This window comes from Macaca fascicularis, chromosome 5 (assembly GCF_037993035.2).
Source record: "Macaca fascicularis isolate 582-1 chromosome 5, T2T-MFA8v1.1".
Classification (NCBI taxonomy): Eukaryota; Metazoa; Chordata; class Mammalia; order Primates; family Cercopithecidae; genus Macaca; species Macaca fascicularis.
The window spans coordinates 181143357-181287535 of NC_088379.1; the positions used below are offsets into that span (position 1 = coordinate 181143357).

General features: G+C 37.1%; 1 long non-coding RNA gene across 1 annotated transcript; it reads left to right on the plus strand.

Annotated features, from left to right (window-relative positions):
• The first annotated feature begins 2130 nt into the window (after nt 1-2130).
• LOC102116902 (uncharacterized) lies at nt 2131-80030 on the plus strand. Its single transcript, XR_010587086.2, has 4 exons — nt 2131-2436; nt 44440-44505; nt 75472-75548; nt 78001-80030. It is a non-coding gene; the product is annotated as an uncharacterized lncRNA (long non-coding RNA).
• Nucleotides 80031-144179: the final 64149 nt, after the last annotated feature.

Here is a 144179-nt window from a genome sequence, read left to right on the forward strand (position 1 = left end):
ACTGTGGGAAAACTGATGATGTCTCTTCATTTCTGTTTTGTGATTCTCATATTTCAAATCAGTTCATTGAAACAGTTTGACTGAGTGCTGTATTTTAGTATAGGAATTTCTGCTCATATCTGGTGGCTCTTGCTGAAGGAGGGACACAGAGCTAGAATGCTTGTCAGGGATCCCACCTTAACCTGCTTCTGCCCCTTAGATAGAACCTCATTGTCTACAGGCCATTTGCAACCAGGTGAAATAAAAATTACCGTGTTTCTCTTTATTTTATTTTTTGAAGATTTTTTGACTTCTTATATAATCTACATACCTTTTAAATACAAAAGCTAGTTTTGAGGAATGTATATTAAACAATAGTTATTTGTCAGGACAAAAGATACCATACTAGAGAAAAGCTAGGAAAAGAAGAAACACAGTTTCATACTGAACAACTATTTAATAACTTTAAGAAAAAGAGTACAGTTTAATATTTGAGAAGGGAAATATGCTATCATTTTGTAAAGCTTGTATGCAGAAAACTATTGGTTTTCTAACCTAATGGTAGTTTCTATACTAGATTTAAAACTTTTTATACTAGGCCTTTTCCTCAAAAACTAATGTAAAACCTTAAATGTTACATTATCAATGCATATATAGGAATGCATATATAGGAATTTACAAAGTAAAAGAAGAGAGCAATACTCATGTCTGTCATTGGTTCACACACTGTACCCTTTAGAAGTGACTGAGAGTGTGGTAGCTCACTCCTGTAATCCCAACACTTTGGGAGGCTGAGGCAGGTGGACCACCTGAGGTCAGGAGTTCCAGACCAGCCTGGCCAACACGGCAAAACCCCTTCTCTACCAAAAATACAAAAATTAGTCAGGTGTTTTGGCAGACACCTGTAATCCCAGCTACTCGGGAGGCTGAGGCAGGAGAATCGCTTGAGCCTGGGAGACGGAAGTTTCAGTGAGTGGAGATCGCACCACTGCACTCCAGTCTGGGCGACAGAACAAGACTCCATCTCAAAAAAAAAAAAAGAAAAAAAAAAAGAAGTGACTGAGTACTCAGTTATCCAGCTTTTAGGGCAAAGTGATCAAATGATAATAGAAAGGAAGAGACAAGAGAAGGATTTTACAAATACAGATAGTAATGATGGTCCAGAGACATGATGGAAATCGCAGGATGAAGCAGAGAAGGGAGCTCTGTGTGTTCCCTGGGTGGAGATTGTACTAATGAGCTGCTCACATTTGAGAAACACAGATTGATGAGCTTCTCTGGCAATTGCTATGCAGCAATATTCCCATAAGAAGTCACAGTAGTTATCACAGTATCAGAGCACCATAAAATAAACACATTGCTTTTTCCATAAACTTGAATATTTCATGTTAGAGATGAGTACAATGGAGGCAAATGAATCCTCTCCTTCCCATTTTCTCACATCCCTACTTTTAAAGATTGTCAGGTATTCAATCATTGTCATAGTTGTGTGAGACTTTAGGTCCCTATAGTTTATCATTTTCTAGTAATGTTTTTGAAATGCAATAATTTAAAGATCTCTCAACTCTTGGATTTACATTACAAATGCTGGTGACACAAAAATTTCATTCAAATTAGTCTAGACCGTGAAGTGTGGACTTTTTGCATGTTATATTATAAATTTGAAATTGAAACACTGTCCTGGTCTTTGTTTAAAGAATTTAAAACTAGTTTTTAAATATTATAAGTTTTTCTCTTGCAAACGTTTTACAACTGTAGTTTATAGTTCTGAGGACTGAAAGTGTAGGAGATTTGCTTAAAACAAGAATGGAGATCAGAACTAGGGTGTCTACTGTATTCAACATTTTTCAAAATTCGCTCTGCCATCTGTCAAGAGCTGAGCTGAGCTGGAGAGAGCTGAGATACCCGTGGTTGGAGTGGTCAATTAAGACAACAAGCCAAAGTGAAAGTAACAGCCAAGCCTTTAATGACTTTCTAAGGTAGTAGAATAGGCAAGAGAAAAAAGCTTAACCCTTTTCATGTTCCTTTTTTCTCCACAGAATGGCACTGGGTGAAGGTCCAATGTATCAGTGCACACTGGGGAGCGGGGCGGGGAATTATCTCACCACCTACGGGAGCCTGAACAAAAGGCTCTGACCATTTTATGGACCCAGGGGTGGGGATTGGGGTGAGCTGGAGAGGGGAGGACTAGGTGTGGGAAACAGTGAATACTGAGTCAGAGTGAAAAAAGAGTCTTCAAGTGTCCTCCCCAGTGAGAAGACCTCCGCAGAATGCCCCGATGATGAGACCTCCTCTCTCTGAATGCAGGGAGGGCTGGAGATGCAGATATGCATAAGCGCATGGTGCTGAGGATGGAGTGACTGAGTCCTTGACTGCAGCTCCCTTCAGAGATTGCAGTTTCCTGGCTGCACACAGTCTGGTGTGGGGAGGACAACTTTTGCCTGTGAAGCCTGCCAGGTAAATCCTTTGCAATTGTCTGTGGTCGGGCTTGAAAGGTCGTTATACGCTTTTGGCTCGGAGCTGGACTCCTCACCACTGTCTCATTTCAGGCCTCCATCACCTCATTTTGGGATTATTAGAGGTGCTTTTATCCATGCTCTCCACTTCTCTGAAGTTTTTTTTTCCAGCATGATCCATCATGCTCTTGATTGCCAGATTGCTTGCTTCTAAATCACTAGATCACTAAATCACTAAATCGTTCCTCTACTGTGGAATCTAGTATGTATTATTTTTATATCAAACTCAAACCACTCAGGTGAGCATGCAAGGCCTTTGTTTGATGGGCTTCAGTTTATTTATCCATATTTTACTGCTTCTCACAAAGCTTTCTCGGATTTTTCTCAGCCGATGATGCTCTATCAGCTTGTCCAACCCAAGGCCCATGGCCACATGCGGCCTAGGGTGGCTTTGAATGCGGCTCAACACAAATTTGTTAACTTTCTTAAAACATTATGAGATTTTTTTGCTGTTTTGTTTTTTAGATCATCAGCTATCGTTAGTGTATTTTATGTTGGCCCAAGACAATTTTTCTTCTTCCAATGTGTTACGCAGAAGCCAAAAGATTGGACACCCCTGCTCTATGTCTTTTGTACATGACAGTTCCTTCTCAGCTCTAGCCTTTCATACTGTTCTTAGAACATCTTTGACTGTCATCTCTAGCTATCAACCTATTCTTTTTCTTTTCAAACTCAGCTAAAGACATTGTCTCTGTGCAGCCACTGCCCTGCCCTCACACCCATTCTTTTTGCTGTTGTTCTTGCTGGTTCATGAATTCTTCAGCCCCTACTTCATTGATTTTGTCTATCACACTACTAAAGTATAAATACTTGTTCAACATACAACTTCGAATTCATCTCTAGTTATTTATTTTTTCTTGAAAAAAGGGTTCAATGGTATGCCCATCTAATTTTTAGGTATTGCATCCTTCTTCATCAGGTATTATATTCTGTGTTTCCTAGGTGTCAGGCAGAATACTTGGTATTTTCATTTATGTCATATAATTTAATTTTCACAAAGGCTCATGAATCATGCAATATTTATCATGACGTATACAAGACAAAAATTAATCTCAGAGAGTTGGAGTAATTTTGTCATGCGTAAAAAACCAGTACACTGGCAGTCATGAGATCTTTCTTGTGCCAATGTCCATGCTTATTTCTTCTACAAGATGCTGCCATTATACTGGAAACACAATAGTGACAGGATCAATGAATGAGATTCAATGCTACTTTATGTTTATATATTCTCTACCTCAAGAAAAAGGGTATCTACACAGCATCATTAGTAAAGTTATTAACTCTAAGTTTTTGTTGTTAAAAAAATTGATATTGGGTGAAGGTGTTATTAGCATTAAAGGCAGGGAGTCAGAGACACAGGTCTTTTATTTGGAATCTTGAGATTTCATCTAAGAAATCCTGCCCTTTTGGTGTGACCTGGTTGAGATGCCACAACCCTTGAGTGTTGGCCTCCTCACTTGGCAGATGAGATGATCAGATTGCTGATTTCTGAAGTCCATGTTGGCGATGGTGGAGGCTAGATTCTATACCTTTTTTCAATTACTGCACTCCGAGTTTGTTTTATACAATGTACTCAATTCTTCCTCCCCAATATAAACTGTATATAGTTACTTCCCATCATGATGTCGTCCTTCTGTTAGAGATAACTAGAATATGACACTTTTTCTCTGTTTTCCGTCATATGGTTTAGAGTGCCATGTCTTTGCTTCTGAATTTCTTTTAAAAGGTGACATTACAGTATTAGTATCTTTATTAAAAAAAAATCTAACCTGAGCATCATTATTTATTGGTCATTCTTAAAGTCATAGTTGTCATAATTTATGGAGTCAAATAAACAAATTTCCATCTCTTCAGGTCCTGGACATATTTTTAAACATATTAATGCTATTATTACCATTGTTATTTAAAATGTGTTAAAACATTATCTTCATAGCAGATATCATACACAAATACTCAGGAACATACTTCATTAGAGGTAGAAATTAGAACAAAGTTATAGCCCTCTTTCCCCAGCCCAACAAGAAGAGGAAAGAGAAACAGAATGTACTAATTATGTTATGATGCAAGTAATACAATTCTGTCCTAGAATGTGAGTTGTGTATGAACTTCAAAGTATGCACTAGTGAAAGTCAAAACCAAATTAGTAAATTCATTTTAGTATATTTCCCACTATTTGTTGAGTGTATGTTTTAAAACATTGATTTTTTTCCGTGACTGTTTTTTAGTCCTGAGAAAGGGAAATGATGCAGGAGGACATGGTGAGAAAAGTTAAAGGAAACAATGGGCTGAGTCACAGTGCGAGGCTCTGTTTCACAGATTCCCATGTACAGCAAAAATGCTTGTAGAGGGAGTTGAGAGGGAAAGAAGTCCAAGCTGTTTTCAAAAATATGATAGTAGCCAAGAAGAACGTTTGAATTTTAAAAAGCAAAATGAATGTCCACGTCATTACATACTGCCCCATTTCCTTGAATTATGGCCGTGTGAAATTGATTTCTGTGTAGATTGGATTCACTGGCAGTTTCCTTTCCTACAAAGTCCCACAGTTCCCTTTCCTTTCCTTTCCTTAAAAAGCAAAGGTACCCCTTGGATTTATTATAACTCACAATGTCCATCCTAGTAACGGGAACCAGTCTGACATGGTGTTTGATTTGCTGAACTTAGGTGGGCTTCTGAGACCTCCCCACTTTCTTCTCTGACGTGCACATTTCTGATAAGAGAGGCAGGCACTGCTTTAAAACAATGTAGCCTGAGTTTACACTGGCAGGTGGCTTTTCCTCACTGGTTTGGAAACACAGCTGCACATTCTGTTTACGAGGGTTTTCCACCATCAAGTCTCTGAAATTTTAATCTGGCTAACAAGCATTTCTACTGATGATAAAGTGAAAACTTCCCTCTGCTATAAATGAAAAGAGGCTTTCTTCTTGGGAATCTAGATTTTGACAAACTTATTTCTTTTTTTTCTATTGCTAACCTTCTCTCCTTTTTGCATATGGATCTTGTTAGGAAAAATCATAACATTGGGGATATTTATTTTCTAATAAATATGGTAACCGTCATGCAAAAATGTAGAGTTTTAAAATAAACCTCCTCCCAGTCATTTGTTGGTGATTACGGCGACTTACAAGCAAGGCTGCCTATCCACATTGGTTAAATCTACCATCAAGAAGGAAACAGATGTAACCAGGCATTTTCTTATTAATGTGTCAATGCTTTCTTACTAAACTTCTTAATTCTTTCTAGGAAAAGAGAGAAATGACTGTGGTTTTAACCAGTAAATATATTATTGTTTGCAAACCTGCCGCTAACCTTAGCAGGATCTGGAGCAAAAGTACAAATGTAAACCCCATAATATTTGGCTAAATATCTAGCAATTATAAATCAAGCTAACAAAGTTTGAAAAATCTGTCCTGTTTTCCTATCTTAACACACTTCTTTTCATGATGACTTGGAAGTACAGGTTTGAATTCAAACTTCCTGGACCATTCCAAGTCCTGAGTTGGGATGTGCTGGTAGGCTTGGAGCTGACCTCAGGCATATGACTTGACATTTTCCTTTCCCACCCTCAGCTCTGCCCCTCGCCGTGAGAGGCCCCACATGCACAGGTGTGGACGCCCAGCCTGGATGCATTTCTTTCTTTCTTTCTTTCTTTTTTGAGGTAGAGTCCGCTCTATCACCCAGGCTGGAGTGCAATGGCATGATCTTGGCTCACCACAGCCTCTGCCTCCTGGGTTCAAGCGATTCTCTTGCTTCACCCTCCTGAGTAGCTGGGATTATGGGCATGTGCCGCCACTCCTGGCTAATTTTGTATTTTTAGTAGAGAAGGGGTTTCTCCATGTTGGTCAGGCTGCTCTTGAACTCTCGACCTCAGGTAATCCAGCTGCCTTGACCTCCCAAAGTGCTGGAATTACAGGTGTGAGCCACCGTGCCTGGCCACCTGGATGCATTTCTAAGCTCCATCCATCCCCCCCTCATTCAACAAACAGCGGCTGCTTGGCAACCCCTAGGGCCTAAGATTACAGACACCTAGGCACACTCACGCTTGTGAGGAAGAGTCTAAAACAATCCTGGAAACAGGCTTAGAGCTATGTGGGTAAGGGGTTGGGGGACTGGTATATCTATAGCAAAGTCTTGAAGGGTTAGTGTGGGCTCCATAGGGGGAGGGGATAATATCTCCTTGGTCATATGAGCTCCTCAGTTCTTGTGAAGACATGGCCAAGGAAACACAGAGCCCAGGACAGGGTACTGGTTTCTTGAATCCTTATTAATTGAATCACAGTCTGTGTTGAGAATAGTTGGCAATACACAAAAACAAAGCAACAGTCATAAGGTAAGGGTGCTGCTTAAATTTACTTTTAATTTGGGAATCTAAATGAAATAGACATAATAGATGGCTACACAAACGATGTAATTTAGGGGCAAGATATCTTGTCCCAGATATCAATTCCATCTGCAGGCCACATTCAGCTTTCAAATTAAGTACTGCTTTTGAGGCTCTGGCACACAAAGTAGAGAATTTTTTTTTAGATATTGCCTCTATATCCTTACTAACAATCCTTCCTCAACACACAATTATGGGGCATGTGTATTGTGCCAGGCATCATGCTGGGGGCTGGGCAGTTCACCAAAGGGATAAAAGAGAACAGATCTCATTCTCAAGGTGTTCCGTATTTAAGGACATAATCTGATGGCTTATGGTAAGTGCTAATAAAGAAACATTTAAGACACTTTGGTATCTGAAAGAATTGAACAAATTTCTGGATGCAGGATAATGCAATGGTTAGATGGATGGGCTTTGCATTCAGAGATCTGTTTAATTCCCAATTCTACCACTTACTAGTTTAAGTTACTTAGTCATAAGGCTTAATTTATTTTATCTGGGAAGCAGACTGTATTGAGAAAACACATATATTAGTGTAGTCCTTACTATGTGCAAGCACTTTGGATGTAATGACAATAACATTATGAGGAACTATTATTAGCTCCATTGTACAGAGGGAACTGAAAGCACAGGGAGATTACTTAAGGTACCGAAGGCACCTTATTCATAGGGAATAATAGAACTAAGATGACAACCCAAGTAGTTTGACTCCAGCATCTCTAATTTTAACCACTATTCTTTACTTCCTTCTAAGAAAAAAGTACATTTCCTGACACATAGTAAGAGCACATTACACCAGTATTATAACTGTTGTTAGTGACTATACCTTGATAAAGGCAAGGCAAGCAGGTAAGGAAAGGTTTCACATCAGCAGTAATGGGTAGGTTGAGCTTGAAGGAGGCATGGGAAGACCAAACCATTTCAGGGAGAAGAAGCTATATACAAAGGTCAGAAGAGAAGGTGATATTGACGGGAGATTGGGACTAGAGTGGATATTAGGGAGTTGTGGCAAATGGGGCTAAATCATATATATATATACACCGAACTAAGGAATTTGGTTTTTATTGGGTAAAGGATGGAGGAGTGGGTAGATAGCCAAATTTTAACCAGGAGAATATTGTTAGGTGACTTTATACTAATCTGATAATTTGTCAATAATAACAGAAGATAACTTTAATGATCTGCAACTCATGAATATAGGAACCAGTTACTTCTAAAGACTGAGAGTGCTGTTTGCAGTCTAGAAACCAACCTTCCAATTGTAGGGAAACAAAAAAAGGCTTCAGCTGATAGGCTGATTGCATCTTTGATCAAGTAACTATAAAGAAAATGCACCGGGCATTTGCTGCTATAGTATTATCTCCTTTGTGCAAAGTTTCTTTGCTTTGGAACCCCCAAATTCAGATATTATCACAAGGATGAACTACTGTGTTTGTATCTGTTTGGACTTTTATCTTTTCCCATTTTGAAATATATTAAAAATAAATTCCATATAATATTTAAATGGACTTGCTGTAGATGCAAGTTCTTAAGAATGCAATTCTTGATATAACATCGTCAAATATTTTTCTTTTTTTCTTTTTTTTTTTATTATTATATTTTAAGTTCTAGGGGATCGTCAAATATTTTTGAGGGTACTATAAGTGCAAGTTAGTGTACTAAGTATTGAAGGGGGAAGATATAAAGATAAAAGGCTAAGTTAATTAGCCATGTCATGTAATTATGCAATTTTTACAATTCAAATGAGTTCTCTGTACTCTGTCCTTATTTTCTGCTTAGCTCAGACTCATTCTTATTTTAATAATCCTGAAAAATAGCTTCCCAGTCTTTCCAAGTATCTATTACCTCTGCTCTCTCCCATGTCTAATGTAAAGCTAAATTGTTTGTTTAACAATTGTGACTGAACTCAATGGATTTGTATAACTGTGTAAAGCTGGTCCAACTATTTCCCTAAGGGCATGTATCACAACATGAACTTTTTGGCAGAGTCTGTGTAGTGCTACTGTTAAGACCGTGTTTTGATTTTTAGAATACTGTAGTTCATAAGTCTTGGTATATTATAGAATGAGTTTTAAAAATTCTCATTTTTCTCATGTTAAATTTCTCACTGAGAGGTTCCAAATTAGAATTCTAAATTTATGTGCTTCAAATAGTAAACATATGTAACTCTAATATGTATGAACACTATGTGTTTGCATGTGTGACAATAATAGTGAGAGAAAAATATTGGGGAGAAAAATCTGGAGAGAAAACTATTGGTTCAGCAATTTTGACCGAACTGGCTTATAAAACCAATTCACTCCCTCTCCCACCAAAGAATGAGTGAGTTTTTGAGACTCAGTTCTTGTCTCTCATCTTCTTTGACACCTCCCCTGAATGCTTATCTTATGGTCCTACTGTTTTATATTCAGTCAGTAAACAGCAATGACTGATTATTCTTAATAAAGTCCATTATTTCTTTGACTGAATTAATTTTATCGGCTATTATAGTGTGCATAGTTACAGTATATTTGTGTATTTTATACTCTAAAGACAATGAAAGCCCTATGATAAGCATCCTACACATCTACATCCTGGTATAGGGGTACCCAATCCTTGGGCCAGGGACCAGTCCACGGCCTGTCAGGAACTGGGCTGCAGAGCAGGAGGTGAGTGGCAGGTGAGTGAGGGAAGTTCATCTGTATTTACACCTGCTCTCCACTGCTTGCATTCCCGCCTGAGCTCCATCTCCTGTCAGATCGGCACTGGCATTAGATTTTCATAAGCATGGACACCCTCCTGTGACCTGTGCATGTAAAGGATCTAAGTTGCATGCTCCTTATGAGAATCTAATGCCTGATGATCTGTCATTGTCTCCCATCACCCCCATATGGGACCATCTAGTTGCTGGAAAACAAACCCAGACCTCCTACTGATTGTACGTTATGGTGAGCTGTATAATTATTTCATTATATATTAGAATGTAATAATAATATAAATAAAGTGCACAATAAATGTAATGTGCTTGAATCATCGTGAAACCATCCCCCACCACTGGTCTACGGAAAAATTGTCTTCCATGAAACTGGCCCCCGGTGTCAAAAAGGTTGGGGACCACTGTTCTGGTATACCTTACAGTCAAATAATACTCTTCTGGGCTGGTTAAACTTAAAGAGAAGTGTAGTTTTTGATGAAGAAGAAAGACATTTCATTTAGCTAAATAATATGATGAAACGTACATTTGATCACACAAAAGATTATGGCTCATTCAAGAGTTACTTGTGTGCATATTTGAAATAATGGGTTACAATTTTTAGATTAAATAAAGAATGGAGACCAGAGATTGATCTCCTGAGAGAACAGGAAAGCATTAAAGAGCTTAAGGTCAGGAGAGATTCAAGAGCAATTTTGGTGGGAATAAGGGGTGCCAGAATTAGAAGGAGATGAGGTTCTTTGTAAAGTATGTAATCTCAGAATATGGTGTTTTAGAAGGAGATGCTGAAGATGACATGTTATCCTATGTGACATCTGAGTGGCATGGATATGATGGGAACCAATGTAGAAGAATGTGGCACTGAGATCTGCCTGGACTATGCACATGAACGTAGAAGTCACTGAGAAGAATCCTAAGAAAGGAAAAACAAAAATACACCAGGGTCTTAGCCCACAGGAAATCTAGTAGAGCTTCAGTGAAGGCATATTGATCCAACATCTTGAAACAAGTCTGAAAATGGGATACAGTACAAGGAAAAGCACTGAGAGTTTGGAGGATGTGGGTGAATTTGTAACTTCTTTCTGAGAGAATTTGAAAAGGAGAGAAGGGTCAATAGGAAAAAGTTGTGTTTTACACAACTGAATTGGTAAAGGGTATGTGTTTTTTGTTTGTTTGTTTGTTTTGTTTTTTGTTTGCGACCGAGTCTCACTCTGTTGCCCAGGCTGGAGTGCAGTGGTGCAATCTTGTCTTACTGCAACCTCCGCCTCCAGGGTTGGAGATTCTCCTGCCTCAGCCTCCCTAGTAGCTGGGACTAGAGGCCCGCGCCACCACACCCAGCTAATTTTTGTATTTTTAGTAGAGACAAGGTTTCACCATATTGGCCAGGATGGTCTCAAATTCCTGTCCTCATGTTCTGCCCACCTTGGCCTCCCAAAGTGCTGGGATTACAGGCATGAGCCACTGTGCCTGCTTGGGTATGTGTTTTAATAGATGAAAGTTTGGAAAATGAAAGATTTGGCCGGGCATGGTGGCTTATGACTGTAATCCCAGCATTTTGGGAGTCCAAGGCAGGCAGATCACCTGAGGTCAGGAGTTCGAGACCAGCCTGGCCAACATGGCAAAACCATGTCTCTACTAAAAATACAAAAATTAGCCAGGTGTGGTGGCGGGCACCTGTAATCCCAGCAGCTTGGGAGGCTGAGGCAGAATAATCAGTTCAACCTGGGAGGCGGAGGTTGCAGTGAGTCAAGATCGCTCACTGGGTGACAGATTCAGACCCTGTCTCAAAAGAAAAGAAAAAAAAGAAAAAGAAAAACGGGAAATGAAGAAAATGAAGGATTTTTCCTTGATAGTTTAACAAGGTTAAGGAAAGTAGAGAAGAAATGGCTAAAAGATAGAAGCAGGTCAGGTAGAAGTGGCTTAAGGAAGAATTGAATTGGCTTTCAATGAAAGCCGTAATTTTTTACATTGGTTGGTGAGTGACTCAAGACCCAGGAGTGAGGAAAAAAGAAAACGATGAGGGGTAAAGTGGAGGAATGCTGTAACCATAGGGAAGTGGCTGGGTGAAGAATCAACCTATACATCATTTCAGTTGGGAGAAGTCTTGCTGGAGAAACACAGAACACATTAGTCTTTCTTGCCGTGAGGTCTCATACCAAAACAAAGAGCTAACATTGCAGAGATACTACATACCTGATATTGTGCTATCTCTTTGCATTCAGTACTTTTTTAAATCCTCTTCAGAAACATTATTATCCATATTATTAAGATGAGGGCTCTGTTTCTTAAAAGTGACGTGATTTGCCCAAAATTACAAGTAGTAAGGTCTGGAATTTGTACATAGGTGGGTCTCATTCCAGAGTCCCAACACTATATCACTATAGTACGTATGCTGTCGCTTCCAAGATGGCATTAATGGGAATAAATATCATCATGTCACTCTGCTCCTTATAATCCTTTATTAGATTTCTATTGCCTGTTGGATACAATTCAACTTGTTCTTGTTACGTAATGCCCATAAGGGTTGGGACTTGCCTACCTGCAAAGATTCATTTCTATAGCTCCACCTTCCCATCGAACCTCAGCTACGCAATCTACCTGCTGTTGAAAGTGCCAAAGGGCCTCCTTGCCTGTGTACACCATGTCTTCCTTTCTCTTCTGCAATATTTCTCTCCCTACATCTTGCCCTTTTCCCAGCCACTCCCTTTTCCACCAAACAGTGAGTGAGTTTTTTTGAGACTCGGTTCCATTCTTTCACCTTCTTTGACACATTCCCTGAAAGCTTATCTAACAGTACTACTGCTTTGTATTCATTCATTCAACAAATATTTATCAGATTCCTACTGAGGACATAATAGTGAATGACAAAAGAACTTTGATCATGCAAATCTTACATGTGGTGAACTCAAGGTAAAATATTATCTATAATCTAACAAGATTTCCTGTAGAATTGAGCATGGTAATAAGACACAAAGCTGTGATGTAGGGTTGGGGATGGGACAAGAAGAAGAGAGCTATTTTAAATAAGAAGGTCAAAAAACTTTTCTCCAATGAGATCACATCGATTAAAGACCTTTAGTGAAGAGGGGAAGTGAGCTATGAGGAGACCTGGGAAGAGAATATTCCAGACAAATGAGAACAGAAAAATCAAAAGCCCCGAGGAGGAAACAAATTTGATATATTGGAAGAAAGGAAGAAGATCCATGCTGCCAAGAAGAGGGGTGGGAAAGATATGCAGAGGCCAGGTCCTGTGGGACTGTAGATCTCAACCCCAGCTGCATGTCTAAATTACCCAGGGAGCTTAAGAAACCACTGATGCTGAGACAGACCCCGCCTAAGCAATACAGGTTTAACTGAAGGGGTCCTTGCCAGGCAATTTTTAAAACATTTCTCAGTAAGAAATATTTCTGCTATTGAAAGACACCATCAGGGGGTTCGTTCTTCAGGTTTCAGGATACTTTACAAAGAAGGAATAAGTAAGAGGAAATTTCTCTACTTTTTATGAAGATCTTCTGGGTTCTCAATTGTGAATTTTACGTTCAACTTCACAACTATCACGTGAATACATTCTCACTGTTAAAAAAATCGGAAAAAAGTAGATAAATCCAAAGGCCTCCTGAACTATCTGTAATCCTTCACACAGCTAACAATGGTTATTAGTTGGACATTTAACGTTTTTGTCACTTTTTATGCGACACACGTGTTTATTCTTCTGCTGCAACTTGCTTTAAGAAAACCTGCTAATAGTCTTTGAGATATTTCAGTGCTGGTACACTTCAGAAATAAGAATTTCAGGGGCACAGAAGATGTTCATTTAAAATTTTAATAGATATTGTCAAGCCACCTTCAATTGATTTTACCAAATTATGTTCCTGTCAGCATTGTGAGTTAATACTAGTTTCCCCACACTCTAGTAGATACTTGATTTTATTGCATCTGAAAATGTGTCACTATGATACATAAAACAGTACTCAATTTTATTACTGGTTAATTTTCACTTACCCAACATTCAGAATATGTCCTCTTCTGTGAATTGCCCATTTACATACTTTGCCCTCTTATGTTTATCTTTTTTGTTGTTTTATTTGTACCGTTTCGTTACATATTCTAAATTTAATCTTTAGCGGTTACATACATTGCAAATATTTTCTTCCAGTCCATCGTTTGCCCTTTAACTTATGGAGATTTTTGTCATACAAGATCAGTTATAATGTCACATTGAGGGCAAGTCCTGAGCTCAGGTAGAGACAGGTACAGAGAGCTGTCTGTGGGTGTCTGGATTGCAGTGTTAGGCAAAGTACATATCAGGAAAAGTAGATACAATAGAATTATAATTTGTAAAGTAAAATTTGTTCCTTGTTCCATAAAGGTTAAGCCTCTCAAATTTTTGAAAAATCCTTGGCATCTGCGTATATTAGAGCACACCTCAAAGACGAGGAAATTCACCTGACTTAGGTGACTATAGAAGATTTTAAAAGGTTTAACACTTCCTAAATGATATCATAAAAGAAGATGTAAATGATGAATGCTGAGTATTTACCCAAATTTGTTGAACTGGATTATGAGAATCAGAAATTATTTTCATCCTGTGCTTCAGAGAGTCTTAATTCTATAAAAATACCATTTTCATCACTGGGTGACTTCCAACTACGATGCCTTTGTAAAGCCAAACAGATTGCAAAGTGGTAAAGTCCTACAAACAGTTAAAATACTGTAAGTGTTATGAAACAAAAGTTCTGAATTCAAGAAGCTGTGAAATACTATATTCAAAGCTGTAGCCTGTGACATCCAACTGGGGAGGTGACTTAAAATAGTGTGGTTAGGAAAGGTAGCTGCAATGTTAACTAATGTGTTTTTTTGTTTACAGTATTTTATTCCTCCATTTAGCCCTTTCCAATTGAATACATTGAGTACAGTGAAAGTATAAACAACAGGATTAAATTATTGGCTTTTATGCTTCAGAAGTCTGCCTCTCAGGGACTGAAATAACAGATTTGGGAGAATCTAATAAGGAAAAGTAAAATTCACGAAACATCTCCTCCCATCCCAGACTAGAAAGACTCCTCTAAATTTGACAGGAGGAGAGCAGGAAGAAATGTAATGAAAGGATTGTCAGTGGGCTTTGAAATGAGCCTAGTGAACCTGGAGGGATTGTGCAGAACAGAGTGACAACTAGGATCCTCCTGCCTCCACCACAAGCATCAGCCATTGTCAGGGCCCCAGGGCAGCCTAGAAGCCCAGGCAAGTCCCAGAGGCCCTGCTGCCTGTTGGCTGAGCACCGCCCCACATCCTGGCATGCTGTGGTGAAAGGACAGCACTATGAAAAGAGGCCATAATCCTGTCTACATGGCAATAACCCCTGCTAACATCTTTGTGTTTTGTATCCACCTATCATTCCATCTTGGCAGCACATACAGATTTCAATAGTATATAAGAAAATGGGTGAAATATTGCCATAGCTCTGTTAGGAGGTAAATTTATCACAAGGGTTCATATATATGGACAAAAATAATTAAGCTAAACACTTAAATCAAATATTTTAAAGAAACAAACAAAAAAGACCAAATCTGAGGAAAGCAAGGGGAAGAAAACATTAAAGAACAAAACAGAAACAAAAAATTAAAAAGATTTTTCAGAGCAGAATTTATAAGTCAATCCAGATCAGTATCTTTGAAAATGCCAATCAAGGATATCTAAGTAAGAAGGAAGTTCTTGAAAAAGTAAATAAGAAATATCTAAAAAGAAACAAAAAGGATAAAACCTGAAATTTAAAAAAAGGAAAATAACGGTAACATAAAGTTGAAGGTAATACATTTGAAAATCTTGATTCAACAGTTAATTATAGAGAAAAAACAAATTATCATGATTGACTAAAGACAAAGGAAAAATTTAAGTAAAATGATAATCATTAAAGAAACTGGAAAATTTAGGAAGGGAAAATGCACTTAAAATGGCTCCATGGCTAGTGTATTTAAGCTAAATTATTTCCAAATTTAAGGAAAAAACAACTTCCATACTACACTATATAATATTCACTTTAAAGTCTATTACTTTCATGTCTACTTTCTCTATTCCTATATCATGTGAAAACTGAAGGTAGAGATTTTATTGTTTAAATATTACATAAATATCTAGTTTTAATTGTATTTGATGATCAAGTTTGGGTTAGCTCTAAATTTGAGACTTTATTTACTCATTGTTTTGTGATGTAATATAATGTCTCTAATAACATTAGTGAAAGCACCCACTGGCACTAACAAAGCTTTTTTTTTTGAGATGGAGTCTTGCTATGTTGCCCAGGCTGGAGTGCAGTGGCATGATCTTGGCTCACTGCAACCTCCACCTCCTGGGTTCAAGCCATTCTCTGCCTCAGCCTCCTGAGCAGCTGGGATTACAGGAGCCCACCACTACGCCTGGCTAATTTTTGTATTTTTAGTACAGATGGGGTTTCACCATCTCACTCAAACTGGTCTTGAACTCCCAACTTTGTGATCCACCCGCCTCGGCCTCCCAAAGTACTGGGATTACAGGTGTGAGCCACCGTGCCCGGACACTAACAAATCTTTTTATTGGAAAAACAGATAGAGCTACTCTTCTTTTCCTCATTGTAAATTCCAAGTCCATTTTTGTTCCTTCTCTTTCAAAACTACAGTTCCTTTGACATTAACGTACTTAATCTTTAACATCCACTATCTTGCTACCTTCCAGATGTGCCTCTTCTTGTAAACAGGCTTGTCTTTTAAAGAAATTAAGAAGCAAAAATAATGTTTTATATTTGCTTACTTATTTACCATTTCATGTGATATTTATTCCTTTATCATCTACACCCAAATTTCCATCTGGTACCATCTCCCCTCAGCCTGAAAAACATCTTTTGACATACCTTGTAGTGCAAGTAGGCTGGCAACAAATTCTCTTGACTTTTGTTTATTTGTAAATGCATTTTATTTCACCATGGATATGAAGGTAGTTTTGCTTTGCTCTCAGTTCTGTGGGACCACCAAGCTCTTTTTCCTCTTAAATCTGTGCATTATGATTGAAAATTGTCCCAAGGCAAATAGTAGAGGTAATTGTGGGGCCTATCTGATGGATTTCCCTTCTCAGAAATTTCAGTTTTGCATGCCTCTTGTTCAATGACTGAACATAGTTGCCTCATATATTTGGTCTGGCTTCAAAATTCCTTATGGCAGGAGGGCTAGTCTAGTATGTGTTACTCCATCATGCCTGGAAGTGGAAAGCCTCTAACATTGCCTTTTATGACTTTGTATATCTTTTTTTTTTAATGGTTCTTCTTATACATAACCGTAAATTTTTGATAACTTTATACTCTTTTATACCTTTAGTATCTGGCTCACCCTTTTTTTACCCCACCAACTTCTCCTGTCATCATGCCTGGTATCTTCAACATCCACACATATTATTTATCCTAGCTTCTTAGTACCTTGACCTCTTCAACTCTAAAAATTTTCTCCTCTGCACCAGCTCAACGACCCAATCACAGACGTTATCAACACCAACAACTGTGCCACCTCCAAACACTCAGTTTTAAACATTTTATTACCTGTCTGTTAATTGCTATGCTTCCCCATTCATTTATTCTTTTATTCTTTTTTTTTTTTTTTTTTTTTTTTGAGATGGAGTTTCACTCTTTTTGCCCAGGCTGGAGTGCAATGGTGCACCATTAGTAGAGATGGGGTTTCTCCGTGTTAGTCAGGCGGGTCTCAAACTCCCAACCTCAGGAGATCCACCTGTCTTGACCTCCCAAAGTGCTGGGATTACAGGTGTGAGCCACCGCACCCGGCTCCATTTATTCTGATATCCTACACTGTTTACTCTTCAACCCTAAAGGAGTCTCCAATTCTTTGTTCCAACCACTGTTTCACGGTATCTCATTTCCATGATGGCATCACCTGCTCCTTATGTGCTTAGCTTCCGTAGCGCAGTACTTAACTCATTCCCACCTGTCCCTTTCTGCATTGTTCTTGTTGCCAAACTACCCGGTCAAAGATTTGTCTGTGCTGCTCCAGCATGGAAGTCACTCATCTCCTAGTCTTCCCCTTCTTTGCTCTATTTTGACACTGACCCCCACATTGCTCCTTGACCATACCAGACTTATTTCTACCTCGGGGTCTTTGCACCTCTTCTGGGAGTGCACTTCCCAACTATTTATTTGGCTTTCTCACCTGGAAGTCTCTGCTCACATCTCTTCTTCTTCCTCTTCTTCTTCCTCTTCCTCTTCCTCTCCTTCTCCTTCTCCTTCTCCTTCTCCTTCTTCTTCTTCTTCTTCTCCTCCTCCTCCTCCTCCTCCTCTTTTTTGAGATGGAGTCTTGCTCTGTCTCCAGGCTGGAGTGCAGCGGCGTGATCTTGGCTTACTGCAACCTCTGCCTCCTGGACTCAAGTGATTCTCTTTCCTCAGCCTCCCAAGTAGCTGGGATTACAGCATGCACTACACCACCATACCCAGCTAATTTTTGTATTTTTAGTAGAGACGGGGTTTCACCACATTGGCCAGGATGGTCTCGATCTCTTGACCTCGTGATCCGCCCACATCAGTCACATCACATCTTCTAAGTGAGGCCTGGGCTGCTGACCATACTCATAGTCATATTCATTATCCCCACCCCGAAACCCTTTTTTTTCTCCTTACTTAGACACTTCTTACACATATATTGTTTACTTATGTATTTTGCCTGTTTTTTTCCTTTTTCCCACTGGAATGAAAACTCCATGAGAACAAGGAATATTTTCGGTTTTCTTTACTGCTTTATTGACAGTGCCTGAAACACAGGAGATGATTATCAGTGGTTATGTGTTGAGTGAAGGGATGGAAGGGAATTACACATCAACATGACCACATCTTATTTTAAATATGTGAACAAAAATTTCAAATAAGCACCAAACAAGGCCATCATATTTATCTATTAAATTAACTTTCCCACTCTCTGAGACAATTATTTGACAACTTCTTTAGTTTCCCTCTCACATTCAGTTACTTCTATCCTCTTTCCCCATTTTAAACTAAGGACCTAGCTTCATGCTTACTTAGAAAATAAATACAATTTGAAAGTCTTATCTTCCCATTACTAAACCCACCAACCCTCATGCTCTGCCTTCCTTCTTGGTACAATTGCTATTTATATTAACTTCTCCATTTACATTCTGCATCCCATTCCTTCTTGGTTTATAGGGACTTTGTTCCTAGACTCATTCCCTTTCTAATTGGCAGCATTGATTTCTCTGTCTCTGATGAATCATTTCCATTAGCATGTTAACAGTCCTCAAGTACACTCACCAAAAAAACTAATACTAAAAAGAAAGTTCTTCCCCAAATCTGTTTGTTTTTAGGTCAATGTTTTAAAGGAGTTATTTATATTTATCTCTACTTCTCCTCTTTCCTTTCTCCTCTCACTTTATCCCATTACTCTTGGACAATTGATCTTACCACTCTGGAGAAACGGTTTATATTAAGATCACCAATGACCGCCATCCTGGAAATCGTTATTAATTTGACTCTTATTTTCATCTTACCAGCCTTTTCAGGAGCTTTTGAAACAATTGTTCTCTCTCTCCTACTTGAAATTCTTTGCTTCTTCCATGACTCTTTTTACTCTTTTTTTTTTTTTAATTCATGCAGTGCTCCTTTTTGGATTCTTTAGCTTGTATCTTGGCTTCTGTTGGATTTCTAAATGCTAGAGTGTTCTAGGACTCTGTCCTTCACTTTCTTCTATTCTCTGTGAACTCTTATGAACAAAGTTACTCTAAATATTTCTGGACACATTTGGTTACAAATTTATTTCACGTTCTCTACGGAGTGGAATCAATACTAGTTAGGGCATGTACATCTTTAATTTTGCTAGAGAAAAGTTATTTGCGAAAGTGTTTGTACCAATTTAAACATTCACTTCAGTTTATGAACTTCTATTGCTTTACCTCCTTGCCAGTATTTTGTATTTTCAGGCTTTTAAGTTTGGCCAATCTGTGATTGTAAAATATATCAGATTTTAATTTGCATGTTTTAATTATTAATGAGTTTGTCCATCTCCTTTCATATTTTCTTTTTATTTGAGATGGATTCTCTGTTGCCCAGGCTGGAGTGCCGTGGCATGATCTCGGCTCACTGCAACCTCTGCCTCCTGGGTTCAAGCGATTGTCCTGCTTCAGCTTCCCAAGTAGCTTGAATTACAGGTGTGCACCACCATGCTCAGCTAATTTTTGTATTTTTAGTAAAGACAGCGTTTCACCACGTTGGCCAGGCTGGTCTCGAACTACTGACCTCAGGTGATCCACCCTCCTCGGCTTCTCAAAGTGCTTGGTTATAGGCGAGAACCACTGTGCCCAGCCTCTTTTCATATTTTCTGAGCTAGTTTATATTTATCACCTCCAAATTCATCACAATTGCGATTTTAATAAACGTTTCAACTATAATACATCTTCTGAAATAATTGATGAACACAACACATTGGACCACATGAAACACTGATTTCCATTACATAAACTACAGGCATACCTCATTTCATTGTGCTTTGCTTTATTGCCTTTCACAATATGCTTTTTACAAATGGCTTGCATCAAGCCAAGTCTATCGGTGCCATTTTTTCCAACAACGTGCTCACTTTGTGTCTCTGGGTCACATTCAATGATTCATTATTATTATATCTGCTATGGTGATCTGTGATCAGTGATCTTTGTTGTTACTAATGTAATGGTTTTGTGTGCCGTGAACCACACTCATATAAAATGATGAACTTAATCCATAAATGTTATGTGTATTCTCACTACTCCATTGACTGCCCATTCCCCAGTGTCTCTTTCTCTCCTTGGGCCTTCTCCGAAAAACAATATTGAACATAAACCAGTTAATAACCCTACATTGGCGTCTAAGTGTTCAAATGAAAGGAAGAGTCACACCACTCTCACTTTAAATCTAAAGCTAGAAATAATTAATCTTAGTGAGACAGGCAGGCCCAAGCCAAAAGAGGCTGAAAGGTAGACCTCTTGTGCAAAACAGAGAGCCAAGTTATGAATGTAAAGGAAAAGTTATTGAAAATAGAAAGTGCTACTCCAGTGAAGCCATGAACGGTAAGAAAGTGAAACTGCTTTATTACTGATATGGAAAAAAATTTAGTTGTCTGGATAGAATATCAAACCAGCCACCACATTTCCTTAAGCCAGAGCCTAATAATCCAGAGCAAGTCTCTAACTCCATTCAATTCTGTGAAGGCCGGGAGAGGTGACGAAGCTGCAGAAGAAAAGTCTGACGCTACCAGAGGTTGGTTCATGAAGTTTAAGAAGCCATTGCCGGCCGGGCGCAGTGGCTCAGGCCTGTAATCCCAGCACTTTGGGAGGCCCAGGCGGGTGGATCACGAGGTCAGGAGATCGAGGCCATCCTGGTTAACACGGTGAAACCCCATCTGTACTAAAAATACAAAACATTAGCCAGGCGTGGTGGTGGGCGCCTGTAGTCCTAGCTACTTGGGAGGCTGAGGCAGGAGAATGGCGTGAGCCCAGGAGGCGGAGCTTGCAGTGAGCCGAGATCGCGCCATTGCACTCCAGCCTGGGCGACTAAGCGAGACTCTGTCTCAAAAAAAAAAAAAAAAAAAAAAAAAAGCCATCACCATAACATAATGGTGTAACATGAAGCAGCAAGTGCTGATGGCAAGTTATCCAGAAGATCTAGCTAAGAGATTTGATGAATGTGGCCATGCAAAACAATTGATTTTCAGTGTAGAACAACAGCCTTCTATTGGACGAAGATGCCATCTAGGACTTTCATAGCTAGAGAGGAAAAGTCAATGTCTGCCTTCAGATCTTCAAAGGTGAAGCTGACTCTTGTTAGGGGCCTAGTTAGGGGCTTTTATTAACTTGAAGTTAAAGCCACTGCTCCTTTACCATTCCAAAAATTCTAGAGACCTTGAGAATCATGCTTGAGAATCATGCTTAAGAATCATGCTAAATAAACTGTCAGTGCTCTAGGAATGGAACAGCAAAGCCTGGGTGACAACACATTTACTACAGCATGATTTACTGAGTATTTTGAGCCCACTGCTGAGACTACTGCTCAGAATAAAAGACTCCTTTCAAAATATATTCATTGCCAATGCACCTGATCACCCAAGAGCTTTGAAGGGGATATATGAGATTAATGTTGTTTTCATGTCTGCTAACAACATTCATTCTGCAGCCCCATGGATCAAGGAGTAATTTTGATTTTCAGGTCTTCTTATTTAAGAGATATATTTCACAAAACTATAGCAGCCACAGATAATTATTCCTCTGATGGATCTTAGTAAAGTAAATCAAAAATCTTCTGTAAAGGATTGACCATTCTACATGTCATTAAGAACATTCATGATTCATGGGAAGAGGTCAAAATATCAACATTAACAGGAGTTTGGAAGATGTTGTTTCCAGCCCTCATGGATGACTTTGAGGGGTTCAAGACTTCAGTGGAGGAAGTAACTGAAGATGTGATGGAAGTAGCAAGAGAACTAGAATTAGAAGTAGAGCCCAAAGAGGTGACTGAATTGCTGCAATCTCAGTTGCTGCTTGTGGATGAACAAAGAAAGCGGTTTCTTAAGATGGAATTTACTCCTGGTGAAGATGCTGTGAAAACTATTGAAATGACAACAAAGGATTTAGAACATTACATATACTTAGTTGGTAAAGCAGCAGCAAGGGTTAACAGGATTGCCTCCACTTTTGAAAGAAGTTCTACTGTGGGTAAAATGCTATCAAACAGCATTACATGTCACAAGAAAAATCTTTTGTGAAAGGACGAGTCAGTTGATGCAGCAAACTTCATTGTCTTATTTTAAGAAATCGTCACAGCCACCCCAGCCTTCATCAACTAGCACACTAGTTAGTCCGGAGCCATCACTTCAAGGTAAGACTCTCCATCAGTAAAAAGATTTGGACCTACTGAAGGCTCACATGACCATTAGCAATATTTAGCAAGAACATTTTTAAAAAATTAAGTTATGTACATTTTTTAGACATAATCCTATTTCACACTTAGTAGATGACAGTATAGTGTAAACAGAACTTTTGTATGTACTGGGAAACCAAAAAATTTGTGTGACTCACTTTATTGCAGTGATCTGGAGCTGAACCCATAATATCTCTGAGGTGTGCTTGAATATCTTTTCATTGCAGTTCTTATTAATCTCATAATGCTACATCTGTTATGGTAAATTAAATTGATATACTTAATTATATACTATATTTTTATCTGTAGTCTGTAATTCCCTGCTTGTCTACAATAGAAATGGGCAAACTTTCTCTGTAAAGGAACAAAGATAAATATTTTGGTCTCTGTTGCAACCGCTCAACTCTAGTGTTGTAGCACAAAAGTAGACACAGATGATACATAAATAAACGAAGCAGGGATCGTTCTACTAAAACTTTATTTTCAAAAACAGTGGCAGCTGGATTTAGCTCTCAGGGTGTAGTTTACCAACCCAGGGTCTACAAAATTAGAATGATAAACCTTTATCAAACGTCCTACTTAAATTCAGATATAGTATATCTACAGAAATTTCTTAATCAACTTCACAATCTATTCATCTGTAAAAATCAGAAATGATTGATTTGACACACCTATTTTTAGTGAAACTGTTGAGTCTTGGTTATCATCACTTCTTTAAAGTATTTCTGTTTTACCCTTTATCATGCATTTTTTGAAGTGATCAAGATCCATGTCAATTTGTTAGTACGTAGTTTATAGACATTAACTCCTCCCTTGCACCCTTACTTTTGGGCATTGAAACTACATATTTTAAGTTCTATCTTTCCTTCGTATTTTTCTTGATTCCTCAAAGAGCACTAGTTGTTTCATGAACATATTAGGATCTAATTAATTAGAATGAGAAGGCTTGATAATTTTAACATCTAAGTTGTATAATACTATCTCATGTACTTTGGATTTCAGTTAGTATTTTTTCTAGCTTTTAATATAACATTTTTATAATACTTATATTTTTATAAATACTAATACTTACATCCATGGTTATTAATAATTTGCTATATTTGATTTATCTTTATATCCCTGTCTGTTGATGCATGTATTTTTGCCTGAACCATTTGAAAGTTGAAATCTCATGACTCTTCACACCAATGATTTTCTCCCTAATGAAATTATAATTGTTACAGTTAAGAACATTAACTTTAATATGACCTAACATATAGCTTATTTTCAAAAATATCAAATTAATTTAATAATATTTAAATTTATTATTGTGGTAAAATATACATAACACTTACAATTTTAACCATTTTAAAGTACGCAATTTAGTGGTATTAAGTACATTTACACTGTTACTACTATTTTCAGAACTTTTTCATCATTCCAAACAGAAACTCTATACCACTTAAGTAATAAGTTACCATTTCTCCCTCCCCAGAGCCTCTGGTATCCTCAACAAATTCAGCATCCCTAAATTGAAAAATCTAAAATCCAAAATGCCCCAAAATCCAAAATTTTTTGAGCGCTGACATGATGCCACAAGTGGAAAATTCCACATCTGAGCTTATGTACACCAATGTTGCTTCATGCATGCAATTATTAAAAATATTGTATAAAATTACCTTCAGGCTGTGTCTGTAAGATGCATATGAAACATAAATAAATGTTGTGTTTATACTTGGGTCCCATCCCCAAGATATCTCATTATATACATGCAAATATTCCAAAATCCAAAATGATTTGAAATTCAAAACACTTCTAGTCCCAAGCATTTCAGATAAGTGATATGCAAACTGTATTCTACTTCCTGTCTCTATGAATTTGCCTATTTTAGATATCTCCCTATTTCCCTATAAGGGAAATCAAGCTATATTTGTCCTTTTGTGTTTGTCTTTTTTTACTTAGCATACTTTTTCAAGGTTCTTTCAGTTACATATCAGATGTATGTATGTCTTCCAGTATGTATCAGAACTCTATTCTTTTTATGACTGAATATTACATATGTGTGTGTGTGCATATATGTGTATGTGTGTCTACACAGATGCATATGTCATTTTTTTTAATCTGTCTGCTCAAATCTGCTGTTGAATCCTCTGGTGCCCTGGTGAACTTTTCCCTTAAGTTATTGTTCCTTTCAGCTCCAGAATTTCTGATTGTTTTCTTTTTATAATTTCTAGCTCTTTATTGATTTTTTTTTTTTTTTTTTTAAGAAATGAGTTGTTGCTATGTTGCCCAGGCTGCTCTCAAACTCCTGGGTTCCAATATTCTCATTTTGTTTGTTTTCCTGAATTATTTTTGTTCTTCGTCAATGACTTCTTTTAGCTCATTCTACCTATTCAAAACAGTTGATTTAATTACTTTGACTAGTAATTCCAATATCCCGGCTTCTTCAGGGATGGTTCCTGTCAAATGCTTTTTCCTGTGAGTAGGCTATCCTGTTCTGTTTCTTTATGTTTCAGTGTTTTTCTTGAGAACCTGACAATGTTAGTATTATAATGCGGTGACTCTGGAAATCTGACTCTCCCACTTCTCAGGGATTGCTGAGTTTTGCTTTTTGAGGGCTAGAGTCATCCATTTGAGACACTTCCACACTATTTTTGCAAAGTATATATTCCTTGTTGTGTGTGGTTACTGAAATTTCTGTTCCATTATCTCTGCAGTCATCCAGTGACTTGATAAAGATTTCCTTAAAATGTCTGCCTTCAAAGAAAGGGGGAAAACGTTCTGTGCTTTAACTTTTTCAGTGGAAGCTCTTTGCTACTGAAAGGACTGAAACCAAGGCAAGCACGTTTGCCTGTCTCTCGGTGCGCTTCCAGATCAACCAATCACATTACACAAAATTTTTGGAGACCAAAGTCTCCACCGCCCACCCTGGTACCAGACATCTACTTCAAGAACATGGGCTGCAACCCCTTTAGCTGTAATGGGGCTGAAGAATGGGGCGGGTGATCATTGTTTTGCGTATGCAGCTCACCTAGAAAATGTAGCAGCCTCACCCTTTATCAAGCACTCCCCTGGTTGCCATACATGTCCAATTAGGTTTTAGTGTTCCAAATTAATTGATTTCAATTGCCCTTTCCAGCTTAGCAGTTGCTTTGGTAGAGAGTATGACCCTAGAGCTTCCTACTCTGCCTTCTTGCATCTCACCCTAGTACTTTCTGTTCATTGGAAATTAGGTCTAAAACTTTACTTAGATTCAGGTTAAACATTTTTGACAAGAATACTTTATATTGAACATATCATTAGACACATAATATCAGGATGTCCCACAATACTAAAATCAGTCCCTGTGTTAAGGCCTGAACACTAAATCTCTTAAATATAAAGGTAGTTTTCCCCTTTGAGTTAGTGAATAACCTGTGTCAACCCTTGGAACTTTGCAAATATCCTGTTTTCCAACATCTCTCAACCTAATGGTTTTTGCATGTATGCTTGAATAAATTCATTTGTTTTTGTTATTTTCCATCTGAATGTCATTATCAAAGTGAGAGAACAAGTGAATAAAATAAAAATCTAGGGTAGTGTTTTTATTTCTTCCCACCGTCTGTTAACGTTCAAACATCCATCTCAAATGGGGCCTTTCCCTTTCTTGTTTCTGTGTTTGGTTTTTCCTTAGCGTTTGTTAGTAAGCCATCGGCTGACTTACAGATTTCACCTTCCTGATTTATCCAAGCCGGCATCTTACATCTGTCCTTGGCTGTGTGTTCATTCTTCCTGCTGTGGTACACATCTATTACCATCTAAATTCACTGAGAACACTCTGTGGAACTCATTTATTTCTTAATTTGCCCTTCATTTTTCTACCTCATTGGAATAATTAGTTATTGCCTAGATAATTACATTTTTAGAGCTTTCAAACTCTCTTAATCCATCTTTCTTAAGAGAGATCCAGAACATAGAATGAAATCCTTGCCTTTGTATTTAAAATCTGTCTCAAGGAATTATACAAAGGAGGTTTTCTCCATTTCTGATATTACTTAATCAGTTTTTTTTTTCTTACAATAGTTTTTTCATTGCCAATGTATTCCTCCCTGTTGACTGGAATTAATTCTGGTGTGACCGTCTTTTTCCCTGCTTCTAACTTCAGATCAGTGAAAATATGAGCAAGGTCAAAACTTGACAGGTGTTCTAGTTTGAGCTAATGAGTTTTGTTAGCTCTTTGAAGGGATGAAGTTTCCCATCCCTGCTATATATTAATTCTGTGTCAGCTTTATCATCTGCTTCTCCCTTCTTTTAGCTTTACCCAAATGAACTCTAATATTTTGCTTTCTCACATAACTTCATTACTTTCTAATGGATGTATAATTACACGACTAACTTCCCACTCACCTGTTTTTTTTTTTTAATTGAAGTTCTACACTCTTAAAAACCAAAGTATATCTTTTAAATTAAAATTTGGTGTTGTTACAGGTATATCAAAATAGTGAAGAGATATTTCTTACATATTTCTGATGAAATACTGTTAATGCTATAGTCTGATTGGAGAGCAAATTTGAGTCTGTGTGTGTGTGTGTGTGTGTGTGTGTTAGAGAGAAAAAGCTCATTAAAATGGTTAATATTCTTTCCTCCCAGAATTGATCCAACACAAATGATGAGCGATAGACGCCTGCTGATGTAAATATGTTTCTCTCTTCCGTGTCATTTATAATAATGAAATTAAACTTCAATAGTTTATGATAAGAGAATTGATTATGTCTGTTGTAGTAGGACCAAATTATGACATACTATAATAATTAAAATGATGTATTTCCAAGTTATTTTGCCTTAACAAAACAACTTATAGCATCATGTTAAATAAAGACAGGAGGGTCTGAAAGACATTCAAAATGATCTCAGTTCTAACTTTTAACTAGGCTACCTACCCCAGGAGGTGGGCTGCACAGGAGAAACTTTTTCTCCTATTCCCTAATGTATAGAGTATACTTTTTGTAGAGCAGTCCATTTCCTGCTTTTCCCTCACATTTCAACCTAGCTCTGTGTGGAATTCTGGAAATGAAGGCCACAGAACAGCAGGAACATACAGACTGACTTTCTTTTTCTAAAGAGGGCAAGGGAAATAAGGTATCAGGAAGTAGAGGCAATGTTCACCCTCTTCTGACATTATTGTGTGTCTTTGATGACCATAATGCATACGATGGCTTTTCCCTGAGAAAGGCCACCAAATGTGTCAGAGGAGGTAATTTTTTGGGCCATCTTAAAGTACAGAGTTGTATAGCTAGGAAACAGTGTATTTTTCTGTTTTACCTATAAATTTACTTCCATTGCTGCAGCTGTCGGGAGCTATCCACAGGGTTCCATGTGTCTGAATCTTCTATTGACGTGATGGCAGTCTCTCTGCAGGACCTCATATGATTAGCAGGACAGATGAAGAATTCCACAGATTTTCCTTATTCCTGGTGACATCTCCTGTCTGCCACCCGTGGCACTGCCCTAGATATCACCAGAGAGAAATAGACCATCAGTTCCTTGATCTTCAACAATCTGTTTCTCCATCATTTCTCAGTCACCCACGCATATGGTCACAGCATAGAATTTGTTATTACCAACATCTTTGTCACTTATCTTAATCTCTACTACAAGTATCCCATTCTATGAAAACTGTGTCTTATCTTTCCTATTTATTTCCTCTAAATGTCTAAGACACAAAAAACTCAATCTGATAGGCATCTCCAATTCACTGACTCTACCACCTCCATAATACTGTCCCAGAAAACCCTTAATGCTTTCTTAAATCTTCCTGTACCTTGTACCTAGGAAGCTGATTGTGGTTGGAAGAAAGTACACAATCATGACTACTTTAAAAAATATATGAATTATGACTAATCTTAAGTCGACTCAATATTGCCAGGAAAAATATTACATTTCCTTAATTCCTCTGTTCCCTTATTATGTTAGGCCATTAGTCCATAACTTATCTTTCCAAAACTTCTCCAATTAGTCTCTACTGACGACCTTGCTCCCTATTTTTCTGAGGAAGTTGAAGCAATCAGAAGAGATCTTCCACATGTTCTCACCACCACATCTGCCAACCTGTCTCTATTAGCACCTTATCATCTTCTTTCTTATTACCATGATTGAACTGTCTGATCATCTTGGCCCACTCCACCCTTCTTATGCATTGTGTCCCATCTCTATCTTCTGCTCTAGAATCACTTTCTTTAAATTTCTCCCCATCATTCATGCATTAACATTTTTTGCTATACAACCACATTATAATTGCTCCCATCTTAAAATTATCCTCTGATGATAACAAGAGCCCTTATATCTACTGCCCCAATTCTCTGATCTCTTTGCAGCAATCTCCTCAAGAGTGTTAACTCTACCCATGGTATCCGCTTCCTTTACTCCTCTTTCCTCTTGAAGCAGCCCCAATAAAGTTCTTGTCTGGATCACTGCACTGAAACAACTCATAATAGTTTAAGAGATGCATTTGCATTACCAACTCCCTGGTCAATATTTTTATTTTTGTTGTCATCTACCTCAACCTACAAGCAACATTTGACATAGTGCGTGCCCTTTTTAAAACATTTTCTTTACCCGGCTTCCAGAACACTTCTTTCTCAGTCCTCCTACTGCTCCTTGAATTCCTCTTTTCAGTCTCTTTTGCTCTTCTCCTCACCTTCCCAACGTTTGTGGAAACCACAGGAAGTAACCCTGGTATCTCTTCTCTAGCTTGCCCTACTTCCTAGGTGGACTCATCATTTAATGATGCAGTTGCCACCTCCAGCCTCTGCTGAACTCAGATCTCACACATCCAAGTACCTAGTTGACATCCATCTGGATATTTAATAAGCCTTGTAAATGTAACATGTCCCAAACAAGCTCAACTGCACACATACCCCCACTTACATCAATCTGATAGACTCACCCTCTCGACTTCTTATTGAAAGGCATCATTCATCTTCCTGTTTCTCAGGTGAAAATTCTCAGAGTTATCCTTGACTCCTCTCACTCTTCACAGGCAAACATCTGTAAACTCAAATAGCTCTTCCTTTGAAATTTGTCTAGAAGAGTCTGACCACCACTTATTGCACTACTATGACCCTTCCCCATCTCACATGTTCTTACTTGGACTTTTGCTATTATTTCTTATTATCTTTGCTTCTCATCTTGCTCCCTAACAGAGAATCCTTCAGACATAACAGAATGACCCTTTTGAAACATAAGTCAGATCATGACTCATTTCTGTAGAAAAGACTTCAGGGCTCTTCACCACAATCAAGGTGAACGCTCTCCAGCCTCATTTCCTTTTACTGGCCTCTCTGCTCCCTCTGATCCAGCCATATGGGTCTCTTTGCTGTGCCTCAAACCAGCTCAGCCTCCTGTGCCTCCGGACCTCTGTACCTGGTCTTCTGTGAGCTCTCTGTCAAGCACCCCCTCTATCAGTCTTTTCAGTCTTTTCTTTTTTATTCCATTTTGTTTTTCTTTGTATCCCTAATTTGCACCCAGAAAAATGACATATTCATTTATTTATTTGTGTATCTGTCTCCTTCAACTAAATGTGAGCTGCACAAGGGAATAAATTGTGTTTTGTTCATTGTTGTATCCCTAAGGCCTGAAAAAGTACTTGGCACACAATAGTCACTCAAAATTATTTCTGAATGAATGTACATAATTCTTTAAAGGTGACATGATCTACTCTTTTTTTTTTTTTTTTTTTTTTTTTTTTTTTCTGAGAAGGAGTCTTGCTCTGTCACCCAGGCTGGAGTGCAGTGGTGCAATCTCGGCTCACTGCAAGCTCCACCTCCTGGGCTTATGCCATGCTCCTGCCTCAGCCTCCCGAGTAGCTAGGACTACAGGCGCCCGCCACCTCGCCCGGCTAGTTTTTTTTTTTTGTATTTTTTTAGTAGAGACGGGGTTTCACCGTGTTAGCCAGGTTGGTCTCGATCTCCTGACCTCGTGACCCGCCCGCCTCAGCCTCCCAAAGTGCTGGGATTACAGGCGTGAGCCACCGTGCCCGGCTGATCTATTCTTTATATCATGAGAAAGTTGAGATATTATTATTTTCTTCAGTTATTCTAGGTCCACACCCCAAATTATTAAAACATCTTATAAATTTCTTTTCTTCTTAGAATTTAGTGGCCGAATAAAGGCCTACAGAAAATTTGTAACTTTTTGAAGGTCAAATAAGTGATCAAGGATGGAGGAAAGGTCTAAAATGAAGATTTTCTTTAGTCAATTCAGTAAAAAATTCTTCGAGCCTTGATATTTCTGTGTAGTAATGAGACCATCTTTACACAAAGAATATAGCGCATTATGTTGGTAGGCAAATTGAAAATAGGCATTGCATTTACGAGGATATAAAATTAAATGTAATGCTTATTACCTTGAAATGTAAGTGTCAGCTACCAGTTTCTCAACTTTACAAGATATGTAGAAGAGACACAGATGTTCTATTACCTATTCCAGTTAATTTTCCCTTTCTTTCCATAGACATCATTAGCTTCCTCTCAGAATTATAGCCAGTATCTTGGGAAAGATAAGACAAGTGTGGTAATTTTGGTTGAAAGCTTTTCAATTAGGTTTTCACAGTGATCAAAATACTGAGAACATGAGCATTAAATATTTTAAAGAGTTATTTTTAAGGATAACTTTCTCAAAGTATTAGAAATGTCGTGGGAACTTGATGTGGGCTGATCATTTAGGTTCAGGATGAGAGTTTGTTGTTGCTAGTTGTGTGACCTCAGGAATTTTTTTTTTTTTTTTTTTTGACATGGAGTCTCACTCTGTCGCCCAGGCTGGAGTGCAGTAGCGTGATTTCGGCTCACTGCAAGCTCCGCCTCCCAGGTTCTTACCATTCTCCTGCCTCAACCTCCCGGGTAGCTGGGACTATAGGCACCCGCCACCATGCCCTACTAATTTTATTTTATTTTAATTTTTAGTAGAGACGGGGTTTTGCCATGTTAGCCAGGATGGTCTCAATCTCCTGACCTCGTGATCCACCCACCTCGGCCTCCCAGAGTGCTGGGATTACAGGCTTGAGCCACCGCACCCGGCCAACCTCAGGAATATTTTTTAAACGCTCAGGTCCTCAGTTTCCTTATCCAAAAACTTGGCAAAATTATACCATCTCACAGAAAATCTCCAGGACTAAATGGGATAATATACAAATGCACTTTGCAAACTACAAAATATCATTGTGTATCTTATCAATAATAATAATTATCACTGTGGGGTGATGACCCCATCAAAATCACTAGATGTTAAAACTGACAGGGACTTTTCAACTCCCTCATTTTATAGATGAAGAAGCAAAGGCCAGGAAGCAACCTCACTTAGTAGCAGTGGAGAGCTCAAACTCAGAGCTGTAGCTTGCTGTACTGAATGTCCTTTGCCCTGCACCAGCCCTGCAACTTGTTTCTATATGTGACTCCACAGAAAAAACTTGCTGACCCTTGCACTACCCCCATGAATCCCAACTTTGATAGTTATTGACCACTTAGCATCACTACACTATTAAATACAAACGGTAAACTGTAAGTGAATAACACATGTTCTTCAAGTCTTACACCAGTCTTTTGAAATAAAATGGTAATAATTAAACCGAAGACCAAAGCCTCTACTGATTAAAATTATTTTTCAGAATGAAAATTAACAGTAAATATTATTAAATTAGTGTTCATTCATAATATTTCTCTTATTGATTTCTTGCCCATTTGCTGCCCTGCTTTTGAAATAAAATGGTAATAATTAAACCGAAGACCAAAGCCTCTACTGATTAAAATTATTTTTCAGAATGAAAATTAACAGTAAATATTATTAAATTAGTGTTCATTCATAATATTTCTCTTATTGATTTCTTGCCCATTTGCTTCCCTGCTTTTCCTGTGTTTGCATGTAAACAAACACACGCACACACGCACACGCACATATACACACAAAATAGCCATAGTCTTATTTGCTGCTGCAGTACACCTAGCCCAACCTGTGCAAAGAAACAAAACAAAAGAAACAAACATACCAAACCAAAAATATTCATTAAATTCAAAGGGAAAGAAAGGGACATCCTATTTAGAGCTGACATTGCTAGAAAATATTTGCTTTAGTAATAAATTTTGGAAATCAATCCATCTAATTCATCAAAATGAAGGCTGACACTGTAAAATTATTTTCTTTATATTGTTTCAAGTGGTATTTTTGCTTAGAACTAATTAAATAATAAAGCAACGGCCTTCGTTCATTGAAATTACTTATACTATAAGGATGCTAACTATATCGTTTGATTTTTTAAAGACAGTGTTGGCCATAGATCAATTATTTCCAACTTCATAACAGTACTTAGGTTATAACTTCAAGGTGATTCAGAGTTTTGTCTATGAAAATCTATGTTCTTAAATATCTTAAACAATGGACTGAGATAAGAAAACACACAACACTAACACTGTTTGCTCTCTGATGACCTACAATGAGAATTAAATGTAAGCGGTATTTTTTTAGATAACTGGTGAGCAATCCTTAAAGTCTTTGATAGTGTTAAGATTCAGAAATTAAAAACGTCTGGGAGCTGCCCCCAAAGAGCCATCTCTAATACCTGTGAGCCTGTCACTTCAAGTCTGTGTTTGAAAGGGCCAAGTCAGGCAATATTTATAAGGCAACAACAAAGGATTCAACTCTTGAAACCCAAGATCGTTTTTGCCCTTGAAGTCCAAAAAATGGATGTTTGGCTATTTGTGTGGGTACTAAATACGAAGAATCCATTTATCTGGCTTCATTTCCCATATACAGTCCCATATATCAGAAGATATCTGTTAATGAATGCCACCATGTGATCATAATATTGCCAGATAAGTTGATCCCTTCCCACCACCCTCTCAAAATTAAATTTACTTAAGAATTCTTAGCAACACTCTGGATTCCTTTGCCTGTTTTTTCCTGAAATGGCCCTTACATTATTTTTTATTATTTAATGTTTGTTTTGTACCTAAGAATATCAGACTATCTGTTAGTTTTCATTAACTAATCTTTTCCAAACTTAAAGTCTCTTTTCTCTGGTTTTCTCGAAAAATACATATAATCTCTAAGAATAAATAAAGACATACCTACTTAACTAAACTTTGCCTTATTTTGAAGTTACTTCTAGTGGTTTAGCAATTAAGAGTTTCGTGGCCAGGTGTGGTGGCTCATGCCTGTAATCCCAGCACTCTGGGAGGCTGAGGCGGGTGGATCACGAGATCAGGAGATCAAGACCATCCTGGCTGATATGGTGAAACCCTGTCTCTACTAAAAATACAAAAAATTAGCCGGGCGTGGTGGTGGGTGCCTGTAGTCCCAGCTACTTGAGAGGCTGAGGCAGGAGAATGGTGTGAACCCTGGAGGCGGAGCTTGCAGTGAGCCGAGATCATGCCACTGCACTCCAGCCTGGGCAACCGAGCGAGACTCTGTCTCAAAAAAAGAAAAAAAAAAAGTTTCGTAAACACTAACTTGTATACACATAACAGTTTTACTTAATTTTTATTGAAAAAACCAGCTTAAATTTAAAAAGCAGAGGGTTTATGCACTAGATTGTAGATAACTTCCTTGATTAAATAGAAGTCTATTTAGATAACTTAACATTAGATTGGCATATGTAAATACTTATAAGGATTTTCTAGCAATTTAAATGTACTGTGATTATAGGTAAACTTGAAGAGGATGCAGTTAAAGGTATTTTAGTATGAAGCATGTTAACATGCTTTAAAGGACTGGCCCTACAAAACCTTATGAATTTTTTTAAGAAATAATTTATTTAACTAGGCCAAAGTTATTTTCCAAGAAATTGTAAATGATTGGCTTACAGTGACATTTAAGTTGAAAAATAAAGATGTAAGATTGTATTCATCCATTTTGGATTTCAAGAACTGATTCTGGATTTCAAGAGTTGAAGCCCTACTGGTGTTGTTCACCCACTGGTGACGGTAATGTCTGCTCTGAAAGTAGAGTTCGCCTTCTGTTTCTCCCAGAAGAAATTTCCTCTGGGACCACAGTATAGTCAGCCGTTTTCTGTTAGCCTGAAAATCCGAGAGTTAAAATAATCTTCCTGGATAAGTGACAGGAAAATGGACAACCAAATTTAATGAATGTTTCTGCTGAGAGCTACTTCCTGAGAGAATTTTAAAAGGTCTTTACAGGAGATACCATGCTTTTTAGCTGCAGAGTAAGATTTCAGAAAAAGATGGTGAGTGGCAGCTCCGATCTGTCAGGAATGCCAGCAGCATGAATCGGATCGGGTGTCCAATTACCAGAATTGATAAGTAATTGTTAATTTCAGTATCCTTAGAGTTCATTGAAAATTCTTTTTCAGTGGCTAATATTCAAAGCAAATTTTGGGTTTCAGGTTTTAATATCTTCCTGCAACAATCCTTTAGGGTTTGGGGGTATTTAATTAAATATTTAAGTACTTATAAAAATGAACTGCTCATTCTCCTGGAATATGTCAACTTTTTCAAGAATCTCACTTTAATGGATTGTCCTTAGTGTAGAAACTGGCAGGATTTCACTGAAGGTGGAGCCAGGAAGGAAAATTGTCTAAGTTAAAAGATTCTTAGAATTCAGATTTGGAAAAATTTATGATTTAAAAAATAACTGCCTTTTCTTTCCAAGGCCTTTCACTTCTAAGTGGATGAAGCTGAGTAATATAACTCTCGGTCTTTTATAGGGGACACAGAATTTCCCAGATTACCTTTAATTGAGGTTGGATAATCTAAAATCAGAGCCGTAGATTGTCTCTTCTTTGGTAAAGATGATAGACATTCAAATTTTATGTGCAAAAGGTACAGCACGAGTTAAAATAAGAATCCATTTCAAGTATCTCCCTACTAGGTTTGAGGCAATATGACAGTACAGTGAAGCAACATGAAACAAAAAATTGGAAGTGGTGTGTGGCAGAACACCCCAAAATAGGCCACTTTGGCAGAGGGACAATTTTAAGCTAAAGGCATTTAGAAACAACAGATACAAGAGGGATAATCTGTTTTTCCCTTTTTCTTCTTGGAAACGAGAGATGAAAATTCCCGTGAGAGACGCCCTCCCAGCCCCAGAGGAAAAAAAAAAAAAAGAAAAAAAGAAAAAGAAAAAAACCACGTTCTTCAACAGGGAGTCATAGCCAAGATAATTCTGTAGGAGAGGTCTGTACAAACCGACCTTGTTAAAAGAATTCTTATCTTCCATTAGCCTCCCCACAAAATGTGGCTGCTTTTCCACAAATGCCTCTCTTTGTTTAGCCTAGTACAAAAGCATTTAGATTTTGCCACTTCTTCAGGTCCTTATTTCCTTATAAAGTTTCCCATGTCACATGAAACTTTTACAAATTTGTGTGCTTTCTCTTGTTAATGTATCTTATGTCAATGTAATTCTTAGGCTCAACCAAAAATCCCAACAAGGCAGAGGTCAAATTTTGCTTTCTTAACAGAAGATAGAAGTTCCATATTCCAATTCTGTCCTCACTTTCCAATGACTCATCTTCTCAACTGTAAAATGGGAATAATCCCAATAGTTTCACATTCTTCACACTGTCAAATATCAAATAAGATGATGCACTCCCACTCCCTCTTCTCAACTCCATCCCAGCTTGTGGATTATAACAGGGTTTCAATAGGAAAATATTCTCTTTGGTTCAATTCTAACCTGCAAAATGTGCAGACATTTCCTTAATACCGCTCCAAAATAGTCCAGGAAACCACTCAAGGGCATCCCAGTTTCTTCCCTACATGCCAGCCTTCTCCCCTGCTCCTCGTGTGGCTCACTGATGACACCCACAGCCACTCCTGATGGATGCAATGCCCAGGTGGGTGCGATTCTATGGAGATCTTTTAAATTCATAAACACAAATTTCGAAGAGCCCTCAGCGCCGCAGCAAAACATTGTTTGCCGATTTGTGTCTCTCTCATACTCTCTTCCCTGTGTATCAAAGATGACTTTTCATGTATGCTTTCCTCTCTTGGGACCTTCTCTAACTCCTATTTTCATCAAACGGCCTCCTTTCCTACTTCACTGAAACTCAAACAGTGTTAGAAAAAAAGAAAGTATTAGAAATACTCCAAAACCAGAAAGCATTCGGTGGCAATTCCCTCTCCTTTTCTGTCACCAAATCCATAAACCTCTCAGCGACAGAATCCTTTTTCTTTCTCTTCCCTTCAAGTAAAGGCAACGATCCCGCTGTCATGGACTGAGTGTAACTGCTCATCGTTCATGTTGGCACCCTCATCCCAAGGTGGTGGTGTTAGGAGGTGGAGTCTTTGGGAGGTAACTAAGGCCTGATTGAAGTTTGTGAATGGGATTAGTGCCTTATAAAGACAGACCAGAGAGCTAGCTAGCTCTTTTTCAGCTGTGTGAGAATACACCATAAGACGGCAGTCTTCAACCAGAGAGAAGGCCCTCGCCAGAACCAGATGATGCTGAAACCCTCGGGGATCTTGAACTTCCAGATTCCAGAAGAGTGAGAACCAACTTTCTGCTGTCAATAAGCCACTAGTCTATGGTAGCATGTTATACAGCCTGACCTGACTAACACACCTTCCTTTAACAAAGAACAGTCCTTTCATTTGTATTCTATAGTGTAATGATTCTCTCCTGGGGAAAAGTATGTTCTTTCAGTTCTTCCTCCTCACTGTATCATTCATCTGACTTTGATTGGTCATTTCGTCTCTACGGGAACACACATTTAAAATTTCATAGCCCTTCTACTTCCCATTGCCTAACCATAACACTGACCCATTTCTCTGCCCCCCCCCCCCATAACTGAATATCTGGGAAGATTTCTCTACACCCACTGGTTCTACTTTTGCACCTCCCTGCCATATTATTTCAATAAGCTTAGTCAACACAATACCATATGCAATTTAAATCATTATACAGAGGTACAAGTTTTAAAAGGAAAAACAGCAGCTGCCTGTCTCAATTCTACCAACCCCTAATTTCCACTTTCCAGAGAAGGTCACGTCCAATTCTCTAAACTGTTTCTTACGGTACTCTGCAGCACACTCGGTTAGCTTAGTTGCTGAAACCATTGGTCTGTGTCCTTTTTTCAATGGTAGGTCTTTAATCACCCTCCAAACTTTTCTTTGTTAATTGGTATATTTAAGTCTTGCATTATTTTTCATGGCTCAATTTCTATCATTTACGTTTTGTCAGAAATTCCCTCTGGGATTTCAATTTTGTGCTATCTGTATCTTATAAGTGATCCCAGATTCATATTTCTGTCTCTATCTCTATATAATTGACCACATAACATCTCCACTTGCATACCTAATGCCATTTCAAAATTAACATGTTCAAAACTCAACTCCTGCTACCTATACCCAAACCTGCTCCTCCAAACTTTTCCTCAACTAAATAAATGGCAACTCTGTTCTTCAATTGCTCAAACCAAAGCTTTGGAATCATCCTTTAATTTTTTTCTTTCTTTCATATCCCATCCATCTAAAAATCCTTTTGGCATTCTATTAACAAAATGTACAGAATCTGAACACTTCTTACCACGTCTTCTGCTGTAACCTGATCAAAGCAACAATCACTTTCCATTTTCACTGAGAACTTACACTGGAGGATGGAACAGCCTTCCTACCTTGCAGTTGCCTCCCTGGAGCTCATTCTCCATACAGCAGCCAATGTACATGTTTAAGAGTCCTTATACTAATTGGTTTGAAAGCATCCATTGAGTTCCTGTGTCATTCCATCCTTATTGTGGTTTACAAGGCCTTACATGTTTCATCTACTGCCACTCAACTTATTTTGCCTCCTGATACCTTTCCCTCTCTTTGTACTCCTGCTACACAAGCCCATTTGCGCCCCGTAGGCATGACAAGCACACTCCTGCCTTAGCGCATTTGAGCCTGTCCTTTCCACTGCAGCAGTGTTGTTCCTTTAGTATGGCCTGATCCTCTGCTTCTTTCAGGCCTATTCCGTATAGTTACCTATTGGTACAACAGTGCTGCACAGCAAACCATGACAAAACATCAGTGCCACTCCAACATCAAATATTTACTTAAAAGTTTCGGCTACACTGGGCGGGACTTGGCTGGTCAAGCGTGGGCCCAATCATGTGTCCACCTTCAGCTGTGGGTCAGCAAGTCACCGCTTGCTGATCTTCAATGGGCGGAGTGATATATCCGAGGGTCAGCTGGCTACTGGATGATCCAGCACAGCCTCAGCAGGGATGACTGGGGCAACCATGTCTTTCATCCTCCAGCAGGCTGGCCCTGGCATACTGCTATGGTTATGGCCAAGGAAAAAGACACGTGAAATTATGGCAGGACTTTCTCAAAAAGGCTTTGTGACTTTCTCAAGCTTCTGCATTAGCCTCATCTGTAAAAAAGCTTGTTTTGGGGAAGTGAGATACTGATAGATGAGGCTCACACGGAAGCTTGAGAAAGTCCTGTCATGATTTCACATGCCTCTGAATCTGTCTAGATTCAGCAGTTGAAAAAATATAGATCCTGCTTTTGGTGCAAAGTGATGCAAAGTCCCATGGCAAAAGGCCTGGATAAAAGAGGAGTGAAGAATGAGAGCAGTGATGCTATCAGTCAGTCAAGCATCCTTTCAGTGAGTCCTTCCTGACCACCCAATGTAAAACAGCATCCTCCCCTCACACACATTCTTATCACTCTTATCCAGCATTGCTTTTGTATCTGTATCTGGCATCCTTATATGTGTCAGTCATGGCTTAATCCAGAAACTGAACCAGTAGGAGATATATATTGACATTTTTTGCAGAGTTGTCTTACGTGATTGTGGAGGATGGCCAAAGCAGGCTACAAGTCCACAGGAAGGCTCCAGGAAGGATAGATTGCTACTCTGGGGCTGGTGCTGAAGCCCGCAGTCCACAGGGGGATTTTTCTTCCTCAGGGATGCCTCAGTTCTGCTCTTAAGGCCTTTCACCTGATTGAATCAGATTATACTAGGGTAACATCCTCACTTAGTCAACTGATATGTACTTTAGTTCATTTAAGAAATACCCGCACAGCAACACCTATAATTAGTGGTTAATACCTGGGGATGATTACTGAATTAACAGCCTAGCCATGTTGACACATAAAACTATCATTCTATACATTTAATTTTTATTTATTTATTGCTCATATGCCCCCACAAGAAAGTTAACTCTGTGTAGGCTGGGACTTCTCTGTGACTCACTATTGCAGGGACTGGAATAAGGCTGGAACACGTCAACCCCAAAGAATTGTAAAATTGTACTTCATTGATTTTCTAAGTAATATGCTTAAGCTGCTCTTTCTTTTTAAAATCAATTTTATACAATATGTTGATTTTCTCCTGTGACATGATACAGTCCCTTATGTTTTTCTTTCTCACTGCCATACACACATTTTCTACCTGCTTATATTCTCATTTTAGTTACAGCACAATTTATGATGAATAAATATTCAATTTTCACATTAATGTGACTGCCAATATTTTTCATAGCAGAGACATCTAATGCACTGTGATCACATTTTCAGTCTTGTATATATAAGTGTGCCTATATATATTTTTTCTTCTCCTAGAGTTCATTGCCTAATTTTTTCATTTGCTAACTTTTCTAAGTATGTATTCCCAAATATTTCCCAAATAGTTTAAATTATAAATTCCCTCCAAATATAATTCTATATATTGGGGTAGGTATCAGTATCATGCTTTTTCTGTCTTCCTCTATCTTCCCTCATTACGTTTTAGGTCTGCTGCATCTTCGTCCTCCTGGGACATTATTTCACCACTACTCAGTCAATACTTTTCCCTTCTGGCTTTGATCTCCTGTTTCCTGAATTCTAAGTTTTCTTTTTCTTGGTTCATCCTTACATTTTATTATATTATTATTACAAATCACAGCCTTTAACATTGAAATAGGTACTCCCTCATTTGTTTAATGCTTTTAAACTTTTTATTTGCTCTTTGCCAGGTATATCTTTGTCCTTTCATTTTTAGCGTTTCTCAGTTTCTGTTTTATGGATCTGTTTTGTAAGAACATAGAGTTGAAGTTTACATTGTTGGCTAATCTGAAATTCACCTTCATTTAATAGAGCAGTGAGAACCATATTGTTATTAATATGACAGGTCACAGAATTGGTCATAAGATCATACAATCATATAACTTATATCTGTGATCTTAGTTCCATTATATGGTTTTAGTTTACATTTCTAAATGTTAGTTGTAAAATACGGAGTCATATAAAGCCTTTCATCATAAGTTTATTTGCTTTGTAATTTACCTTTTTTGTATTTATTTTGGAGTTATGAGGTTTGTTTGCCTAATTGTTACTTTTATACTGACACATTTACATAATATCCTTAGTTACATCTCTCTTAGATACTCTTTACTGGTTCCCTGTAATAATCAATATTGATACTGCCCAGTGACTTCCTATTCCTCATCCTTTTCTTTTTTCCCATTATCTGATTTATACATGATTTAAAAAAATTTCTTCTAATTCTTATGAGGCAATTGCCAAGCTTATTCTACCCTTTACATATTCTCCACGCATTCCACTTTTGTTAGTTTTATTGTATGTACACTGTTAAACCATGTATAATTTTATAATATTTTGCCCTTATCTCCCAAATTAATCTATGTTCTACAGTCACATATATTCAAGGCTACCTGTCTTTATGATCTTTTTTTGTTTGATTGATTGTTTTGAGACGGAGTCTCACTCTGTCATTCAGGCTGGAGTGCAGTGGCACAATCTCAGCTCACTGCAACCTCCGCCTCCAAGGTTCAAGAGATTCTCCTGCCTCAGCCTTCCGAGCAGCTGGGATTACAGGTGCACACCACCACACCTGGCTATTTTTGTATTTTTAGTAGAGTTGGGGTTTCACCATGTTGGCCAGGCTGGTCTCGAACTCCTGACCTCAGGTGATCCACCTGCTTTGGCCTCCCAAAGTGCTGGGATTACAGGCATGACCTATTGCGCCTGGCCTATGATGTATTTTTTATAGTTATTTATTGCCCACCTAAGGCTTGTTTCTACATATTTCTTAGGAAATATTTCTACATATTTCTTAGGAAGACTATAAAGAACAATAAACCTCAACAACAATAACAAAATGGCCAGCTGTGAAGAGCTAGAACTTGGCCACCCCACTGCTGTGTCATCCTTCTCCATCCCCCTAGGAAGAAACCACTGTTTTTTTCTCTTCTCTTATTCTTGTTGTTGTTGCTTTTGGTAGATTTATCACATATGTGTATCCCTAAACAACATATTTTAGTTTTGCTTATTCTTGAGCTTTATAAATCTGGATTCAGACTTTCTAAAGCATATTGTAATTTGCTTTTTCCAGTCCGTCTTATGCTCTAAGATTTATCTGTGTTGTTGCTGGTAACTGCTGTTAATAGCACTGTGTGCACAAACCATAATTTATTGCACATTTGTGACTATTTTTGTTTGGAATTTGCAATTGAAGATCAGTTAGCTTTGTACAAAATCATTAAGTTCATGTTTTTTTATTTTTTATTTTTTTTCCCCTTGAGAATTTAAAAATGCTTCTTGATTGTCGTTTGGTACAAAGTGTTCATATCAAACACTCTGAGGCGATTCGGATTTTCTTTTTACAAATTATATGTTCTTTTTATTTGGATGTCTAAAGGATTCTTTCTCTTTCTCTGAATCTGAATTAATTTACATGAAATGTCTTGGTGTTGATGATTCTGAGTTGATTTTCCCAGGTTAGAGTGTCCTTTTCTCACTTTATTGCACTTCATCTTTATTCTTCAGTTTTCTTTTACACATAGGTGGTCTCTTCATGGCCTCTCTTCCACATTTACCTTTTTTGCAATGAACCCTTTCCTATGTTTTTCCTTACACTTCTGATTTTTTAACAATGTGTTCCTTTTTAAACTTCATTTTTCTTCCTGTATTCTCTCTAGTGTTTCTCGGTTTTTGTGGTTTTTGTTTGTTTGTTTGTTTTGTTTTTTTGAGAAGGAGTCTTGCTCTGTAGTCCAGGCTGGAGTGCAGTGGCACAATCTCGGCTCACTGCAACCTCCACCTCCTGGGTTCAAGCAATTCTGTGCCTCGGCCTCCCAAGTAGCTGGGATTACAGGCACTCACCACCACGTCCAGCTAGGTTTTCTATTTTTAGTAGAGACATGGTTTCACCATCTTGGCCAGGCTGGTCTTGAACTTCTGACCTTGTGTTCCACCCTCTTCAGCCTCCCAAAGTGCTGGGATTACAGGCGTGAGCCACCACGCCCGGCCTAGTCTAGTTTTTATGTGTGATTTTATTCCTTTCCCAATCTCTCTCCACTATTCCTTAATATTCTCCCTTTGTCTGGTTATATTATTTTTGGAATTTCCTTTTTTGTGCTTCACACTGTTCATTTGTAGCTTCCGTAATTTCTTAGCTCCTTTGAGCCAATTTTGAAATACTAAGTTACACCTTTTTCTGGGGTGATCCTTTGTTGGTAAGTTATTTGAGCATTTATTTTTACACTCTCATTCAGTAGCAATCAATTACAAACATTTTCTGTTGCTCATGTTTAAATAAGATGGATTTTCTTGTGTATTTAGAAAGAGCTGTTAGTATTTACGGTTGTGAGTGAAGCAGTATGCATTTTGACCTTCAGTGTTGAAAATTTCCCTCATCATGGGTCCTATGAAGTATGAATAGTAGTGTCAGTCTTTCTAACTACCTCTAAAAAAGCTTTCTGAGGTCAACTTCGTCTGAACTCCCCCTCACTAGTGTGTAAGCCTTTTCTTTCTGTACCACCAGCGTTCTTGCTTGCCCAATTTGGAGTCCACTTTCAGCGATATTTCCTTAGAAGGGGCGCTGTCCTAATGAAAGGATGATTTTTTCGTATGTTTCTAATTACTGAGAACTTGGGCATCCTCTGATCTTGCTGTAGCCTTCTACGTTCTGTGATCTTGCTATCGTGTACTCATCCATTTCACCATTTGGTTCTATAGTCTGCTTGCTGAGATTCCCACTCAGATTGTGGTCCTTTTCTTTTAGAGATGAAGATTTTAAAGCAACTTTTGAACTCTGTCTCAGAGGATCATCAGAACTCTTTTCTTCCGAAATAATAAATTTCTTTTCTTCTATTTCTGCATAGCTGCTGATCACATAGCCTCAGTCTGATTCTATTTATGCGTATTCTGGGGTTTTGAGGAGATATTTTGTCACCTGGTTTTGTTGATAATACTGTCCTCTAAATTTTTTTTTTCTTTTTTTCTTTTCTTTTTTTAAATGAGATGGCATCTCATTCTGTCACCCAGGCTGGAGTGCAGTGGCACGATCTCGATTAACTGCAACCTCTGCCTCCTGGGTTCAAGCAATTCTCCTACCTCAGCCTCCTTAGTAGCTGGGACTATGGGCGCCTGCCACTACGCTCGGCTTATTTTTGTATTTTTAGTAGAAATGAGGTTTCACCATGTTGGCCAGGCTGATCTCAAACTCCTGACCGCAGGTGATCTGCCCGCCTTGGCCTCCCAAAGTGGTGGGGTTACAGGCGTGAGCCACCGTATCTGGCCCCCTAAAAATTTTCCTATACTATTTTCCTTCTCCATATTTATAAAGGAATTTGAGACTCTCACAAACTATGCTGTTGCTACTGTTTTATTGATTTAATATTGTTTAAACATGACTATAGACTAAGAAGCACATTTCTGATGAACTCATGATTCACTTATTTTTAGGTATAGTTAAATATGTCCATTTTGACTACTATTCAAATGCACTCCTTTTGGAAGTCTTCAAAAATACTCTGCTCATCTGGTCATTCGCTTATGAGGCTTGCTTTTCGTACAGCCTGTCTGCTTTTCTTCACATGAGTCCTGGTATGCTTCCTCAGGGTCAGATTGCTTCTCTGGTTCTCTGTGTAGCACCGCCCTGACACTTTGATTTTTAGAAATACAAACTTCAGCAATACAAAATGAAAGTTAGAGTGCCTGTGTCTGAGTACAAGAGTTACTGAGTGGTATAAAATTGTGTTTTGTTTTGTTTTCCATAGGATATAAAGATGTTTAATTGGATAACCTTATTCATTCAGCTGTGATCTGCAGAAGGATCTGAACAGGTACAGTTAAAGTGCAAGCTAATGAATGTTTTGGGAGGCAGGCTGCAGAAATTCTGGCACTTCATATTTTCTTCCAGTCTAACAACTCAATTCTGCAACTGGCAAATGAGCTTTAAAGGAATACTATATGATTAAATTGTTTAGCATTAAAAAATTATTACCTAATTCAAAAACTTCAAGTAGGAAATATTGTTGGTCATCAAGATAGAAAATTTGAGAAAATATTTAAGTAAATGAAAGAGAGATGTGAGAATTTTAAATACTGTTAATAGAGAAAGGAGAAAAAATATAAATTTTGATAAATTAGCTTTTTAGACTCATGTATCTCAAAATCAGATAATCTGCTTCAAAGTGATAAGAAAATGTGGATATCGTCAGAATGCCTTTATTAAACTCACTGTAAAATTATCTGAAAATGCTCTTTTAGCATTTGTTCAACAGACAGCAATGAACCTTAATAGCTCAAAGGGAGTGGCTCCTCAATCAAGAATCAATACAGAATCATGGTGCCAAGAGTCTAGGAGTGCACAAAATTAAGTTCCAAATTTAGGTCATTTGAAAATTTCTACCAGTGCTCAACTCCTTACTCATTGCAAAGCAAATGTGGTCTTATTAATAGTAAATTGCTTTTACTTTAAAATTAAGGATTATATTTCATATTGTGTGTTCTTTTGTTAGTTGTGGAAATAATAATTAAGCAACAATGCATTTACAGACCTTGGAAAATGTTTAGTGACCCCATCAGTTTGATGTATTATACTTTAATAAACCTTATTAATGGCAAACATTTAAGGTTATTTCCTGAGATCAATGAGATTTATTTGGCAGGTGTGGAAATCTGAAGTGTCCATCAGGAAGTGCAGAGGAAGCAATGTTGATTCAAGTTCTCGGCCCATTTTTCAATCAGGTTATTTTTGTTGTTGTTATTGAGTTGCATGAAATTCTTATACATTTCTATGTTAACTATTGATGAGAAATATGATTTGCAAATATTTTCTCCAAATCTGTAGGCCACCTTTTCACTTTGTTGATTGTTTCCTTTGCTGTGCAGAAGCTTTTTAGGTTGATGTAGTCCAAATTGTTTATGTTTACTTTGGTAGCTTGAACTTTTGGTGTAATATCCCAAAAAATCCTTGCCAAGACTAATGTCAAGAAGTTTGTCCCCTATGGATTATTCTATAAATTTTATGGATTTAGTCCTTGTGTTTAGGCCTTTGAGCTGATTTTTGTGTATGGTGTGAGATAAGGGTCCAATTTCATTCTTTTGCATATGGAAATCCTATTTCCTCATCATTCATTGAGGAGACACACTTTTCCCCGTGTGTCTTCTTGGTGTCCTTGTCGAAAATTAATTGGCCCTATGTGCTTGGCTTTATTTCCGGGCTACTTTTTCTATTTCATTGTTCTATGTAACTGTTGTTATGTTAGTATATTATATCATTTTAATGTAAACTGGTACAGCCATTACAGAAAACAGTATGGAAGAAGATCAAAAAATGAATAATAGAACTATACTGTATGACCCAGCAAGAACTTTTCTGGTATTATCAGCACCTTTTAGAGGTACCTGCACTCCCATGTTCATTGCTGCATTATTCACAATAGCCAAGACATGGAAACAACCTCAGTGTCTGTCAACAGATGATGGGGGATAGAGAAATTGTGGTAGATGCTGAATATTTGTTAATTTACTTGACCATAGTAACAATTTCACTATGCATAAATATATCAAAGCAATCATGTTGTATACATCTAAACAACAAAAGCAAAATAAATATTTATTTGGAAAGAATCTCAGAAAGAAAGTTTAAAGTGTTATAAAAAAGAAGTTTGTTATTTCAAGGACAACGGAGATTATGAAAAAAGTGAGAAAAAAATCTACTACCTAAAGATGAATATATGGAATAATGATAATGAGAATAAATATAAAAAGTGAAAGGTAGGCTGGGTAAAACATACAGTAAGTGATTATATGCATTTGTATGTATATGTAAAAATGTATATATGGAAATTTCACTAGAGTAACACAAGTGAAAACTGAGGAGGACAGATCAAAGAATCAGGAAACTTGAAAATAGACCAATAGAAATGATCTCATCTGAAGAACACAGAGAGAGAAGGTTGGAGAAAAATAAACAGACCCTCAGAGACCTGTGGGAAAATATCTAGCACGAAATAGATGTGTAGTATGGAAATTCAATGGAGCTAGCATAGCCAAAACAATTGTTTAAAAGAAGAAAAATGGTGAAATAGTTATACCACTTAAATTTGAAACTTACTACAAGGCCAGAGTAATCAAGACAGTGTGGTATTGGCACAAATATAGGCATATAGATCAGTTGACTCAACTGGACATAAATGAGAATCCAGAAGTCAATTCTTATATTTGCAGTCAATTGATTTTTTTTACAAAGTGATCAGAATGATTCAATGCAAAAAAAGATAGCCTTCACAACAAGTAGCACTGGAATAATTGTGTGTCCATATAGAACAAACAAACAAACAAAAACTTGAACTTCAGCCCTTACCTCATACTAAACAAAAATATTAACTCTAAATAAATCATAGGCCTAAATGTAAAAATTATTACTGTACCATTTCAAGAAGAAAACACAGGAGAAAATCCCTACCTTTGGTTGGGCAAAAAATTCTTAGACACAATACGAAAAGCACAATTCACTTTTTAAAAGCTGCGATACATTGGACTTCATAAAAAGTTCAAAGTTTAACCCTTCAAAAGACAATGATAAGAAAATGAAAGGCAAGTGTCAAACAGAAAAAAGTATTTGCAAATCACATATCTAATAAAGGACTGTAATCTGGAATATATAAATACACTTACCACTAAGTCATAAGATGAAAAAATTAGAGGGCAAAAGATTTGAATAGACAGTTCATCAAAAAAGGTGTACGTGGCCAATAAGTACATGAAAAAAAATGCTCAGTGTCATTAGGCTTCAGGGAAATGAAAATTAAAACCACAATGAGATATCATTACACACACACTAGAATGGAATAAAAGATGGATAAACACAAGTGTTGACAAGAATGTGGAGAAATTGGAATCCTCACACATTGCTAGTGGGAATGTGAAATGTACAGCCACTTTGAAAAAGAGTTTGGCTGTTGCTCAAAAGGAAGTATACAGAATTACTGTATGCCCCAAGAATTCTACTCCTTAACATCTAATCAGAAAAAAATGCAAACATATGTACATTTAAAGACTTACATGTGAATTTTGATAGAAACATTATTAATAATAGTGAAAAATCTGTAAATATTCCAAATGAATATCAATTGGTAAATGGAGTAACAAAATGTGATATATCCATGCAACAGAAAATCATTTCATGATTGAAAAAAACACACTTCCGCTACACGGTACCATGTGGAAGAACTTAGAAACCATTATGCTAAGTGAAAGGAGATATAGGTAAAAGATTACATGTTGTATGATTCCACTTGTATGAAAAGTCCAGAAAAGGCAAATTTTCAGAGACAGAAAGCAGATCAGTTCTTGCCTGGGGCTAGGTCTTCTGATGAAAATTTAAGGATGTATTTAATGCGTGAAGAGCTTGTGGCCTTTCCCTTCTCAGCCAGGAGTATGCCTGCCCTAACAGCTGCAACCTCGGGCTAAGAATATTTGGCTTGTCTCAACTCACAGCCTCCAAAAAGTCACTTGCATTAACATTGCTGCTGTGTTCCACACCGAGTGAGTTTCTTTAACAGGAAAGAGGCTGGTCCTCATGGTTTGCTCCATCCTGGCAGTTTTACCCTGAGACGGGAGAAGCCCCAGGAAAGAATGTCACAGAACTCTACTGTTTTTACCTGAAGTTCAACAGTTTTTCAAGCGTAAATCCTTCTCTGATTGTTATATGAAAACAACATACATACAATGGATCAGTTTTGTCCCGCTTTATAGTTGCTTTTTGAAAAGGATTTGCTGATTTCCTTGGCCATCGCTCTACACCTACTTTTAATATGTGAGAAGATAAAAGAAAAATTAATAACAACTGGAGATTGCAAAGGCCGAGGGCATATTATGGGAAGAAGCATTAGCCCATAAGCATTCAGTTGGTATCTTACCTCATCAGTTCTTTCAGAGGTTTTGTGTGTGTGTGTGTGTGTGTGTGTGTGCGCGCACGCGCGTGCGCCTGCTAGGAATACAAATACCTTGCTACAAAATATCACTCTCAGAAAGAGAGTACTTATGCTCTAACTTAAAACTTATGCTCTAACAGAGTGTACAATGGAATTCTATTTTGACTTGGATTCTCCAACACAAAGCAAAGAAGCAACGAATACAATTTATAGGGTTGTCCTAAATTGCTTTGCTAATTCCCTACCATATATACATCTCCCTCCCACCATGCCATACAATTCATACATCTGAAATTATTATTTACAAGAGATATATACACACAAACACACCATATACACATGAACATTTGTTGCTTTCTTGTGTGGCATATTCGTGCATTTGAAAATATAACTGAAGGGTGTTTTCAAGGATGAATGTGGTAACTCCTCTCATCCCCGGACGCGTGTCCCTTTTGCAATGTGATGTTGTCCATCCTCTTGTCAAGAGGTGAAGTCAATTTTCCACCTTTTTAATCTGCGTGGGCTTTGTGACTTGTTCAGATCAAGAGAATGTAGCAGAAGGATTGCTATGTCACTTCCAGGCTGAAGATTGAACTTCTGCTCTGCCCTCTTTGAACTCTGAGATCACTATAAAGAAGCCCAGGACAGTTTTCTCGAGGATGAGACACCATGTGGCATGAGAAACCCAGCCAATACCCACCATCAACCACAGATAGGGCAAGAAAGCCACTTTAGTTCCAGTTGAGCAGCTAGATCACAGTAGCTACTTGAGTGAACCCAGGTGAGAACAGCAGAAAAACCACCGTATAATCCGGCTGAAATTACTGACCCTCATAATTCTGAGCAAACAAAATGATTATTGTTCTAAACCACTTAAGTTTGTGGTGCTTTGCTGTGCAGCAATTGATAACTGAGACAAGATGTTCATTTTACCTTTTCTCTGTAAATAGTTATGCCTGAACAGAAGATTTTAAAACACATGATGGAGTAGTTCTTAGTCTACTTCAATTTTTTGGACACCGTCTAATATCGCAAAGTATAGACTTTCAAAGGTTCTTTTGAAATTTGTGATTATCAAGTTTTACATGGAAGTTAATGAAACCAATATTGCTTTTATAGGGTTGCAGGTGATTTTTAAGGTCTGGAAATTTTCCAGATTCATTCTACAGGTTAGCCCAGCAAGTGGCATTCTTTGCTCTTGCTGCCTGCAATCTCTTTGCGATAAATGCTACTTTTTGGAAGAAGGGGGAAAAAAAATCATTATGGATTCTTTAATCAACAGCAGTCAACTATCTGCTTTTTACTACCACTTGCAAGGAAAACAACACTTAATTTCCCATTTCTAAAATGCCCTCATGTAATAGATTCCTAATTACTTGACTGAAAAAGTAAGTATCGTCTAATGCTTGCTCAGACATTAAGGTACATAGGAGAGATTACCGAGCGTGTCTGCTTTCCTGCCCACCAAATGCTAAATCTATTAGTATTTCCTGGTATTCTTCTGAATTGTGAATGCTGTTCACGTAAATTGAAATGACCAATATACAGAGAAATGTATGTGATTTTTCCCCCTTTTAAAAATATAGGCTAGATAAGATAATGGAACAATAATAAAAACTCTTTTTCATAAAATTCCTAAGTATGGCTTCAATCTGCAATTTCTTTTTACATTGCACACATTTCTTTCACTGCAATTATCTAAATAAAAGTATTTGTGTATAACTATTCATAGCACATCAGATTTTTATCTTGTTTAAGGAAATATGCACATGTTTTGTTAATCCCCAATTAAATTATTTACCTTAGAACTTCATGATACAGCTGCTTACATTCCAGGAATCCAACACCTGCACATGCAGGCTTGAAGAGGGTTTGACAATTGATTTTAAAAACACCTTTAAAGAATAATGAAACATAATGAATATCACTTTTGTATTTCAAGTAGCAAGTGTTACCCAATGGAAAATGTGTAAATTAATGTCCCTGGTATTCATCACTACTTTGAAACAGTTGCAACAAAGGATTTGTTCTGGTATAACTATGTATCATCCTGGCATGTTCCACACCTAAGTAAATTTTTAATCTTGACAGATCATGGAATAGAGGAATTCCCTTTCCAGAGAATGCAAGTATTGGCCAATACAAATTCAGATGATAAGGAAGGGTTACAATAACCATTTAGAGAAGGAGGTAGAGGGTGGGGTTCAGGCTTGAACGGGATTCTTCATCTTACTGTATTCTCCTGAAATGGACTCCACTGAGATGTAAGAAGATTAAGTGTAAACCTGAGGTACAGTATTGTTTTGCCTTCTGATAGAATTGGTGGTTATTTTTTGCTAGGCAGACTACTTAACTGAAGAGATTGGCTGTGCTTTTATTTTAGTCTCAATGAGTATGCTTTGTTCTTTAAAATAAACATCCATTCTCCCTTTGGGAATCACTTTGAAGTCAATCTTATACCTCCTTTTCAAAAATTTTTCTGTGTTCAGGCTATTGTGAAGTTTTGTCTTTACTGATTTGCTGCTCTGAGGTCGTGAAAAGGAGCCGGGGAATTGAAGGAAACCTGTGAAAGAGGAAATAGAACTTCCTCTCCCTTTCACTTAGCACTTTACCCTCAAAATACATTCTGCAGAGCAGCAACATCTGCATCATTTGGGAGCTCCTCCAAAATGCAGAATCCAAGGTCTTACCTGAGACCTACTGGATTAGAATCTGTGCTATGACAAGATCTCGGTAGGCTTTCTATCCTCAGTAAAAATTGGCATGTACTGACCCAGGAGAAAGCATTAGATCAAATGTGCCAGCCTTTCTCTCTCTAATGGCTCTCAGATGGTGCATCCTCTTATCTGGGTATTCCCTTAAGGAAAAATAAATGACTAGACGCCAGGAGCTCTGGCAGTTTGTTTCCCCCAGGCATGGCTTTGAGGAAATCATTTAATTTCCCAGCTTCTGTTTGCTATTTGTAAAATGATATTCTACTATTTTGTGGCATATCTTTTGTGAGGTACCGTTTTCTTACTCCTCTCTGTTGATGTTGAGCCCAAATCATTATTTAAGGGGAGAAAGTCTCCTTCACTCATGAGACATACGTTCACTTCACCAGTGTGTACTTATTCTAGCACCACTCAAGCCCAGTAAATTAATTTAATTTGTTTCAATTCAAGCTACTGTAAGCTACATCAATATTAATACAGTTGCCTACAAAAATATATTCTTAGATAAAACCAGTCAGTACATTAGTTAATTTACATAACATTTTTTCCACGGGGGAAAAATGTAATGAGCTGTAACTCACTGTATTTAGAATGTCCTTCTTTCAATTAATAAGCTTCTACAATTGAAATTATAATATATCGTAAACTAAATTTCTGCTGCAGATATATAAAGATGTACACACAGATACATAAAGATATATAAACATGTACACTTAAATTTACCTTCAAAACTCAATGGAGTTAAAAAATGATAACTGTAAAATATACTTTGATTTATAATTTACAAAGCCCTTTGCCTACTTGATTTCATTAAAATATGAAGATCCTGTGCAACTTTCAGGTTTTGTTTTGTTTTGTTTTTGAGACAGGGTCTCATTCTGTCTCCCAGGCTGGAGTGCAGTGGCACGATCCCGGGTTCAAGCAATTCTCCTGCCTCAGCTTCCCAAGTTGCTGGGATTACAGGCTGGTGCCACCATGCCCGGCTAATTTTTTTGTATTTTTAGTAGAGACAAGGTTTTACCATGTTGACCAGGTTGGTCTCGAACTCCTGACCTCAAGCGATCCACCCTCCTCAGCCTCCCAAAGTGCTGATATTACAGGCGTTAAGCCACTGCACCCGGACGCAACTTTCAGTTTTAAAACAGCTATTATTGTAGGCTTTGTAAATTTCTTTGAAATCCTTAATTTAAAGCATAATAGAAGTGAATTTATTATCATTTATTGTGCCATAAACAATTATTTCATGATTGTTACTGTTATTTTGGTATTCTAAGGAGTTTAGGTAAAGAAAATTGCTGTTTCTCTAGAATCTCTTCTCACTGCATATGCTAAGTTCAATATGTTCAGCCTAATTTGACATAAGGTGCAGACAATAAGGCACCAATTTACTAAGCCTGAGGATACTTAAGATTGATGTTTTCATCTGATATCTTACTTTCAAGCTATATTAGACACTGTAGGTTATAGTCTGTGAGAACCAGATTAACTCTCAGCATCCAAAATGGGTTTAAATGGCTTAGTGACAAAGGTTAATAAAGAATTGAGGATAAACATTGCCAAACAGTTTAAAATGATTCTGAAAATAATGAGACAGGCATCTCAATACTAAGAAATGTTACCTCTTTCAAAATAAAATAAGAGAAAGTAGAACACTGTTTTTCATGAGGTACCCTTTTATTTGATTGTGAGCATATCAACATTGTTTTGTCATCGTCTGAGCACGGAAACACATTTTTCCCCATCCAAATATGTGTTGGTGATTAAAAATCCACTGTAAGTGAAAGCTTAGTTGGTCATCATTAAATGGTATTTTTAATGATTAATTCTTTAACTATCAATAAGTCACTAAAATAAATTTTTTTCCTATAATATACCCTTGATAAATGAATTACAACTAAAATCCCATCTTGGCAGTTTTTTCTCTTTTTAATAAATGTTTATTGCATACCTATTATGTGTCAGATGCCATTTCAAACTTTGAAAAGAGACAAAACACAGTTCATGCCACTGAATATTTTAGAGTTCAATAAATTTTTTTTAATCTTAGGAAAAATAAATTTGTTAACTTGTTTGAGAAGGAAGGAAATGCCTTATTAGCAAGAGTTTCTAATTTATATAAAGTTAAAAGCATAGTGATTAATATGATTAATAATAATTCCATGTAAAGGAATGTCAGAACTGTATTTTGATGTTAGAATTCAATGAGATTTTTTTTTTTTTGACAAATACATGTGTTACTAAGTGCTAACCTCTGTGTTATGTTTCAGGATAAAGGGAGAAAAAGACATACTTGGTTCCTGTTCTAATGGATCTTTTATTCTAGTAACTGAGTCAGATTAAAATGAAGATCCTAGGAAAGCAAACCCAATAATTACAATTAGCAATAAGAATGTATTCTCCCAACAAAGGGCCCTTATACTGGGATAGGGTTAGGAAAGACTCACTGAGGATTTGCCGTGTTCTAGCTAGGAGTGACAGGATGAGAGTCAGTTTGAGGAGGAAAGACATGGAGAAGGCAGCCCAGAAGATGAAGCATTTCATTGAACCAATCGCTGGAGCTTATTAAGATTATTCCATCAGTAATAGGCTTAATATCTGTGATTCCCCAAATCATGTAGAATTTTAGAGCTATGTCATGAGAAAACAAATGAACCAAATGCATCAATCATTTTCTTTGCCATGTATGAAAACAGGCAGAAACATGGATCCAGTTCTGGATAACACAGGTTGTAAATGTTAGTTATAAGGAATGACCCCTTGAACTCCATTAACTTCTTTGCTGTGTGCATAACTTACTTTGAACTTGTTTAAGTAGAGGTTAGCCTGCTTTCATTCAGCTCAAGACCTAATTTTGACGGATACTAGAGAATACAAAAAGAATTTCAGCAAATATTTCAGAAGACAAAACAATATGTAATATAAACTAATCTTAACATTTTTCAGGGACTTCATTTTAATTTATCTATTAAGATGTTTACTGTTTTAGTTGTTTCTATGGGGTTTTACACATGTGACTTTCCCAATCTACTTAGAATTAATTTTTCAGCACTCAAGTATGGCAGTCTTTCCCCCACGTAGGCTCCTTACCTTCTGTCTTTCATGTCGTAGTTGCCAAATGTGTTACAACTATATACGTGGAAAACTCCATCAGACAGTGTTACAGTTTTTGTTTTCAATCATCACACATATTTTAAAGAACCAAAAAGTGAACATTGTTATATTTATGCAGATCTTTATCATTTCTGTGGTGGTTTCTTCATTTCTGCTTTGATCTGAATGCTGTGTCCTCCATAGATCCAATATGATGGCGTTAGGAGCTGAGGACTTCTGAAGGTCATTAGTTCATGGAGGTGGAGCCCTCATGAATGGGGTTGGTGCCGTAATAAAAGAGACCCCAGAGAGCCCAGAGAAATACCTTTTCCCTTCTGCCAGAGGAAGGTGCACTGAGAAGACACCTTCTATGAGCCAGAAAGCGAGTCCTCCGCAGACACTGAATCTGACGGCACGTTGATCTTGGGCTTCCTACCTCCAGAAGTGTGAGAAGTAAATGTCTGTTGTTTATAAGCCACCTAGTCCATGGTATTTTGTGATAGCAACCCCAAAAGATTGACATAATTCCTGAAGGCCCAGGTTTCCCCTTGGTATCATTTCCCTTTGATCTTTCCCATTTCTTTAGAGCATGGTTGTTGGATTCCTTCATCTAAGATTGTCTACATAATATTTTTGCTAACTGCAGAATTTGCACTGGTGATTCTTTTCGTTTAGTATTTTAAAAGTGTTATTCCCCTGCCAACTTGTCTTCGTGGCTGTTACAGACAGGAAGGGCCAGTGAGATGTTAGCAGGAGCCTGGGATAGTTCTCCCTTAAACTTCATGAAACTCTTGAAAGAAGGTGACTTAGCTGGGTGAAGTGTCACATTTGTCACTTGGCCTTCTCCTTATTCCTGGCTGGAAATCAGATGTTAAGTCTGTAGGTCCAGTGGAAAACCAATGGCTTCAGGGATAGAAGAGGAGACACAGAAAAAAGCCTGGGCAATGGAGATTCTTTTGAGTGTGAGGTCTGCTCTGGCAAGCTTACCCCTGGACTGCTTTTACATGACATCTCAAACTGGGGCACCTGTTAGTATCTATCAACTGCACTGAATTTTTAATGGACATCAAAATCATGTCTCTTCTCTTCCTTATCATACTCGCCAGAAGAATCTCTGTTACATAACAAACATTCTATATATGTATAATATTTAAATTGAATGTGTTGCTTATATAGATTTTAAAATTTATTAGCATGGGTGGGAAAATGGAACAAACTCTCCTAAGTTAGTGACGTCCTCTCTAGTTGCATGCAATATGTTTCACATATCACTATATAACTTGTAGGCACTAAAAAGTTTCTTTCATTGTTGTCTTTTGATATGTATCTGTATCTTATCTATATCTATCTTGTTCCATAAGAAGATAGTAGACCCTGATTATTTACAGATTGCTTCTCATGCCTCATTTTCCAGACGACCTAGCACTGTGCTTATACACGATGCTAGTAACGACTGAAGTTTACTAGGCTTGATTTCTTCCTAAACCCTTATGTAATAGATCCTCTGTCTCTGTAGTCAGTAGCCCACTACTGAGGCAAGAAGATTTCATAGGATGTTAAGATATAAGACAAGAAAATTATTGACCACCCGTTCTTATTTGCATAAATGTAATCCTTTAAAACATTTTAGATGTCAAAATATATGATATTTTTCTGCATGTCTGAACAGGGGATTATGCTGGAGTTTTGAGAATCTTAAGAAATCATGGAATGATAGAAAAGATCAACATGGTCAGTGATTAGTGCTGAGACTATTAGAAATAAGAACAAACTGAAGGTGGAGAAAACAATATTTATTATGAACAAGTCTTTGTTCTTCAGAAATTGGCAGGGCTGGGTGCGGTGACTCACGCCTATAATCCCAGCACTTTGGGAGGCCGAGGTGGGTGGGTCACAAGGTTAGGGGATCAAGACCATCTAGGCTAACACAGTGAAACCCCGTTTCTACTAAAAGAATACAAAAAAATTAGCCGGGAGTGGTGGCAGGCGCCTGTAGTCCCAGCTACTCGGGAGGCTGAGGCAGGAGAATGGCGTGAACCCAGGAGGCAGAGCTTGCAGTGACCCGGGATTGCACCACTGCACTTCAGCCTGGGCGACAGAGCGAGACTCCATCTCAAAAAAAAAAAAAAAAGAAAAAGAAAGAAATTGGCTGTAACTATTAAAATAAGTAGGATATTTAACTATGAACGTGTTCTGTCTGCTCTACCAACAGCAAAGTAGCAATTTCTCTAAATCCTATCCATATTTTCTAAAGATGTCAATTGCCCTTTTATATGTGTCACTTTCTACTGCTTTTCTCTCACTTCCTGCTCCACAAATTTGCTGTTTTTCCTATGTTCATCATCTCACTGAATCGCACCCCCATCTGCATGGTAGCCCAGGAAATATATTAAGGTGTTATCCTTTGACCTTCCTTCTTTATCATCCCTATATCCAGGTAATCTGAAATTCTGTCAGAATATGCATCTTTAATCTATGTTAAACTGGCTCATTCTTAAAATTTTCTATCTGTCTCGACCTTACTTTAGCTAAATGATTATCACTCTCCTAATTGTTTCCTAATGGGCCTCATAGGCAAGACAAATCATTCCTTATACTGCCTCTAGAATTGTCTTTTCAAACACGGATATGGCCATCCTTCTTTCTTACAAATGGCCTCATAGTCCCAAAGACAAAGTTGATACTGTCTCTAAATAACATTCAAGGCCCTCACTCATGCAGCTCCCTGATTCCCACGTCAGTATTTTTATCCTCTTCCCCTTTCCAAAGCACACTCTCACACATGCGTTATTCTACGTGTAGTCATATTAAGCTACTTTCAATTCTATGCTTTCTCTTAGCCTTTGATCCTCTCTTAGGATGTTGCATTTCTGTGGAGTGTTCCAATCCATGTTCATGTTACCATGCACCCATCTTTCTTCTTAGAACTGGAACTGGGTAACTTTGTTCTCTTGCTAGAATTACCCCTACACTTTGAAGTGTGCATCCTTCTCCCACAAACCTCATTTCATCCACACAGAGAGAACTCTAGGTTGTCTAAGGGCTGGACTCTGCCTTATTCACTATTATATCTGTAGCACTTAGCATGAGGCCTGTTTGAGGAATGCTTAATCAATATTAGACACTCCTCATTGCAGATGAATTTTTAATTCGTTCAGTTCACATAATCCTGTGGAAATGAAGCAAACTGTGTGTACATGCACGTGTGTGTGTGTGTCGTGTGTGTGTGTGATAGGGGTTGAAGAGGTAAAGTATATTAACTTTCAGTGAGGTAATTGTCCTGATTTTCATGCAGTCTGCTCTGCATCAAGATTACTTGAGGACCTGGCACAGAAACTATTGTCTAGCTCCTGGGTTGTTCCTGTTATTCTAGCTAACAGCAGTGATTACGTTTGAAGTTCTGTCTCATGTTGTTGCACTTCTGTTGATATTTAATAAAAACTCAGAGAACAGCTTGCAAGAGGCAGTACTCATTCCTGCTGAGAAAAGAAAAAGAGAAACAAGTGAATCCTTTGCTAAGCAATTTCAAATGTTTCTGCCGTAACCTTAATAGCATAATTTTAACTTCTTGGCACTGAGTGAGGTCAACATTGGTATACTTTGTACTAACGCATTATACAGGAAAATTGGATCCAGAGGTAAAATGGAGTTTCCTTTTCTCAAAAGATTTTTAGCCAAGGTACACAATCTATGAACAAGAGGAATTTGATGAGAACACTGGTGAAGTGCATACTCGGACAGTAACTTGTTTTCTCAGGTCCTGAAGTACCAAAACCTTACTTCTTTTAGGCTCCCATTCATATTTACCATTATTTCTATTTTATATTAGTTTCATATAATTTCAACTACAGACTAGGGTAATTCATTTTATTGTAGAATATTTAGAAATCTGGGAAGCACCACCTAAAGCTAGTGTTTCTTGCATGAGTAGCCCCCTTTTTTAAAAAAATTACATTTGTGAAGAAATATTGCTGCATTTAAACCTCCTAGCAGTTAAAAAATTCTTAATTTCTAATTTTAAGAGTCATGACAACTTTTTCTTTTTAACACAGTCTCTCTAAGAATCATTAAAGTCAATTGCTAATGATTGCATTGGCATTGTGATAACTTGAGATGTAACCAAGGAAAAGCATGTTCAATATGAGTTACTAATTATAGTACTAGCAATTTATGCAAATTAATGACTAATTTTACATTAGTATAGTGGTAATCACTTTAAGATCGTTTGGTAAGAGTGATGGCCCAATCAAGACTAGGAAGTAGTTTTTTTTTTAATTGAGATAGAGAAATGAAAGATATAGCGTTTATTGCAATTAGTTTTTAACTGAAATCCAAATATTAGTAATGAACTATTTTGAAAGGAATGTATTTGAGTAAAACCCCATAATTTATCATTAATTTTCTTCTGAGTATTATCCACGCATTTCGATCTCTAGGATATGGCACCTGGGCCAGATATATCTCTCAGGGACCATCTCCATCATGATTTTTCTGGAATTTCCTATTTGAGTCAGGATGAAAATATAACCCGATAGGCTCTGTTTTTGGGGATTTAGCCCCATGCTTCCACAACTTAGAGAATCGAGAGATAAAAGAAGCTGAAACAAGAGAAATGTGGTTAAATCAAGATTTTAATTTTTCAGAGCTTCTTGCTTCATGTAAACTAAAAGTTTGTGGATTACAATCCTCAAACAGCCATATATAAAAAACTGTATTTAGACACTTTCTTTGCCTACTAACTTAACACAACTTGAGTCAAGGTTTGGAAGATTGCAGTATAGGCATATCTGGAGCTTTCTTAGCAAAATGAAGGTGACAGAGGGTTGTAAGTATCTGAGCTATAGCTATGTGAAGAGAAGATGAAGAACAACTGAGTATGCTGTAAACAACTGAGCATAAGGAGAGAGGAATTAGGAATTAAGTTTAGACCGCAACATCTTATACATCTTGGACAAAATATTTCACCCCTCTGAATACTGAACTCCTTTGGAGTGCTTCTAGCTTTTTATTCTTCTCCTTCCTTCCTTCCTTCTTTCATTCCTTCCTTCCTCCCTCCCACCCTCCCTCCCTCCCTTCCTTCCTCCCTCCCTTCCTTCGTCCCTCCCTTCCTCCCTCCCACCCTCCCTCCCTTTCTTCCTCCCTTCCTTCCTCCCTCTCTTCCTTCTTCCCTCCCTCCCTCCCTTTCTTCCTTCCTTCCTTCGTTCCTTCCTTCCTTCGTTCCTTCCTTCCTTCGTTCCTTCCTTCCTTCCTTCCTTCCTTCCTTCTTTCCTTCTTTCCTTCCATTTCTTTTAAAGTGGTGGTCTTTCAAATATGTGACCTTAAGAAGAATTTCAGTTTTTTACAAATATTCATTCATTGTGTCATTTGAGAAATATTTATTGAGGACCAACAATGTGTTGGACGCTGTTCAAGGTTCTGGTGCATGAAACATAAAGTTGATCAAAGCAGATGATGATGTGGTGAAGATAGAATTGAGTAGCAGGAACCTTGTCTTCTTGGACTATGCCTTGAACCTGGCAGTTGTCCTAGAGCACAGTTTGAAACCCATTGATATATTCCTTCTCTTTCTAATAACCTATGATTCCACAAAGAGAGAATGCACATTAAGTAGCTGCCATCATAGATGTACCTAGAGTTGCCATGATCAGGTTCTTGGTGTACAAGGTCATCCTATTTTACTGACATTGATTTGCTTTCTAGGTGGTACTCCACTTTGAGAAGAAATAGGCAAATGGATCACATTCTTACTTTAATGAGATCTTTGCTTGTCTTGGTCTCAGTTTTCCTACTCTGTGTTCCTGTTCATTTTTATCTCACTAAAGAGGGCATTGGTGTTCTAAGAGTGACCATTATTTTGCACAATCATGCAGGGAACTCTTAACCATTTGTTCCAATTTTATCTAACAAGTAATGATGGCATGTCAAGGAATAGTTATATTCTATTTTATATCCAAGCAAGTCAAGCTAGAACTGAAATCTATTCTATTTTTTTAATCTGTGCATAAAGACAGAGAGAGAGAGAGAGAGAGAGAGACTACCAGAAGATGGTGGGAGATGAGAGCAGTTGCCATTCAGGATTTACAAGGAATAGTCATACCCCACAGTTAAAATATATAACCACTTATCTTTGTGGCCAGTCAATGATAATTTCCTCTGGCTCCTTTAGTTTGAATCTGCCAAATAATGTACCAGGTGTTTTCTTTTTCTCTTAAGAAAAAAAAGATCTCTAAAATTATATGAAATTTAAATGATTTAAGTCCTGGTTAGAAAATTTTGCTTGAAATCTAATGGTTATCATCACCTTATATTTCAATAATATTTCATTTCCCACACCTGCCTTCTAGAGCAGTTTCAATCATGAATAACAGTGGGAGAGAAAAACGATAAACATTATGTGTGCAGCAAAGGTCTTAGTAGTGTTGAGCCAAGTTGGAAAAGGAGAACAACTATTACTACAGGGCTGAACCTTGTGGGGAGTCTGGAATTCTGCCCTAACAATCCCAAACTCTGCAACTTTATTCTCTTTGTGGTTTTAAAAAGACTTGATCTTTCTAATATTACATTCTGAGAGCCAACTTAATAGATACTCTATTTCTGGAGAGCTTTGTAGGCAGAATAATGGAAAATTCTTGTGGTGGTTGTCATGTTTTTTGAAGAAGCAGCAAAGTGAAGAATAAATTTGGCTGATTTGCATGGAGTGTTAGTATTCACTGACAGTGATTCCTGAACTGAATTTTTTTTATGCTGTGGGAGAAGAGATGTGAAGCACTATTTCTAGCAGCTGGGATGGCTCAGGGATTTAAGGTACCATTTGGGGACTCGCCAAGATGCTCGGCATGAACCTGGGAATGTCAGTGCAGAGTTTTGGTGAATGAGACAGAGCTGGCATTTTATAGATGGAACAGGTGTTGGCTTATGTGATACGACTTAAGAATGTATAAGAAGGCCTTCATAATCAAATACTACACTTCCAGTTTCCATCACATTATAGTCATTCCTCTGAGATAAGATCTGACATGCTCCATTAACATGAAAATGAGTTATCCGGGAGGTGTATTAGTCACTGCTAACTTAGCAACAATCAGCTTATCAGATAAACTCTCAGAAAGTGGGATCTTGAATGAATGGTACTCACAGAGGCCAGTTTTGGTTAAGAGTACAAAGATGGCCCAGGACTAAGTGAGGAGATTCAGTGGAGCCAGTGGGGAGGGCCACAGGGGAGGGCCACGTGCATGACTGTGGGGTGAATTCAGCCTTGACTCAGTTCCTACTTCCACCGAAGTAAAGAGTGTACAACATCATTGTGCCATCTGGATATTTTTGTTTCACGGAGACTCCCTAGATGTTAACCACATCCTGTTTTCCTTCAAAGCATCACTTAAACATACAGTGTTTAGCATGCAGAGTGGGGGTACTGAGTCTCCTTTCTCTACATCTCCAACATTCCTTGATCTCAACTTAATTCTCCCCACTTAATTTTGATGAAAAATTTAACTTTCTACCTTATTCTTGGCTCCATAGCTACCTTTGCATCGCTGAAAACTCAAATGGTTTCTTCCTCACAATGGTTTGTCCACAATACAGTGGACACAATATAGTGGACAAAATCCACTATATGTCCCAACCTTTGGCGATATAGAAGGGGAAGGATTTGAAAGTTGAGTCTTTCCAATTTCCTTTCCCACAGGTTTCAGATAGTAGCTGAACGCGGTATAGAAATTTAGGAATTTCTCTTCCTCAACAACCCCACCCAACACAAGCATCAGCCACAGTGAGCCTGGCAATAATCTCCCTTTCCCCTTTGCTATGTAAGTGTGTTCTTTAATATGATTCAATTAACCAAAAAATAGCCATCATGTATTTTTAAATGGCTATTGACAATGATTTCTGCTAGATAAGTGTTCTCTCGGGTCACGTCCTTGACTGACCTGAGCTTACGACCTACCCAGAAAGATTAGGGAGATATACTAGAATCAGAGTGATAGATTGCCCATAGAAAGCAAGCAAGAGTTGGATGCAAAGTGCTGAATGAGTGGTAGAGAATATATGATCTTTGTTTCCCCAGTATCCTGTACTTCGTTTTTTGTAGCTTTTATTGCAATTGCAATGAAATTAATTATCTGGATGTTTTTTAACATCTTGCCTTCACCATTTCTTTCACGTTCCCTTTCACACCCCTGGGTGCAGGGTCCTGGCTTGATTTTGTTTACCGTTGTATCTCCACAGGAGCACAATAGGTTCAGAAGTTCAGAAAAGTGAGCAGTCTCTGTCCGTTGTGAGGATTAACAACCATGACCATTGGGGAAGGCTTCCCAGAGGTACTTCAATTCCAGCAAAGGGAAAGTCCAAAGATTGCTATTGATTAGTCAGGTGGTCCTAAGCCTCAGTCTATATCACAAGACTGCAATTACATACTTTTCAATCTGGGGATCCTCAAGCTGTTGTTAGATCAGGAAGTAGTGGATGCCTCACATCCTCGCGTGACTTGGACAGAGTGCTAATATAATCTGGCTTAACCTGTTCCTATGTGTGATCCAGATTAAAGTCTCCACAGAAACATATCCACATTCCATCGGTTTGGCATGATGGCAGCCTGAACTCTCAAGCAGTTCCCAAACTCCAGTTGGTTAACTGTTGCTTAAATAAGGAATCTGAACATTTGGAAAGTAGCTCCATGCAGCACTGTATCTTTGAAATTTCTCACTGTCTTCAATGGAATAGGTCTTTGTCTTTCATTCTTGTTTCCTCTCTCCTAGGATTCAAAATAAGAAGATAGCAGTCAACCCTTCTGTGGGGTCCATAACTGTAGTGCAGTGTGAATGGGAAGGAATCTTTCAACCATAAATAGGTTTTTTAACCTTTTCTGCTGCTCCTGGAAAAGAAAGGCAGGCAGCTGTTAGAACATTCTGCACTGTTCTCAATTAACTTTCTCTTGTTTCCCTCAGTGAGAAGAGAATGAGCCATCTCCACCCAACTGTGCTGTGACTGGAGCACATTAAGATGCACAAATAGCAGCCTAGCCTTTGAGTCTTTCTCTTCATATTTTTGCAGACAGCTTCAGTCCAAATAAGGTTCTTGCTCCTCCTGAGATAATTCCTAACATTTCTAAATGGGTTTCAAATTCCCCACCAGTTCCACTATCAGTAATGAGCACCATATTTCACAAATGGGCCCGTGAGTTGTGCAGATGCACATTTTGTAACTGTATTCAGTTTCATTTTGAAATATTTTCAGGAACTCTGGAAAATAAATTATTTAGAAATGGAGGGGATAAACACCACATTACAATTATAATGTGAATATGGAGGATTAAGAAAAAAATTAAAATAAAAACACTAACACTATCAACATTCTAGAGTTATTTTACTCTTTTTCTCTGCCTTGGAATATTATGCATTTTGTTCTACTCAGGTGATTTTTGAGCTGCATTTAAAAAATGACTTTGAGTCTTGAATACTTTCTGTGGTGATAGAAGTTTGCTCTTTGAGGGTAAACTTTAAATTTAGGGAGCTGCCAAAAGGACAGAAATAGCCCAATGAATAAGGCACATGATTATGGTAGATGATATCAATTTAGTTGAAAAAAATAAATGGAAATGGAAAAGATTTTCTCCAAATGGATTTTACATTGCAGCATGCGAAGGCTAATAAATACTATAACCTCTGGAAATGACTCTTTTAAGAGGCTGACTCTAGATTGGCATGTTTTTTCTTTTCTCATAGGGGTTCTAAGTATTGTATTTTTATTTATGCTCTCGTCTACCTGGAATTATGTACCTAAATAGTGCAGCTGGAGCTGGATCTCACATGCATCCTGAAATTCTGGTCCACTTCAAACAAGTATTTGATTACATCAAATGTAGTTAAGATAATTACATTGTGTTTTCCTTCAGAAGAATACTAGAAGAAAATAAAAAACAAAAAAACCTCCTGTATTAATAAATTAAATATTTGAAATGCTTCTGGAAATGTTAAATTACTTCAGGTGTGCAAACTTGTTCCAAATTCAAGCCCAGGTGGCACCTTACATTTTGGGGGGGGTGTGGGCAGGAGGGACGTGTCTCCTAGAGCATGGATTCAATTAAAGTTGCCTGACAGTGAAAAATCAACCTATTCTAAGATGCAGACGAAGCTTTCTTCCATAGCAAAAGCACTGTTCTGCTTCTTGGCTTCAGTCATTGCTTTGTTTGCACTTTTTTTTCCTAAGTTCACACTTAAGGCACATTTTAATGCTTGTGACCACCACCTATTTCCTGTTATTGTGTTTCTTATGATAGGCTGCCCTCCTTGGAACTCTTATCTTCCCATCATCTCTGAGTCCTTTTAGTTGAGGTGAATTTGCCAGAGGCAGGGAAAACTGAATGGGCTCTGTTCATATTTGAATGGGAACCACACCATAATATACTAAAATAAAGCATGACTATCCAATGTGTTTACCACTTTTGTTGTGGTTTTATTGCTGTGTTGTTTTAACTGTGAGCCCGAATTGGAACTTTTTAAAATTTCAGACATCTATTTTTCTCCTCCGTCTTTTTTTTTTTTTTTAAATCTCCAAGCTTGGACCTTAATTTGTCAACAGATCTCTTTTACATTATTTTTGGCTAAAGGCAGAAAGAAATTGTGTTGAAAAATATTATGAGAACAACTCTCCTTCTAAGTTTTGAGTCCAATATATATAGTAGACTCCAGAGGTTTGGATTATTCAGTTAAGATTGAATAAAATATCCAACTATTTTAGATTATCTTCTTAATTAAATCCCATAGCTGAACTACTAGGGGTTTTCTTATCTAGAATGAACTAAGTGAATATTACAGAGTGACCTAAGCAGTAGTCAAGTGAGCTACTACTTATATGTGAAGGGAATCCAAAACCCAATTAGTATGTCTTCATAACATGGCTAAGGACAAGTTGAGTTTATGTACATTCCTAAGGCCAATAGACAGTTTGCAGGACACTTGTTTCTGACATGATTAAAATATGAAATATGTGTCTGAATTAACCTATTTTACCAAACTATGTTTATTTCAAGATGAATTATTTAAAAAACCTATTTAACTGGTAAAAACTTGGATTCTTAAGTTCAGAGGAACAAGCAATTTGAAAAATTTCTCAGCATATGAACAATGGTAGCAATTAATTTAATAAACATTTTCTGAGAATCTACTCTATATTAGATGCTGTGACACGCATTAATGATAGTGGAAGCAGAAAGACAATATTCCTCCCTTCAAAGAGCTCTGTCTAATCAGAGAGACAGCCAGGTAAATACACATTTTTAATTTAAATGTGCTATGAGCTTTAACACAATTATGTAGAAAGCTCTGTGGGGACAACGAGGTTGCACATCTAATATTGTAGGTGACATTTTAGATGAACTACTCAGTGGTTGCAAGATGTACACTAAATCCAGAAGGAAGAGTAAGAATTTCCTACAAGATGAGAGGGTAAAAGGAAGTAAAAGGGAATTAATTTCCGAAGTGACATCATATGCTAGATGATAAACTAGAAAGCCAAAGGCTGTCATTTATGTATCGTCACGTTATGTTTTGCCTGTATTATACGGTATAGCATATTATACAACATAGATTATCTGTGCCTTAGCTTTTTAAGTGTAAAATTGGTATAATGATAGGTTTTTCTGAAGACTAAATATATTAGTACATATGAAGCACTTAGGAAAGTGCTAAGAATATAGTAAATTAATATACATTAACTATTAGCTATCATTTTCATGTTTATTCATTCCCACTGATAATGCATAGCAAAAGCACATGGTGGTTGATCAATGTATTCACTTATTCAGGAGTATTTATTGAGCATGTACTATGTGCTAGATATTGGGGATTCAAAAGTAAAAAGACCGTAACCTGCCCTCAGAGTGCTTAAAAATCCAATACTGAGATCAAAGAAAGCAAATCATCATACAAACAGTGTAAATTTGGAGACTGAAAGCAGGAAAATGCTTGAAGGTGGGCAGAAGACACTTCACTTGTCATTGTTGGATTCCTCCTGGGAGACACAGTAACCTAAATGTTAAAATGAAGTCAGCCCTATAAAGACCTGAGGTAGGAAAAAGTTTGATATGTCTCAGAAATAGCCAGGAGACCACTGGGTTTGGAAGACAGATAGTGAGAGGAAGAGAAATAGTAGATGAGGCTGGAGAGACCGGCAGGGGCTAGATCACATAGGGCTAGAGAGAGGAGGTAAGAAACTTGGATTTCATTTCAAGTGTAATGGAAAGTCCCTTCCAAATGAGTAAGATCTAAGAGGCACAGGCAGTCAGTCTTTCAAAAACTTCTTCACCTACCTCACTGTGTCATGAAGCCCCCTATATAACTTGCCTGAACTGTTGGTGTCTTCATGTATTTCCATTCCCCTTCAAAGGGCAAGAAACCATGGAAGAAATGTCCCAGGTGCCCCATTAAGCTCCACAGTTAAAAAGGTGAAAAAGACAATTCTTGATCTCAAGAAGCTCATGGCCCAGAGGGATAAATAGACACATTATGAGACATGAAGCCGTGGAGTGGTGAGAGTGGCGACTGAGACAAGCACAGAGAGAGTGCTTTAATCCAAACCAGAGAGTGCTGGGGGAGCCTAAGGGAGCCCCCACGTTACTCGGGCGCTGGCCTAGGCCTTCTGAAGAAAGTCGTGAGTGTAAGTACTAAGCAAAGACAATAGCATGGGAGAAAGTGGCAAGGTGCAGGTTTTCCGGGCAAAGTAAGCAATCCTGAGGGACAATCCGGAAGCCAGAAAGCTCAGTGCTTTCTTGAGAAGGAAGGGAATTCAGTATGATTTGAATTGGAGCCAAGTGCCTTAATTTAATTCAAATTTTTGTGCTGCTTCCACTCCTTCACATTTTTCTTAACCTTCCTTTCTTCTGGATCCATAATGCTTTATTTGGCCGTTACTGCCATGGTTGTCAATCTAATCTTTAATAACCATGATTTTTGGCAAGATACTGACTCTCAGTATTGATCTGTCCACATGTAAAAATTGGTTACAAATTCATATATCATGGTGAGGTTGTGAAAATTAAATCCACACCTCACGGGGTGGGTTAATAATTAATCCATACCTCATGGGGATGGACAGTAGCAGAGCAGCTGGCATACAGAAAGGGATCAATGCAGATTCATCTAGTTCGACTCCTCAGTTGTTTTTGAGAGAATGTATTGATTGCTCACATTCCACAAAACTCTAATACTTTCTATTATAGTACTTACTAAAGAGTTTCTCATTCTTTTTAAATTTTCCTCAAACTCTGCACTATTTTGCTACTCTTGTCCACATTTGTCTATCCTTCCTTTATCAAAATGGATTCACTGACTCTTTTTTGAAAGCACTCATCTGTTGCATTGAAACCTTCTCTCAGGCTTACAAAGTCTTCTTTACCATACTTGCAAAGCATTTACTTCTTCATTATCCTATACAGCTAGTCTTCTGTTATGTAAGATAGGAAGAGAAATTGCAACTTCTTTCAGAATATAGCTTTTGAAAATATGTCAGTTAATAAAACAACTGTGTTAGACCTTTCCTTTTCTTAAAAAAGAGACTGAGATAGGTTTATAATTTTTCTATTTTTCTCCATTATCTTAGCATTTTTGATGATTCAAATGAATGCCCCTAGAGAATTTTTCCTGTCCCCACTCTTTTCTTGCATCAAATCTTTGAGGAAATGAAAAATAGAATGGGGATAAACTTGGGTCCAAATTTACTGAACTAATACCTATGACATGACTGTTGTGTTCACACCCTCTATGAATCTTTGTGGTTGAAGGCTCAGTGTCGAATTTCCCAGTGTTCTGGAAAGCTTAAGCAGATGAGGTACAAGTTGTATGTCAGGACCGTCAGAGAATCTATTTACCTGGACACTGGCTAAGATAGGTTAGCTCCATCTATACCATAGATGGAAACCAAGGTATCACTAAATTTAATAACACACCCCAAGCAAGTTCTTATATGCTCATGATCTCATTTTGCCAGCTCTTTCCCTCTATCCCATTAGGCACAAAGATTTTTAAAGACACATTTTGTTCCAGACCTTAAGGGATAACTGCTGGTAGCAAATTTTTCATATAAAAAACTCTTTTGTCCACTAAAATAGTTGCTCCTTGTTCAGCTTTCTTACTGCCAGTGTGAATGGAAGATATTTGACTCTGGATATAAAGGGCACATACTCTTTTCCTCTACTTCACTATCAGAAGGTGAGCCCATAGTATACAAGAGAGGAAAACTAAAATCCCATACAAGGTACTAGTGAGTCACGTTGAGCAGTGGCACACATCCTATCTTACCCCTCCTTTGGTTCTTTGGAATCTAAAGCTTCATTTTTACCTCATTTTAAGGAGCTGGTTTGGATTAAAGTCACATACAAACTGAGCCATCTCCAACATCTACATCAGGAAGTAACTCTAACTCAAGATAGAGGTCACTGGAGGGGCAACAGGTTTGTATTGCTTATTCTGGCTTGTCTTTTCCTGTACTGGAGATCATTTGGAAGATCTACAAGTGACTGACCCTTTATAAGCATTAGATTTTGAAATAAAAGCGATTGCTTGTTCATTAGCACTTCCCTTGATGAAGTGTACAAGTGTCATGTAAAACAAACTGAATCCTGCTCATGATGGATTGGAATGGACATTCCGTTGGGAGATATTTGAGCCAAAACCACAATGCTTTGGCTCCTAGTTGCTCATGAAGCTTCTAATTGACTTTCATACCACTTGCCAATTATTGCTCTCAAGAACAGTCCTTGAAGTAGAACTTTGATGGGCTTGTGCATTTCTAATGCTGAAATTCATTTCATCTGTATTATGTCATGGATTTTACCCACTAAATTTATTTAGAAACATTATGTGCTATTTAATGGGAGATTATATTTGAAGAATCAATATAATATGAAAATCTAAATAATTCACCATCTGTAAAAATGATCACTTAACTACACCTTTTGAAAGTCATTAGAATGCAATATTTACAAAAAGTATATTTTTCAGATTTAGGATGTTTTTGTGTGTTAAGTAAATTGTAGAATATATCTGTTGATAGTACACTGATTTTAAGGTTACTCATTGTAAAGCTTTAAAGTACTGAAGTATATGTAGGTATCAAAAGTCTTATTAAAATTATCTTCATATCTTGCATGGAAATATGTTCAATTCCCCATATTTTAAAAGGAAAAAATAGATAAATGGGCTTATTGGTCAAAAATATTAGAAATAAATACTCATTTTTAATGTATTCTAATTTGTGAAAGGTTTATGCCACTGACCATACTTTCCTGAAATTTTAGAGCAATGAATTCAAAAGCTTTTCTATGCATGTTTGTGGCTTAGTAAGTAGGAATGATATTCAGCAGACATTCATTTAAAAAGCTATCTATAATTATGAGAGCAATCTGACTAATTTCTTCTAGTGGCAAACTGAATCAGAGACTACTTTTGGAATAACATCAAGCAGTTATGTAGAATATTTTGTAAAAGTCAGATAAGAAGTAATGTTCTGCATTTTTCATCACATTTATATATAAATAAAACATGATTATATACATTGCTGAAATAAAGATTGTAGCTATTTCAGTACTCAGAGTACTCTGGATATGTTTGTGAATAAAGAACAAAGGAACATTAATCATAGACTATGAGAAAATATATTTCAATTGTCTTTATCTATATTCATTCACTGACTGAATACATTTTTCACACTGGAGAAATGCACAGATGATTAAGCCCAGGGCTTAAATACATATAGGACATTCTAGAAAAATTCACCAATGTTTAAGCTACGGTCCTTAATTTCAAGTTGCTTTAAAAACTAATTTAACGTGTTATTTTCTTAGAAATTTATATCTTTATTATAGAAATGTTAAATAATACATGTAGACTAAAGAGGAAAACATTATCAATACCCTTCATCACTAATGTTATGCAGATTTTCAGTCTTTTAGAACTAGGCATCTATCTTTAAATGTCTTTGTTATAGCTTAAGGATTGCTTCCCAGAGAGACCTTAATTATCTAATTAGATTTGGCCTATTAGAATAGAAACCTCATTTATGCATTACATTCTGTAAGTTTTTGGTGTACTTTTAAATTTTGTCTCTCACACCATAAATGAAAACTCCACGAGCTGGGACTGTATATTTTCTATTTATTATTTTATTCCCAGTATCTTGTATAGCAGTTCACATAAATGTATGTCCAATTATTTCTTCCACAAAGAATTATCAAGTGTTTTTAATTGGCATAAAAAAGAAAGGAAACAAAAACAAACAAAAATACCAGAAAATCCTCAGGATAATAGTTGATGCTGCATTACAAATCTAGAATCATAGCTTTTTATACTGTTGAATATTTTCACACATAAACATGATCTTTCTATAAACACAGTCTTTTTATTTACTCAATTTATTTTTCATCCCTCCATAAAGTTAATTTTCTTCATTTGAGTCCTACACATTTCTACTTAAGTATTTCATCTCTTGTTACTACTTTCTATGGTCTGAATATTTGTGTCCCTCCAAAATTCATGTTGAAATCTAATCTCCAACATTGGTATCAAGAGGTGAGGGGTCTTTGGGAGGGTACTAGGACATGAGGGCAGAAACTTCATGAATGGGATTAGTGTTCTTGCAAAAGAGGACTGAGGGAGCTTGTTTTTCTCTTTTGATAGGTGAGAAAACATAGTGTAACTTTTCCCCTCAGCCTTTATGTTTTTTTTTTAATTAATTTATTATTATTATACTTTAAGTTCTAGGGTACATGTGCATAACGTGCAGGTTTGTTACATATGTATACTTGTGCCATGTTGGTGTGCTGCACCCATCAACTCGTCAGCACCCATCAACTCGTCAGCACCCATCAACTCGTCATTTACATCAGGTATAACTCCCAATGCAATCCCTCCCCCCTCCCCCCTCCCCATGATAGGCCCCGGGGTGTGATGTTCCCCTTCCCGAGTCCAAGTGATCTCATTGTTCAGTTCCCACCTATGAGTGAGAACATGTGGTGTTTGGTTTTCTGTTCTTGTGATAGTTTGCTAAGAATGATGATTTCCAGCTGCATCCATGTCCCTACAAAGGACACAAACTCATCCTTTTTGATGGCTGCATAGTGTTCCATGGTGTATATGTGCCACATTTTCTTAATCCAATCTGTCACTGATGGACATTTGGGTTGATTCCAAGTCTTTGCTATTGTGAATAGTGCTGCAATAAACATACGTGTGCATGTGTCTTTATAGCAGCAAAATTTATAATCCTTTGGGTATATACCCAGTAATGGGATGGCTGGGTCATATGGTACATCTAGTTCTAGATCCTTGAGGAATCGCCATACTGTTTTCCATAATGGTTGAACTAGTTTACAATCCCACCAACAGTGTAAAAGTGTTCCTATTTCTCCACATCCTCTCCAGCACCTGTTGTTTCCTGACTTTTTAATGATCGCCATTCTAACTGGTGTGAGATGGTATCTCATTGTGGTTTTGATTTGCATTTCTCTGATGGCCAGTGATGATGAGCATTTTTTCATGTGTCTGTTGGCTGTATGAATGTCTTCTTTTGAGAAATGTCTGTTCATATCCTTTGCCCACTTTTTGATGGGGTTGTTTGTTTTTTTCTTGTAAATTTGTTTGAGTTCTTTGTAGGTTCTGGATATTAGCCCTTTGTCAGATGAGTACATTGCAAAAATTTTCTCCCATTCTGTAGGTTGCCTGTTCACTCTGATGGTAGTTTCTTTTGCTGTGCAGAAGCTCTGTAGTTTAATGAGATCCCATTTGTCAATTTTGGCTTTTGCTGCCATTGCTTTTGGTGTTTTAGACATGAAGTCTTTTCCCATGCCTATGTCCTGAATGGTACTACCTAGGTTTTCCTCTAGGATTTTTATGGTATTAGGTCTAACATTTAAGTCTCTAATCCATCTTGAATTAATTTTCGTATAAGGAGTAAGGAAAGGATCCAGTTTCAGCTTTCTACTTATGGCTAGCCAATTTTCCCAGCACCATTTATTAAATAGGGAATCCTTTCCCCATTTCTTGTTTCTCTCAGGTTTGTCAAAGATCAGATGGCTGTAGATGTGTGGTATTATTTCTGAGGACTCTGTTCTGTTCCATTGGTCTATATCTCTGTTTTGGTACCAGTACCATGCTGTTTTGCTTACTGTAGCCTTGTAGTATAGTTTGAAGTCAGGTAGCGTGATGCCTCCAGCTTTGTTCTTTTGACTTAGGATTGTCTTGGAGATGCGGGCTCTTTTTTGGTTCCATATGAACTTTAAAGCAGTTTTTTCCAATTCTGTGAAGAAACTCATTGGTAGCTTGATGGGCATGGCATTGAATCTATAAATTACCTTGGGCAATATGGCCATTTTCATGATATTGATTCTTCCTATCCATGAGCATGGTATGTTCTTCCATTTGTTTGTGTCCTATTTTATTTCACTGAGCAGTGGTTTGTAGTTCTCCTTGAAGAGGTCCTTTACATCCCTTGTAAGTTGGATTCCTAGGTATTTGATTCTCTTTGAAGCAATTGTGAATGGAAGTTCATTCCTGATTTGGCTCTCTGTTTGTCTGTTACTGGTGTATAAGAATGCTTGTGATTTTTGCACATTAATTTTGTATCCTCAATCAAAACCGCTCAACTACATGGAAACTGAACAACCTGCTCCTGAATGACTACTGGGTACATAACGAAATGAAGGCAGAAATAAAGATGTTCTTTGAAACCAATGAGAACAAAGATACAACATACCAGAATCTCTGGGACACATTTAAAGCCGTGTGTAGAGGGAAATTTATAGCACTAAATGCCCACAAGAGAAAGCAGGAAAGATCTAAAATTGACACTCTAACATCGCAATTAAAAGAACTAGAGAAGCAAGAGCAAACACATTCGAAAGCTAGCAGAAGGCAAGAAATAACTAAGATCAGAGCAGAACTGAAGGAGATAGAGCCTTTATGTTTTTTAAATATTCTTTTCTTTGAAGTACTTTTGACACCTTAGACAGAAAAATGAACTGAGACTGCTGGGCACAGTGGCTCACAACATACCTGAATCCTAGCACTTTGGGAGGCTAAGGTAGATGGATCACTTGAGCCCAGGAGTTTGAGACCGGCCTAGGTAACATGAGAAAACCCTGTCACTACAAAAAAGGGACACATACTCACCAAACAATACATCTGCTGACACCTTGATCTTGGACTTCCCAGCCAGCAGAACTGTGAACAATACATTGCTGTTGTTTGTATATTACTCAGTCTAAGGCATGTTGTTATACCAGCTTGATTGAACTAAGGGACTACTTTTATTAGGACTATTTGTCATTATATTTTCAGAACCATTTTAAAATAAATTAGCATAAAAATATTCACTTCTATGCAATTTTTGGTTGGTCGCTAATCTCTTTAGTTAATTATGAAAGTTTTTCAATGGGTTCTCTGGAGTTTTCCTGGCAGCACATAATATAATACGCACAGGATGATATTTTTTATCACCTTCTTTCAAATATTTATGTGACTTTTATTTTTCCTGATTCTGCATTGGCCAGCATATTTTGAGTAATTTAAGGCAAAGGTGATTACAGCGATGGTCCTTGTCTTTTAATACTTCAATGGCATCATTTGTAGGATTCCATTTTTAAGAAAAATAGTTCTGTTGCTTTGAGATAGATTTTAAAAATCACGTTCAGAAATTTTTAAAATTTGTTTACTAATAGTTTTTGTGAGAAAATATTACATTTTCTCAGTGGCTTATTTTGTGAAATCTGTGAAGATGATCCTCTAGAGTTTTTTATTGTGATTTTGTTAATATTTTCAAAATTAGGTTAGCGTATTGAATTATCTTTTTATTCCTGGAATACATTCTCCTTTTTTGCTATTAGGATTAAAAATAGTTTATTACTTTCTATTGGCTGACATTATGTTTGTGTTTTTTGTATCTTTTTTCTTAGAGCAAACTGTCATGGAGTTCCCTCAGTGAAGGTTGTTATAATCGTTTTGCTGGATTCAAGTAACGTGAGGCAGTACATAACTTGTCTGAGAAGCTTAAAACTGTTGTTTCCTTCATTGTCATTTAGTTTACTCTCAGCCCAAGTTATACACTTACGTTTCTTGTAATTTCAGCTCCTAAATACTTGGTACCTCTTTAAAGATTCTCCTTGCTGCCTTTGGATCTTAATTGACTAGAAAACAACTTTCATATTTACTTTAGCCTAAATCAGATTTATGGAAGCTTCATCAAAACGCAATAGACCCATATTAACAAAATAAAAAATACAAGAAGGTTCTAAAAACATTGAAAAATATTGTCTGAAAGGGGTGAGTATAATCAAAATTGGATTAATGTCTTTATGCTGCCATTTATTAGCTTTGTGACACTGGGAAAATCATTTAACCTATTGCCTTAGTTTGCATATTTGCAAAATGATACTTAGCAGTGCCTAGTTACAGTTGTGCTGTGAGGTTTAAATGAGATAAAGCATATAAAGCATCTAGCAAAGTGCTTGGTCCATGGGGAACCACTCAGGAGAAGTTAGCTCATATTACTATACCTGGACTAAATATAGTTGCCGGTTTGTTTTTTAATTACTGTATTAATAAGAAGTAAAACAGAACTGGTATAGAAAAAAATTAACTATGTAATTCAAAGTTATAAAGCCAACTATTTAATTAAGAGTAAATTGTGGCAGATAATAGAATTATATATAAAACATAAGCTCCAAGATGAAGATTCAAATTATTTACAGATAATTACATTTAAATAATCAATGTCAAATCTTCCACTTATATGTGTTGTGTATATATTATTGTACTCTGAAATATAAATTTGGCGTTTCTGAGAAGATTTTGTTGTTGTTAACTTTTTAAGGTTGAAGGCATTTTAATATCTGTATTTTTGATTTTTTAACTTAAAGATTTTCATAAAAATTGGTTACTACAAAGTTGTGTTAGCTAATTTACAATGTATTGTATTATTGACACACATTTATAGACTGTGCTGTTAAATGATGAGTGTATTGCCATCTACCCAGGCTAACATTTTATAATTTTTTCTAAAATTGTATTGACAGCCAGTAATATGGTTATGTTCATTCCGAATAAATTAATGATGCTGAAGAGTCAAGATTGAGATTGCAACCAGATACCTGTAAGTTTTATATTAATAAATGACACACAGGGTCTTAGAAAAAGAGATATCGGCCGGGTGCGGTGGCTCAAGCCTGTAATCCCAGCACTTTGGGAGGCCGAGACGGGCGGATCACAAGGTCAGCAGATCGAGACCATCCTGGTTAACACGGTGAAACCCCGTCTCTACTAAAAAATACAAAAAACTAGCCGGGCGAGGTGGCGGGCGCCTGTAGTCCCAGCTACTCGGGAGGCTGAGGCAGGAGAATGGCGTAAACCCGGGAGGCGGAGCTTGCAGTGAGCTGAGATCTGGCCACTGCACTCCAGCCTGGGCGACAGAGCTAGACTCCGACTCAAAAAAAAAAAAAAAGAAAAAGAGATATCATAACTTTCATTTGGAAAAATAGATTTAGAAACATTAGTTACTAAAATCTTGCTTTACTGAAGGTGAAAAGAAGCAGAGATTTCCAAAAGTAAAATCAGTATTTATATACCCACACGCTTGCAGTAATCTAGATCAATTTATTTCTGTCTTTAATGTGTAACATTTCCCCCAGGACTTTATGGTTTTTTTGATTATTATTTTGCTTGAAGTATTTCTATGTCTTAAATAGAAAAACGAACTAAGACTGTTGGGCACAGTGGTTTACACCTATAATCCTAACATTTTGGGAGGCCAAGGCAGGAGAATCACTTGAGCCCGGGAGTTCAAGATCAGTCTGGGCAATATGCGAAACCCTGAATCTATAAAAAATAAAAAAATTAGCTGGGTGTAGTGACCCATGCCTGTAGTTCCAGGTACTTGAAAGGCTGAAGTGCGAGGATCACCTGAGCCTGGGGAGGCTGAGGCTGTAGTGCGCCATGATTGCGCCACTGCACTCCAGCTCGGTGACAGGAGTGAACAGTGAGAGCTGTCTCCAGAGAAAAGAAAAGAAAAAAACTAAAGAAAAAGGAACCAAGACTTTAAAAAGACACAGATAGATGTTTTCCAACTGTGGGTTTACTAAGATGAAAGACTGCTTAATCCTCTTCTAAGGACGATTTGGTTATTTGTTCACTTCCTAATTGCATATATTTGCCCAAATGAGACCCAAGAAACGTCCTGTGCCGCTACCGCTCCATCTGTAACGATGCTGCTTGTCCATGAAATGACTTTTTTTCCAAACGGATGTTTGCTCATTCTTTCTTTTACTTATTGTCATTTAATACTTTTAAGGCTTGAGAATTTAGATCTTTTTCTGTCTACTTTTCATTTTTGAAGGTTTTGAGTTGAGACTTCACAGAAAACTGAATACAAAGGCACTTCTGTTACTTCCTGATCAAAGCATCATCTGAAAATTAGCTACCATTAAATTTCAAATACAAATATAGAAACAAGTCAATCTAATATTATCTTTATTATCCAAAAGGAAACTAGAAAGTCCTTTACAACAGATACAAATAAGACAATTCCAAATTAAGTTCTCTACTTCTCTGAACTGCCTGGTAATTGCTCTCTTTTGGCAAAGCACCTTTCTTTATTTTGCCATTTGAGAGGCTTTCTCTTCAGAGTTATTTTTTTCCTTATTAGTTGTCCTTCCTTCTAGCTTACATGGCTTACATTCCTAGGCTGTGTCCCGCCAGTCCTTTCACAGGGTCTGTCTGTATCCCCAAGTTGTTAGCTTGGATGATTTGCAAATAATGACATGGAAAATAGCCACAAAATGTAAAGATTTTATGTGATAATATTTTTATGACACTGTCCCATCCAGCTGCACATTTTCCCTGCACAACTTATTCCCACATGTAATGCACAGTATTTTTCCCCAGTTCCAATGCTTTAGGAGAGATTAACCAGATTGTGTTAACAAAGAACACGTCCATGTAGTATGCACCTGTACACACGTGTGCAAATATTTCCTCATTCTGCAATTCATTGGTGTTCTGATTCATTTAGGTGCTAAAATTTTAATTCACATAAAATATTTCTAAGTAAGCAGTTCCAAAATTTTGGTTTTGACTTGTCTTAAAATATTCCAAGTAAGCAGTTCCAAAATTTTGATTTAGATTTTTTTTTTAAAATTTTTTGGCCCAACTTAACTGAAAAAGAGAAGGCAGAATAGTAAATCCTCCTGAATCTATCAGCAATGGAGAGGACAGTAGGGTCTCATTTTCATTTATGCTGTCAGGTTGATTGATTAGCTTTTATTATACATGGGTTATGTGCCAAACGATGTCTTTTGATTCGGATTCAAGGAAAACAGCGGGAATCTTGAACAACGAAAGTTCTGAAAGAGTTGTTATTTCTGGCCCTTTGATAGAAGTATAGAGAGACTCATAGCTAAAGAACATCAAAGTCTCAAAATCAGCTTCACATGTAGTTTACTCATTGAGTGAGACACAATATGAAGAGTCAAAGCTAGTCATGATTCAGTGGAGTTTGATAAAGTTTCTCTGTGTCCACTTAGCTAAAGCCTTCTTTCTCTGTGTCTCAGGTGCTGAGATGTCTATGCTGAAGAGTCTGAGGTTAGCCTCCTGGAGTTTCGGGGAAAAGTACACAGGCATTCCTGAACACTCTGAGAGGTGAAGAAAAGTGGCTGAGCAGACAGACGCGAGGTCTGGCATGGAGGCAGAGGATCACAGCGGAGCATGGACCTAACAGCTGGATACTGTGTGGGGATATCACTATCAGCAGAAGATGCAACAAGACCGGGCCAGTGCTCAAGGCCAGAGAGATAGGTTTGCAGGGGCCAGTGGGGCAGCGATGAGCATAGAAGACAGTCTTCTCCACTTTGATAACAAAGCAATGTGAAAGGCACCTGAGAAACTCAGATTACAACCAGGGAGAAGAAAATCAGAGATACAAGGTGGGATGCATCCTGAATTGGTAGAGTAGATACCCCAGAGTGTTCTACCAGAGTTGACAGAATTACCTTGAATAAATAAGAGGAAGGTATTTTATTACCAAGAGTCTCACGGGCTAAGTTTAAATACAGAGGAATAAAGTTATATCTTTACACAGTTGGGTGTGTGACAATGTAAAATGTCAACATTATACTTCCCAATGGACTATACCATGCAGAAGGGAGAAAGAAGTCAAAAGCCTGTTCTTTTTATTTTTTTCTGTTCCACAGTAAATAGCAGAAATTATTCCCTTTGTTAATCTAAGCATACACCAGTCTGTAGGTTCATAATGAGAAATAACTTTTTGATTTTTTTAAAGAAAATATAGAATTTATAACAGAAAACCTTTTTGGTTTGTGTTTTATTCCACCTTCTTTTAGCTAGATTTGAATGAAAGAAAAATAAAGCCATGTATTGAATAAATATGTTAACTCTACAGTATTTTTGAATATATATTTTTCATGGTATAGTTCCAACTTTCACTGGTGATATTGATATGAAGGTCAGATTTACTGAGAGGTAATGTTCAGCCTTGGAAGCATCACCAAAATGTGTATACAAGGCCTTTGTCCACTAATGAGTGTCCTTTCATGTGACTGGTTTTGTAAAGCCTTACACTGTGAATGGACCGTCAATCAACTCGCAGCTGCACTGAGGCCTTCCGATGGCTGTATCCATGGCAACGTGCCAAAAATGGCGGCGCAAATTAATCTATTTGTGTGAAATTCTCAGTGAGAGTCCACTTTCATCTTTCAGAAACTACTGTTAGGAAGTCTGATGATAATGTAAAATACTGAGCAAAAGCAAAATAGTGATGGACTATCCACAGGATCTTCTCCCTGTAAACAGTGGGACTTCTTTTCCTTTTTATCTGCAAGAGATGACAGAGCACAGTTAGGGATGTAATATTACCACCATAATGTTCTTTTTACAAAAAAGTTACGTTAATTTAATGTTCACATGTAAGCTGCTTTTTCACCTTCTCTCACAATGCTATCTAATCAGCCTGGAAAATAAGTACAATGATTTACACAGTGGTACAAAATTAAAAGTAATCTTTTATCTTGATGCTTTATTGCTAATAGTATTCGTATAGCATATAGCATGAGGGATACTTCCAGCTTTGAATCTGAAATTAATTGTTAGCTTCCTCTATTATATGAACAGAAGCAGCTAAGTCTTTGTCTCTTAGAAAAGTTCTTTAAAAATCATCGTTCTTTGTCTTAGGTCATGCGTTAGTCCTACATCTACATACATTTGCTTTTCAAATGCCATATCTTAAAAAAAACATATTTTGCCTCTGTTTGGATAAATTTACTTAAAATTGCAAATTGTATTGTTAAAATTATTTAATGAAAAGGTAACTTTTCACAAACTAAACATGTAGGGTAGATACAGACTTTTATTTTAGAATTTACATTCATTAGTCGAAGATATCCAAGTGAAAGCATAAGTGATGTGCCTTATGTCTACTTGTTACTCCTATCTTGGGGACTTGAGCTGTATTTTTATGTACAGAACAAAAGGATTATTTTGTATTGCATTGTTCTCAGTTTTTTAAAGTCATTCATCAGCTACTTTGAGAATCTAATAAAAGTCCTGGACACCTATGAGAAATACACATATGTATACTGTACAGATTTCCTTGCAGGATCAGATGATCCATGGAATACAGGTTAAGAAGATGTTGGTCAGGCCAGGCGCGGTGGCTCATGCCTGTAATCCCAGCACTTTGGGAGGCTGAGGCAGGTGGATCACCTGAGGTCAGAAGTTCGAGACCAGCCTGGCTAACATGGCAGAACCCCATCTCTACTAAAAATACAAAAATTAGCCAGGCATGGTGGCGCATGCTTGTAATCCCAACTACTCAGGAGGCTAAGGCAGGCGAATCACTTAAACCAAGGAGGTGGAGGTTGCAGAGCACCAAGATCATGCCATTGTACTCCAGCCTGGGTGACAGAGCCAAGAGTCTGTCTCAAAAACAAAACAAAACTATGTTGGTCAAATTAGTGTTGAAATTTTCTCTAAAACATTGAATGGAGACTTCCAGTTTCAGTCCCAACACTTCCATACTTAAAACAAGAAAAAATTGAACAAAGGAAAATCAATGGCTTTTCTTGGCCTTAGTAGAGAACTGGATTTGCAGGGCAAATTGCTACGTTGAAAATCAGAGAAAGCAGTAAGTCTAGAGAGTCACAGCTGAGATCTATTTACACAGAGCAGAGGCAGCTAGATCCACAAGCTGGGAGGAACACTGAAATGGCATTTCTAATGAATTGCTGGAGGCCAAGAGTAGACTAACTTGGGAGTGAGAAACTCCTGGGGGCTACAGTCTGAGGAAACTCCCAAACTGTCCTAGGTTTACTTCGAGAAATTTTGTCAGCTTCTCATGATGATAATCCAAAAAAATTCCTGTTACAGTTTTGGCAGGGGAAGGGGAAGAGAAATCATTATGAAATACTCCCAGAATGTTCTGTATAAAGCAGACCTATTCTCTGGGAGAAAAAAACTTTACCTAAGTCTTATCCCAGAGAGAAGGACTTTCCTCCTACTGTTACCGTTTCTAGCTGTCGGTCTCATGTCAGTTGGGAAAACAAGGTATATCACTGGAAAAACACTTGTGAAGGTCACAGTCCAGAGATGCAGACAGATTGAGATTTAATCATAAGACTACAGAATGCTTCCCCCACAGCACACCTGACCACCCTACCAACATAATATTTGAATGAATAATAACAAGGAATTACAGTTGAAAGAGTTGGAAGACACACAGTCTCCCTAAGGAAGGGGTTTTAGAGGAGCCCAAAGCAAGAGGAGAGACAAAATCAAGGATAATAGCTGCAGCCTCTGGCACCAGAACAACAGCAAACATTAAACAAAGCCCAGCTCCCAGCCAGATGAATGTAAATCTTCACATTAAAGGCCTATTTACCTCAGTTCTTATTACCCAATGTGTCAAATTGTAAAGCATGATAAATGGAAGAAAACCCCATAATCTGAAGAAACCATGTAAGCATTAGAACCAGACTCATAGAACACAAGCGTTGGAATTGTAAGGCAAGAAAATTTATATAACTATGGTAAAGAACATTCAAGAAAAGTTAAACAATGTTTGAAGAGAAGGACTCCACTTACAACACTAGGCAGATCATTGAGTCAGAAAATAAACAAAGAAACTCTGGACTTAAACGGGACTAGACCAAATGGACCTAATAGACATTTATAGAACATGCTACCAACAACTGTAAATATATATTTTTTTATTTGTGCATAGAACATCCTCCAGAATTGACCATAAAGCAAGTCTCAACAAATGAGAAAAAAAACTGAAATTATATCAAGTATCTTTTTAGACCACAGTGGAATGCAATCAGAAATCAAAACCAAGAGAAACTCTTAGAATTATACAAATACATGGAAACTAAACAACTTTCTCTGGAATAACTTTTAGGTAAACAATAACATTACCTAAGACGAATGAAAATGGAGATACAACATACCCAAACCTCTGTGAAAGCAATGCAAGGAGGAAAATTTATAGCATTAAATGCCTGCATCAAAAAGATAAGAAATATCAAATTAAAAACCTAACATCACACATAAAGGAACTAGAAAAATAAGAACAAACCAAACACAAAACTAGCAGAAGAAAAGAAATAACAAAATGAGACAACTAAATAAGATTGAGACCCTTCAAAAAGTAAACAAAATTGGTAGACTTCTAGGTAGATTAACCAAGAAAATAAGAGGGAAGATTCAAATAAACACAATCAGAGATGATAAAGGTGACCTTATAACTGATATCACAGAAATACAAAAGATTATTAGAGACTGCTATGAATATCTTTATGCTCCCGAGCTAGAAAACTTAGAGGAATTGGAAAAATTCCTGGAAACATACAACCTCCCATGATTGAACCAGGAAGAAATAAAAATCCTCAACAGACCAATAATGAGTAATAAAATGAAATCAGTAATAATAAATCTTCTAAGAACAACATCAACAACAACAGCAACAACAACAAAAAAGAGCCCAGGACCAGAAAGATTCTTAGTTAAATTTTACCAGACATACAAAGAAGAGTTGGTAGCAATATTACTGAAATTATTCCAAAAAACTGAAGATGAGGGATTCCTCCTTAAAGCATTTTACGAAACTAGTATCACCCTGCTACCAAAATCAAACAAGAACACAACAAAAAAAGAAAACTACAGGCCAATATCCCTGATGCATATAGATGGAAAAATCCTCAATGCAATACCAACAAATCCCATCCAACAGCATATCAAAAAGATAACTGATCACTATGCAGTGGGTTTTAACCCAGGTGTGCAAAAATGGTTCAACATACACAAATCTATAAATATGATTCAACATGTTAATATAACTGAAAACAGAAACCATATGATTATCTCAATAGATGTGGAAAAAAACTGATAAAATGCAACACCCCTTCATGATAAAAAACCTCAACAAACTAGACATCGAAGGAATATACCTCTAAATGATAAGAGCCACCTAGGACAAAGTTGAAAGCATTCCCTGTATGAGCTAAAACAGGACAAGCAGGTACACTCTTACCACTCTTATTCAACATAGAAGTGACAATCCTAGGAGTGAAAATCCAGAGTAATCAGGCAACAGAAAGAAATATATGGCATCCAAATTGGAAAAGAGGAAGTCAAATTATCTTTGTTTGCTGATGGCATGATTGTATACCTACAAAAACCATAAAACCACTCCAAAAGACTCCTAGACTTGATAAACAACTTCAGTAAACCTTCAGGATATAAAATCAGTGTACAAAATAAGTAGCATTTCTAAATACCAATAACAGTAAAGCTGAGAATCCAATTGGGAACTCAATCCCATTTACAATAGACACAGAAATATATCTAGGAGCACGTTTACCCAATGAGGTGAATGATCTCTATGAGGAAAACTAAAAGAATCAATATAATTAAAATGTCCATATTGTCCAAAGCAATTTATGGATTCAATGCAATTCCTATTAAGTACTAACATCATTTTTCAAAGAATTAGAAGAAACAATCTTAAAACTCACATGTAGTTAAAAAAGAACATGGAATAGCCAAAGTAATCATAAGCAAAAATAACCAATCTGGGGACATCACATTACCTGACTTCAAATTATTTTACAAGACTATAGTAACTAAAACATTATGGTACTTCGACAAAAGTAGACACATAGATCAATGGAACAGAGTAGAAAACCCAGAAATAAAACCACATTCCTACAACCAACGGATCTTCAGCAAAGTCAACAAAAATAAGCAATGCGGAAAGGACTCCCTATTCAACAAATGGTGCTGTGAAAATTGGCTAGCCATATGCAGAAGAATGAAACTGGACTCCTATCTCTCACCATATAGAAAAATTAATTCAAGATGGATTAAATATTTAAACATAAGACCTGATAATATAAAAAGTCTAGACAAAAACTTAGAAAAAAATACTTCTGGACATTGACCTAGGCAAATGATTGGTGACTAAGACCTCAAAAGTTAATGCAACAAAACAAAAACACGCAAATAGAACTTAAACTAAGAAGCTTCTGCACACCAAAAACATAATCACCAGAGTAGGCAGACAATGAATAGAATGGGAGAAAATATTTGTAAATTATGTCTTGAACAAAGGACTAATACCTAGAATCTATAAGGAGCTCAAACAGTTCAGCAAGAAAAAAAAACAACCTCATTAAAAAGTGGATAAAGGCAAAAAGTCATTTCTCAAAAGAAGACATACAAAAAGCCAAAAAACAAATGAAAAAATGTTCAACATCATTCATCATCAGAGAAATGCAAATTAAAACCACAATGAGATACCATCTCACATCCATCAGAATGGCTATTATTAAGTCAAAAAAAATAGACATTGGCGTGGATACAGAGAAAATAAACTGTTTATACACTGTTGGTGAGAACCTAAATTGTTTAATTTCTATGGAAAAAGGTATGCAAATTTATCAAAGAACTAAAACTCGAGCTACCATTCGACTCAGGAACCCCAAAGAAAAAAAAAATCACACATAAAAAAGCACCTGGACTCATATGTTTATTACAGCACTATTCAAATTAGCAGTGTTATGGAACTGACCTGTGTCCATTGGATAAAGAAAATGTACTATATATACACCATGGAATACTATACAGCCATAAAAAGAATAAAATAATGTATTTTGCAGCAGCATGGATGGAGCTGGAGTCCACTATCCTAGAATATATAACTCAGGAACAGAAAATCAAATATCACATGTTCTCACCTATAAGTGGGAGCTAAACAATAGGTACACATAGAAATAAAGATAAAAATAAATGACAATAGGGACTCTAAAAAGCAAGAAGTCTCGAGGGGAGTGAAGTTTGAAAAATTATCTATTCGGTACAATGTTCATTATTTGGGTGATGGGTATACTAGAAGCCCCAAACTCACCATTATGCAACAAATGCATGTAACAAACATACTTGTGCCTCCTAAATCTAAAATAAAATAAAAAAATTAAAAAGAGAAAACACTAGAAAATGTAGAAAGTAATTGTAACATAATTGAAGAATACCTTTGATAGGCTCATCAGTAGACCAGACACAGCTGAGGAAAGAATCACTAAGATCATCTGAAGATAGATCAACAGAAACATTCCAAATGAAATACATAGGAAACAATAATGAAAAAAGTGGAAAAGAACTCAGATAAATTACCAAACTTACAATATAGATGTAATTGGAGTACTGGAAGGAGAAGAATGAAAGTAGCAGCAGAAATATTTGAAATAATAATAACCAAGAACTTTCTAAAATTAAGAGCAGGTATAAAACCACAGATCCGGGAAGCCAGAGAACACAAAGCAGAATAATAAAACACACACACAAACAACAACAAAAAGCAATGACACCAGGTATATCATGTTCAAACTGCAAAAAACAAAGAGAAAATCTTGAGAGGAGCCAGAGGGAGAAAAATCACCTTATTTATATAGAAACAATAACAAGATTTCTAGTGGAGTTACTGTCAGAAACTATGCAAGCAAGAGAACAGTGGTGAGAAATAAAGTATTGAAAGGAAAACTCACTAACTAGAATTCAATATACAGTGAAATTATCCTTCAAAACAGAAGGAGAACAAAAACCTTCTCAGACATACAAAAAACTGAGAAACTTTGCCAGACACTTTCCCTGAAAGAAATGTTAGAAAAAGTTCTTCAGGAAGAATGAACATTATATACTTGAGAAACTCAGATCCACATAAAGAAAGAAATAGAATTAGAGAAGAAATAAATGAAGATAAAATAATGTCATGTTTTAAACTCTTAATTGACTTAAAAGAAAATGTTTATATAAAGTAATTGTATTAACAATGGGTTTGTGATTGTGAATTATGGATAAGTCAAATGAATGACAGTAACATAATAGAAGACAGGAGGAAGGAAATAGAAATTCTCCGAGTGAATGGCACTACAACTGAAGCAGTAGAGTGTTACCTGAAGGTTGACTTAGATTAAAGATATATTGGAAAATGTAGGGCAACCACTCAAAACCCTTAATGAAAGAAGTATAATTGATATGACATAATTAAAATAGAATTTTATAAAATATTCAATTAAAACTACAGAAGGCAGAAGTAGAGAGGGGAAGAAAAAAATAACATAAAGAATAAGAAATAGTTGCAAATTTGGCAGATATTAAACCAGATCTTTTTATAGTCACTTTTAATGTTAGCTGTCTTAATATACAAATTAAAGTCAGAGAATATCAAAATCGAATTTGAAAAAAGGCCCAATTATATATTTTCTATAGGAAATTCAACTTAAGCATAATAACTCAGGTTATAAAAAGCAAAAAGGTGTACCTTGCTAACGCTAATCAAAAAAAGATGAAGTAGCTGTATCAGTTTAACATAAAGACTTCAGAAGAAGGAAAATTATCAAAGGTTAAAGAGAAGAATTACATAATGATAACATTGTTAATTTTCCAAGAAGACACAACAATCCTTAAAGCATATTCACCTAATAATAGAGTGCCAAAATACATAATGAAAAACTTACAGAACTGGAAGAAAAAGAAATAAATCCACTGCCCTAGCTGGAGGCTTCAACATTCCTCTTTCAATAATTGATAGATGGAGAAGGAAGAAAATTGATAAGGATACAGTTGACTTTAAGTGTTATCAGAATAGCATCCTCCTAATACCAAAATCAGATAAAGGTAGTACAAGAACAGAACACTAAAGACAAATATCTGTCAACATAGATGCAAAAATCCTCAACAAAATATTATCAAATCAAGCTCAAGAATGCATGAAAATAATTTTACACCACAATTAAGTAGGATTCACTCCAGGTATGCAAGGCTGATTCAAAACTTGAAATCAATCATGTAATTCACCACATCTCTATCCTAAAAGAGACAAAGCATGTAATCATATCAACTGATATAGAAAGAGTATTTGAAGAAAAATCCAACACCCATTCGTTTTAAAATCTCACAGCAAATTAGCAATAGAGGGAAACATCATTAACTTAATAAAGATCATCCACAAGAAATCTACAGCTACTTATGGTGAGAAACTAGATGTTTTCTCCTAAAACCTGGAATAAAGGAAGGATGCCCTTTCTCACTGCTTCTATTCAACATCATACTGGCAGTCTTAGCTACAGTACTACAACAGGAATTTTAATTCGTGCAGATTGAAAAGGAAGAAACGAAATTGCTTTTATTGACAGATGGCAAAAAATATCTATGTAGAAAATTCGAACAAATCCACAAACAGAAAATTTCCTCAAACTAACAAGTAAGTATAGTGAGGTCACAGGATACAAGGTTAATATACAGAAGTCAATTGTTTTTCTATATACCTATAGCAAACAATTGGAATTTGAGATTAAAACAATGCACTTTACAATAGCACCCCCCACAAGATGGCATACTTAGATATAAATCTAGATGCATATGTAGAGTATCTATATGTGGAAAAGTATACAACTCTGATGAAATAAATTTTAGTTTGTTTATTTATTTATTTATTTATTTATTTATTTATTTATTTATTTTGAGGCGGAGTCTCGCTCTGTCGCCCAGGCTGGAGTGCAGTGGCGGGATCTCAGCTCACTGCAAGCTCCGCCTCCCGGGTTCCCGCCATTCTCCTGCCTCAGCCTCCCGAGTAGCTGGGACTACAGGCGCCGCCACCGCACCCGGCTAGTTTTTTGTATTTTTTAGTAGAGACGGGGTTTCACCGTGTTAACCAGGATGGTCTCAATCTCCTGACCTCGTGATTCGTCCGTCTCGGCCTCCCAAAGTGCTGGGATTACAGGCTTGAGCCACCGCGCCCCGCCGTGAAATAAGTTTTAAAACATCTAAATAAATGGAAGTATTTTCCTCTTGCCTGAATCAATAGAGTCAAAATGTTAAGGCGCCAGTTCTTCTGAAATTAATGAAGAGATTCAATGCAATCCCAACCACAATAAGTTAGCTCTTTTATAGATGTTAAAACACAAATTCAAAAGTGTATATGGAAAGTCAAAAGATATAGAATAGTCAACACAATACTGAAGAAAATGAGCAAAGTTGGAAGACACACTACCCAATTTCAAGACTTATTGTAAAGCAAGAGTAATCAAGATAGTGTAGTACTGATGGAAGAATAGAGAACAGAATCTAAGAATAGTGGAACAGAATCTAAGAATAGAGAACAGAATCTAAGAATAGTGGAACAGAATCAGATGATCTCTGACCAAGGAGAAATGGCAATTTAATGGAGAAAGGATAGAATTTTCAACTAAAGCTGCTAGAAAAATTGCACGTAAATTAGTCTACCCACTGTGCAGGGCAGTTTGGGGATTTCTCAAAGAACTAAAAGTTGCATTACCATTCAACCCAGCAATTCCATAACTAGGTATGTGGCCAAGGGAAAAGAATTCATTCTACCAAAAAGACACATGCATCCGTATGTTCATTGCAGCACTATTCACAATAGCAAAGACACAGAATCAACCACGCAGGTGCCCATCGACTCTGAATTGGATACGAAAATATGGTACATAAAGGCCGGGTGTGGTGGCTCACGCTTATAATCCTAGCCAAGGCGGCCTAGGAGGCCAAGGCGGGCGGATCACAAGGTCAGGAGATCAAGACCATCCTGGCTAACACGGTGAAACCCCGTCTCTACTAAAAAATACAAAAAATTAGCCGGGAATGGTGGCGGGCGCCTGTAGTCCCAGCTACTCGGGAGGCTGAGGCGGGAGAATGGCATGAACCCCAGGAACCGGAGCTTGCAGTGATCCGAGATCGCATCACTGCACTCCAGCCTGGGCCACAGAGCAAGACTCTGTCTCAAAAACAAACAAACAAACAAAAAACAACAAAAAAACAAAAAACAAAAACCAAAAACCTACAGTGTGAAAATGGGGGAAAAATACTATTAATTAAGCATTTAGCCTATTCTCAAAACTTTACTAAATTGAGGGCATATAAAGGAAGGCAAAATAAAAATTTCTGTCCTAATGGAATTTAAAGTCTTAGGACTGAACAGCCATATAGCAGGTGGACAATATAGTTTTGGTTTTCCCCCTATCATCTGGAGGCATGAAAACTTAATTTTTAGTGACATTTGCTTAAAGATATTAGAACCAAAAGTACTTTAATACTTCTCACCTTAAAACAAAAAGAAACAGAAATTACTTCTCATGACCTCAGATCACCTTGCAACCACTGCCTCTTTTCTCTGTTCCCTCTTACACGGATACTGCTGAAGAGTATACTGCTGAAGAGTTGCCTACAGGTGTTGCAAATTCTTTATAACCAATTTATTCCCCAAATCTCTTTAATCTTGCTTCTGAGCCCTTAACTTAGTTGAAATTGCCGTTGTTAAAGTCTAAAACTAATATTCATGTTGGTTACTCTGAAGTTAATTTCTCTGTTTCCATAGTGTTCCTCTTTATCAACGGTAAAACTTTTGACTACTCTTCCTTTTTGAAATACTCTGTTACCTCATTAGCTCCTCCTCAGCCTTCTTCCCTAGCAACTCCTCTTCTGCCTCAGATTTAATCGTCCTTACATAGTTATTAATGCATTTACCTTCTTCTCTCTTTCTTCTCTCCCTACATGATTTTATTAAGTCCACCATTTTATACTACATCCACAGCTGTTGATCTCCAAGTCTCGCTCAGGTTCCTCTTTTAGGCATCAGATCCCCATTTTTCACTCCCCACTTGACCTTTGCTTTGCAAATTTTACAAACCGTGGACAACTCATCTCAAACTGAACTTGTCTTTCACCCTAGTTTTCTCTGTTTCCAGTAAATGGCATCACTGTCTACCTATTGCCTTGTCTGGAAATGAGGAATTCATATTTCATCTAGCATTTCCTTTACTCCTGAAATTCAGTCCAGCATTAATGAAATTCTGTGTTTCTATATCCAAAATAGATCTTCACCTGCTGAATTCTCTCTCTGTCATCATCACCTTTGGTTAGTAACTATCATTCTCACCTGGATTCCTGCAACTATTTTTCAACAAATCTTCCCCCAAACCATTGTAAGACATTCATAAGCTTTAGGCAAACTTAATTTTAGAGTCCGTAATTCCCATCATATGAACCAAACCGTATTGAAATATTTCCATATCCTATATTAAAAGCAATATTTGTGCTGTGGAATAGTCTTAAAATTTGTTTATGAAATTATTTGGTGGCAGGATTTTATTTAATATATGACCAGCTAAGTTATATATTTTATATGACCAGCTAAGTCATAGATGAGATACATATAATATATAAAAACATATATCATATTTATGATTATTTATTAGAAATTTTCATATCAATAGAATTTTTTTATAAATGAAAAGAATCTAAATCCCAAGCATTCTTTAGCTTAATGACATATTCATGAGTTTTATATTTTAAAATATATAATTTTAGCATATTATTTTTATAGGATTCAATTAAACATTTGTTCATTTTAATGTCGTGCCATTTTTTTTTCTATAACCTTATAAGATTAGTACTATTTTCAGATGAGGAAACCAAAACACATAACTCTCTTAAGACAGCAAAGAAGTATCAGAACCAGAATTTGAAACTAAGCAATCTGGTTCCAGAACTGAGCCATTAGTTCTGACTCTCTTCTGAATACTCTACGAATGTGAGTCTGTTGGTTTTCAGATATGTGGTCCATATCACTTGTGCATATGTATTTGTTCACTAGGCACTTCTGCCACAGTATATCAAACAGAAGACAAGAGAACTCTGCCAATGTAAAAAGCATGCCAGCTACATGATATTTCATATAACTTTTAGATAGTTAAGATTATCAACAGTGTTATTAACTAACAGCACCTCATTTTTGGAGGACAACTAAGAATTATCACATTTTCAAAAAGATGTTTTACTTTCAGTTAAAAAATAAATAAGTTTTAGGGACCTAATGTATAGCACTGCAGCTACAGTTAATACTACGGTACTGTGTTATTTACTAGAAATTTGATGAGAGCCGATTTTAAGTGTCCTCAGCTCCCTCCCCACCAGACCCTCCCATGGTAACCATGGGTGGTGAGGGATATGTTAATTAATTTGACTCTGGTAATAACTACACAATATAGGCATATAAAGTCACCTATAATATACACAGTTTTTTATGTCAATGATAACTCAATAAATATAGGAAAAAATACCAAAAAGTTCGTTTAAAAATTTTGAATCAGCATAGTCTGTGTACCCCATGTGTTATTTAATAGTAACTTGCAAGAGCGATCCCTGAATGACTGTGTTTTCCCCCTCAATCTTGTTGGTATGAAGCATGGTATTTCAGATTAGAAGATGTTTGAGTGTAAATCATTCATCAGTGTCATTGCCCCATTTAGTGAAATGTGTTTTTCCCTCCTTTAATAACAAATGCTCCAGGTTTTGAGTTACTCTATTTTGCTTCAGTCATGGTAGAGAATTTTACCCTGGGATGCTTGCCAGGGACCATACTTGGTTCACGCAACATAAATGCTAGTTTTACAATTTTTGGCCCCCATAGTGATCATCTTTGGTTTTTGAGGTCAGGCGTAGCATTCTCGTAGCCTGCTATATTTGTAACATTTTAGAATCCGCTTTCAAGAAAGAATGCTCATTAGCAAGGTAGCCATGTTCCAGTAAGGTTGCTCTACAATGAATTCCTGAGAGCTGCAAAATGTGAGCAAAATGTCTTCATACTGGTAAGCAATCAGTGAGAATTAAATAGGTTTCATGTTTCCTTTGCCAGATTTAAAGCAACTGTTATGAAGATTGCTTGGTAGTAAATTCTAAAGGTTTTAAATAATGTAAACTTAAAGGTAAGAGTCCATGTCTGCCAAGCCTCTGATGATACGAAAAGGAAGGGGAAAGCGCCAGCATTCCCACGTGGTCAAAGATAAAATTGTAGTTTTTACTAGTTTTTATCCATTCTTCTATCCCTTCTTGCCCACACTACTTGCTAAGCAGATAAATTCTCTGTAAAATGTGTCCTGAGAAACTCAAACAACTCAGCTATTAAAAGGAAGTCAGTAGGGACAACAGCCACTGATACTAGACGGAGAGAGAATTCCATGACAGGTTATTTGAATTTAGAGGCACTTTTTAATCTTCATGAAAGGCAATTAGAAGAAACTGCCTCATGGTAGGAAAATGTCCAGAAATCAATCCTTTAAGTTGCATCTAAAAGTGATTTGGAAAAACTATATTGCTGGAATATGTGTTGCTGTATGTTTCATTTGGACAGTTTTCTTAAAACTCACTGAATATGGTGGGCGAGAAGTAATCTAATTTTCACTCCATAGTGTGTCCAACTTTATAAATTTAGAAGCCCTTAATGAGAATTTAAAGAAATTAGAGTAAATACCTTTTGCTAGTTTGAAAATGCAATATAATGAAATAAATTCACTTGTCTAGAAACTATAGAGTAAGAATATTTTCATGTTTACTTCATTATGATCTTATTTTTTACATTACCGGAATTTATGTAATAAACTAGTACTTGCTATTGTTTAATCAAAAAAGAAACTTTCGTAACATATCATAGAAAGTGTGGATTCAACTTAGTCGTCTCTGTTTCATAAATATCGTGTATCTATAACGATGATTAAAACATAGTATTTCATTTAATATTTTTGAGTGTCTAATATTTTCTGGTCTCTGCCTTTTAAGGAAGAGGTGTGTGAGATCTGTCCTCCCCTCTGTATAGTGACAGAAACAAATAGATGATGTTTGTGCCCGCTGATAAGTACTGCAAGAGACAGAAAGAATTACTGGGTGTGTGAGCAAAGAGATACATTTTATAATTAGAGGAAATCAGGAAAAGTCTCACAGAGGACTTACATTTTGAACTTATGAGTAAGATCTTTGAAAGATAAGTAGGTGCTCAAATTATAGAAATGAAAGATAAGATTTTTTTTTTTAAAGAAATGGCCTCAGGGGAAAAAAAAAAAAAAAAAAACTATGGATCTTAAAACTTTATGTGCTTGGGAACCATACTAGGAACTTTGCCGTGATAAAAGCTGCAAGTGGTTAAAGGTTGGAGCACAGAAGAATCCTAGAAGGCTAGTTGCGTGCTGACTAGGACCTGACATAGTAATATGGAAGATCCTTTTGAGTTTAGCTGTTTTTGCAGTTTGATACGTTGCTTTTTAACCTTTGAACACTGACCATCCAATAACCCACACGCAGCAGTGAAAAATACAGTTTTTAATTTCCTTCCAATCCTTTACAAATAATTATTTTTAAAAATCAGGGATTATAGGTCGGTGCAGTGGCTCACGCCTGTAATCCCAGCACTTTGGGAGGCCGAGGCGGGCGGATCACGACGTCAGGAGATCCAGACCATCCTGGCTAACATGGTGAAACCCCATCTCTACTAAAAATACAAAAAATTAACTGGGCGTGCTGGCGGGCGCCTGTAGTCCCCGCTGAAGCTGAGGCAGGAGAATGGCGTGAACCCGGGAGGCGGAGCTTGCAGTGATCGGAGATCGCGCCACCGCACTCCAGCCTGGGCGACACAGCGAGACTCCGTCTCAAAAAAAAAAAAAAAAAAAAAAAAAAAAGATTGTAAACTTTAGATGGCAAAAAAGAGCAGGCAGATAATGAAAATGAATGAAGTAGGCCAGGTGAAATATTTAGCTTTCCTCTTGGCCTAAGAGAAAAGAGCAAGTGCGATGGTAAATGACAGCAGAGACTCCGATTAGGTCCTGAGTGGGCACTGCTGGAGGCGGTCACCGGACACCACTAGCACCGTTCACAGGAGCTGGCAGCCCCATCCATTTTACCCTACACAACTGCGGTGCCCATGCTGCCAGATACCTTGATTTTGCAAGATAAGCCAGAACTTAGGCTTTTTCTCTGCTATATCCCAATTTTTAAGTGCTAGTAAATCCTTCACATTTTTTTTAAACACTATGTGGGCCAACTTTATAGCATGGCCAAAGAAAACAGGCTGCGGTCCTTATCAAACCGTTGGCAGCCAGTTGACCATTGCTGTTTTACATTGTTGAGATCACACAATATACTCAGCATCCTGCTTTTTCCCATTAAGATTAAAGCACCATAGAATTGTTAGAAATTCAACATCCACTCTTTTTAGTATGAGAACTTAAAAATACACTAAAAATTCGAGGATATAGTAAAGATATATACATATATTGAACACTCATATTTAGCAATCAATCTATCTTGTTTTTGAACCTATAATTCAAAAAATAATACTTTACTGATTAAATAAAACTTGCACTTCTCTTCAATTATATTTTCAGCAGTTCCTCACTAGAAATAAATATTCTAAAGTTAATATCTTCATATTTATGTTTTAGTACTATTAATAATTTATATACATAAATAAGAGTTATTGTTTGCGGATTGCAATTTAAATAAGAGATATTATACTGTATGTTTCATTTAGCACCTTTTTTTTTTTTTAACTCAGCACTATTCTAGAGAAATTTAGCCTAATTGGTTATCAATAGGGGTAAATAAGTTTAATTTTCATAGCTATAGAAAGCAAAAATTCGTTATAGAAAGTAGCATTGTATAAATATATGTTTATTTATTTTCTGTTGATGGCTATTTAATCTTCTCCCATTTTTTTCACAGAAATTATGTTGTATTGAACATCTTCCTACATATTCCCTTTGGCACATATATTTAATTTCTCTACAGTGCATAGCTGAAGAAGTGGGTTTCTAGGTTCTAGGGGGCCTATGTCTTCAATTTTACTGAATGAAAATTTTAAAATTTTAATTAAGAATATTAAAAATTGGCTTCCCTAAATAGTTGTACCAATTCACACTTTGCCAGTTGTCTGTGAATTCCTTTCCCCCATTTTTTGCCAGTATTTGGTATTTTCCAAACTGGAGCATCTGTTTGTATGTTTATTGGCCATTTGGGTTTCCTCTTCTATGGCATCTCTGTTTGTAGCCTTTGAAAGTTTTCTCTTTTCACTTGTATTTTTAAATTTTAATATCCACAGCTTACTGTGAAATTACTGGAAATCCTAATCAGAGCAATTAGACAAGAAAAAGAAATAAAAGGAATCCAAATCAGAAAGGAAGAAGCAAAATTATATCTATTTGCAGATGATATGATCAGATAAACAGAAAATTCTAGACTCAACAACAACAAAAAAGCCTATTAGAACTAATAAACAAAATTAGTAAATTTGCAGGATTAAAAAAAATCTACATTAAAAAAATCACATTGCTTTTTTTTTTCTTGAGATGGAGTCTCACTCTTTCACCCAGGCTGGAGTACAGTGGCATGATCTCGGCTCACTGAAACCTCCACCTCCCAGGTTCAAGCAATTCTCCTGCCTCAGTCTCCTGAGTAGCTGGGTCTACAGGCGCACACCACCATGCCCAGCTAAGTTTTGTATTTTTAGTATAGACAGGGTTTCACCATGTTGGCCAGGATGGTCTTGAGTTCTTGACCAGGTGATTTGGCTGCTTTGGCTTCCCAAAGTGCTGGGATTACAGGCGTGAGTCAAGTAAGTCACATTTCCATACACAAACAATGAACTATTCAAAAAGGAAATCAAGGAAACAATATTATTCACAATAGCAAAAAAAAAAAAAAAAAAAAAAAAAAAATCAAATATTTAGACCAAAGAGGTATAACCTAAACCAAAGAGGTATACTGAAAATTATAAAACATTGATGAAGGATATTAAAGAAGACACAAATAAATGGAAAGACATTTCATGTTCATGGACTGGAATAATTAATACCATTAAATTGCTCATATTACCCAAAGTGATAGGCAGATTTGATGTAATCCCTATGAAAATCTCCATGGTATTCTTTACTGAAACTAGTCTTCAAATTTGTATAGCATATGGAACCACAAAAGACCTCAATTACCCAAAGCCATTTTGAGCAAGAAGAACAAAATTGGACACATCCTAGTCTCAGATTTCAAAATATATTACACAGTTACAGTATGCAAAACAGTATGCCCCGGCATAAAAACAGTTACATAGATCAAAGATAACGGAGAACCCAGGAATAAATCTACACATCTATGGTTAACTGATTTTCAACAAGAATGCCAAAAACACATAATGTGGAAAGACAGTCTCTTCGGTAAATGGTGATGGGAAAACCAGATAGCCATATGCAGAGGAATGAAATTGAATCTTATCTCATACCATATACATGCACCATATACCACTACAAAAATCAACTAAAAAGACTTAAAGACCTAAAATCATAAAATTAATGGAAGATAATATACTAAAAAGGTTTTATGACACTGGTCCAGGCAATGATTTCTTTGGATATGACCCCCAAAGCACAGGAAACAAAAGCAAAAATAGACAAATAAGATCGCACCAAACTGAAAATCTTCTGCATTGCAAAGGAAATAATAAGCAGAATGAAAAGACAATCTATGGGATGGGCAAACATTTTCTTTAACAGTATATATCTGAAAAGGGACTAATATGTAAAGTATGTGAATAACTCCTGCAACTTCATAGTAAAAAAGAAAAAATCAACAAATAACCCAGTTAAAAAATAGGTTAAGGACCTGAATAGAGTTCTCAAAAGAAGGCAGGCAAATGGTTAACAGGTATGTGAAAAGATGCTTTTGTGTCCAGAATTTATTCCTTCCGTTGGGTTCTTGGTCTCACTGACTTCAGGAATGAAGCCTCGGACCCTCACAGTGCGTGTTACAGTTCTTAAAGATGGTGTGTCCGGAGTTTGTTCCTTCAGATGTTCAGATGTGTCAGGAGTTTATTCCTTCCAGTGGGTTCGTGGTCTCGCTGACTTCAGGAGTGAAGCCACAGACCTTTGCAGTGAGTGTTAAAGCTCTTAAAGGTAGTGCGGACCTAAAGAGTGAGCAGCAGCAAGATTTGTAAGAGCAAAAGAACAAAGCTTCTGCAGCGTGGAAGGGGACCAGAGTGGATAGCTGCTGCTAGCTCAGGTGGCCAGCCTTTATTACCTTATTTGGCCACGCCCACATCCTGATGATTGGTCCATTTTACAGAGTGCTGATTGGTGCATTTACAATCCTTTGGCTAGACACAGAGTGCTGATTGGTGCATTTTTACAGAGTGCTGATTGGTGTGTTTACAATCCTTTAGCTAGACACAGAGCGCTGATTGTTGCATTTTTACAGAGTGCTGATTGGTGCATTTACAATCCTTTAGCTAGACACAGTGCCCTGATTGGTGCATTTACAATCCTTTAGATAAGTATAAAAGTTCTCCAAGTCCCCACTCAACCCAGGAAGTCCAGCTGGCTTCACCTCTCACTTTCACTGCTCACCACAAAAGTGCAAATCAATTCCACAATGAAACATCACCTCACACCTGTTAAGATGGCTGTGATCAGAAAGACAAAAGATAACATGTGTTGTCTGGGACGTGGAGAAAAATAAATTTGTATATGCTGTTGGTGGGAATATAAATTGATACAGCTACTATGTGAAACCATATGAAACTAAAAATGGTCCCTTCAAACTAGAACTAAAAATAGGACTACCATGGGCCCACAATCCTGCAATGCCACTTCTGAGTATTTATCCAAAGGAATTTGAAATCAGTGTCTCGAAGAAATACTTGCACTCCCACGTTCATTTCAGCACTATTCACAATAGCCAAGATATGGAAACAACCTAAATATTAATGAATGAATAGATAAAGAAACTGTAGTGTATATATACATATAATATTCCATATATCATACACATATATATATATACAGACACACACTATGGAATATTATTCAGACTTTGAAAAGAAAGAAATCCTGCTATTTGAGACAACATGGATAAACTTAGAGGACATTATGCTTAGTAAAATAAGCCAGACATAGAAAGACAAATACTGCATGATCTCACTTACATGTGGAATCTAAAAATGTCAAACTCATAGAACTGAAGAGTAGAATGGTAGCTACCAGGAGCTGGGGAAGGGGATGTGAGGAGATGTTGGTTAAGAGGTGCAAGTTTTAGATATAGAAGATAAATAATCTCTGGATATCTAATGTACAACAATGTGAATATGGTTAGCATTACATACTTGAAATTTGATAAGAGGGTAGATCTGAAGTCTTCTCACCACACACACACATACACACACACACAGAGACACACACACACAGTAGCTAAAGGAAGTGTTAGATATGTTAATCAGTTTGATTTTGGTAATCATTTCACAATGTATATATAAATATGAAAACACCACATTGTATACCTTGAATATATATAACCTTTTAATTGTCAACTGTAATTCAATGAAGTTGGGGGAAAAAAGATGTAGCTCCTTCATTGTTTTTTTCCCCTCCTTAAATTCTCTTTTCACTTTCCTCAGGTGACAGTCTGGGGCATTTTAAAGAAATACTTTTCCATTGGAGGTCAATAAAATATGCTTGCACCTTTTCTTTGCTGGTTCTGCTCTGCTTCTCTAAGCAGTAAACTTCACAGTGATAGACACTCTGGGTGAGCTCACAGCTTTTTGAGGGGTATATTCAATTCAGGAAACTGGTAGGATTTCCTGGATTTGGGGCAGGAGACCTGGAGAAATAGATGGGAGGAAATCAGGGAGCAAAGTAACCTGGGGCATTGGCCTGGACTGAGTGCTGGACCAGGGGTTTTACTGGAGTGCATTTCTTTCTCTGCAGTGCAACTTTATATCTGCAGTGGCTTCTTGTAAACAGAAGGCTGGGTGCATGGTTTCATTCTGAAGCCACGTAAGATTTTGATCTTGGCAGGTGACTGCAGTTTATGACAGCTTTGTCCACAGGAAAATGGCTGTTTTTACAGAGAGAACTGCAAAAACCAGACCTTCATGGAACAAAGCCGTAGTGAGGTTTTAGTTTTAAATTACCAGAGCCAGGTTTAGGTAAGCAGTGCCAGATTAGCTGTAACAAAATGTATTCTGCACATAGGATCAGGGAGGGGGCTGTGAAGAAGAAAGCATTGACTTCGTGTGGCCACAGAGTGGCTCTAGAGCCAGGCCCTGTTGTGTGTTCTCAGATTAAATATAGACAGTGGATTGCATGTGAGGGAGTAATTATCCCGAAGACAGCTTGCTTAGGCTTCAGCAATAGCACCATGGGGCACTGCAAACAGCTCATACGGCACAGGTCTGAAAAATACTGTAACAAGAATGTAGATGTTGATACCACTGGGGTGCCAGAAACATTGGACTCAGAGGGAAACTGAAATTGAGCAATTTTTAATGCAATGCATGTGAAAGAAAGGGCCCTCAAATAAGAACTGGTGTCTGTACTTCCTCCTTTGTAAATTTCTAAACTTTTCAAGATGGCAGCAATGGCCTCCTTTGGTCTGAGAGGGAAGGCAGTAAGCATATGTAGCTTTAACCAAGAGAGACGATCAGGATAGACTGCCAAAATTTTCCTCTTGCTCAGAGTCCTCCATGTAGTTAAAGTTCACAGATAATGGATTCTGGGCAGCTGACATAGAATGACTGGCCTCCTGGAATAACTAAAACAGATTTTCTTCATATACCTTCCTTTATGCAGGTCCCACAGGGTGGGCTTGGCTTTAATCCTTGCCTAGAGTAAGCCTGGGATTCTGCTATGATGTTCATCAATGAAATATCGTGGGTTCTGGGAATATGATTTTTTATTTGGATACTTGTTTTTGAGTCTGAGGATTATCTCATTCTCTAAATGTTATAGGGATGAGGTAATAGCTATGACACTTACGGAGAATCATGTGAATCCCACTAACTCTGGATTCCTTACAAGTGAGCCTCAGGAGAGCCTTAGCACAGATCTAATACGATGACTTCTGAAGCCCTGAAAGAAGAGCGTTCATTCCAGTGGGAGGCTTCCCAGGATATATTTACTGAGGAAATGACAGCTTCACTGAGAACTCCTCTGGCTGAAACGGAGCAGAATGAAATTTTGGGAGAGATACATTTTGAATTTTAATTTTCTTAAACTTTTAACTTGTGAAGGAAGAAGAGGAAGAAGAAGAGGAAGAGGAGGAAGAGGAAGAAGAAGAAGAAGAGGAAGACGAGGAAGAAGAAGAAGAAGAATTATTTCAGCCTGTTTTTTTTTTTTACTTTGCACTTTCTGTAACCCCTAAGAACTAATTTCATTTTTTGACTTAAATTTTTCCTCCATATTGATTGAGCAGATTTATATTCAAATTAGAGGCATGTTCATTTTACCGCTGTCATTTGCTATATTGCAGAAGGTGACTAATTTGTTCCAGTTTACCTGGGATTGCCTTGGTTTTAAAATGTAAACCCCACATTTCAGAAACTGTCAGTCCCAGGCAAACTGAAATGATTGGTTACCCTTTCTGAAATCTTATGCTGGAAAATGTGGCTGTACATAATTTGGACATAAAAGAGGGAATGACCTTTTGGTTTGGGAAACAGATTGGATTTGAAGTGAATTTTCTGGACATACTGTTCTGACCCATTCCCAGTATCCTGTTTGGGCAAAATGTGGACTTTTTTTTTTTTAATGAAACACTTCTGGAGAATATATGGATCAGTATGGTGTCAGGAAATCCACTTGCTGGGGGTGGGTGGTGGCAGTCTTAATGGGCAGCTGTTTTCAACCCATGTGGGAGAAAGCCTTGCTTCAGATTGGCCATCAGCTTAATGGCGAAGCCAAAAGGATTAAGAGAACCAAAAACTGGATCATGTTTAAGTGACAGTTCTTTTCAATTTGGTCATTCTCTTTCACAAAGAAAGAACTGTTTGCATAGCCTTTCTCCCTGCACTCACTAACTTCTCTCTCACCCTAGATAGAAGCATTTGGAAGGAAAAAGTGCCCATAGCCGACCTGGCCCATTACCTGCATGTTTGGTTAGGGTCATGGCTGCTAGCTTAAAGAAAATGTTCAGTGCTTCTCAAAAAGTGCTCTGCTGAAGGCAGCATTAGCACTACCAGTCTTGATAAAAATCCCTACCCTGGGCCCCACCAAAAGTCTACCGAGCCAGAGTATTGGCGTAATGCCCAGAACACTGGGCAGTGTAATGAGCTGCGAATGTTTAAGGTGATTCTTCGGCTCTAGGTTGTGGAAAAGCTACTCTGTGTACCTGGGAAGTTGTAATGTTCCAGGCTTGCTGGTGACTAATGGGATAAATCGAATTCTGTGACTAATGGGATAAATCTAATTCTAATTAGTATTAGGAAGTCCTCTTCCCTGATACCAATGTTTTACCCTTTTTAATGGAATGTAGCTAAGTTAGCGGAAAGTGATCTTTTTCAGGCCTTGCTTTTATAATATTTTGGGTGGAAGCAGAGTGGCATTTAGTCTAGGGCTAATGATTTCCTGCCACTGAGGCAAGACTCTTCTGAGTTCTCTCCTGAAAACCCTATGAATTATGAAGTTTCCACTCAGGCTCATGAGAATATGTTCTGCCTCCAGCTCTTCTGTACCCTCTGCCTCCATACCCTCCAGGTATGGTTCCTTCTAATTCCACTGGATGATCTTTCCCTGGATTTAGAGAGGTCCTCACACACACAGGATGTTACTTACTGAGCTGAATATGAAAGGCGACGCTTTGCACAACTTGGGAGTTCTGTCTGTGCAGCCTTCTCCTTTCTGGTATTCTGCCCTGAAACGCCAGCTGCCTTGGCCTCTGGGACTCCCAGCTCTGTCTTCTCAACCTGAAGAATGCTGGGCTCAGCTGGGGCTACCCTTCCTTGTACCCTGGACTGGACACTCTCAGCACAGTAAGCTGGAGAAATTAGTGTTAATTTGTTGCCAACTCTCAGAGATTTAGTGCTTGATGTCCAATGATGTGAAAACCACAATTTCATATATTTTGCCTTTTATACTTACGTCAGGCAGAAAGTTAATTTGTTCTCTGTTCCTCTATCTTGACCTGAAATGGAAGAACTCTTCTGCCATTTTAATTATAAGGGTGGTTTCCCATTTTGTGCAGACTCAGACTTCTATTTGTAGTTTTATTTTCCCACATTAAAATTGAGATCAGTTCATTATATCCCTCCTTAACATCCTGCAGGGATTTTTATGTGAATTGCATTTAATTTCTAGATTTAGTGAGAATTAATATCTTTAATCTCATCTATGAACAAGATCAGGACTCACACTTAACCCAACTCTACAGAGCAGCATTCACATTGCGTGTGGTGGGATAACACCTGTCAGAATCAAGTAAATAGCATAGCACCAAACAAAAAATACGTCTTCATATACCACCATCTTTCATATTTTAAAAAGAATTTTTGGTCGGGTGCGGTGGCTCACGCCTATAATCCCAACACTTTGGGAGACTGAGGTGGGCAGATCACAAGGTCAAGAGATCGAGACCATCCTGGCCAACATGGTGAAACCCCGTCTCTACTAAAAATACAAAAATTAGCTGGGCATGGTGGCACATGCCTGTAGTCCCAGCTACTAGGTCGCTGAGGCAGGAGAATTGCTTGAACCCGGGAGGCAGAGGTTGCAGTGAGCCGAGATCATACCGTTGTACTCTAGCCTACTGACAGAGTGAGACTCTGTCTCAAAAAAAAAAAAAAAAAGAATTTTTGTGTTTTCTTCAAAAATTGTATGCATTCTTTAAATTTAATTCATTGATGTTCTGTACTTTTTTTTGTTCATCTTATTTTCTGTTTCATTATCTACAGTTGCTGGTGCAAACGATCACTATTAATTTTAGTAAAATTATCTTGTATTTATCAATCTCACTTATTGTGACCACTTTCAAGATATAAGATGGACCCTTCACTCCAAATTTGATTCAAATGCCTAGACTGATCATACCACACACACACCAAGAGGAGATGAAGTCAAGGTCTCTGGGGAGAGGAGGGCTGGCCTTATACGCAGCTCCCATAGGGATAGAGAAAGCCAGGGAAGGAGACTGGCTAGGGTTTTAAAAATTGTGTTTAGGGGGTGGGATTGGGGTGAAGGTTCGCACGCGTGGGCAGGGGCTTGCTTGGTTTTTATCTCCCACGAGCACCCAAGGAGGGAGTGCCAGGCTTTATTGTATTTCTTAATTATGCAATTTAAATAATATTATAAATGAAATATATTAATTTAGCAATTATTACAAAAATAATATCTATAAGTGGGCACAAGGCAAAAAGGCTGGGGTTAGGCAAAACGACAAGTACACTATGTCAGGTGATGGATTTAAAAGTCTGATTTATTCACTCCACATTGTAGACATATAGCAGTGTCACATTGCAACCAATTATTTACCAATTAAGAATAATACTAAAAATGGAAGTTGTCAGCACTCAAACATCAAAAATTGCAGTTAAACTCTTTATTATATTAATTAAATCTAAAAATTTATTTGTTGAAAAACTCACGAGTGTGTGGAATTTCTTTGGTAATGACATCACTTGAAATAGGACAATTCAATCTTTTTCTGTCTAAATCAAATCACATTTCCATGTTTCCTTGCTCTCAATCATTATCCAATATATCCAATAATGTATTGTGCAATAACAGTGATAACTGGTATTTCTGATTTGATCTTGACCTTAAGGAAAAGTAATTAAAATTTTTTTCATTGAATATGGTGATATTTCGTGATTTATTTCGCACATACTCTACAGCAAGTAAAGAAAGTTCCCTTCCGTTTCTATTTTGTTAGAATTCTTATTATAAGTGGGTACACATTTCTTTTCAGTATTTAGATGGTAACATAATTGTTCTTGTTTAGTCAATTAAAAAGTGAATTGCATTGGCAAGTTTTCTGCTACTACATCTCTTTATTTAACATAAACATTCCTAAATTAATATATTATACTTCAAATAGTAAGTTGCATAATTCACAACTTACTTAGGATTTTGTTTTCAAATGAGATAAATTAATGTTATTTGTGTGTGTGTGTTTGTATTATCTGTATTGCTACCAAAGCCGTACTAGCCTCATGGATTGATAGAGGGATGGATTGATAGAGGGATAGATTGATAGAGAGAACTCTCTTTTTCCCTCTGTATTCTTTGTTTCCATAAGTTAAGGATTTTTGTTTGTTTGTTTGTTCTCAAATGTTAGTGACAAATTACAGAACTCTCATCTGGATTTAGAGGTCTTTTTTTGAGGTATGTGTAAACAGTAGACATTTTTATTTCCGTTTCCTTAATAATTATTTTGAGTTCAACTTTTCTCTTTCTTCTTTAGATTGTTGACATTTTAAAAGTCTTTTCAGACATGCATTCTTTTTATTTGAACTTTCAAATTTATGGATGTATAGTTATGTGCAATAACTCTTTAAATGTTAAAAAACTGTTATATATGTCATTATTTATTGCATTTTCTTTTTTCTTTTATTTATCTGTCTTGCTAGAGATTTGTTTATCTTGTTAGTTTTTTTTAAAGACAAAGCCTTTTGTTTTGGCAATACTTTTTAGCTCTATTCAAGGAACGGAGTTCATTGTGTTTCTGAGGTCAATGCACACATGAGCACTGAACCTCACAAGTCTCCTTTGTTTGTCTGCCTGTCTTGCCAGGTTCACCCGAAAACAGGGTCTGAGGAAAAGGCGTCGTACTAAAATGTTATTAACATATGCAATCTCTGGGAACAGGAATCAGGATAAAGGGGAATGAGGCAGGAAAGGAGGAAGAATCCATATCATGGAAGCCTGACTAGTTGATCTTGTAGAATATATTTTCCAAGGCGCTGTATAATTGGTTATTTCTCAGGACATTTCTTGTGGGGGAACAAAGGAAAGATGTGATCCCCTGGCTCACATTTCCCATGGGTCAAAGATTTATCCTCTGTGGTGTTACACCCTTGCTTGGGTTTTGCAACGTTTTGTTTGGCTATGTGTTGACAGGAGTTGAGAGATGTGCCTGGTGGATGTGCCACGAGGAGCCAGCAGGCTGTGCCTGTGTGAGGGTGGTTGGTTTGTCACACAGTCAAACTCTGCAGCAGCACCAGGACCAGAACAAAGTGACCCAAAGCCCCCAAACTCGTAAGGCTGAGAGGACCTAAAGAAGCACCAAAGAGGTGACTGATGCCCTCTCTGCCTTCCTCTCATTTACCTATCCATTTGTTTTTATTCTTGTGAAATCACATTCTCCCTACCCTCTTCAGTTGGTGGCATATTTGATATATGCCGCTGAATGCATGTGTCATAATGAAATTGTGTTTGTGCCTGTGTGTATGTCTAGGAATTTTTAGTTTACACAGATGACTACAAGTCTTTATTAACTTTTTACTATTTTCCATTTCTTTTCCACTTTTTCTGTTTAGAGCTATTTTGTTGTTGTTTAGTATACATTCAACATTAAAATTAGCTAAGCCTAATATTCTTCCATTAATTATGTTGTTTGCTGATGTTTTTGATGAATTACTAGGTTATTTATAGTTCTCTGTGACAGATCGTAGATTCGACTTTAGCTGATTTAAACAGAGAAAGGTTTTGTAGAATGTATTATCTCCAAGAAAGTATGACACCCACACTTGGATACTACATAATCAGGAAGAGATCTGTAATGGGAAGTTTCTGACCTCATCCAGCACTCTTGTTGCTGCCACTCAGCACCTATGTATTTTGAGACCAGATGCTCTGAAACCTGCCTCAGCTTCCTCAGAAGAACCGTATCTCCAATACCACAAGCCCATCTCTCTACCATTCTATCTCCAAGTCTCATGTAGGTATGTCTGATTGATTCAGGCCAGGTCTCACACAGAATCCTAGCTGTAATAGAAACACAGACAATGCAGTTTTTAGCTTTCTTACCTTGAAAGTTCAAAGCGTTCTACCAGAAGGGATTTAAATAGATGCTAAGTGAACCAATTCATAGCATCTACCAAGAGTATTGAAGTGTCAATATAACCAAACACATTTCTATTCCTAATTTGTTAAAGAACTTTTTAAAAATTATAAGTACCTAGAGAGATTTGTCAAATGCTTTTTATGCATCATGGCCTTAAAGCTTATTTAAGGCCATGTGTGTGACTGTTATTTGCTAAGGCTTTACGCAAGAAGGAATGAGTATGCATGCACCATAAGCATAGGCTGTACCACAACCCTAATTTATCTGCTCAATGACCTTGCTCAATATGTAGTTTAGGCCCCAAAGAGAGGGAAATTATTAGACAATCCATTTCTCTAGGTACATTATGTCAAAAGTCAAGTTCACTAAAATTAAATATTTAAGCATTTAAAAATATTCTGTCATAGTAATGCCAGTCTTCAATATGGTAAGTTATATGGAGAGGATTTCTGAAGTTGAGATATCATTACATTTCCAGGAAACTCTACTTAATTGTTGTGCATTTATGTGTGTGTGAATGTATTTTCTAATTCTTTGTTTTCTTCATTCATTGGTTTCTTTTGAAATAAGTTGTTGACTGCTTTCCGTGGTTTGTGAACTTTTCATAAACATCATTGTAAATGGTTACATTATGATTATTTCTAATTTTTTTTTGCTTTTATAAAATACACTCGAATATATTTTTGTACCCAAAATAAAACTATTGGGTGTCAAATTGTATTTTTGTGAGACTTGTACCAAAGTACTTCCACCAGCAATGTGTGAGTATGACTGGCTGCACCCCTAGCAGGACTGAGTTTTCTTATGAAATTAGCAGAAATTCTTGCTAATTTAAAAGACAAGAATAGTTATCTGGTTTAAATTTTCATTTTTTATTAACAAGATTAAACGTTTTTCTGAATATTGAAATACCAGTGTTGTCTCCTTTCTTGCTCTTAAAATTTTGTTTTTTATTAAAATCTAACATATATTCAGAGAAGTGTTCAGACTAATAAATATCTGTAAAGCTCTGCACCTGACAATAGAATACACATTCTTCTCAAGTGCACATGAATCATTGTCCAGGATCATAATATATTAGGCCATAAAAAAGTTTAAAAAATGCATAAGGATTGAAAGCATACAAGGTATGTTTTCTGACAACAATGGAATTAAATTAGAAATCATCAACAGAAGAAAATTTGGGAAATCAAAAATTTGTGGACATTGGGCTGGGTGCGGTGGCTCATGCCTGTAATCCCTGCACTTTGGGAAGCTGAGGTGAGTGGATCACCAGAGGTTAGGAGTTCAAGATCAGCCTGGCTAACGTGGTGAAACCCTGTCTCTACTAAAAATACAAAATTAGCCAAGCATGGTGGTGTGCACCTGTAATCCCAGCTACTCAGGAGGCTGAGGCAGGAGAATCGCTTGAACACAGGCGGCACAGGTTTCAGTGAGCTGAGATCAGGCCACTGCATGCACTCCAGCCTGGGAGGTAGAGTGAGATTCCATCCCAAAAAAAAAAAAGAAAAGAAAGGAAAAGAAAAGAAAAAAGAAACTAAATAGAAAAACAGTACAGAAAACCTATCTCACACTACATACAAAAATTAACTCAAAAGTTTGATATTTGAAAAGGTTAACAACATCAACACACTTTTACGTAGACTGGCCAGGCAAAAAAGGAGAGAAGACATTTATCTTGTATATAGACAATCTTAAGTGAAAGAATACACTCACATGCACACACACACACAATTATGAAATCTAAGAAATGAGTTTAGCAAGGTTGCAGAATGTAAGATCAATGTAAAAAATCAATTGTATTCCTGTATGTTAGCAATGAACAAGTCAAAAATAAAATTAAACACTCTTCTCTCTTTATATATCATTAAAAAGAATAAAATAGACTGGGCCCGGTGGCTCATGCTTGTAATTCCAGCACTTTGGGAGACTGAGGTGGGTGGACTGCTTGAGGCCAGCAGTTAGAGACCAACCTGGCCAACCTGGCAAAACCCTGTCTCTACTAAAAATTAGTTGGGCATGGTGGCACACACCTGTAATCCCAGCTACTTGGGAGGCTAAGGCACAAGGATCACTTAAACCCCGGAGGTAGAGGTTTCAGTGAGCTGAGATCTTGCCATGGAACTCCAGCCTGGGCAACAGAGAGAGACCCTGCCTCAGGAAAAAAAAAAAAAAAAAGGATTAAATAATTAGGAAACAATACATCAAAACACCTGCAAGTCTTATACATGGAAAAATACTAAGCATTGTTGAAGGAAATGAAAGAAGACCTAAATAAATGGAAAGTCATCCTGTGTTCATGGATTGGAAGATTTTATATTAGTAACAGAGCAATAATCTTCAAATTGATCACTTGAATTCACAAATTGATATGGATTCAAAGCAGTCCATACCAAAATTTCAGCTGCCTTTTTTTCTTTTCTTTATTTTTATTTTTATTTTTATTTTGCAGAAATTGACAGACTGTTTCTAAAATGTATATCAGAATATAAGGGATCCACAATAATGAAAATAATGTTGAAAATGCAGCACAAAGTTGGAGAAATTATAGTTCTTGATTTAAAATCTGGCTACCAAACTAAGTAAATCAAGACTGTATAGCACTGGCAGAAGACTAGACATGTGTCAATGGATAGCGTTGGGAGTTCAGAAGTAAACCCATACATCTGTGATCAACTGATTTTCAACGCGAAGCAAGATCATTCAATAGGGAAAGAATTGCTTAACAAAGGATCCTGATACAAATGGATATCCACACTGAAAGAATGAATTGTGGTCCCTATCTCACACCATATGCAAAAATTAACAAAGAATTTTAATGTAAGGCTTAAAGCTTTAAAACTCACAGAAGAGAGCACACGTGTAAATTTGCGTGACCTTGGATTTAGCAATGGCTTCTTAGATATGACACTAATAATACAAGCAACAAAACACAAAAATGGATCAACTGAACTTCGTTAAAATTAAAAACTTTTGTTATTTCAAATGACATCAAGAAAGTGAAAAGGCAACCCACAAATTAGAGAAAATACTTGCAAATTATATAACTGATTAAAGGTTTGCATCAGAATATGTAAAGAACTCTTACAACTCAATAATAAAAACAACCCAATTAAAAAATGACAAATGATTTGAATAGACATTTTTTCCAAAGAGATTTACAAATGGCCAAGAAGTATGTGAAAAGATGCTCACAATTAGTCATCAGTGAAATGCAAATAAAAACAAATGTGAGACAACACTTCACACATACTAGAATGTCTATAATCAAAAAGACAGACAATAAAAAGTATTTGTAAGACTGTTGAGAAATTGCGATCTTCTAGTGGAAATGTAAAATGGTGCTGCCACTTCAGAAAATACAGATGGTCCTTGACTTATGATGGTTCAACTTGTAGTTTTTGGATTTTACAATGGGGTTATCCAGATGTAATTCCATCCTAAATCAAAAAGCATTTGTAGTTTGGCAATTCCTCAAAAAATTAAACAGAGAACCAACATTTGACCCAGTTATTTCACTCCTAGACATATACCTAAGAGAACTGAAAGCATAGATCCACACAAAAACTTGTACACAAATGTTTATAGAAGCATTAATTCTAATTGCCAAAAAATAGAAACAACCTAAATAATCTGTCAAGTGAATGAGCGAACAAAATGTGGTCTATCCGTACAATGAAAGGCCGTTCATCCATTAAAAGGAATGAAGTACTAATACATGCTACGACATGCGTGAGCCTTGAAAACATTATTCTAAGTGAAAGAGGTAGGATGCAAAAGCCTACAGATTGCATGATTCCATCTACCTGAAATGTTCACAATGGGCAAATCCATAGGCATAGAAAGTAGCCAGGGCCTGGGGATAGGGAGAAAATTGACAGTGTATTAGTTTTCTATTTCTGCTGTAAAAAATTATTATAAACTTCATGGCTTAAAACCGCACACATTTACTATCTTACAGCTCTGGAGTTTCAAGGTCTGAAATAAGTCTGAGTGGGCTAAAGTCAACATGTCAGCAGGACCACATTCCTCCCTGAAGGCTTTAGGGAGATCCACTTTCTTCCCTTTACCATCTTCTAGGGGCTACATTCCTTGGGCTGTGGCACGCTTTGCCATCATGAGATCACCCATGACCGGTTTAGTCTTTTTCCCATTGCACCACTCTGGCACTGGCTCTTCTGCTTCTCTGTTTTGCATTTAATATTTGTTGTGATTACATTGGGCCCACTTGGATAGTCCAGAACAATCCCCTTACTTTAAGGTCATTGACTAGTAATCCTAATTACATGTGTTGTTTTAATTCTTTAATTCCATGTAAAGCCACATATTCACAAGTTCCCAGGGATTAGGATGTGGGTATCTCTGGGAGGCTGTTACTCTGCCTATCACAGGGCATGACTACTAATGGGCATGCGGTTTCCTTATTAGGGGATAAAAATACTCTAGAACAATTTATTAATAGCAGTAATTATCACACAACTTTATGAATACAGTAAAGTTGTATTTTTAAAAATAAAAAATTCGTTTTTTTTAAAAGGGTGAATTTTCCATTATATGAAGCATATTTCATTGAGAAGATGATACACAAAATAAAGGCTGATCACAGAAGGTATCATTTTCTTGATAAGATCTTTCTTTTCATTAAGAACAATTTCCCTAACATGTGCTCAGGCTGCTATATATGGCTGTTCAGACAATATGTGGCACAATTTCAGGAAGAACAATTAACAGAGAATACATGTAAAGGGTGTGCCCTGCACCTGTCAAAAAGGGTGGGTCTGCTATGGAGATACCAAAGCAATATAGTATATCTCCCTCCCTGCCTTCAGGAACCTTATATTTAAGTTGAATTATCATGGGGTCTTGGGGGTGGGATGTATGTAATACATAGCCTGTGTACAAAGCATTAGGGTAGGTACTGGCACTGTCTGGGATGCTTTCCCCAGGTGGACATAGAATTAGGATTTCCAGTATGCATGACCAATAAATATGCAGGAAAAATTAATTTCATACAGAGAAAACAATAAGAATAAAACCATAAAGATAGACTAAAAACTGTTATATGCCTTATATAATTTAAATATTTCATATAAAAAGTCCTGTACTGAAAAAAGAAAATATTCCAACTATCTCAAGAATTGGTTATTCTCCCACTCAGATATTTAAGGTAAAGAATAAGTCTAATGCAAAATTTATATCCCTATTTTTGTGTAACCAAGGCTCAAGCATGGCTGGGACAGTCATTTCCTCTTAGTCAGATTCTGATTTATTTTTTATCCCTAACATTGTGGAAGAAAATTATCTTTCATGTTAACATTTCTTCAAAGGAGTTTAGGCACAAATGTTTTTTCTTTAACACAGGCAGAGGCAATAATATATAATATAGAGTATCTAATATATGTAGTTACTCTATATGGTTTCTGAATGAATAGATGGACAGATGGATAGATAGATCATTGAATTCCTTCATGTGTCTTTCTTCATTATATTAAAAGTAAGAAAAATATAATTAATATATTATATGGCAACCTCTAGCAGTGTTGGGAAAAGTGCTAATTGTTAGAAAATCCCATAGATTGAAAAACAAGTATACACAATTTCTTGAAAATGATAGAATTAAATAAAGTGAGAATCACTTAGTAACTCTTGTTTCCAACTATTGGTAAATATTGTGTGATCACGTTATAATTTTCAACGTTGGAGTAGTCATCATTGAAACATTGAGTGGGCCTAATTATACAGGGAGAAGTGAAACATGATATGTTTATATGTTAGTAAGAGAACAGTAAATTTTTTTAATGGTTTTGAGGTAGAGCCCTGAATGTTGGTATGTCCCTTTTTACCTCCGCCATCCTCTGGTTCCAGGCCACAGCTCTGCAATTCTCTGACATGGTGAATCATTCATTCCAGGAAGGCTACCAAGGTCCTGCCTTACCCAGTCACACCACTGTGCATTCTTGATCTCATTCTCGTCATCTAGGTCTTTTGGTTTGTGGCTTCTTTGTAGAGCAAAAGGAAAGTAACCTTAGACAAATTCAAGTTATTATTTTTAGCAGTCTTTGAACCTGGAGGAGCCTGTGAAGTTGGACTAGCTTAAACATGTCTCCACATATATGCCATTTGCTCCTCAGAACGAGTCAGGCATGTGCAGTTAGATTCATTGCGTAACTCAGTAGATTGACACCTAGTTGTTACGAACTCGCTCAAGGTCACACAGCTAATAAGCAGGAGAGCCACATCCAGGACTCAGGGCTTCTGCCACATAAATTGATGTTCTCTCAATGACACTCGGCTGCCTTTCAAAAACTGGAGAGAATCTGATTATTTCAAGTCATGTAATAGGTGAAATAAATGTTACCACTTAAAAAGGATCACTAAGCTGCTGGTAGTCAATGTTCCCTATTTTGAACAAGTCTATACTGCTTAATTTTGTGAGTTAGGAAAAAAATTGTTATTTTAGAAAAACAAAATATATACTTGAACTTTCTCAGGTGTTCCAGTTTTTTAAAGTTTGAAACAGTATCATATTTTGCCATTTCATCTCAGCGCTTCATCAAATGAACAGATCTCTAAGATTAAACACTTCTAAAGCATATTTTGTGATTCTTCAGAAAGCAAATCTGGAGTTTTGTGCTTAGGAAATGATACTTGTAACATTTATTCTTTAAAATTGAGATATTTCTCCTCTGCCATTGGAGCATTTATTTGTATTCTGAAAGCAAGTCCCTTTCTACATCTGGTACCTTATTTTAAAACTAAAATGCTAGTTTACTGATACTGTCACTTAGCTTACTTCCTTAAAATACTAAAATTCAGTTTGGTCATTTGGGACTAGTTCTATTAGCTGATTTATCTTACGAACAATCAGGAGCCACTTAAAATGCCATTACTCTTTACCATACATCTTTTAACTCACTAGGACCCAATGTGGGTTCTGAGATCTACATTAGCTTAGTATTTAGGAACTGTTTAGGGAAAATCCTTGTCTTGCATCCTGCGTGTCTGTGAATGTCATCCAATTTAGAAGGCACACCTAAAACCAAGAAACAATCAAATGACTGATTTTTTTTCCTCCACTCACTGTGACTAAGAGGGAGTGTTTCATCTTCACAATAAGAGGAAATCTCATTTATTTGGAAAAGATTTTCAGTGTTATCTCTACTCCATTGCTTAAGGAGAAATGACAATGGCAACTTTTGTTTTAAAAATCAGGATGATGTGATGTTATGAAGAATTATCTCTCTTTTTTTTAGGTGTTTGAGAGGCAGATTTATTTTAAATAGCAATGTGACCAGCAAAGCTTGAAAAGTTCTCAGCAATGTGTCCATAGAGTGTTTATAAAGGCTGTTTTCAGTTTCATCTTCATGCTCCATTGCAGAGCTACAATTTGTGACTAATTGCTTTCACTATCTAAATGTACTGACATGGTTTTCCTTTTTTCTAAACTCAAAGAACTTTGATTCCTTTTATCTTTCTCAAGATTCAAAAAGAAGTGTGTTCAAATGTTGGATGCGTAACAAGTAGGAATTGTTCTTGCTGAATTAATAGATTAAAGAATCTATGACATGATAAGCAATTTCCCAATTGGGTGAGTTTTATGCCAAAGCGATAGCACCTAACAATTTTTTTTAAGTAACATGATTTTTTTTTTTTTCAAAATGAATCATAGGCCAACATCAATTATTGGCATATTTATAAATAAACAAAAATAGTTTTGCCTGATTTGATCGTGGTGAAATTTGTCAAATAGAATAAACTCTATCTATTGTTATAAGTAGGGTTACATTTGTGGTGAGAAATTTAACACAGAAATAGAGAAAAAAATATGTAGCCAAGTAAAGACAAAGTGAACTCCAGGAAAAGTAACATAATGAAAAAAGTAATTCAACATTGTAAATTATTAATAGTGACAGCTTATTATGTATCCCTGTAGAAAAATATATGTGGAACACAAGAAAATCCACTGGTTAGGTAGATTTAAAATACCATGGCAAAATGCCATCTCTACAAAAAACACAAAAACCAGCCAGGCATGGTGGTGCACACCTGTAGTCTCAGCAACTTGGGAGAATGAGCGATTGCTTGAGCCTGGGAGATGGAGATTGAAGTGAGCTGAGATCACACCACCGCACTCTAGCTTGGGTGACAGAGTAAAACAAACAAACAAATAAACTAAAAACACAGAACAAAAACCAACCAGACCACTTGTGTGTGTTATGTGAATGATGTGATTGAAATTTTCACTTTGAACAAGTGCTAATATTATGAAAACACAGACTACCTCTTGTGCTTATGCTTGATTAAAAAAGAAAATGAGCACAGAAATATTTATGTATTATATTCTATTTCCCTCTCCTCCTTTACATATTTTTTCTTTGTTTTTATTGTTTCCCTATTTCATGAGTATTATCAAAAGAAGAGGAAAATTTAGGTGTGCCTTAGAACCATAGAAGAAAGAGGAGAGGAGAACCAGAAAGTAAAACGTAATCCTTAAGAAGGATTTCCTAAATTACCAAATTTTCCTACAAATTTGTTAAATCAAGTTTAGCCTAAAGCTGTCTCCTTACATATTTGAGTTCAACCTAAAGGTTATTCTGTACATGGTGAACTATAGCAAGTGGAGATGTAACCAACTGTAGCCTACACCTGTGCCAGTCACTGAGTTTTGGCCAACCACATGTAGCCAACCCTTAGAACCGTGTTCAAACAAGGCAAATGTTGAGCTGTAACCAATCCAGCTGTTTCTGTACCTTGCTTTCCTTTTGCTGTCCGTAAATCTTCTTCCACCATGTGGCTGCACTGGAGTCTCTCTGAATCTGCTGTGATTCTGGGGGCTGACTGATCTACAAATAGTTCGTTGCTCAATTAGACACCTTTGAATTTAATTTGGCTGAAGTTTTTCTATTATCAAATCTCTTTGCTCTCTCTTTATTGCTTTACAATAAGGAAAAGGAAAGAGGGGAAAAATGGAGGCCTGTCTCATGTTTCCTTTTGCAAAGAGAGTTAGGAATGCTGCCCACGGGAATAAGGTGATAGGTTTGTGCCTCGTGGAATTTTGTTTTTCCTCAACTATAAAGTTGGCTGAAATAATATATCTTTCGATATTATTAGTAAGTGCTCAGAAGTTCACTTGATTTTTATTTACTAGGCAGTTACTTATGTAAACATGTTACAAAAAGTAGCACAGTTTTAATAGGGAGTCCAAGAAGGAGAAAAATCCGAGTTCTGAGCCCTATTCTCCCACTTGGTATCTGCTAGAGATTGAGACCCTTGTACATAGTTGGTGAGAATTTAAAAATGTAACTTGAATATCTTTTGTTTGCCAACCAGGACTTACTAAAGGCAATGCTTCATTGCAACTAATATAAATATAGCTAATGCAAAGTAAAATTATTCAAATACTATGAGCACTTTTAAACTTTAAAAGAAGATGTATTCGCCACACGTTTTTTGCTCCTACAAGCCGTATCAGAAAATTGTATCCAGTTTATCTGAATCCTAGTAACATTGAAATCTAAAGACTTTTAAACCTAAAGATAAACCTTACTCAAGAAAACTGATGCCATTAGTAATTTTATTTTTAACTTTAGTTGCTTTATTGAAGTATAATTGAAATACACAGAGCTACACATATTTAATGTGTACATCTAACGAGTTGAACATGTGCAAAACTCATGCCATCACCACCGTTGAGGCAATACACATATCCAACACCTCCCAACCAGCCCTGGTGTCTCCCTCTTTGTGTGTGTGTGTGCAAGAACAATTAACATGAAATTTACTCTCTCAACCAATTCTGAAGTGCACAAAACTGTATTGTTAACTATAGGCACTATGTTGTACAGCAGATCTCTAGAACTAATCCATTCAGCATAACTGAAACTTCATACCCACTGAACAGCAACTCCTTATTTCTTCACTGCCTACCCCCAGTAACCACTACTGTGTTATCTTCTTCTATGATTTTGACTATTAAGATATTTCATATAAGTAGAATCATGTAATGTTTATCCTCTGTGTCTGGCTTATCTCAGTTGGCATAATATCTTCATACTACTTTCCAGGTTCATCCATTTTGCAGATAGTAAAATGTCCTTCTTTTTAAAGGATGAATGAAATTCCTCTGTATCTATGAAATAAATTCCTAAGTATATACACACCATATTTTCTTTATTCATTCATCCATGGACAGACATTTATGTTGATTCCAGATTGTGGCTATTGTAAATAATGCTACAATGAGCATGGGTGTGCAGACAACTTTTTGAGATACTAATTTCAACTCTTTTGCATACACTCAGAGGTGGGATTGTTGGATCATATTTTTCTAATTTTTTTTGAGAAACCTTCACACTGTTTTCCATAGCTGCTGTATTATTTATATTCCCACCAACAGGGTACAAGTGTCCCAATTTCTCCACGTTCCCACCTACACTTGTTATCTTTTTTATGGCCATCCTAAAAGATGTGAGGTGATATCTCATTGTAGTTTTGATTTGCATTTACCTGATGATGAGTGATATTAAATTATTTTCATGTACTTGTTGGTCCTTTGTATGCCTTTTTTGGAGAAATGTTTATTCAAGTCCTTTGTCATGCAAAAAATGAAGTCGTACCTTTACCTTATATTATACACAAAAATCAACTCAAAATAAATGAAAGACTTGAGTGTAAAATCTGAAACTGTAAAACTAATAGGAGAAAACATAGAGAAAAAGCTTCTTTACATTAGTCTTAGCAATGATTTTTTGGATATGACACCAATAGCACAGGCAACAAAAGCAAAAATAGACAAGAGAGACTACATCAATCTAAAAGCTTGTGCACAACAACAGAAATAACAGAATGATAAGGCAAGATGGGAGAAAATATTTGCAAACCATGTATCTCATAAAGGGTTAATTTATAAAATCATATAAGAAACACCTACAATGCAATAGCTACTAATTATTTTCAAACTTGTTATTTTGCAAGTGGACAGATTAAAATTATGCACATTACTTGGGATTAACTATATCAGAAATATTAGGAAAAATGTTTTACAGGGTCAACAGTATTCAAATGTAACAATGAACAATTCAAAAGTAAAATATTTATAGTTATGTGTATACTATGGAGGATTCTTATGTAACATTGTATTTATACCATTACATACTTTGCTTCTTGAACTAAGAGAATTTCAAGTACTCATTTTATAATACTGAAATCTATGCAATATTTTTTTTAAGTTTAAAATGTTTTTCACTGTCTGCCAAAGGAGAAAATATAAAGCATCCTTTAAATTTTTTACTTTTTTTCCTTGCAAATAGTCTCTGAAATTGCTCATAAAATATTTATCATAAATTAAGCATTTGTAGCATGGGAGATATTGCCATTATGCAGAATTATTCTTTTATCTAGAGAAAACCTGTTTATGGCACCAAACATAGGTAAATCAAAGTGTAATATAGTCAGTAATCTCTATCAGTTCTCTCAGGATCAGCAAATGAAGCAATTCAATTCGGTTTGGGTTTTGGATATTATTAATGTTGAAAAACAAGGTTCTTGTATTGGTTTGGAAGAGAAGATACTCCAGATACTGCTACTCGTCACTTATTATAAACATATTACAAAATTTCTTTTATCCTACAATACTATTAGATTGCTACAAAGGACTTACAATTTGAGGTGCAAAGCAGGGATAATGAAATGAAGCATGACGATAGGAATAGGGAAAAAAGAATGAGAAAAAAAAGGAACAAAGCCTCCAAGAAATATGGGACTATGTGAAAAGACCAAACCTATGTTTGATTGGTGTACTTGAAAATGACAAAGAGAATGGAACCAAGTTGGAAAACACTCTTCAGAATATTACCCAGGAGAACTTCTCCAATCTAGCAAGACAGGCCAACATTCAAATTCAGGAAATACAGAGAACACCACAAAGATACTCCTAGAGAAGGGCAACCCCAAAACACATAATTGTCAGATTCACCAAAGTTGAAATGAAGGCAAAAATGTTAAGGGCAGTCAGAGAGACAGGAAGAGTTACTCACAAAGGGAAGCCCATCAGGCTAACAGTGGGTCTCTCTGCAGAAACCCTGAAAGCCAGGAGAGAGTGGGGGCCGATATTCAACATTCTTACACAGAAAAGAATTTTCAACCCAGAATTTCATATCCAGTCAAACTAAGCTTCACAAGCGAAGAAGAAATAAAATCTTTTACAGACAAGCAAAGTCTGAGAGATTTTGTCACAACCAGGCCTGCCTTACAAGAGCTCCCAAAGGAAGCACTAAATGTGGAAAGGAAAAACTGGTGCCAGCCACTGCAAAAAGATAGCAAATCGTAAAGACCATCGACACTATGAAGAAACTGCATCAACTAATGGGCAAAATAACCAGCTAGCATCATAATGACAGGATCAATTTCACACATAACAATATTAACCTTAAATGTAAATGGGCAAATGCCCCAATTAAAAGACACAGATTGGCAAATTGTATAAAGAGTCAAGACCCGTCAGTGTGCTGTATTCAGGAGACCCATCTCAACAAGCAAAGACAGACATACGCTCAAAATGAAGGGATGGGGGAGGAATATTTACCGAGCAAATGGAAAGAAAAAAAAAAAACAACAACAGGGGTTGCAATCCTAGTCTCTGATAAAATAGACTTTAAACCAACAAAGATCAAAAAAGACAAGTGCATTACATAATGGTAAAGGGATCAATGGTAAAGGGATCAATACAATGAGAAGAACTAACTGTCCTAATGCACCCAATACAGGAGCACCCGAATTCATAAAGCAAGTTCTTAGAGACCTACAAAGAGACTTAGACTCCCACACAATAATAGTGGGAGACTTTAACACCCCACTGTCAATATTAGACAGATCAACAAGACAGAAAATTAATGAGGATATTCAGGACCTTAACTCAGCTCTGGACCAAGTGGACCTAATAGACATCTACAGAACTCTCCAACCCAAATCAACAGAATATACATTCTTCTCAGCACCACATCACACTTATTCTGAAATTGACAACATAATTGGAATTAAAACACTCCTCAGCAAATGCAAAAGAACGAAAATCATAACAGTCTCTCAGACCACAGTGCAATGAAATTAGAACTCAGGCAAGAGAAAGAAATGAAGTGTATTCAAATAGGAAGAGAGGAAGTCAAATTGTCTCTATTTGCAAATGACATGATTGTGTATTTAGAAAACCACGTCATCTCAGTCCCAAATTCCCTTAAGCTGATAAGTAACTTCAGCAAAGTCTCAGGATACAAAATCAATGTGCAAAAATCACAAACATTCTTATACATCAATAATAGACAAACAGAGAGTGAAATCATGAGTGAACTCTCATTCACAATTACTACAAAGAGAATAAATATACCTAGGAATACAACTTACAAGGGATGTGAGAGACCTCTTCAAGGAGAACTACAAACGACTGCTCAAGGAAGTGAGAGAGGACACAAACAAATGGAAAAACATTCCATGCACATGGATAGGAAGAATAAATATCATGAAAATGCCCATAGTGCCCAAAGTAATTTACAGATTCAATGCTATCCCCATCAAGCTACCATTGACTTTCTTCACAGAATTAGAAAAATAAACTAATTTAAATTTCATATGGAACCAAAAAAGAGCCTATATAGCCAAGACAATCCTAAGCAAAAAGAACAAAGCTGGAGGCATTATGTTACCTGACTTCAAACTATACTAGAAGCCTACAGTAACCAAAACAGCATGGTACTGGTACCAAAACAGATATATAGACCAATGGAACAGAACAGAGGCCTCAGAAATAATGCCACACATCTACAACCATCTGATCTTTGACAAACCTGACAAAAACAAGCCACGAGGAAAGGATCTATTTAATAAATGGTGTTGGGAAAACTGTCTAGCCATACACAGAAAGCTGAAACTGGACCCCTTCCTTACACCTTATATAAAAATTAACTCAAGATGGATTATAGACTTAAATGTAAGACCTAAAACCATAAAAACCCTAGAAGAAAACCTAGGCAATACCATTCAAGACATAGGCATGTGCAAAGGCTTCATGGCTAAAACACCAACAGCAATGGCAACAAAAGCCAAAATTGGCAAATGGGATCTAATTAAAGTAAAGAGGTTCTGCACAGCAAAAGAAACGATCATCAGAGTGAACAGGCAGCCTGCAGAATGGGAGAAAAATTTTGCAATCTATTCATCTGACAAAGGGCTAACATCCAGAATCTACAAGGAATTTAAACAAATTTACAAGAAAAAAGTCAAACAACACCATCAAAAAGTGGGCAAATGATATGAACAGGCACTTCTCAAAAGAAGACATTTATTCAGCCAACAAACATATGAAAAAAATGTCATCATCACTGGTCATTAGAGAAATGCAAATCAAAACCACAATGAGATACCATCTCACTCCAGTTAGAAGGGCAATCATCAAAAAGTCAGGAAACAACAGGTGCTGGAGGGGATGTGGAGAAATATGAATCTTTTTGCACTGTTGGTGGGAGTATAAATTTGTTCAACCATTGTGGCAGACACTGTGGTGATTCCTCAAGGATCTAGAACCATAAATACCATTTGACCCAGCAATCTCATTTCTGGGTATATACCCAAAGGATGAAAAATCATTCTACTATAAAGACACATGCACACATATGTTTATTGCAGCACTGTTCACAATAGCAAAGACTTGGAAACAACCCAAATGCACATCAATGATGGACTGGATAAAGAAAATGTGGCACATATATACCACAGAATACTATGCAGCCATAAAAATGGATGAATTTATTTCCCTTGCAGGGACATGGATGAAACTGGAAACCATCATTCTCAGCAAACTAACACAGGAACAGAAAGCTAAACGCTGCATGTTGTCACTCATAAGTGAGAGTTGAACAATGAGAACACATGGACACAGAGAGGTGAACATCACACACCAGGGCCTGTCAGGAGGTGGGGTCTAGGGAAGGGATAGCGTTAGGAGAAACACCTAATGTAGATGACGAGTTGATAGGTGCAGCAAACCACCATGGCACGTGTATACCTATGTAACAAACCTGCACGTTCTGCACATGTATCCCAAAACTTAAAGTATAATAAAAAACAAAACAAAAGAAAACAAAAATGTAATAGAGAAGAAAAATTTAAAAAATCTAAAAAAATAGAATATGGGATCACAGATCACAATAAAATGAATGGGATGAAATTCTCTCAGTCATAGCACTTGAGGATGAATCCATCAGTGGATTCCACCCAAAAGGCTCTGAAACCACCAGGGACCTAGTGCAGGCTGTGGTCCTTGGCTCCCTAAAACAGTAGGCATTCAATGACCAAGCCTCTTTCATTTTTGATATTGTGCAATTAGATATTAAAATGAAAAAGAAATTATCTTTTGAAAACACTACTTTTAACAGCATATGGCATACCATTTGCTATCTTAATTCCATAATTTCAAATTGTAGTTTTAAATTAGGGTCTGCCAATAATTTCCAGTCTCCTTTTGGGATTTCAAGGAGCTTATCTTCTAATATGGTATTTTATGTTGATAGCCAAATAAACCAGGTGCGGGTGGGTTGGTCCGATTGGTAAGGACATGGTGCTAATGAGACCCAGGTGGTGGGTTTGGCCTCTGCCTGTAAGTGGAGCAGTAGATGGTGCTTTTGTTCCATGGCCACAGGCTATAGGCACAACTAAATGGTTATCTCCCGGATGCTTTTACCCACAAAGGGATGAGGTGAGAAGGTGTAGACTAATCATGAAATCCCTTCATCACTCCTGGGAAAGCAGTCAGAATTCCTAGTATGGGTCAAGACACATATATGAGCAACAACTAATTTTAAATTCCAAAACTGAGGGTACTGTAAGTTCACTGTATTGAAAGTTGCTGATGGAGTCCAGAGTCTGTTAGAACATAAAAAGCATGTGGTTTGTGTTTTAAAGACGTAAGACAGTGTATTTAGTCTGTATATTTGAACACTTTTTCCTTAGAGATTTTCCCTGTTAAATGGGACGTTTGACATGGTAGAACAGCATGTGTAGCAAAGCACATTCAGAACTTCATTGTTTTGAATTAGCTGTAACAAGGCACACAGTTCTTTCTAGGCCCTCCAGCATGGCTCTTTCCACGTTTGGGCTCCAAAAAAGGCTAAACAGGAAGGGTACCACGTAATGCTAATTCAGTCTTACCTGATTCAGTTCAGTAAAACTCTCAGTAACTTTGGTGTTCAGTATACCTAGTAGACATTGTGGAAAATGGAAAGGCAAGTGAGACATCACTCATGACTTCCAGAAGTTTACATTATCGTGAGGGAGGTGGACGTAGATGAATTAGAGGTCATAGAAAGCAGACTCTGAGAACAACGGAAATACAGGTAGAAAGAAGGGCAATGAGGGCTCAGGAGACACTACACGATCGATTCCAACTGGAGAAACCAAAGAGAGCATCCTGGAAAAGTTACAGAACTTTTAAGAATGAGTGGACTTAAGTATGCTCAATTACTCTGTTTAATATATTTACTATGTATTTATTCTTCCATTGATTTATTGAACAAATACTTTGGGATTTCTACTAGGTACCAGTTACGTTGGTAGGAGCTACACGAATGGATCATACAATCTGGAGTTGAAAACAGACATTATTCAAATGATCACATGCCTTACTATGAGCTGACCTATGAGCTGATATGAGGGAAAACAATTGACTAGGTAAGATATAACAGAGGAAAGAGACTTAGACTGGGGTTTGGGGAATGCCTGACATGAAACTTGACCTGAGATCTGAAAAACAAGTCGATGTTGATTGGTGATACACGGGGTAGGGCCCACAGTTCGGGTAAGAGGAAGGGCATGAGTATCATTGACTCCATGATGCAAGCTGGCGAGAATGATCATTTTATCAGAGACTTGTTTGCTATGCAGAGAGAGACACTGCACGTGTTAAAAGCACATTCTCTGGAGCCATATTGCCTGGATTCCAATCCCAGCTCCACTACTCACCAGCTGTGTGATCTTGGACTTTTGCTTTTCATCTCTAGGCTTCATTTCTTCACTGTAAATGGGGTAAGTGTAAGACCTACCTCAGAAAGTTACAGTGTGGATAGTATATATTCATAATGATAAAATAATATATTACTGATTAACCAGATTAATATATGATGTTAATATAATAATATTTAGGATTAAATCCATTAATTCATTATTCATTAAAATTATTTCCTGACATAAATCTTATAAATAATATATTATAGAAAAAATATAGTAAATATGTAATAGAATATTAGAATCATATGTACACATATATAAGAATAATAATACTGTAATCCCAGCACTTTGGGAGGCCGAGACCGGCGGATCACGAGGTCAGGAGATCAAGACCATCCTGGCGAACACGGTGAAACCCCGTCTCTACTAAAAAATACAAAAAACTAGCCGGGCGAGGTGACGGGCGCCTGTAGTCCCAGCTACTCAGGAGGCTGAGGCAGGAGAATGGCGTGAACCCGAGAGGCGGAGCTTGCAGTGAGCTGAGATCTGGCCACTGCACTCCAGCCTGGGCGACAGAGCGAGACTCCGTCTCAAAAAAAAAAAAAAAAAAAAAAAGAATAATAATAGACATTATTATACCCATGAGTCTAAATTAACAATTCTGAATTTTCTAATTAATAAGTCTGTATTTGGCCATATATTTCTTTCCCTTCTATAACATCTTTTCAATTCTCCAAACAACTAGGATCTCTGAGTGCTCTTTTGCCTTTTTTTCCCCTAAAAACAATCATTTATAGAACATCTCATTCTGACTTATCAAATAAAGTCACTGAAATAAGACATTCTTAATTAGTGGGTGGAAACAACGGGATTTTTAAGAGAAGCAACACTTTTTCTGCATGTTTTATGAGTGTAAATCATAGCATAGTAAAATAATACAATCCTCCATGTTTCATTTTTCACAATAAACTTTCTTTCTCCTAATAGTTAAGATCGAATATATTTTTCAGATTTACCCATCTCAAGATCAGTTATACATGATTTTATTACACCCATAATTTTACCCTCACGTGCTGACATATACAAATTTATTTTGGTGGCATGTTCTTAATTTCTGGAGCTGCCATGCCATTTTCTTGACTTCTTTCATTTTGGTTTTGATATCTCATCTCTTGTAATTTTGAACAATAGAGCATTTTATTTTATGGTTTATATTTTTAATAATCATAACTCTCTTTTTTTAGGTTAACAATTCCCACAGGTTTAAATTAATTCCTGTCCATTTACCCTCCATTTAAGCGTAGCATTACATGAATTTATGTTACAGCACCATACATGGTGCCGAATACATAAAACATGTAAAATATAATAATACACACACGCATACATATATATATATATAAATTTATTTTATTTTCACCTAGGCTGGACTGTACTGGGGCTATCATGGCTCACTGCAACCTCTGCCGTCCAGGTTCAAGCGATTCTCCTGCCTCAGTCACTCGAGTAGCTGGGATTACAGGCACCCACCACCAAGCCCAGCTAATTTTTGTATTTTTAGTAGAGACGGGGTTTCACCATGTTGACCAGGCTGGTCTTAAACTCCTGATCTCAGATGATCTGCCCACCTCGGCCTCCCAAAGAGCTGAGATTATAGGTGTGAGCGACCATGCCCAGCTACATATATATGTTTTTGTCTTTCCAATTAGATAAGAAATCTTTGAGGGTGGGAGCCAGGCTTGTAATTTTCTAGTATTGTTCCAGAGCATCCTGCGCTTGGCTCAGCACAAAGCAGTTGCTCCGTAAAGTCTAGTTGGATTTGAAGTACTTCTGTAGCAAAACTTTGCAGCACTTACTTTGGGGCAGCTTTCTCAGCTGGTAAGTATCAGTGAAAACTTAAATGACTGTGAAAGAAATTATCTTAAATTTAAAAGTCAAATATAAAAATCAATTACTTTCCTATTTTGTTCAATGGTTTTTATGGAAAATATAGGCTTGCCTATCCTTAACTACTAAGTTGTCATACAACAATATATCTGAATAAATGAGATTTTTCTGGTAACACATTGTATATTTTGAATGAAATTCAGTTACTTGAGCTTAGAAACTGGCTTAAATGGGCTAGAAAGACATAAAACGTTGAGCTGCCTCACTTTTATAGCAGCTACGTGAGACTATGATTATAAAAACATGCCATGTAAAGGTATCAATCTGCCACAAATTTTCCTGACAGAATTTGTGGAATATTCTTCATTTCCAAGACCACTACCAGAAAATAAAAGCCTGAGATTCAACGCTGTCAACCCCATCATCTGGTTAGACTTATACCTCAGTCTAACAGTTTACTGAAAATTACCACCAGGAAAACCCAATCATCTCCAAATAAGTGACATTATTTACACTAAATTTAGCAAACGAATCTAACTATATATGGTGTGAACACTTAATTGTCTACCTACATTTGCAATTAATAAAAAGACAACAGTTTTGTATATATGTGAAAAATAGTCACTCTGAGTTCATCGAGCCTTAGGTCATGCTACATAATTTGATTTTTTATACCACTATATACCCAGGTATCAAATTCTTCTGATTAACAAAATGACATAAAATAAAATTTTCTAAAATCAAATTAAATGCCTTTGAATTTTGCCATTTAGTTTCCAACTGAAGCATATGCGAATCATTTCACCACAAGTACTTCTATTTCTTAATTACTTCTGCTTCCACTCACACTCTTTTCTTCCTTGGGAAAGGCATTTTCTTCTTAAAAACTAACTTAGATTCTGAGTGGGGGTAGTAGAAGCCAGTCCTGTAGTAGAAGATGCCTGACACGGTATGGAGGGCTTGGAGTGCTTTGCATACCCACAGAGGGGCAAAAATATTGAGAAGGGTTGTTAAGAAGAAACACAAGCACAGATGTCATAGGAAGGAGGTCTGACTTTATCTTGTAGGCGACTGGAAGCCAGAGATATAGAAACAACTTTGCTTTAACTTTAAAATTATTTGCTAAAGTATCCGTTATTTAAATACAGGCATCATGATCGTTCGTGTGCTATATATGGTTTGAGTCTTGTAAAAGGCAAAAAAACTGTAATATTTTAATTTATTTCACTGTATTTCTCTCTTTATTTTTTCAAAAAAAAAAAAAAAAAGAGTAAATCTTACTCCTGAAACTTATAGGTAAGCATTTTCCAAAGAATCATGGTTTATTAGGGTGTTCCATAATGTAAAGGAAATCACCTCGTACGTAAGTAACATTCTCAGACAAAGTCTGGGCTTCCTAAAAACTCGATGCACAGACACTTAGTATAGAATCAAGCTTAATGAGTAAAAACAATAGTATAATCTATCTTGCTTCAGTATTTGGTTTTCCAGGTGCTGCGGTAGGTAAATGAACATACCTTTATTTGATTGTGCCTGCACAACACATGATACAATGACTATTTACTACCAGACTTATTTCATTTCAACATGAGATAATAGATTATTGAATCAAAGCCAGAAAGTCAATCAGGCTAATCTCAGTACCAGACCTGAAACAATTATGTGTCTCTATTGTATAGGAGCTCGTATTTGGCTGATGAATCTATTTTAATCTTTTTCATACTTTATTTGTATTATACTCTTGATTATGGCTATCTTGACAGTAATAAATGACTTCATTAAACAAGTAGCTAATTAAATAAGTACCTAGATACCAATAAACAACTGAACATAGAAACAAAAGTTGTTTAGCAGAACTTAAGTGAAGCTACAATGGAGCGTCATTGTTTCCAGCTACTTGTCAAGTATTAATGACCTTTTTTATATAAACAACTGAGATTATAATACAGCCATTTTAAGATTGAGGAAAAAATTAACAGAAGTGTTAAATCATCCAGTTGTTGGCACAGCTATCAGAGGTGACTGGCGTTTGTACAGAATCTCCATCCTGAAACCATCTTCTAGCTCTTCTTTCACTTGAAAGGTATAATTTGTTTGAAATTAACCCATAAATTTTCAATTGTATTCGCTGGTATTGGGTTGCTAACATGTTATTTAGTTTAAATTAATTTAAACCTGGGGGAGTTGTTAACCGAAGAAAAGAGAGTTATGATTATTACAAATATAAACCATAAAATAAAATTCTCTATTGTTCAAAATTATAAGAGATGAGATATCAAAACCAAAATGAAAGTAGTCAAGAAAATGGCATGGCAGCTCCAGAAATTAAGAACATGCCACCAAAATAAATTTGTCCTTAAGAAAAAGGATTCACTGATAAGTTATTTTCTTCCTACAACTGTGATTATTTTTCCCTCATAGACACCTCCTCACCATATAATCTATGTCTCTAACTGCAGCCTCAAGGCTGAGTTTTTAGCTTGTTTTCTGCCTCAGGTCCAAGGCATATTTATTAATTCATTTGTTCAATCATTCATGTAATAATTCAATTTTTCTACATATATACAAAAGTGATAGTGGAGTCTGCATTTCTCATTTTCTCCATTTTTCTTGAAGAAACAAAGAAATCGTATTTTTTTAACAAAGAGATCTGGGGTTACAAATTAATAATTACACATCTTCAAAGAGTTTCCACATTTTGGGAAGCTACTAAATAATGAAATTCAACATAAGTGCAATGATAGATATAAATATTCAAACTCAGATCTTCTTTCTAACCCCAGTTTAATGGGGTATGATTGTCAGGTTTTTGTTTTAGTAAAAGCAGCTTCTGAAATACAGTTTGTTAAGAGTTAATACTCAAAGGGTGTGTGGGTGACAAAGTTATTTCTGATGCTAGAGAAGTAATAACAAAGCAGATAATAAAAGAATGTTCATGCCGTTTTCTTGTGGTTGAGTTTTATGTTGAAAATTAGTGCTGGGATTTGGAGAAGGAGGGTTTAAAGGATTTTTCAATAATGGCATGATCAGTTTTGAATTTTACAGTGATTTGAAACCTGTTAAATGAATATGAGTTGATTAATTCTGAGAGTGATTGATTGATTTGCCACCCACTGATTCCCATACTCCACCTCTAGCATTAGGATTAGCTACATTCTTGCTATAGTTTCCTATCAAGTGTCCTACTATCCCAGCATCACTTCATATGTTTCTGGGTAATTACTTTAAGTACCTGCACCCCAGTGATTCTTTGATTTCATCAGGATCAATAATCTATTGATTCTACCAGCTTTTTATCATCCATCACCACGCTGATGTTCTCACTTCTCTTCTTGCCTAGCTTATATTACATGATATGGCCACTCCCTTCTTTCCCTTCTATCAGAATTAATTCCAAACCTGCTTAATGCCACCTCTCTGCTACACTTGCATTCAGGTTGTTGGAAAACATGCAATATCGTTAGCTTGCCTAACTCTATATTGATGAACCTTTAGTGCTAGCTAACAATTCTACTTGTTTCCTTTCTATTTTACCACAAAAATAAAAACAGTCAGAAAAGAACATCCAAGGTTCCACCCACTTCTGCTAACTTGCTTGTCTCTTTAGCCATCTGTCTTCACTCCAGTTTTGATGGATGAGTTGTCTCTTTCTATCCGAGGCTGAGCCTTTTCCTTGTGAACCCCATTACATCACTACTCATAATCAAAGTCATTGTGCAGAAATTGCCCCTCCCACCTTCTCCACCTAATTAAGTTTTCTCTCTGGAAGCATTTTCATCAATACAAAAACTACAGTGTCCCCCACAGCAAAAAATAAAGAAATAATTTCATTGATCTGGCATTCAACTCTAGCTATATTTTCATGTTGTTCCCCTTTTCTGAGAAATTGCCCCTCAAAAGTTGTCTGCCTTTGCTGTATACTTTTTCTTTCCTTCCATTCTCTCTTGAATACACTCCAATTAAAATTTCAGCACTCACTACGCCATTAAAACAGCTCCTGTCAGTGAATTCTAACTTATCAGATCCAATGGTCATTTCTTGATCTTTATCTACTCAAGCAGTTGCCTAATTTGGAACAGTTGATCACAACTTTCCTTGGGAAACACTTTTATTAGTGGAAAGGTTGAGTGAGAATTGGCTAGGAAATGGAGGATTGGGGAAGTGGGGGAATAGTTTCGTTTTAAAATTTTTCATTAGATAAAAATCTCAGGTATATAATATTTTATTATTTCTTAGGGCCACCTAGAGACTACAGGATACATTCCTGACTAATCAAAGTGAAATTCCACTAGTACTTTTACCTCTTTGGGGAAAAGGTAGGACCTTTAATGTCTTTGATTTCATTTACTGCTTCCAAATTGTACACATTTCAAAGAGTATTTTAAATATACATGTGTAAAACTCTATAACATATTACAATGAATGTTTTCTACAATTAATATTGTTATTTACCACATAATTATTCTTTGACTTGTTCTGTATTCTTTCTTATATTTTCTTTTTCTCTTGATTAATTCATTTTAGTGTTCCTTTAGTGTACTTCCTTCACTGGTGATAAATTCTCTGTGTGTATTTACTTTTATCCTTATTCTTGAAGGATTTCTTCACTGAAAAGTTATGAGTTGTCAGTCATTTAATTTCAGCATTACTTCTTTCTCTGGCTTTTATTTTGTCTCTTGAGGAGTCAGCTCTCGGTTTACCTTTTGCTCATTTGAAGGTAAATTGTCTTTTTTTCTCATGCTGCCTTGAAGATTTTATCCTTTTTCAAAATGATAAAATAAAAAAGGCAATTTTTTTCTCATGCTTCTTTTAATATTTTAATAAATACAATAAAAATAGGATAATAGATCCTGCTTGAATCTATTTTATGTGTTTCATCAGTCTGGAATTTTTAGCCATTTTATTTTCAAAATTTCTTCTGCTTTATTCTCTCTCTCCTTCCCCACTGAAATTACCATATCTATTCATTAGACCCATTCACTGTATTCTCTATGTCTGCTACCTTCTCTTCTATACTTTCAACCTTCTGTGTCTTTGTGTTTCCTCCTGGATAGTTTCTTCTAAACTATCCTTTGATTCACTAATTCTAGTTCTGTCTAATCTGCTATTAAATCATCTATTAGTTTCTTAGTAATGCTATTATGGTTTCTTTTTCTTTTTCATTCTGCCTTCTCTTCTTTCTCTTCTTTTTTTTTTTTTTTTTTTTTTTTTAAAGGGAGTCTTGCTCTGTCTTGCAGGCTGGAGTGCAGTGGCACCATCTGGCTCACTGCAAGTTCCACCTCCCGAGTTCCCGTGGTTCTCCTGCCTCAGCCTCCCCAGTGACTGGGACTACAGGCGCCCGCCACCACGTGCGGCTAATTTTTTTGTATTTTTAGTAGAGATGGGGTTTCACCGTGTTAACCAGGATGGTCTCGATCTCCTGACCTTGTGATCTGCCTGCCTCGGCCTCCCAAAGTGCTGGGATTACAGGCGTGAGCCACCGCGCCCAGCCTCTGCCTTCTCTTTTTAATATGTTTCCATTATCGGTCTATTCTCTCATTCCTATCTTTTGTTTACTGGAACATAAGAAGCATAATTATTTTAAATTTGATATCACAACCACCATGGGTCTGTTTCTATTGTCATTTAATTCTGCTCTTGATAAAATGTTATACTCTCAGGAACTAGGTTATTTTTTACTGTGTGCCAAATATGGTATTTTAAAAAATATAACAATAAATTGAGAATTGTCTTAGAAATTGAGAAAATTCCTTGTGGGGGTTCATACTAACTTTTAGAATGTAGCTCATTGGATGCCAGTCTAAACACGGAGACTCTCTCTGCATCCTCATTCCCATATGTATAGCTCTGAACTCCAGCTTGTGTGTTACTAGGCATGTAAATTTCCAATAATTCTATTCTATTCAGCTTTTTAACCTCTCAGCCACCTTCTCCAGAATCTGCACATATTCCCAGGATAAAAGAAGTCTCAGCTTCTAGGCTCGTTATTTAGGGTTTTTATCTCTTCCCAGACTATGGCTCAGTAATTAAAAAAAAAAAACAACGATTCCAACATTCAAAATGAAAGAGAAGAATACAATGAGACTCCAAGGATCTATTCAGATCAAGCAATTATCCTTTTCATTTTAGCTTTTTGATGCCTTCAAGAAGACAGTTGTTTTGTTTTGTTTTGTTTTTAATCTTTTGTGGAACTTCGAGTTTTTCTCAGAAGTAAGATTTGTCTCATTTACATATGTAGTCTACCATTAGAATTCGAAGTCCTAGCAGGCCTTGCGACACTTTCTTCTGTTGAGTTCTAGAGAAGCACTTCCACTTTTTCAAAGCTCTTACCTTACCCCGACTCTCTCTCTCTCCTTTGCTGCTTCTCCTTATCTTACTAACTTATAAATGCTGATTTATTAGGCTCATTCCCCACCCTCCTCTTCTATCCACACTCATTATACCTTGTTTCATGGTTTAAAAGAGCTTTTGTGTGCTGATAACTTCCAAATGTTTGTGTCCAGCTCAGTTTTCTCTTCTGACCTCCAAACGCTGGTTTACAAACCAAACTGATTATTCAACATTGTTATCTGGATTTCAAACATTCATCCTTAATACCTCAAACTAGTTACTTTCCTAGTCTTTCCTAATTTAATTATTGGTGATTCCGTTTTTCTAGTATTCGGGTTAAAGAACTTGGTGTCATCCTTGACTTTTCATTTTTCTCTTAAACCCCACACCCAAGCAATCTGTAATTGTATTGATGTTGTCTTTAAAGTATATCCAGAATACTCAAGCTCTTTCTCCAAACCTCTTTTATAACATCGTGGCCCAAGATCCTGCATTATTGTAACAGATTCTTATTTTTTCTGTTTCTATTATTGCATCCCCTCCACCACTCTATTCCATACTCAGCAGTAAGAATGATCATTTTAAGTCAATAACCTAACTAATAACATCTTGTAGTGATTGTAGGAACTATTCTTAATGCTTTAAATATGTTAACGTTTTGTTTTGTTTTGCTTTCCTTTGCTTTGTTTTGTTTTGTTTTGCTTTGTTTTGTTTCATTTTTGATACGGAGTTTTGCTCTTGTTGTTGAAGCTGGAGTGCAATGGCGTGATCTCGGCTCACTGCAACCTCCGCCTCCTGGGTTCAAGTGATTCTCCTGCCTCAGCCTCCCTCCCGAGTAGCTGGGATTACAGGCATGAACCACCACGCCTGACTAATTTTGTATTTTTAGTAGCGATGGGGTTTCTCCATGTTGGTCAGGCTGATCTCAAACTCCTGACCTCAGGTGATCCGCCCACCTTGGCCTTCCAAAATGCTGGGATTACAGGCGTGAGTCACCGCGCCTGGCCATGTTAATGTTTTCAAACCTCATACTACCCTATCCAGTAGTGTTATTAAAGGTCTTTACATTACAGATGAGTAAACTGAAGCACAGAGAATTGCTTAGCGTAACTTCCTGAAGGTGTACAACCAGAATAGGTAGAGCTGGGATTTGAACCTGACGATCTGCTTTTCCACTGGAAAGTAAATCTCAGGGTAAATCAATATCACTGCCTGTCTCTATGTCTTGCCATCTCGCCACTTTCTAACCTCACCATCTATCATTCCTCTTCTGGATCACTGTGTTCCAGCTGTAAAGATCTCCTTGTTCATTCTTACATTTGCTGAGCACATCCCCTCCTCGGGCCTTGGTACATGCTGCTCCCTCTGCCTAGAATGCTCTTCTCTCAATATCTAGGTGCACTGCATTTTGATTTCTCTGGTCAAACGTTACCTTATAAGTGAGGTCTTTCCTGACCACCTCCTATAGAGTCACAACCCCTTCTTGATTCCCAATCTCCCTTTGAGGATTGAAATTTCTCTATAGCACTGACCACCTGGCCTGTTTTACATGTCCTTAAGGATGGCAGAAACTTAGTCTGATTTGTTCATTACTATATCTTTGTGAATCCACAATAGTATCTGGCATAAAGAAACCCCTCAAATATTTGTTGAACATAGGGATAAATGCATAAACAAATTGCTTAGCTACTTGATAGGTATCTCGTGTAGCACAAAGCAGCTGTGGCAGGTTTCTCTGACTACTTCCTGTGATTGAGCACACGGGAACAGGGGCAGGTCAGAAGAAATAAGGTCTTGCTCTGGCTGTGTCGTCTGTGAGCTATATCATCTTGAATAATTGCATTCATCACCTTGACTCTCCATTTCCTTATCTGTAAAATCATGTATTGAAAGAAATACTTATTCAAGAACATGATACATTGTAAAATTTGGTAGAATTGATATGGCTATGGACACTATCGGTAGAAAAACCAACTTGGGATATAGTAGTAAGTTCTCAGCCAGGTGTGGTTTTGTGCCCTGTCCTCCTATCAAGGAACCTTTGACAATGTCTTGAGACATTTTTGGTAGAAATAGCTCAGAGGTTCAGAGGTGCTACTGGCATCTACTGGGGAGAGGCTGGGGATGGGATGCTGCTAAACATTCTACGGTGCGTAGGATCACCACCCCCACAACGAAAAATTGTCTGGCTCAAATATCAAAAATGCTGAGGTTGAGAAATAATAGTATATAGCAAATAGAGCTGCACAAGTGTTAGGATGAGGGCAAGAGTAAAAAGCACAGCTCAAACAGAGAGAACTTGAAGACATGGGCCACCCATATGAAAGAGAAAAAAGTCCTATTCACATCCTGGAACAAAGATTGCTATCTTCGGAACATGGATAACAGGAATATCAACATAGTGGTGGGTGGCATCATGTGTGAACTTGGAAGACAATGACCACAGATGATCAGGAGCTTATCTCAGCTTGCCTCAAACTACCTTCCCCAGGGCATTTTGTGATTACGCACATCCGGACCCATCTGTTGCTAATTGCAATACAGACCAGGCTCTGTTACGTCACTGAGGTGAAACCTCATCAAGTTTTAGAGGAAATAAATCTACGAGATGCTCCATAAAAGTAATCTCTACTTTTTGGCATCCAAATCTGTCAAGCATTGATGAGGCAAGCAGGAAACCTAAGGAAAATAATACAAGGAAATCTTCTCATCAACACCCATCCCTAATGTCTCAGCCGTCAGGTCATTGTTTTGGCTTTTTGGGGTGGAATCTGCGTTGACAGCCAGCATCGGAAGCGCTGATTTTAAACAAGGCAAGCAGTCATTTTTACCACGTGGTCCAAATCAGTAAAAGGGTGCCTGCCCTGCCTCAATTAAAATGATTGGTTTTTAAGTGTGTTTATATTCTAGCTTCCCTCCCTTTCATGCACAAGCACACACACATAAACACACACACTTGTAGACACTGGGCCTTTAGTGTTTGTGATGTAGGCATCTATATTTTTTCCCCTAAGGAACATGCACAGAAAAATGTATGTGAGTTAAAAAGCCTTTGCTTTATTGGCAAGGATAGTAATGGAACTAATTTTGTGTTTTGCGTTGACGCCGTCTTTCTCCTGACTTGTATACAAAGATCATTATATAAGATGATAATTACCTTATTTGATCTGTAAGGAGAATTAAAGATGAGGATAACATTCTACTATGCCCTCTAAAGTGTCCTGGTGAAGAAGCCTGTGATAAAGATTGGGCCCTGGGAACATAGTGCTGTTTGGGTGCATGCATTGAGGTAAGCAGAGTTGCGTGCTGGGTGTGTGAAGGCAGAGAAGGGGACAGGGCAGGGCAGGATATCCTCTTCATCAACATTATACATTGCTTTTCTCATCATTATCGTAGCAGAGTCACACAAATTGTCCTGGCCTAAACACTTAGAGGACCATAAACTGAACCCACCCTTCCATTAGGTTCAAAGGAAAATGATTATACAAGGAAACTTGTAATGTCCTGTCTAGATAGATAATGTAGCTGGATAATGAAGATTAAAAACTGGCCTGGTGGCACTGTGAAGAGGTTAAAGTACTTCTGCAAGGTGCAAAGGAAACATGAATGATCCAAACCCTAGAAGAAAATACAGCTTAGTAGCAGGAGGATTATTTATATTATAATAACAGGCTCATTTCTTTTCTAACTCGTAGGTAGCATTTCCTTTTGACTCTTTGAGCAGAAAAGCAAGAGTGGGCAGAAATGACTTCAGTAGATAAGCAAGGCATTATACTGGTGCTTTAGTGCTTGGTAGGGGTTCAATACGTAATTTTATTTTAAAAAAAATCACTTAGTAAGGACCTAATATATGCTAAGCACTGGTTAGGAGATACAAAATACAAGGAAAGTAAGGACATGGTTTCTGAACTCCAGGAATTTAAAATGGAATTGGAGGTGATAGATACACTAATTTATTGTTAAGAATGTGTTGTCAAATTATGGCCCATGAGCCAAATCCGGCCCACTGCCTGTTTTTGTGAATAAAGTTTGATTGGAGCACAGCTATACCCATTCATTTATATGTTGTCTGAGCCTGCTTTTACATTTCAACAGCAGCGTTACAGAGTTACAACGGAGACTGAGACCCTACGGCTTCCAAAGTCTGAAATATTTAATATTTGGTACTTTACATAAATGTCCCTGTAGCTAGGACAGTAGGTATGTAGCCTACATTAATGTCGCATACATGGAAATAAACACTTTATGAGCACTACTGTCGTTAGTGTACCAACGTGCATTGTGGTAACTGCCATATTACCCACATTTTGCAGATTAAAAAATGTAGCTTAAGACATTAAATGCTTTAAGTTCTCAATGTCACATGAGCAATAAATGGCTGATCTTGGATTTGATACCACACATTTTGATTTTTACAGCCCATGCTCTTAACTGATACACTCTGTAGACAAAAGCTGTACATATTCAATAGGAACAGATATGTCTTTGTCAACTTTCTTCTTTTTTTTTTTTTTGAAACGGAGTCTCGCTCTGTTGCTCAGGCTGGAGTGCAGTGGCGCGATCTCTGCTCGCTGCAACCTCTGCCTCCTGGGTTCAAGCAGTTCTCCTGCCTCAGCCTCCTGAGTAGCTGGGATTACAGGTGCCTGCTACCACGCCCAGCTAATTTTTGTATTTTTAGTAGAGATGGGGTTTCACCATGTTGGTCAGGCTGGTCTCGATCCCCTGACCTCGTGATCCACCCGCCTCGGCCTCCCAAAGTGCTGAGATTACAGGCGTGAGCCACGGCACCCAGCATCAATTTTCATATCAGGTGTTCAATAATTAATTTTCTTTTCTTTCTATAACTGAATTAAATTTTCCCTTGTATTTTCTTTTTCCAGTTTGCAGAATCCTGTTTAGTTTTAGAAAAAGAGCCAATTCAAAGTTTTTCCTCTTCTTTATTTGATAGTTTAATAATTGTTCTCAAGGCTATGGTAGATTGATAACCATGGTTCTAACTCTTCACCCTTTCTATATCCTTGCCCTCTACCATATATCTTTACAGTGTATTTCCGACTGTGATGGGGTGTATTTCTCCTCTGGACACAGCTCTGTGACTTTTTTGATCAGTGGGATATTAGCAGACATGATAGAAAGAAATAGAAAGTCCTCAAGAGACTGGGCTTATCCTCTCTTCTTCCTCTACTACTCATCTGTATTCTCATGGCAGTAGAAACAGTAGAAAATAAGAAACATGTGAAACAGAGCCAAGTCACCTCCAGTGTTCAACTCACAGCCAGCTGATTTCAAGACAAGTAAAAAAAGTCCAGAAAAAAGTAAACAATAGATGTATCCCATGGAAATCAATCATTGTATCCCATGGAAAGCTTATGGTTATTTGCTATGCAATGTTATTTTGGTAATAGGCAATGGGTACAGGGGAATGTGTAACATAGAGACACTGGGCAGAGAGTAGTAGAGTATGTCGGTCTGGTTCTCTGTTATCATCACTTCCTTATTTAATCTTCTGAGAAGCAGATCATCCAATATGAACCCTGAGCATCATGACCCCTCCAAATTGGAGCTTAGAAATATGTAAGTGGGGAGTTAAAGTATGCAAAAGCACCAAAGAACTGGAAAAGCAGGCTGGGTCCCACTGAAGAGTTAGTTAATGAGCGAGAAGACTAAGCGTACGCTTTTAGAAAACCAATTATGTAAAAAAATTTAAAAGAAGACAGTAGGATAAAGGTTAATGAAGTGTAAAAATAGACCCCAAAGTTATACTATCAGAAATACCAGAAGAGAGAAAAATTCATCTCAGAATCAAATAAATAAATTCGCAAATGGAAAAGACTCACAAAGTTCCAAAAAATATGAATACTTTTAAGAAGTAAAATTTAACCCTCAATGTACCCCTATGATATGGGAAATATGATATCACAATTTCACAGATGGGTAACTAAGATATGAAGCTTTTAATCTTCCTAGACACTTTATATGTTAACACTCATCTTCATGACATTAATTCTCAAAACGATTCTTTAAAATATGCACTGTGATTATTCCAGGCTAACAGATGGAAAACTAGAGCATAGAGAAATTAAGTAATTTACACAAGGTCATGCAGGTAATAAGTGCCAGAAATGGGTCTTTAACCAAGATGCCCTTGCTTAAAGAGTATATGTTCAACCATTATGCCATTTTTGCCATATAGCTGACTAAATGGAAACTTACAAGTAAACACAAATGGAACTTTTAATTCTCATTGTATCACAGATTTCAAAAAATCATGAAGCAGTATCTTCAAACTTCCGAGTGTGAGTATATATATGTAAATATGTATATATATATAAAATATATAAATATTAAGCCAGACTTCTGAATTGGTTTTATTTTCTCAGATCGTAATTCAGTCATGGATTTAGGACTTTTGCTTTGGACTATAGTAAAGTGACTGGTATAGCACTTGACCTCCTACCATAAGCAACTAGAAAACTGGAAAAAATATAGAAAAAAAAGAGCTGCTTTTAGATATTCAACAATGGATAGCATCTGTGATCTGAGAAAAGGACAAATGAGTTAGGCTCAATAATTCCTCCTGCTTTCTGCTCAAAAGCATTCATTGGCCTGCGATACGAAATTCATCACACTTTAAAAAAAGACCAAAAAAATTATATTCCCACTATTATTTTACTAATTATACATATAATTCAATCAAAATTGTCTAGACATGTACAGAAGAAGGAAAATATGAACCACAATCAGGAGAAAAATTCCACAAAAACAGGTCCCGAGATAACAGAGACACAGGAAGAGGAAGGCAGGGACTTTACAAGAGCTATTGTGCACAAGTAAAAGAAGGAAATCAAATGTCGTGCACCACTCAATACAATACCTTGCCTCTGGTCATCAAAATATGTGTGGGGAGTTCTCCCTACTCACCAAGCAATTCTCCAGCAGACACTAACTGGATGTCCTATAATTTAATTCAATTCTTATACTATCTACCTGGAGACTGTGTCAGATTCCACAGGTGAAGGTGTCGGTTCCACAAAACCGTCCCTACTTCAGATGCCAATCACAAGCCATCCATAATCTTTGGATTCCCAGAAACCCCTTCTTGGGTTCAATTAATTTGCCAGAGTGCCTCACAAAATTTAGGGAAAGACTTCACTTATGATTTATTACATTGGATGTTACAAAGGATACAGAAGAACAGCTAGAGGGAGAAGATCCATAGGGCAAGACATGTGGGGAGGGACCCAGAACTTACAAGCCCTCTCTAGGTGCACCACCCTCCAGACACCTCCACGTGTTCGGCTGTCCAGAAGCTCCCTGAATCCCACCATATATATATATGTGTGTGTGTGTGTGTGTGTGTGTGTGTGTATATATATATATATATATTTTTTTTTTTTTTTTTTTTTTTTTTTTTTGAGACAGAGTCTCGCTCTGTCGCCCAGGCTGGAGTGCAGTGGTGCGATCTCGGCTCGCTGCAAGCTCCGCCTCTCGGGTTCACGCCATTCTCCTGCCTCAGCCTCCCGAGTAGCGGGGACTACAGGAGCCACCACCACGCCTGGCTAATTTTTTTGTGTTTTTAGTAGAGACGGGTTTCACCGTGTTAGCCAGGACGATCCCTGTCTCCTGACCTCGTGATCCGCCCGCCTTGGCTTCCCAAAGTGCTGGGATTACAGGTGTGAGCCACCGCACCCAGCCCCTTTTGGGTTTTTATGACGGCTTAGTTACATAGATGTAATTGGTTATATCACTAACTGTGAGTTATCAACCTAACCTTCAGCCATTCTCTCTTCCTCAGATGTCAGGCCCTATCCTGAGCTATCTTGGAGCCTGCCAAAAGTCACCTCATTAGAATAAAAGATGCTTTTACCACCCAGCAAACTTCAAGGGATTTAGGAGCTCTGCATCAGGAACTGGAATCAAAGGCCAAATATTAAAACAAAAGATTCTCCTAGCACCCCTATCGTCAAGGGTTTTTGAAGCTCTATGTCAGGAACTGGGGACAGAAACCAAACATATATATATATATAATGTGTGTATGTGTGTGTGTGTGTGTGTATAATCACAATATTACAATATGGTTAAGGATTTCCAGAAAAAAGAAATACAGATAAGAAGAGAAATGAAAGACGTAGTTTTAAATCAGTGGAATTTCTAGAAAAGTAAAACACAATGTTTGAAATGAGAAATTAATTGGATTGGCTTCATAGAAGATTAGACATTGGAAAAGTAAAACACAGTAAAACCGAAGATATGACAAGAGAAGAATTCTGAAATGAAGACAGAGAGGAACAGATACAAAAAAAACAAAAACGTGACTTGATGACCTGTGACATCAGGTGGTATAACATGGAGACCCATAGGCCAGGCGCAGTGGCTCACGCCTGTAATCCCAGCACTTTGGGAGGCCGAGGCAGGTGGATCACTTGCGGTGTGGAGTTTGTACCAGCCTGGCCAACATGGGGAAACCCTGTCTCTACTGAAAATACAAAAAATTAGCCAGATGTGGTGGCATGCAGTGGTAGTCCCAGCTACTCCAGAGGCTGAGGCAGGAGAATCACTTAAACCCAGAAGGTGGAGGTTGAAGTGAGCCGAGATTGCACCACTGCACTCCAGCTTGGGCAACAGAGTGAGACTCTGTCTCAAAAACAAAAACAAACAAAAAAACAGAGATCCAGAAGTAAAGTGGAATTGAAAAAAAAATTGAAGAAATAATAACTACAAACTTATAGTCCCATGAAGCTAAATAATTCCAAATATAATAAAGAAATAAAAATAACACTGAGTCATATCACAATCAAAAGGCTAAAACCTAGAGATAAGAGACAATCTTAAAGAAGCAGAGTAAAAAAGATGGACATATTACCTACAGGCAAGTAAAGTTAAAATTAACCAAAACTTTTAAGAAAACAATGGAAGCTAGTGAAGTAATAATTCTAAAGTTCTGAAATAAAAAAAATTCAATGTGAAATTCTACATCTAATAAAAAATATTTTTTAGGAATAAAGGAGAAATAAATATTTTCAGACAAAGAAAGCTGAGAGAATTTACTGTCAGTAATGTGTACTGTAAGACATATTAAAGTTTTTCCCAGGTAGAAGCAAAATAAGAACAAACAGAAACTTGGAAGGCCACCACAAATAGTAAATATGTGGGTAGATATTGACATTTAAAAAATATGTAATTAAATGTCTAAATTTTAAAAAGTATGTTGAAATTTATAACACATGTAGAAGTTAAAGTATGTACTAGAAGCACTAACACAAGGATAGAAGATGAAAAATGAAAGCATTTTGTTGTAAGGCTTTTTTATTACACAAAATGTGGTCTGATATTATTTGAATGCAGGCAGTTATAAGTTAAAGATGCTTATCATAAACTCTAAAGCAATCACTACAAAAATTAGTAATAGAACAACTAATAATTCAACGATGGAGAAAAAGTATAATACAACATGGAAATATGCTGAACGCAAAAAAGGCAGGAGCACAAGAAACAAATGAAAAGCATGACAAATAGAAAATAAATAGCAAGATAATAGATTGAAGTCCAACCATACTGATAATCAATTAAATATAAATGGCCTAAACACTATAGTTAAAAGGCAGATGGGTAATTGCCAAAGACTATATTATCTCCCAGAGCTCCAGGAGTCATATTAACTTTGTTTTCCCCACTTTTCCCTCATGTCACTGATATGCTGTGGTTTAATCTGAATCAAATTTATGTGCATGAGACAGAGTTACAGTAGGAGGAATTGCAGCCACCAACCTGGCTTTAGAGATCTGTAGAAATAGACAGTTATGTCATGTCTAACAAAAAGCCCATTGTGAAGGGAGATCTGCAGGACTTACAAGTTCTCTACTGCATCACAAGCATCACTAGTACCACCAGTACCACCAGCACCACAGTGATAGAGAGGAAATGGATGGTGAAGGTAACAAGGATTGAAAAGAGGAGGAGGAGGATTTGCAATATGCAGGATATGCATAAGATGGACAATTACAATGAATCTCTTGATGATGGAGAAGATAATAAAGTAGACATGGAAGCCCAATAACGGCCAGGACCAGGGAATAATCTAGAACAAGTGTCAGTAACTAGGTTCCATGGGCCCAATCCAGCCCATAAAATCTAAGATGTTTACTATCTGGCCCTTTACAGAAAAATTTGCAGCTTCCTGGTATAGAGGGAAGGAAAAAAAATGGCCTCAAGGGAACCCTGGGGCAGCTCCACACTTGCTGCACCCTTTGCCAGTCTGCTGGTGACTGAGGGCCTGAAATCTCACATTAAACCCTTCTGAGATGTTGCAAGGCCAAGGTCCTGACCTCCTTGACTTCTCTTGGACCATCAGCCTGCTCCTAAATCCCTTAAGGCAGAGCCCCATGTGGGCAGCATTTTGCTTCTTGTTTGCCAAGTTTGCAAGTTTGGCTCCTGTCCCTTTCTGTCTCGGTCTCTGTCTCTCTCTCTCTCTCTCTTTCTCTCTCTCTCTTTCTCTTTAAGATAGAGTCTTGCTCTGTCACCCAGGCTGGAGTGTAGTGGTATGATCTCGGCTCACTGCAACTTTCACCTCCGGGGTGCAAGTGATCCTCCTGCCTCAGCATCCTGAGTAGCTGAAATCACAGTATGATCTCGGCTCACTGTAACCTCCACCTCCTGGGTGCAAGTGAACCTCCTGCCTCAGCCTCCCAAGTAGCTGGAATTACAGGTCGCACCACCACACCCAGCTAATTTTTGTATTTTCAGTAGAGATGGGATTTTGCCATGTTGCCTACACTGACCTTGAACTCTTGGCCTCAAGTGATCCACCCACCTTAGCCTTAGTGCTGAGATTACAGGTGTGAGTCACTGCACCTGGCCTCTGTCTTTCTTTAATAAAGACATGACACTACCTGAATAAAATCCAGAGGTCGTCAGACTGGAAAAAAAGAACTCACTATTTCTGTCCATAAGAAACTTACTTAAATATAAAGACATATTTAAAAGATAGAAAAAGATGTAGCAGGCAAGGACTATTCATGAAGAAATAGGAGTGGCTATATTAGTATCCAGAAAATGTAGGCCCAGGACAAGCAATATTGCCAGACATGAAGAGGGATATTTCATAATGATAAATGAGTCAATTCATTAAGAAGCAGTAACACTCCTAAATAAGTATGTGCTAAATAACAGAGCTTCAGAATACATCAACTGAAAATATAGAAAATCAACAATTATAACTGGAGATTTCAACAATCCTCTTTTAGTAAATGATACAAGTGGCCAAATATATCAGGAAGAATATAGAAGACCTAAACAATATTATCAAACAACTTCACATGTGATGTTTATAGAAGAAGTTACTCAACAACAGTAGAGTATGTATTCTTTTCAGGTATACATGGTAAATTCACCAAGTCTCCAGAAAGCTAATGGCTTATATATTACAGACTGTTTTCTGATTACAATGAAATTAAATTGGAAATAAATAATAAAAAGATCTCTGCAAAAATCTCCAAATATGTGGATATTAAGTAACACATTTTTAAATAACCAATAAGTCAGCTAACTAATAATAAGGAAAATCAGAATATATTTTGAAGTGAATGAGCATAAAGACACAGCATGACAAAATTTGGGAGATGCAGCTAAAGCATCCTTAAAACAGTTTAGAATTTTGAATGTGTATATTAGAAAATAAGAAAGTTCTGGCCGGGCGCGGTGGCTCAAGCCTGTAATCCCAGCACTTTGGGAGGCCAAGGCGGGCGGATCACAAGGTCAGGAGATCGAGACCACAGTGAAACCCCGTCTCTACTAAAAATACAAAAAAAAAAAATTAGCCGGGCGCGGTGGCTCAAGCCTGTAATCCCAGCTACTCAGGAGGCTGAGGCAGGAGAATGGCGGGAACCCGGGAGGCGGAGCTTGCAGTGAGCCGAGATCGCACCACTGCACTCCAGCCTGGGCAACAGCGTGAGACTCCGTCTCAAAAAAAAAAAAAAAAAAAAAAAAAAAAAGAAAATAAGAAAGTTCTAAAATCAACGATGCACATTGCCATCTAAAGAAGTTAGACAAAGCAGTTGAAATAAACATAAAAATCATAAAGAAAAGAAATCAGTAAAATAGAAAACAGATAAGCCATACAGAAAATTAATAAAGCTAAAATATGGTTCATTCCAAACATCAATAAAATTAGAAATACTTTTAACCAGACCAGTTAAGCGCACGTGCGCGCGCGCACACACACACACACACACATACACAGCACAAATTACAAATATCAGGAATGAGAGAAGTGGACATCATTCTAAATTCTGTGGTAGCTAAGATGACCCCAGTGATTCCCACTTCTTGGTATGCATGCCTTTGTGTACTCCATTCCACATTGAGAGAGAGAAGACATATAACCAAAAAGATACTGTGGAAATAACCAAGTGTCACTTCCAACATTAGGCCTTAAATGTTTTCCATTGGATCACTCACTCTGGGAGAAGCCAACTGTCATGTCCTTACCACAAACAAGAAGCCTAGTGGTGAGGTCTTTGCAGCAAGGCTCTAAGGCCTCCTACCAACAACCAGCACTAAATTGTCAGACCTGTGGTTGAGCCACCCGGAAGCAGACCCTCCTTGCAGTCAGTGCTTCAGATGACTGCAGCCCTCGCTGACATCTTGACAACAACTTCATGAGCGATCCTGAGCCAGACCACTCGTGTAATCTACTCTTCAGTTCCTGACACATTGACTCAGTGAGCTTTTAAGTATTTGTTCAACATCTAAGGTTTTGTTTATGCAGCAATAGATAATACCATTCCTACAGAAAGAAAACAAAAAATATTATAAGCAACTTTATATCAATAAATATGATGACTTACAAAAAATTGACAAATTCTTTGAAAGACAAAATTATGACATAAAGAAATGAAAAATCAGAGAAAGCCTATATATATGAAATCAATTGAATTCATAAATAAAAACATTTCCACTATGAACTTCAGGCCATGATAGCTTCACTGGTGAATTCTATCAAACATGCTAGAAGAAAACGATACCCATCTGCATAAACTTTTTGAGAAAACAGAGGAAAAGAGAACATTTACCAATTGACTCCATGGAGCCCATCATAACTCTAATATTAAAACCTGATCAAGACATAACAATAGAAAGACCATTATCTTCATGAACATATTGTAAACACCTTTAATTAAAAATAGATTGAATCCTAGTTTGATTTTGATTTTGATTGTACAATATAGTGGAAAAAAAACTAATCTAGGTATGGATATCATGAAAATGTAGTGAATGTTTTTTTCTAATATACATTGCTTGAAAACAAGATTCCAAATCAGAATGGATATTTGACGCTCAGAGAATGTGT